Below are 139,876 nucleotides of genomic sequence, written 5' to 3'. Positions count from 1 at the left end.
GCAAGCAAGGAGAGGAGTCTCTCAAGCTCATGCAGTTTAAGTGCTGGGCTGAGAGGGGATGGTTTGATGGCTCGACAGGCCAGGCATCTAAGAACCTCTCTCATGGAAACCGACAGCTCAGTCTTGTCCACATAGTCACCTAGACAGTTGAAAAAAGTATTTTTACGGTGGCTCTGAGGCTCACACATACGTTGTTGTTATTGCTGTTACAGTATCCTCGAATCGTCGTACCCTTTAATTGACGTTACCTCAGTTAAATCGCCCACGGCCTCGAACCTACTACCCACTATGTGTGAACCTCAGTGCCACAGTAACTTACTATATACGGTATATAGGGTAGGTTGAGCAAAGACTAAGTAATGGCTTAATCCAGAGCAAAAAGCACCTCGTCATGTGACCCTATAATTACACTACATGTACATGTATGTACATTTTGTATAGTACATACCCAGGACAACTGTATCCATTGAAGGGGGTTGATAAGTGAGCAGTTTGACAATGGACTCATCATAGAGAATAGTGTGAAGGGTCTTGGTAGCAGCCAGTTGCAACAGTGAGCCACAAAGTTGCTGATAGGCAATACTCTGGGCAACATCCTACACATGTATGGCAGACACAAAATGTTCATTATAATAGTACCTATATAGGTGCACAATACCCAAGACATTTACATTACAATGTAGTACAAATGTGAAATGCAGATCTGAAATAATTATTGCTGACCATACTGTCACACCCTCTCAGTACGGTTCTAATTAATCTTACAAGGAATGACTTAACTGGTAATTCGATTAAACAACACCCTCAATCTCTATACTTACCAGTGGTATGACTCTCTTAGCTGCGTCCTGCACAGACTGTAAGATGGTATGCAGAGAGTGTTCCCGGTCCAGAAAGCCAGCTAGATACGCCAGAGTGGTGAGCATAGCTGGAGTGAGGTGGTCCAGAAGCAGAGACAAAGAGAAGCTATCACCAGGGACTAGTTTAAGATCCGAAAGACTGCACGATCTGGAATAATTATAGAGAAATTAATACCTAAAAATAAAGATTTGAGATATTGTGCTCTGTTGACATTACACCTATAAATGGATGCAGCAATAAGTATTTTTTTTACTACATCCCAGTGCTGGAAAAATTGCGATGTACGTGTATGTATACATCCAATCCAAAGGCAGATTTTATGTTATATCTCACCTTCGTTTCATATCATTTGGCACTTTTCCCTGCACCTTCACGAGGCCGTGAGCATCCGGAATGGATACTATTGTCCCAGTAATCTGCTCATCTTTGTGCTTGAGCTGACACTTCTTGCCAAGGCAGAAACCAGTCTCCATGCCTCCCACCAGGGCAAGGCAAGGCCACACAAACTAGAGATGAATATCAAAAAAAGCTACATGTATGCTAACTCACAGATATATACATGTACAAGCGTGCAGTCTCTCACAAATTTGGTCACACACGAGAAGTGTGCATGCAGCAGTGGGCAAGGCCATTGTAGAAATGTTTTTACCAACCTTCAGGCACCTGATTACACTTTACAGTTTCAGGCAAAATGCTGAAATGTACATGTATACGAATAACAAGAAGATCTTCACATAATTCTGTTGTACATGTAAGCATCTAGACTCACCTTGGTGAGCCGTGAGAGCAGTTGAGAGAGCAGAAAGAGGGCATCATTTCCAGCCTCACTGATCATCAACTCAGTCTGAAAGTCTAGCAGTCGGTGAACGATGTTCTCTGTCTCTGACAGTCGGCGAATCAGCACCTACATGGTGTGTACATATCATTGTTTATATCATTACACAGATACATACCTTGCTAAACCCTACGTGCAAGTAACGGTGATGTTATACTACAAAAAAGGAGAAATTTGAATGCTTACATTAGTGATGGCTTTACTCCATGGCTGTTTGTGCTGGACCTGATACAGCATGCTGACCACGGCCTGCACCAGTGTAGTACTGGTAGGGCTGAGGAGAGGATACCCAGAGCTTGTCACACCTCCCATTGGGAGAGCACTCTGTACAGAGCCAATATGAGAGGAAAACGAATCCACCACAATCTGTATGGGGTATGAATTACGAAGTACATACTGTTACATGATTTCAGCGCGTAAACATTATAATTAATATATATTAGGGAACCAACTGTACATTGACAATAGGTTCAAGGTTACCTTGGTAGTATTGTGACTGCGGTTGAACAGGAACACAGGGAATAAATCCTTCCCTTCTTTGTACACGTTTCTAAATGCCACAATCTCATTCTCCTCATTCTTGGTCAAAGACAATGTCTTTTCCTCTTTGTCAAACACCACCTACATGTATACACATACATGTTGCAGGTACATGTACATGTAGCAGGAGTCAAATGTATCTAATACGTACTTGAGCACTTCCGTCTAAAACACAGACAACAAAATTCTACCAAGGCAACAAGGTACTACATGTACGTACAATTAAGCTAGCTAGACCACTAAGCTCATGTAGTCGGTTATAACCAAACTCCTTTTTTAACCAAAACTCCTGGGACTTTTCCATATTATGAACTGCCATGCAATCACCTTGAGTGTATCCCCCCTAGATAGGCTGGGAAGTAGGTCCCCCGTCTCGCCGCCATGGACAAGGCGCCCCGTGTGAGACTCGTACAGCCAGAACTGGTCAGATGTGCTCGTGGCTAGGTCAGTGAGAGGCTTCTGACCCACACCCACACAGAATGAAGCACTAACACTCGTCACCTTGACCTACGTGTACGTACATGTGTATAGTTGCAGGAACATAATTGTGTACAGTGACAGGTGTCACATGAGGGGGAGGGGTAACTATAAACTAACAGAAACTACTATGCTCTAAATGTAAGCATGGCTCAATCTATAAAAATGTAATGCTCACCTGCCATTGGTGTTTTCCAGTGAGTGCAGAAATTCCCATGGCATAGCCACTACTGCCAGTGCCCTCTATCATGGTGAACAGCTGACTGTCATCCTCCTCACGGGTCACTGTACACCTGTCTTGGTTCACAGGGTCAACAAGGAAAGGAGCCAACCGAGGTCTGCGCTCAGGAATAGGAGGGGGCTGCTCTTCAAGTGGGCTAGTGTCTAGAGTGTCATTGAACTCGGCTATCGGGGCTTGAAACATACATCGTGACATCAATTCAAGAAGGTCATCTACAATCTGTAAAATGAAACGCGGTCAATTTTCAAGTGTTACGTACAGTAGTGAGTCTAAATCTAAATTAGAACAAGACATGAATATAAGTACTCCCAGAAACCTGCAACAATTAATTAATATACACCTCAGGATAAGTGAAACTAAGGCGAAAAAGAGTTTGTAATTGTAATTACATGCAACCAGTATCGTTATTTCCTCACACTGCCCAACTAACCTTGGAACACTTGGACTGTGCCTCAGGGGAGGTGTCGGTGAGATTGACCATGATGGCACCAAGAGCTTGGAGGGCAAGCAGACGAGTCTTCAATGATCTTATCACAGGCTTACCTACATACATGGACGTGGTGACACAGTTGCAACAACAAAGTGAACTGAGCTTCTATTAGAACTAAAATAAAAACATACTTACATGTATTATTATTATGAGGTTCATACTCTTGTACTGTTTCCTTTAAGCATTTGCCTATAATAATATATGGAGTGTAAATATACCTGTGTCGGGGTGAACATCGACGATCCGGAGTAGCATGAGAAACCACGGGTCTGAGGCGAGGGTACACCTCATGGTCTCGTGGGTGGCAGACAGGGTGTTGACGAAGGTCAGGAACTCTCCAAGCATCTCTTCCCTCTCCTCATCAGTATACTCTTCGGCCTACAAAATACAACACAGTTATATCTTCCTGCAAGGTAATTAGAATAATTGTTATGGTATTTGAACACTTAATAAAATGCGCTGGAGGGACTTTGTATTGAAACCGGCATGTGTTTAGGTAGAGAAACACAAACAAAGTATAATGAATCATGATAATTATGTTAAGGGGGTGAAGTGTGTACGCACACTAACAAATGTACTGTTGTTGTACCCTGATTTGGTGACTTAAAATTTAGTTATTACGGAACCTCAAATACTTGTTGGGGCCTACAGAAACTGTCCAATATTATGATACGATCATACATTGTACAAGCACCATACCTCCCATCTTCTGCTCATATCAGGGTCCTTGTTGTTGACAAAACTTTCCAGTTGACAAAACAAGTGCTTTGCGACCAGCGACAATATCTCCGGGTTGGACTTGAGTACTTCTGAGTGCACACTGGAGATCGAAGCACAGAGACACAGTTTGATTGCCATGCAGAGGAGAATAAAATAGTCATAGTCATAGAACATTGCATATGCTCAGGAATGATAACATAATGCAAAAATTTCGACGGGATAGCGATGTGGTAAATAGTAAGAATATTTCAGCTCTAAAGCGCACACACACACACACACACACACACAACCTAATTCTATTGCTCACCCCACTTCCATTGAAAGTAGCTGACTCATGAGAACACAGGCCAGTCTCACTCTGCTGGCCAGACGGGAGCAGGATGGAGTGACAGGATCCAGGCATGAGCTAATCACACCAGACCATGAGACTACCTGAGGGAAGCAAAGAGTATAAGATTCCAACAAAATTGTATCGAGCCTAGTATACAGTAGTATTTCTGCTCTCACCTTGGTGTAGAGGTCTAGGTTACTGCTAAACAGGAGAAGGAGGTCCCCGGGCTGGTAGTTGAACGTGGACCACTGGAGGGCTAGCATCAGACTGCGTTGAGACAGTGCATCTGTGTAGGGAGAAAGGGGACTATTCCTGGGACATTCCACAATTAATAGTACGTACAAGTAGTCTTGACCATGGTGAATTCCTTGACCATCTTGTCCAGTAAGCTGTGACTCAGATTCTTGACTTCGTGTTGCAGAACACTGGGAGCCACCACAATGCCATCCTACAGCCAGTCGGACAGAGAGTTTAGCACGAGTATATACATGGAGTATAGAGAGCACTGCACACATTCAAGGCATAGCTATAATCTCCCTAAGGAATCGTGTATTTGTATTGATGTGGTACACGATCTCTACGAGCGAATGCACTAGTACAAATGGTGGATTCAGACAAGCGTACTGTAAAACTAGCAACCTATAATTGCATGTATCACTCACAGAGTAGTGAATTTTGTGAGCCATACATGTGCTCATAAACAACAGTTTGGACGAGGGTAGGACATAGTTAGAGCTCTCAGTTCGAGACAGAAACTCCACCATCCTCTGCAGTGCACTTTTACGCTTCTGTAACAAGTAAAAATACGGAATTTAAAACGTAGAGTACAGAATATGTTACAGGGTGCATGTACAGTGTATACTGTACAGTATACGTAGACAAACATGTCAAGGACAACAACAAACGTCAGGGAACAGAGCCTCTTAACATTATGTACATGACTCACCAATGCCCTCCGTTGCTGAATGAGCATGTGCTGGACAATAAGGGCCCTGTCCAGATAAGCCTCGTCGTCAGCCTCATGATTGAATAGCCCCACAGCACAGTTTACCACCACAGAGCATGTCTTGGCCAGAGGGGAGTCTGGGCCGTGTGAAGTGCTAGAGTGAAGATGGTGAAGGCGATCACGCTGCCAACGTAAGTGAGAGAGCGCCTGTTTGACTGCAGGCAGGGACCACCCCTCTTGGGAAGTGTGTGAGAGTGGATTGATGCTGGAACTGTGCTCCACACTGGGACGCTCCTGCGAGGGGCAGATGGTAGGGAAATGTATGATGTGTAAGTAACCTCACTGTAAAAAGATCATTAAACGGTTAATCTAATGTAATGGAGGCAAAAACGACAAGGATGGGATTCGAACCCACGCGTGCAGAGCACAATGGATTAGCAGTCCATCGCCTTAACCACTCGGCCACCTTGTCCGTATACTGTTACATCATCACAAACAGCTCAAACGAGCAACAAGTTTGCAATTAATGGTTATGTAAAGCTCATCACATCATTTGGCAAATATAGTTTTTTTAAAGTCGTACTCGCATCTTACCATTACAAGAATGAGCATAATAACTACATCTGAGGTTGAAATTTTCTACCCACTGTACACAAGACTCACTGTGCTAAGTATACTCCTTTCTGAGGTGACCTCCTGCACACCTGGATGGGAAAGCAGTCTCATGGGAGGGTCTTTGCTGGACAACGCTCGCTGTATGATGCTGTCAGGGCTACGAAGAGCATCATCCGCACCGATGGTTCCTGACGTCATGGTCGTGCCTATCTGAGGCACTATAGGTTCTACATGGGGAGGCAATGAGTGAGAATGGGTAAATAAAAAGTGTGATAGTTACAATAACATAACGTATACTGATAGTAAATCAGGGCTCTTAAATGGATGACAGCTCGCCTAGAAAATTATGCGCCTGAAATGATATAATTATCTGAAAATGGCATAAAACGAACAAAACGTGGATGCAAAGTAAGTTTATTTCCCATGTGTCCAGTACCACTGTGTAGAAGGTACATTGTACATGTACACGATTGTAGATACTGGCTACCAACTGACCTGACTCCTCTGGCATGGCAGCGTCCACGAGACAAGTGATGAACATGAGGTTGATACAGATCATGTTACAAGAGCTCTGGAACTGCTCCCTGTCGGCCGACGAAACCTCTCCCTTTGAATCTGCCACTGGGCGATTGTTAAACACCTCTCGACGAATGGAGAATACAGAGCGATATACATCGGCCAGCCTCTTCTTAGGTCGAGAACTGGGGGAGTGATTATAGAGTACATGTATGGGTTGTTACTTGCGCACTAGAGCCAAACAGTTTAAGGATGTACGTGCAAGTGTATGTATAACCCAGGGTACACTTTTACAGTGTAGGGTGGTGTTATCCAAGCAATGACATTGTACAGCCTGAGCAACACTTAACTATGCGCATACACTATGCGTAATCTGCGGCATTTACAGTTGTAGGTGTGTGTACGTGTACCTGCAATTAGCAGCGTAGGCAAACAGCCCTGTGTGCTTGAGTAGGCAAGCCAGAGCTGCACAGGACACCTGTCTCAGTTGGGGCACTGCATCTTCATCACTGCACGTGTTCCAATCTAGGACAGAGAGAGTACAACAATGAAGCATTCCTTACTGTAATAGGGCTACGTACATGTACATGTACTTACATGCATCATAATTATTGTATGACGCTATTATAAATTGGCCAATGAGTCAAACTTTTAAGACAGAGACATTTGCACTGTATAGTTTCAAACCTTTAAAGGATGCCAACTCCATCATGCGATCATAGAGTTCAGTCGCCTGCTTGTTGACCTTTGACCCAACAGCCAGTGAAAGCAGTGGTGACAACTGGCTCAGTTCACACGGTTTGATGTCACTTATCTTCTTGGGCAGTAGTTCGGCCTCAAACATGAGCTTCAACACTGAAGCCAGGACCAAGTAGTCATGATAGTAGTCTTCATCAGGCTTCAAGTCGTCTGGTGGCTCACTACCGTCTTGGTCAAGGTTAGTGGAGTAGAGTTTCGCCAACTTTTCAGCTGAGCCAGGCATATGCAAGCATAGTGACACCCATGTTGTGAAAGCTGGGGAACAGGGGTGGTGTGATATTAGTGAACGATACGGCACTTTCAACTCAACATTGTATTGCCAAGGGTTTACTTTCAAGGGGCTGAGCTAATATTTTGTAGCCAGTACAATAGTTTAATAATTAGTTGCAAGCTGGAAACAAAGCACTCACGGATTGTACACTCGTGCCTTCAGTGCTAGTATATAATGACATTGATTGAATTTCTAATCTGTGCAATGTGCTGCTACCTTCTGCCACTTGTTGTTCATTCCCGATCAGGCCATTGCAGAGAAAATGGGAATTGAAGATGGAGGGCTTGTCTTTGGAAGAGACGGTACCACATTCATCACCTTCATAGCTTGTCTGAAGCAGGGAACATAACAATTTTAAAAAGAACAGGATGATAGTGATAATCAAACAAAGAGAACCGACCGTAACTTTCACTCATAAACGATAGCCACCTACCTTTGAAGCGTAAACGTGTTTGGTGAGTTTCGCTGCCCTCCTACAAAGCAGTCTCTCAAAATCCATAAATGTTGTGCAAGTAGAGGGCTCCAGACCACGTAGTCTAAGCAGGTCAAGCTCCGAAACATTTTTCACTGTAGCATAGAAATACATGTACATGTATATCGAGAGTTTCACAATAGCCAAAAGTGCGAAGCTTTGTTGTGAGGGTGCTATATATAATCAATGCAGGAATTGCACTAAACCTTTACGTCTGTTGTAAGCTTATAAGTATATACATGTAGACTGTACATTACATGTACACGTACATGTAGATTGTAAAATAATTATATGAACCAAATAGAGTAATACTGACTGCAAATTTTCACACACGCACGCACACACACACACGCACACACACACACACACACACACACACACAACACACACACACACACACACACACACACACACACACACACACACACACACACACACACACACACACACACACACACACACACACACACTACAGTACGTACAGTGGTAGTAGGTACATGCATGTACATGTAAGAAAACCACGCAGCTTACAATTGGTAGACATGTTCTTGACTGGCTCTGAGAGCAGCTCTCTCCTCTCTGTCTGCTCCACGAGGTTGGCTGGATACAGATCCACCACAGAGTGGACATACCCAGCTAACTCGAGGAGGACATCCCCCATTGAGAAGGTGACATCAATGCCACTCTTATGTCTGGTGGACAGACACACGTGGATGGGCAACTGGTAGCACAGGAAACCCAGGAGGATGTCTGTAATTTGTGTGAATGAGTGAACATTTGGTTACAGCAGCATCATCATATGTAGTGCACGACTACATGTAAAGTTTCTCAACTCAGAAATCCATTGTTTGTGGCTTTTAACAACTAAAAAGAACAGCTATACATAATAATTATGCACTGTACGACTCAGCACGTATTTATGTATACAGTAGAACCTCGCTAATCCGAATAGAGCGGGACCAGACCCCATCCGAATACATGACATTTCCGGATTAACAGATGTCATTAATTGATTATGAATATCATTAACGAAGACACTTTTGTACATGTATTATGATATTACTGTCTTTATCTCAACTTTCTCTCCAATACAGTGAGTCTTGTGAGCTCTCTCTTTGCAGTGGCCATTGTCTTGAGCAGTTTATCAATAAAATTATTACTGATTCAGCTAAGCAATTTACATTGCGCATGCGCAGTATTCTATTCTACTGACAGCCCCTCCTTTTTTTTCAGTTTGCTATTTTTTCTGGATTTGTGAGGTTTCGGATTAAAGGGGTCCGGATTAGCGAGGTTCTACTGTATAATGTTAATCTGTACTTATACATGTATCACCTTGTCAAGGTAATAAGCGTTCAAAAAAAAAGTCAGACAGCCGCTCTATGTTTTACTACAGATTACATGCTTAATTTGGTAAAGGTTGTCGCAATATAAAACACGTATCAGCTTGAGAATCCTTGCAATATACAGGCAACAACTCGCCCTCAGGCTTGTGCCTGTATATTGCATATAACACTCGGTCTCAAACTGTATCTATTACGTACATGTACAGTACTCACCCTTCTTTCGCTTAAGAAACGCCACAGGGTCACCACTGCTTCTGGCCAGGATAGTAAGCTCCTTGATAAGAACCATCGAGTGCTCTTTGAGGACATCGTAGAACAGAGTGAAATGCTTCTCAACAACTCTTTTGGCCTTCAATAAGCATGGTAAGAATCATACATATAATTATACATGTACGTGCACGCATCAAACAAATCAAACACACACCAGGGCATCACAAATAAGCTACAGCACTCATTCAACAACATCATAAGCTTACATAGAGTTCTGATCCTTTATTTGAGACCCAGCAGGATGGCAGTTGTTCCTCTTCAGCCATTAACTGTTTCTCTATCCACGTCATGCTCACTATCAGTACTGACACAATGAACTTCTCAAAGGTCTTGAGAAGGGGGGAGCCGGTCTCAAGGTCAGAAATCAGAGCTGTTTCATTAAGAGTGGAGATCTACAGAGAGCGAATAACGGATGTGAGGTAATTGGTTTTAGAGTTTAGTGCTATACAAAGTCCAAAATCAAGTTGTAGCGCCATGCATGTACATGTACAGATGATTACCATAGCGATTTGTAGGCAAAAAATATATGTATGTAATTGAGACAGGCATGGCACTTTAATATTACATCATGTACCATGCACTGTACATTGGTGAACACATGCGTATTGTCACGATTAAGACATATTGTACCACTGAAAAGTGTAGGTAGCTGATCATTCTCCGACAGAGAGCGTTGAGTTTGTCGGTGTACGGATTAGGAATACTCTCTTTATCTCTGCCCTCGTAGATTAGCCCTACAAACTCATTTCTGTCAGAAAACCCTTGTAGGAGGATGTTCAGCTGGTGACGCTGTATACAAGAGAGCAGTTAGTATACTAAGCAACAGTGCATGGACATGGGCAGTTGCATGCTAAAGTATTATTCTCCACATCCCTCATTAGAATACATACAATATACGTATGACTCAAGCAATATTAGGTGTTTGACCACACTAAAATTAACGTGTGTAATAAAATTATGCTTATGATGGGCTACATAATTATAAATGTGTGTTTACAACATGCACGTATTGTATACCTGTCCAGTGGAGAGTGTTGAGAGTTGTGACGGCTCGTGAGGGAGTAAAGAGAGTAAGAGAGAGACCCGGTCTGCCACTGGGGGGAGGAGCACTGAGGAGCCGACATCAAGAGCCTCGCCTGTAACCTGCATTGAGAATACTCGCAGTCAATTTATTACCATTATTAAAATACAATGTACGTATGTATGGTGGAGAACAAAATACACAACAGCAAGGCTACAAATAACATGTATAACACGTGCACGTATCACACTACATGTAACACATGCTTAAACTGTACCTTATCGAGTGCAGTAGGTAGTTGTGAGTCTATGAACTTGAAAAGCAAGTTTCTGAGTGGCTTGACCTGACGTCCACAGGCCATACGCACACAGGAAGGTCCCAGTGGTGCCACTAAACTGATGTGAATGCTGGTAAGGGTCAGCACTGAGTGGAGGAACAGCTCTTGGGCTCTGGTGGGAGAGGAGGGGGCAAAACGTATCACATAGTTGACTTTGTATGTCAAATACGCATACTGTAATGGTACGTACATGTACATGTATACTGGAGATTTAACATGATGAACAAACACTGAAAGTGATACCGATCGACAGCGCAGAAGACACTTTAGTAGCTACTATACACGTACATCTAATCAGGATGAAGCTTTGTAGTTACATGTAACTCACTCTCTGTTTGGAAACGGTAGAACCGGGTGCTCAGAGGTGAAATCTCCGTACTTTGTGAGGAGAGCAATGAAGTTCTGAAAGGTCTTCTCAGTCACACTCACACAGTACGGCCAATGCCACATCGCACTGGCCCGTCTGAAATACAAGAAAGTATATTAGAAAACATTGTCAATTAGCACAAACATACATATACATGTCATTGCAATAAAGTGTACTGTACTATAGTCAATTTGAGGCTCTAATACAAGTAATCTAAAGACTGATGAATGATGAAAAACCTTGATCTCCATACATGTACATATATATATAATCACAGGCACCTATTGATGGGCATGGCAGTCCATGCAATGGAGTGAGAGGTTCCAGCACTGATCTGTTGCACTTGGATGCCCTCTAATCCCTGCACCTTGGCTGGGGTGGTTATGGACCCGTTGTTGTGTCCTTGCCCACACTGACCCATACTGTTGGTGCCCCACGCATACACCTCACCTCCTATAAACAAGTCCAGTCATGTACATGCATTGCGGCGTTAATTATACAATGTATACAATCTCCTGATACAATGTACATGTAATACAATGTACATGTACCTACGTGTACATTCCAGCAGTAGGAGCATCTACATGTAAATGGGTTTTGTAAATGTGGTCAATTGATATCTCTTTAGGGAGACAAATTTGAAAAACACAGGTGGCCTTAGGGCACTCGATCGCTATCTACAATACACTGTACCGACATACATTTGCAGTACGTAGTCTACATGTAGCTGGCAACATTCAAAGTAAGTAAATGTAACACAACACAACATACAAACACACCACAACAGAATGAATGCATCCACTTACTCTGAGTGAGTGCGAGACAATGTCCGTCGCCAGTGCACACATCGATGATCATCTCACCCTCCAGGGGCTCAATGAGCCAGGGCGTGTACTGACGAGGCTCGGTGGTGCCTTTGCCCACACCACTGCCATTACCAAATGAGTACACCTGGTGGAATGGATCAGTAATTTAGAGTATATGTATATATGCTATATATGTAACTATAAGAACTGAAAAAAATCGATCGTACCATTTCTTTAGTACCGAGTTTAGTCTAGCTATACACTGTACTGTGCTGTGCGTACATGTACTGTATTACAAAATTAATGATTTAATAATGTTGTCAGGCCCTAACAGTGAGGAGCCGTCAGAGGATATATAAATATTAATTACTAATCTAGTACAGAGCATTACACTAACCTTCCCTCCGGCTGTTAGCACGATACTGAATTGACTGGCGGCACACACTCTCTGGCACACCATACCTCGTAGGGCCTCAATCACCTAATATGATTGACATTGCTTTAATCTATACACTACACTGTACATGTACCTAACACAGATCCCTCAATGTGTACATAATACATGTATGCAACAAAACAAGTAAAGTAAGTGCCCAGGCCATACAGAAAATACAGTACATACTGTACAATGTATGCATAACAGTTCGTGAGAAAAAGACATGCACAGAGCTGAATACTATACATGTACATACTGTTGCTTCTAAAAACATAAGTATGCCCCAACCGTTGGTGTAGTGTGCTTAATGGTGTCTCCATGGCCAAGTTTGCCGGAGTCCCCCGATCCAAACGACCAGACTGTGAGTCCATCAGAGCTGAGAGCCAGAGTGTGAGCCACTCCACATGACACCTCTTTCACTCCTGATACACACTCCACTTTGGTAGGTGACTTCTGACTTGTCACATTGCCATGACCTGAAGGGAACGAGTAGGAACCCACAAGTAAAAGAACTACTTTAAACGATCATACCTGGGCTCAGCTAGTTCAATAAAATCATGTTAGGGATTTTCTGAAGCTTACAGCTACATGTACATGTAGTGTACGTACAGTTTCAGATGGTGTGTTTATAAGTCAATGCTCATTTTCTCATTTTAGGGGCTATTTTTTGAAAAAATCATGGGCGAAAAGACACGATTAATGGTTGTAAGCTAAAAACGTACATATTTCAGAAAATTATTATCATTTAGCAGAAATGTTACCAGAATTGTCCCCACTCACCCAGTCTGCCATGTTCACCCTCTCCCCACGTGTAGAGCTCTCCCTCCAGAGTCACTGCAGCGCTGTGTCGATTGCCACACGCTACAAACATCACCATCTGTAGATAACATCAGAAGTATACTGATGTGAGCACAATGTACATGTGCGCATATGGAGCGATGGTACACAGCACATGTGCCACCATAGATACTGTATTGTACCTTTCCAGTGAAAGCAGAAATTATTTTGGGGGTCTTCTGAGTGGCAATATCTCCGTGTCCAAGTTTGCCATAGTTACCTGAATGAAGATAACCACTTGTAATACACTTGTAACACACGGCTGTACATTGTACAATTCGTATGTCAACAATTATGATGAAAACAGCACTCACCATCTCCCCAGCTGAGGACTTGTCCATCGGCAGTGATGGCCATGCTGTGACCATCAGAGCCCTTGGACGATACTATCTTCCTAATCACTGTGTTGGCAGAGAAGGTTCCCACTGACCGCAGGTTGGGTTGATTCTCGCTGTTGCCAAGACCAAGTCGACCATAGCTGCCCTGTAGGGGTCAAAGGGTACAGGTTTATAGTGACATTGGGAGACCAATGTTTCTATTGTCAGGAAAACACAGAACATGCACATACGTACATTCTCGCTTCCTACTTAAAGTTCGCTGTGTGTGAATGCATTACACTCACCTTTCCACAAGCTTTGACTGATCCATCACCAAATATGAGGAAGGAACAATACTGACCAGCATGAACCTATGCAACAAACATTAACCTTACACTTATACCACACTTACGTCACCACAAATTGATCTCATTGGTCAACAGCTGTAGGATATATAGAATATTAGCATACAGCCCCAGGCATGCACAGTTTTTCAAGTTGTTTTTTAGTTTTTTCATTTGTTCAAGAAAGTAAGCAAAGAGAAAGAGCCATGCTTGACGGTACTAAGACTCAAAGCGACGGCAGAAACACGGAAGGTGCTCTCCAACAAGATGGCTAAGCTTCAATGGGTCCATGGGTGCGGTTTAGATACATTTTATCCAAGAAGAGCTTGCAACTCCAGTAAGGGACGTCGAATGGTCAACGCTTGGACCAAGGAAGCTCTTGAGCATCTGTAGGAGTCAACATGTTGCTCAACTAGCTCTTTGACGGCTGCAAAATCCGGCATAGTCTTGTTCTTTTTTGCAATCTGCATCGTGATTGAATTGTTGCTAGGGGGAGGTCCTTTTATAGTGCTGCGGTCACGTGGTATAAGTCAGATATGCCACACCTACTCGGAGGATATGCACCCTATATATCCTCCGCTACCGTGGTTACATACCCCTCGGCTCCGCCTCGGAGTAACCACGGTAGCGGAGGATATATGGGTGCATATCCTCCTCTTAGGTGTGGTATATCCTATACATGTACTAATTACATGTATGCAATCAGTGTTGAACCACACGTATATACCACTATTATTCTTAACACTGAGTGTGTGATAACAGGAAGATTAAAGATACACATTCAAAATCACACATTACATGGCAGCTTAGAGAAAACTCGAGACGTACTGTATGCTGTATAGCTAGGATTAAAGCCCAGGATATCTGCACATGTACATGTCACTGTGCATGCATGTACCCACCACTTGCACATTGGACATATGCTGCATAGAAGTGGCCTTTAAAAACTTCTCAGTGGAGCCCATGGCCAGTTGACTACTACTATTGCTGCCAAACGCATACACCTCACAAGTCTCAGACAGGAACCGCCCTTCATCGTGAGGACTGGCATTTGTGCTGTTTTGATCACGGAAATATGAAGTGCAGTTTAGACAGGTATTGGAGAGCTGTGGGGTGTGAAGAACGTTATAAGCATACAGTGTACAGTAAATATAATATGCAGTGTGCTGTCTGACAATCACTACATGTCTTCATGATTTTCTTGAAAGCCACTAGGATTAAGTTAGCTCAACAGGGATTGTCATGAGTGTACGTAACGTATTATATGTACAATGTATGACATTGGTGTATACATGTCTTGAAGAAGTCACCAGCATGTTAGCATGAATTATATAGACCACAGTGCAATGCTAACAATAACAGCTCTAACAAATATCCAACTAACAGTACCTCCTTCGTGAGGAAGAGGAGAAAGTCAATGAGTCTAACATTGCCGTCTGGTGTGAGATCCCTCGGTTGGAAGGACTGGGGAGGTTCCTTGTTGTCAGGAGACGGAGAGCCAAGTTGCTGCAATGGGCATTGAGATACATGTAATACTGGCACATGGTCTTGCGTGAAACTCTTCTACTAATGTTCATACAAACTGACCTAGTTGAATAAGCTCAGACAAGATTATCAAATTGCAGCCCAAAATATAAAATTAGATGCCTGTGTATTACATGTAGTTACAGTAACATTCTTCTTCTAATGTCATGAATATTAGATGGAGTTACAATACAGGCAGATTCTTATCATGCAATGTACGTATAAGGCCATTTAACAATAGTCTACACACATACTTATACGTGTATAATTATAGAGAATGTCAAGAATACACGATAAATAGACGCCATGAAAAACATGCTTGTGAATGAACTCACCGTTCGTTTCCTGATCTCCTCAATTGTACTCTCACTGAACTCTAGAGACAGGCAAGGACGTGGCACATCCTCTCCTACCATAACGTAGCCTTCCAGACAGACTAGGGTCTTGCCAATCCACTCCATCAGAGCTACAAGGCTGCCCTGCTGCAAAACCAGACTAAGAGTGATCTCACTGGCCAGCCTCTTTCCATTGGCATCAACTAGAGAGTCGGGTTTCAAAATCCATTCGAGAAATTGAGTAGATTGCTCGAGACAAGATATGCTTAGTTTCGAAAGTGATTTTTGGTTGCTAAGGGCAAGTGGAGGTATGGTATTCAAAATGTCTAACACGGACTTCAAAACTTCATTAGGGAGGCTAATATGAGTGGTCATCTGTCCCCCAAATGGAACGATAGATCCAGATGCTGAGATGGCCTGCTCGATTTGCTTCTGCCACGCAATTTGTGACCAGGCTTGCTTTAACAGTGAGAACACAACCGTTAGTCCAGTTCTAATACCAGTCTCGATGAGCACATCATTAGCTGTTTTCTTTTCATCCGAACCCTCCTTCTTTATCTCTTCCAAAGAATCGTCTGACTCAATCTTCATCTCTTCCTTCATGGACGTCAACACTCTCTTTACGTTGGTGCTACTGAGCAAATCCGTCCCAGCACAATGTAATACCTGGTGCCATACAGAGCACATTGCCTCAGCCACAAGGACAGAGGGAATGTCATTCAGTGATATGATGGTGCGGCTTACATTATCCATCAGCGAAGCACATATGCTTGATATAGCGGATGGTTGAAGCTCATGTGCACCGAAGTCAGGAAATTTGAATGATTCGGGAAGTGTTCTGTCTTTACGGAAGAAGCGTTTTTCACCAATGGCTTTGAAATGTGTTTGGAGAGAGTCAGCAGAGAACACTTCCTCCATATCAAGCTGAGCCCATTTGACACTCTGGCCTCGGCTTGTACTTGAAGAGGCCATCTAGCCTGCTGTGAAAGAGTATTCGGATGAACAAACGTTTCTATATGCATGCACATGTAACTAGTACATGTAACAAAGACTTAATAGCGTTTATCAGTAAGTGAAACAGAGCTCAAAGCGCCTAAGGAGGTGACCTGACTATTTGGGTCACTCCTAAGTATAAGCCACACCCACTTTACCATTACCAGGGGATAATAACTCATGACTAACTATTATCCTGCATTAATTGAAACTTGGGCTACAATGAATTTACATTTTATACTCTCTACCTAAGTTTTCAAGAGCACTTAGGTCCCAACTTTACAGCAACAGGTTGTTTCTACACATCAGCCACCAAGTATAACACGAAGTAGAGCGTCTTAATTGAACTATAGATAAAGGAGCAACTTATACCTTTTGTACAATCTTGTATATCCAAACCAGCTGTATTTTTCTAAATAGAGAACACCATCTAACCGAGTGGGCGCGGTTAAAGAGATATTGCGCATGCTCAATACAATCTGCCAGATTATCAAAAGTATTGTAGCAATAATTAGTTATTCATTTTTTGTTGGCTTTGTCTTTGGATGAATCTGGAGATAGATCAGAAGGTGCTTGTTTTTGTCTTTCAGCTTCTGCATTTGAGAAGAGTGGCTTGAATATGTAGATCCCTCCCAGAATGCCAACAAATGTAACCACTGTAACTTGAGTAACCTGTCGAAACATTCTGTATTAAAAAAGAAGATACAGCTCAATTAGATATACAAACTAGTGAATGTACACCATCAATGGATAATTAAAGCCAGAGGTCGCTTTTGGACGTTGAACAATTATGTTGAAGACTTGGTGTCACATAATTTAGAGGCTCTCGCAAGGTAACTCTACTTGCCTCAATTTCTAGCCGCTAAAATCATGTATTTTTCAGTGGGCTAGAATTGAGGCTAAGGTGTGGCTACATTTACCTCTATTTGTGACATTAACTTTTAGAGGTAAGAAAATTACCTAAGCTCGAGGGTGGTGTCGCATATTTGAAGTAGACTCGCAAGCCGTCACTGTTGCACGGCGAACAATAGACTGGTCAAACTCCGTGTAGAGATTTGTGTTGCAGATAATAAGACGCTAAGTGGATGCGGTTTTCGTAACGTCAGTATACTGCATGTGATACGTTTTTAGTGCTACGTCACTATCAATGATCTTGTGGTAACCACATGCGGTATGGTTGGTCTAGCCACTTCAGTTGCCACAAATATCGTGGCAAACATTGCACGAGTCTCTACACGGAGTTTGACCAGTCTAATGGTTGCTGTGAAACATTAACAGTGACGGCTTGCGAGTCTATATTTGAAGGGCGCCTTCATTAATTAGAGTTATGGTATGGTACATGGTAGATTAATTAATAGCTACCTTTTAAGCTAGACAGACTGACTCCAAGTCATCAAGGTTCACAACAATGGAACAGCCTGGCCAGAAGATCAAGGTACGTGAAGATCAAGATCAGGATCTAGGAGCCAGGCCAGCAACCCTCGAGCCTCTTCATCAGATCATAGATCTATGATCAGATTGGATCGTTGAGCCAACACATGTCAATTAGCTCAGCGAATCCGAAGACGAATCACTCTCTCCGTATCCTGTGCAAGGTAAGTACTTCCTGTCTCCATTTCTAAATACTAAGACAAATCATCTATGGACAAATCACTCTCTCCGTATATCCTGTGCAAGGTAAGTACTTCCTGTCTCCATTTCTAAATACATGACACTGAATCCTGAATAGTGCTACTGAATTCGGGGCCGTGGCCGTGGTACAGGTGCCTTTTATGTAAGGCCACTCCAAGTGATACTCTGGTTTCTGGTCCTGAAGTTTTTCTAATTGCATGCGGGCGGGCGGCTTTTCTCATTATGTCATTATCAATTTCACCTTATGAATCTCATTATTTTTCAAATGAATATCATTATCACACTATTTTGCACCGCATAGACCATTCTGCGCATGCGTAGTAGAAATAATGAGATAGAAATCCAATAATGAGATAGAAATCCAAGAATAAAATCTGATGCGGGCGGTGGACCAGAAACCAGAATATCACTTGGAGTGGCCTAAGTATTGTAAAGTAGACTAGTGTTGTTTGAACCTTCCATAATTTCCTCTGCAGATAATTCAATCAGAATCAGACCATCAACCTGCATGCATGCAGGATAAGTAATCATGCAGACTAGCTGAGGACTGTCTTGTTCAATGAAGGTTTTCTGTTCTGTTCTGTCGATATGTTTTCAACGCAAGTTATTAAAATAAGAAATGGTAGCTTATTGTTATAAGTATAGTTTTGTGCATGCCCATTAGGACTATAGACAGTAAAATAATTGCAAAAAAGCAAGTGAAAGTGACAGGTGAGCATTAATAACAACAGTTACAATTAGTGTTTTGTTTTCAAGAACGTTTCGTTCAAATAATAGTAATTAGTTAGTGTATGTTTTGCGTAGATTCGTTTCATTCGACCGGTTTCCAAGACACATTTGAGGAACGGTCTTCATCTCGTTACTTTTTAGTTGTCGAGGAAATTCGCCAGGAGCCCTATTATAACCCCGCTCACATATCACTGACTGCAGAGGATAAACACACAGTCACATAAAATTATTGCATTCTCAAAATCATCTTTACTCGCTGTATTGACGCTCAAAAGAAATGATAATGAATAGTTGCCCATTAATTTTATTGGTGTGTTTGTTAGCTGTAAGGTCTCTTGGACCAGTGTACTCAGAGACATAAATGGAAGGAATACTTTTAGACCACACATTCAATGAACAAACAATAATGGGCAACCTATACGCACAGAGTATGTGTGAAACTAACTTCTACACATAAGAGTTACTTAGTAAAAAATGGTGGTTGCCCATAATTATGTTAATTAGTGTGTTCGTTAGCTTTAAGGCAGTGTGCTCAGAAATACAAATGGAAGAAATACTTTTAGGCTACACATTCAATGAATGGGCAGTAAACCGTTTGATGTAAGTCTCCATGTGCAAACAACAATGGGCAACCTACACACATGCAGAGTACGTGTGAAACACTACCGTATGCCTTGCTTGCGCATAATCACACAATCTGTAGCTGCATACAATACAGCACTAAGAATAGAGTACTGTGCAATATTTAACCTTTCCCACGTTCCCTTCCTGGAGCTGTTGAAGGCCGGGGTGCTCGGCCTCTCCCACGTCCCCTTGGAGGCAGGGCTGTTGGGAAGAGAGCACACCTTCAATGTTTGCACGTTATAGCAGATAAAAAACAATTTTTATATAGAAATGCTAACCCACGAAAACAGTCACTCCTCGAAAATTTTGCGCATTACCGTAATTGAAATCACAGCAATCTTGCACAGCATACAATACAGCACTTAGAATAGAGTACTGGCAGTGTTTAACATGCAAGTACATACATGTACGTCCTACAACAAGTAGAGGCCGGAGCCGCCCTCGACCTCTCCCACGTCCCGGGGCTATTGGTGGGAGGGTGGCTGGAGATGGATCTGTTGGTGGGAGGGTGGCTGGAGATGGAGCTGTTGGTGGGAGGGTAGTTGGAGATTGAGCTGTTGGTGGGAGGGTGGTTGGAGATGGAGCTGTTGGTGGGAGGGTGGCTGGAGATGGAGCTGTTGGTGGGAGGGTGGCTGGAGATGGAGCTGTTGGTGGGAGGGTGGTTGGAGGAGATTGAGTTATTGGTGAGAGGGTGGCTGGAGGGCAGAGATATTGAGCTGTTGGGGAGAGGGTATATTAGGAAGCGGACACTCACTCTGGTCGTCCAGTACGAGGTCTTCCAGGTCGCCCAAGTCCTCTGGTGACCATGACTCCGGGAGGTATTGGAGGGATGGGACATATTCTGAATCCACAACAAAAATTGATGTACACACACTTTTTAAATACAGTTCACTCACCTCTGTTGCATGGTAGCTCGTAGTAGAGCCACACTGCCATTGTTGCCAGAGCGTCATGCAACGTTGAGTGCGGCCCCTCTTGGATGGACAGGCCCAATACAGCTTTAGATAAGTCTTTCAAGCTGTATGGGCCGCCTTTGTGGTCGGGGAGACCTCGCCCCCTCAGGTCAGGCATGAGACATCTCTTTTGGGTGTAAACCCTTTGAATGTCCCTTACCCGATCTGATGGGATGAGCATTCCAAGGACTTCAAGGTCACTTTGGATGCTGCATCCCACAACCACTTTGTCTGCCAAGAGGATCCGCACCTCCTCCAACACACTCTCCAGAGCCATCCCCATAGCCGCCTGCTCCTTGGGGACGGAGTTCCACGGCCCAGGGCGATCTTTCGTGCTGGGAGGCCTCTGACAAAACCTCTCCAGCACTACTTCACCCTGGCCGGCTATTCACCTGTAAAATTAATATACAATACACAAGTAGACAAACGTTTTAAACGATGTGCAAGCTGCTAACATTGACTTCGTAACAATTTAATACGCACTATGTTGCTACAGTGGAACATCTATAAAACAGACACAAACACCATTGGGGAACTCTTGTAGCTAACGAATAGCTAGCGCTTTAGTGCAAGGCTAGTTCATAACTTAAATAGAAACTTTGTGCGAGCAGATGATGCTAGGAACGGTTCTGGACAGCCTGCAACAGCCTTCACTGTAAGTACGTTAAGCCCACTGTCTTGCTAAGCTTACTCTCAACATAACTCGAGAACAATATATGCAAATTCACAAATCAAAATCCAAGAGAACGTGGCTAGAAGCCTATAAACCTGTATGTACATTTTTACATTCGCTGCATGCAGGTATAATTAATACAGGGAATGGTGCAAAAGAGGAAATGATCGACCATGATTGTAGGATGCTAAAGTTCAAAGTGCAGCTTTGCAACTACTTTCTCACTCCTGCAGCTACCAACAGCGACACACGCACACCATTTTAAGAACTAGCTGACAGGGCTGCATTTAGGGGGGGGGCGAGGGGGGTATTTCGCCCCCCCTCCCCACCCGGATCAATATATGGACAAAGACATATAGAAGCTGAGGTCAATCAGTATAGTTTTAAACAGCTATTCTGCACACCTATCACTATCATTTACATGCATGTACAACAATTGTCACTATTGATAGCTACATTACTGTATAGCTGGTTATTTTCGAGGTTTTCGAGGATTGACTCAGAAAAACGATGCCTCAAAAAAAATTTTGGTTTACACCCGGTATTGAACCTCTCTACTGTAGGGGTGTGGTCAATTGAACCTCTATCCTCGAAAATAAAATCCTTTACTTGGGCAATCCGCGAAAATTTAGTGCCTCAAAAATAACCCGCTATACGGTATTATGAGGCGAATTGCGCCAGAAGTGATCTAAGCCTCTAAATATCCGAAAGAACATACCCCCGGATCCCCCTAATTTGGCTTTGCCCAGTGCATACCTTTGCCCCCCCCCCGACCCAAAATCCTGGACGCAGCCCTGACTAGCAGACAGAGGAGCCTCGATCCCAGGCCGTACTTTCTCGAAAACTACCACATACCTAGCTACGCATACGCAACTGAGGTAATTAGCTTGCTACCCCTTAACCAGGCCACTATACCCAGTACCAACTAGTCGAAATTAATAATGGAGGATTGACTACAACACAAGTGGGTGACATGAGTACAAGTGCACACGACAATCAACTTACCACACACACACAGATGTGAGGACAGTTTTACACCTCCTCTCCTGCCAGACTTGCTGGAACTCGCAGTCTTTAGCAACAAGACTGCTGGCAGGAGGAGGGGGTGCCCACCGCACCTGTGGGATTGACAGCCAATAAAGTGGTGAAGAAGGATCGTGACACTATAACGAGAAAAGGATAAAGAATGAATGACCCAGCAATTTTTTATGAAGCATTTAAACTAACCTGTTCACACCGAGGTAGCATATGGCTGTGGACAGGAAAAATGATTGAATTAAAAAGCGAGGACATTCGATGGTAACACAACTCAATATTATTAGCCAGCTTGCTGGTTCATTATCCTCTTGGGCGTGAGGACGAGGCTACATGCAGGCAAAATCACGGGGGAACTCAAAATTCAAAGTCGCAACAGTGCAGCTCTTTTCTCTCTTGCAGCTATCATAGCTAGACAGAGCTAGCCTTGCTCTTAGGCCAATTTTTTTCTAAAGAACCGAAGGCAGAAAAATACGACCTGGTGTCTATTGCATGTGCTCGGTTGCGCATGCGCAGCAAGGTTTACGGTAGTGTGTTTGTGTATTTAGCTAGTAACTTCATAGCTTTGAGACACATTCACCGAGTTTGGTTGTGTGTGTGTGTGTAGACTGCTATACAGCCGCTCAATGAAGTGCAAGTAAGTAGGCTTCTAGTCACGTTTTCTTGGTTCGTGGACTTGCAAAATAATGCTTTGTTCTTGAGTTAGAGCTAATTAACTTGGAATGCCATTGTAGCTTTTTCTGAACAGTGCGTAAACTTGTCGATTCGCACTAGAATGATATGTTGGTAGCTGCAGGAGCACATTAAAGAAGGAGTGTCTTACCTCGGGAGTCACATTTGTTTGCAGAGCATGACCTTATACGCAAAACTGCTAAGTGGGTCTGCGGGTGAGTGCTAATTGAGCTGACGGTGCACTTTTACCAAGCACAGGTCAATAAAAGTGAAGCTACAGCTAGCTAGCTATAGGCCTGGTAGTGTAAGCTCTCTCCCCCAGTAAGACTCCCTACTGCAAAAACAAAACGCCTAGTATGTGTTAGTCAAAGTCCTATTTCAGAATTTTCTGTACCTCACCAATGACAGTCTCTTCCATGATGTATACCAAAGATCTAGCTATTCATTTTAGCTCTTTCTGGCTCAACCTAACTCTCCTGCTGCTGCACTACATACATCGTAATGAGGCTGACCGTAGTCTGTAATTTATAAGGTAATGTGGCGTTTAGGAAAGCACACGAGATGCGATTTCGAAACCATGCAGAGTTAGACGCTCCTTCTGTAATGTGCTCCTGTTAGCTGCAAGAGTGAGAAAAGAGCTTCAAAGCTGTACTTGGCTGTTTCATGCAGCAGCCTAGCCTCGATCCCAGCCCCTCTCACTAAAGGGCCTGCAGGGTCTCATACAGGATTTTAAAGTAGAGGGGGGAAATAAGAAAAGTAACCAGAAAATGTTACTAAAAAAAGGTTAAGTGTTATTTCAATACCCTGTTAGTACGTAAAAGTGCCAGCTATGGACCCTCAGTCATACAACTAGTTGTATACTAGTACCGTACTCTACCGAGATTACACCCACGTCCGAAATTACGCCCACCCCCACTTTTGAGTGAAAGTTCCTGCATAGGCTAATTTGCCTCGAAAATACGCCCACCAGTAAGTGATGCATTTGTCAGTGAGCAAGTTGTCAAGAAAAGGTTTAGAAGTTTATTGTGTACGCTGGTTAGCTCTGAATATAGCTAGATCCTATTAGCAAGTACATGTATAAGAGACAAGGACAATCTTCTCTGAATCTCTGTTGAAGACTCCGACAGTGACAAGGAACAACCTTCTGATGCAGAATCTTGACTCTTTATACCTAGCTACTTTACCCATGCATTCACCATTCATTGTATTTCAAGAGCTGGCAGGCCTCAGACGCAGACAGAGAAGAATAGTTTCTTAATGAGTGGGCTTAATTTCGAGGCAAAACGACTGTTTTCGAAATTAAGCCCATCCCACCTGTAGCTGCTTTGTAGCATGCAATTAGGGTGGGCGTAATCTCGGTAGAGTACGGTACATGAATGCAAATTTTAGGGGGAGGGACATTGGAGCTAGGGGATATCTCCTCTTTCCCCCTGGCTTGGTAATAACTACCGTTTACGCGTGGGTGGATTCAATAGTAAACTTGTTATTTGTAAATCCTATCAGAGTAACCAGTCCCTTTTCTCCCGCCTCTGTCCAATCAGAGAAAAGAGTTGCGAGTCTACATGTACTACTACAGTAGACTCTCGCTATTCCGGCCCTCTGAAGTATGGCCACCTCGACATTTGGTTTGGCACGGAATGCTACCTCTATGTTTACTGCACAAAACTCACCCTGAAGTACGGCCACTCGCTATTCCGTATAGCGGCCAGTGCTGACTGTCCCAAACAAGGTTTTAAACGTAATTTTTACGGCCGGATGACGTTTTGGGTGTGGTTTGATAAATAAATTTTACACTTAAATAGAGAGCATCATTATCCTCGAGGTAGAACCGCAAAATTAGTCATTAGATTCGAGGTAAGGTCGGTTTTTTAGCCGCGGCTATTTTTTGAAATGCGGCCACCTCGCTATTCCGGCCAAGCTGCATGGTCCCAAGGGTGACCGAATTAACGAGAGTCTACTGTATAATTATACTGAAACTCCAATCTCAACATGCCTCTAGCTACTGTTACTTGCTAGATGGGCATGCCCGTCCCCAGCCATGGGGACACGGGTTTCAGCCCTATTTAGCATTCGTTCCCGTACTATACTAACTAATGCATTACGTACGTAACAATTTGATTAGTGCTGAAGTGCATATAAAACTAAGCAGTCTGCAATCTGATTGGGGCTGCATGATTTTCTGCAGCAGAACAAATGCTAGATAGGGCTGATTTTATGGCTGGGGCTATCTAGCATGCTTAGCCGGCATTGTATAACACTCTTTTGGTTGCTATACACCTGTAGATCATGTCAACAGCCGAAGGTTAGCACTTCAGTGCTCTAGTTTTTAGGTGTACTCTAGCTTACCGGATGATGTCTTTCCATTTTCGAAGGAACTGGATCCTCTCCCAGTCCAATGCCCTCTTTTGTCTTTTTGCAGCAGAACGACATTTCTTTACTCGAACTCCATCCCCATATCCATGATGAACTCTCTTGATATCTAGATCTAGATATATCTGACATAAGATGATCTGATCTGAAATGTCCCCATGTGCTCCAGAGTGGGCTGACCTTAGGTCACATTAGTCATCACATGGTCATTTTGCTCTGTCTCTAGTCTAGTCGCGGCTTAGCTCCATGTAGGTCCTCGAGATAGAGTCTTGGTGATGAAGAGGAGAGATATTCATCCCAGTCCTGCTGAGGAGGCAGCCTCAGTCAATGACCAGCGTGCTAGTGATATCCCTGAAGCTGTGACATGGCTTGAAACGCACCGATGGAGGCTCTTCGGTGCTTTGCTGCTGTTTCGTTGCATCAACGCCGTCCTCTCATATACCGCATTTGTACCGGATGAGACGTGGCAGTCACTAGAAGTCTCTCACAGCATTGTCTTCGGATATCCTCTCTCATAGCTTACATTATTGTACCATGTCTATATTGTTACGGCCCACATAGAATAAACGGAAATTTTTATTTTATAAGGGATTTTAGTGCTTCCCTAGTGAAAAAACTTGGCAGGAAATTGTAAGTAGGTGAATTCACCTTCTGATTCTGTTAAAAAAACTGCATATGACTATACTTATAAGCCGAACTTCAGAGCTGGCTAGTTATGTGGTATACACTGCATGTACACCCATTAATTCCATAACAATGACCTTGACCGCTGCATACATATGGTTACCGTACCTGGGAGTGGCATATGCCAATTCGAGGGTTCACACATCCTCTTATCTATGCCATCCTCTACAAAGCGCTGGCACTGCTCCATCTGGACTGGCCTTGCTTACTGGTGAGTGAGAATTAACTCAGTAATTGCAACTTATAATTATGTCTCTGATTGTGTAAAAAAGTTGCGCTTATAAATTCTGCTCCTCCGTCGTGTGGTGCTGACAATTTTTTTCACGTATAGGTTGTTCTTCCGAGGGTACTACATGCTCCATTGGCAGTGGTTGGTGATGTGTATGTGCTCAAATTAGGAACACATCTGTTTGGAAAGAGAGCTGGAAAATATGCTGTATCCTTACATGAACTTTGCTTGCACAAAAGTAGCCTCCTCCACTGCCATTTCTGAGAAGAAGAAGTAGACGTGGCGTCGAGGCTAGCACATAAATCTGTGGTTTACCTGTTTTGTGTCACTCTGTGTATTATTTGCCTCAATTACATGTACATGTAGGCCCTCAGGGTTTCATCTAGGATTAAAAGTTTGAGGGGGGAAGGTTCACCCCAGCCCCCCCCCCCCACTAGATGAAACCCTAAGGGGCCCTATATAGATAAATAATTGGTTGTTACCTTTGACAATTTGCTCAGCTCCTTTGCAACATTGCCTCTTGGTTCACCTTCTACTGTGTCACTAGAACACTCTCCAACTCCATTGAGACGTGCCTCACACCCGTGGTCATCTACCACTGGATGAATGCCTGTGAACTCACCAACAAAGTTGAAGTGCAAAGGTACAGTACATGTACACGGTGTTGTGCTCCTCGCCTATTGCAGTATCTCGTTGGCAACATTATTGTGTATTTTATTTTTATATCAGTCGCAATACTTACAATTGCCCTGTTTACCGGCTCACACTAATAAACACCACAATAGTAGAGTCGAAGCAAACGTTACTGTTTTACGAAAGTACCTGTACGTATACATGTATGTCTATCAGCTTCATTTTGATCCAGACACAGCCGTGTGTATCTGCTGATGATAGGCATATCGTGTATCATTCGGCCAACTGGTATCCCACTGTGGGCTCCACTGGTTTTGGCCCACCTCTGGATAGCAGTTAGGGTACGCCTGTTCTGGGGTGTTCTCAGAGAGACAGTGATGTTGGGGTAAGCCACGTACATTTTTTTACACACCTACGTGCGTTTATAGTACTGCATGGATGCTCTCGATCTGTGTTACTTAGCTTCCAAAATGTTTCTTCTTTAAAGGTTACTTACAGTCGCTTGGTCTATTGCGGTTGATTCCTACTGCTATGGAAAAGTACGTATCATAGTGTGACCCGTGATATACATTATACTGCACACTGTATAAACAACACAGTCATGATATGTATGTACGTTGTAAGGTTTGACGACAGTACCTTAATTAATAACCTTGACATTTAGAGCTAGTTCCTATACGCTTAAATAACACACACACACACACACACACACACACAGCTTGTGGTGGTGCAGTGGAACTTCCTCGAGTTCAATGTTCTGGAGGGACACTCGGCTCTCTATGGAGCAGACTCTTGGCACTGGTGAGAGGATCGAAGTATTGTGATCTTATACCCAGAGTGTGTACTCAGATTGTGTACTCTGTTCTAATAAGCTTCAGTGTGTGTTTGTGCTTGCTTGTTGGTTTTTGAAGCCATGAAACACTAAATTTACTGTAAATATGATCCTCATTATTTAACTACACACCTTTTATCTCTTCTCTTAGGTATTTTACTGAAGATTGTCCTGTCCTGTTGTTCACTCTTCTACCCCTCACCCTGTTGGGGGCATGGCTGTGTCCTAGCAACTGGCTCAGAGCTCCGTTCTGGTTGGCTGTTTGGGAGCTAGTGTTTCACAGTGCTCTGAGTCATAAAGAGCACAGATATGTATTTCCTATCGTTCCAGTGGGTGTTGTATATGCAGGTAATAATGTACAATGTAAGAGCACATGGCTAATTTACAACCCAGTGATGTCTTGGTGCCTCGGTTTCTATCAACTTGTAGCAAGGCAGTTAGTTTTTTTTATAATTATATATTAATCCCCAACATTTTAAACTGCTCCAAATGTCTGGTTTTCCCAGAGCCTGTCACATATGTCTACTGTATGCGCATAGTTCATGCACCTCACCACCACCATTTCAACAGGCTACTGTATAGTATGGCTGCTACAGAAATACCAGCATCGTCTCACCCGCTACCTAGTATACACCCTACTCTTGGCTAACGTGCCTATGGCCCTCTACTTCTCCCTCGTTCATCAGAGAGGAACTGTCGCTGTCATGGACTACATCAGAAAGGTCAGTCTTTAGTACACTGACTACCGTATAGCGGGTAGTTTTCGTGGGGCAAATATTTGTTATTTTCGTGGTCAGCTGACCTCCACAAAATGTTAATGTAGGCGTGGCTTACCGTAACATATGAATGCAGTGCAGGCAACGAGATTTATAACTCACGAAAATCACTGTTTCCAGATAAACGAACCCCACGAAAATTACCCGCTATATATGGTATAGTAGAACCCTAAAACAGTACAAAATGGTTTCTGGCTGACACTATCGGTTCACTTTGGTGATGAAGTAGAGTACGTACATGCAGTCTCCCACCAAAATTAATTGGTAATTGTGTGCATGCATGGATACTCTAGCTGTTTGCATACTTAACATGTATGTACTATCAGTAGTATGTACTATACAGTATCTGTACATGTACGTGCTCTGATCCATCTCAGGACGTCCAAAGTAACTCGTCTGTACTCTTCCTCATGCCCTGTCACTCGACCCCCTACTACAGGTCAGTGTATCGAGTCATAAACTACATATACATATACATGCATACCCCATCGTTTCCACGCCAATTTTTTTGGAACTGAAAATAGGTCTGGTATTTATTGTATATAATATTATGAGCATCACCGCGTGGTTATAGGAACTGTAAACATAAGCAGAAATTTTGTGTCTTGCTTTCTCTGCAGCAGCGTAAATTATGCACTGTATGTATTTTTTGTTACCGTATAGCAGGTAATTTTTGTGTAAACATTTTCACATGAAATACCCTATAATAAATATTCATACATCTCAGCCGTATAGCGGGTAATTTTCATGGGGCAAAATATTCGTGGTTTTCGTGGTTGGAGGTCTACATGACCACGAATATTTTACCCACGAATGAAGCGACCTTGCCTACCTTTACCTGCAGTGCAAAGCAGCTACCACGAAAATATTACCCACGAAATATCTCAATATTGCTGAACCACGAATATTTTATCCCCCGAAAATTACCCGCTATACGGTATATTGCGGCAGAATAATTTCGCAGTTTTTAATGTTCGGATGACGCTCTACGTACATTTTCATCATATAAAAATAGCCCGCTAAGTAAAAACTCTTAATGGAATAACAGGCCCAGGCTCAATCTTAAGCTTCTGTCTGTAGGAGATCTTTGTGTGATTTCCAACGGTATGGTAAGCACAGAGTACTGGGCATATGGTAAGCACGGAGTACTGGGCATGGTAAGCACGGAGTACTGGGCATGGTAAGCACGGAGTACTGGGCATGGTAAGCACGGAGTACTGGGCATGGTAAGCACGGAATACTGGGCATGGTAAGCACGGAGTACTGGGCATGGTAAGCACGGAGTACTGGGCATGGTAAGCACGGAGTACTGGGCATGGTAAGCACAGAGTACTGGGCATGGTAAGCACGAAGTACCGGGCATGGTAGGTAAGCTAGTGCTCCATCAAATTAAATCCGGGCTTGAACTTGCCATAGGTACATGTAGCTAGATATCCTTTAGAGCAGTAAATACCATTCGTATTGTGCAGGAGGACGGACGCATTGTGATACGCTGAGGAAGTTATACATAAATATAATTATGTGCAAAATCTCTGCTTTTGTTTCGGATTTGTAACCACGCCCAGATAGATATAATCATTATTGCCTATTTTTCAGTAATACGGCTAAAACTGCATGCTGACGGTTCAATCTTCAAATATTTCAGTTCACCACCGCTTATATATTTATGTGCTACTGGTCCCTGTATGGGAACACACTAATCTCATGCAGTACCATGCGATTATAAGTCAATAATGTACGCATTTGATTTCTCATGTGCAGTCACATCCATCAACCCATCAAAATGGAGTTCTTGGAGTGCCCTCCACCGTACGTAGTCTACATGATACTCATTTACATATGTCACTAACCCTTGCAATTTCCCACACACTGATGTGCATGTCTATAAAAATTATAATTATACATGTATCGGCGTCCCTATATACATGACTGTATATAGACAGCTACAATGTATATAATTATATACACTGAGTCAATCAACCAGCAAAGCTTATTGACCCATTATTCTATGTATCTCTCTCTTTGTACATGTAGAATCAGAGATGACTATGTTGATCTTGGCAAACAGTTTTACTCTCAGCCTTCCTCTTGGCTGAACTCTCGTTACCCCACCCCCGAATCTGCCCCATCTCACATCGTACTATTTGAAGAAATTGTACAGGTACAGCTAGAACTAGTATAATAATGTTATCCAAACACTCATGTGTACCGTATATCTGGTTATCACTTAGTATAAATGTCACCTAATATGCGGACTAGGCATGTTTACTATACTAGCTATAATAATTATTATGTTGCAAGCATAATACATTTTCAGGGTTCTCTGCGTTTAAGTGGTCTGTGCGTTCTTATGGTTCTTAATTTGTAGGGGTTGATTTTCTAATTTGGGACCTATTGGTGTCGACCAGTTAGCCTTTCCCGCTCCAGTGTATATTAGGTTGGTTTGTGGATCGATATTACGTACATATATAAAATTAATTATAGTTATGTTCTGTGCATCGTTTTTCATTGTAGGAAGTTCATGGATTCTTATCTGCTCTCAACTATACTGAGGTACATGTATGTGTGTATACATTATTGCTATACATGTTTATCGCTAACATTTGAGGGGCTGTAACTCACCACTCTAAAGGTATAGTTAAAATTTTGAATGTGTTTTTACAATTAATTAAGGGTCCGAAGCATTCTTCCCATGTATATAGAGTACATGTGAATAGATAATTATATACAGTAGACTCTCGTTATCCGGCTCTCTGAAGTACGGCCACCTCGATATACCGGCCATTGGTTTGGCACAGATTGCTAGCTAGATATATTTACTGCACAAAACTCACCCTGAAGTACGACCACTCAGCTATTCCGTATACCGGCCAGTGCTGGCTGCCCCAAACTAGGTTTTCAATGTACGTTTATTACGGCCAAATATGACGTTTTGGGTGTGGTTTGGCAGATAAAATTGGATAAATCGAGAGCAGAATGATTCAAGACCAAAACATTGTTCCCTAAAGGTGTCCGTTATATATATATATAGAGGGGTTCCCATTGTACAAGTGTGAGCGAATCCCTATATACCCTATACAATGTATATGTGCATAATATATAATTATATATAATATACTCTCAAGCATGACACACACACACACATACACACACCGCAGGTGGTAAAGCTGTTCCACACTCATTTTCCTGAGGATAAACGGCGAAGTAGCTACCTAGTACTGCTAAAACGATAGTACACTCTCACTATAAGATTGTACATTCATTACTGTGTTTTGCTGCATGTATGTTATCAATCATGATGTATGCCTTTTATTATGCCTCGGTGCGCATACGCAAGCGAGGTATACGGTATGCGGTATACGGTATAGTGTATAACGAGTACTGCAAGCTGCTAATGCCTCTCGCCATGTAATTTATCTGATTGGCTAAAAAACAGCAGATTACGTAGAAGCATAATCTACAGGAAGCGCACACATAATTATTCTGACAAATAATTTGCAAGAAGCTACATATATAGTTCTCAAAATATGGAATTAAATTTTTAGTGAAAGTATTACTAGAAAATGACAGATAGTTTTGTGTTCAGTCAATATCCATGTCCTAATTTTCAGGAAGCGCACTATATTCTACAGAAAGCGGACGCATATACATCAAAAGATGGTTTTTAGTGAAAACACTATAAAATAAATAAACGCACACAGAATGCAATACTGTATAGCTGGTAATTTCTGGGGGACAAAATATTCGTGGTTAACGTTGGAGCTTAGACCACGATTGTTTTACCCATGAATGAAATGACCTTACCTATATACCTTTACCTGCCACGAAAATATTGCGCAACCACGAATGTTTTGTCCCCTGAAAATTACTGGCTATAAAAAATAAAAAATTATACGGTAGTTTGTTCAATATCCATGTCTATATGCACTGCTATTGCTAATTTTTCAGAGGTTATTACTCTAACCAAAAGTACACCCGATAAAATTTAATCATGAATTATATACACACTGTGAACATATAATTATATAAGACCCATACAGGATTGTCAGGAAACCTAACAATTATAAAGTTGGAGACCTAACCGATTACCCACTATGCTCCTTGAGCAGCTGTAGCACTTATCAGAGTGTATAATACATCATGTATAATAATTATAATCAGTAACAATCAACTTTGCTGCCATGCACTGTCACAGGCTGAATAGTATGGGTTAATTGAAAGGTTTTTTATATGTAGTGATTCTGCGTCCTTTAAACACTCTTCTCTGTTTCTCCTAACAAGCTCTGTCTCAGCGCAGTCCATCACAACTTGGTCTTTCTCAATAAAGAACTTGTTGTGGAAGAATGTCTGGTGATTTTTTTGGGGATCGTATTTGTAGTCCAATCGATGAAGGTCAACACTTGAAACAATGCAAATGTTATTTACATTAATTCCATTGCACTGTTCTTTTGTTTCCTCTGAATATATCCACAGATATGATGAAATTGTAGGAGTGAGGTTCGAGTATCTTTTATCTTTTCCACCAGGTACACCTGTATCCATATAGACATGCTATGTACTCAGAAAAATTTTATACACTAAAACTTTACTGCTATAATAACTATAATTATGTAAATAACAGTTTATATACTCAGATACAACACTTACCTTATTGTTACTACGGGTACGGGTACTAATTTGTAATTAACGCTAAATTAAGTACGCGCTAATACAATTAAAAAATTATGAAATCATAAAAAAAAAATTTTTGAGTCTTTTTGTCTTTTTGTCTAATGTACTTCTGATAATGTAATGTACTTTGAGCAAGCTAGCCCTTTTTTCACCTGTATCTGACTCCAAACTTTACAAGTGGGTCCATGCAAGAGATGCTTGGTCAAGTTAATATTTCTCGTTTCAGATCATGATTTGTAGCTAGGCAACTGACTACGAACTATAGGATCACAGCAAAGTAAGCTGGAATGGGTCAGGATATAAGATAGAAGCAAAGAAGCCCAAATAAAAAAAACCACAATCATTCACGTGTCCCAAATAAAAGCTGCGTGTAGCTAATATATAGCTCCTAGGCCCTGCATCCATGATCCAACGCATGAGCAGGGACGTAGCAAATCAACTTTAGAGTGGTCTGGCCAACTTATGGCTATATTTATAGGCAAATGTTGCTAAAAAAAGGGTGTTATAATTGCAAGGTTATCTAATAGTCTCAAAATCAATCATCCAATGCTTGCAACGAACGAAAACAGTACAGAACGAATGCATGTGCAGAGGCATATCAAGCCAACTTATGGCTATATAGATATTTATAGGTAAATTTTGCTACAAAGGGGTAATTGCAAGGTTATCAATCATCTATGATCCAAGACTTAGTTTTTCTGTGTGTGTGCATGTGCGCAAGGGCGTAGCAATCAACTTTGGAGTGGTCAGGTCAACTTTATATGGCTATACTGTATAGCAGGAATTTTTGTGGGGTGCAAAATTTCGCGTTTTTTGATGGTTGAGTAGTTAACACGAAAATTAAAACTGGGATAAACTCCACGCACCGGTATTTCACATGGAAAGCTATTGGTGGGTGTGGTTTCCTGGCATTGAACCGCGAATATTAGAACCCACGAACATTTCTGCTGAGGGCTCTGGAGCCAAATAGCAAAAATTTGCACCCGCGAAAATTTCTCGCTATACGGTATTGCTAAAAATTGTGTGTCTATTCCAGGCAGCTGTAAACTGCTCAACGGTTACAGCTTCTATAGGCTTCTAGACATGTTCTCTTACAAGTGCAAACTTTTTTATCGAGTTTTGACTTAAGGCCTGTCCACACTAGACACTCAATGCGCATTGTAACTGACTCTAGTGCGGAAAGGCCTTTAGTTTTAGTCGTGAAGAAGTAGCTAGACTAAAACAGAGCACTTTTTCATGTGGATGGCTAAGGCTGTGTAACGAAGTAGTGTGCTGTGTCCCAAATGGCCACAAATATGAGGTGAAGTTGATGTTTAGCAGAAGAACTGCTCACAGGCAGCAAAGTAAGCTTCGATAAAAACCGTGGATGGCACCCACTCTTCAATCTATGGTTGCAGTCTCTTCAGAACCTTTCGTATAGCATTATCTAGATGTCCGATTCAACTATAAGTTAGTCTTGCACAAAAGCACTTAGCTTTTTGTTAAGTTATAAGAAATCATTAGGCAGAGCCATTGTGAACTCTGATCTCTCTTAGCAGATATTCGTTGACAGGAAATACACAAGTCATATTACAACTACATGATTATCGTCATTAGCTTTCTATCATAGATGGGTGTGGCCGGCCTCCCAAGAGGGGAGGATGGGTTTCAAGCCTATCAAAAATTCACTCTGCTGCAGAAAAGCCAATCAGATTGCAGACTGCTCACTTGGGAGCAGAAACCAGATTGTATAGCCCTTACATAATGCATTTGTTGGCTTCCCAGCTCCTCCCCTTCTCTGCAGCAAGCTGAGACTCTGTGGTTAGAGGCACGGCTAATAATTATTATCATAGCAAATGAAACCATGGCTAGGGACGGGCACGCCCATCTAAGATACCGTATAGCAGGAAATTTTGTCTTTTTGCTATAATTTGGCTCCAATGCAGAGCTTTCTAGTAATACGGTATGTACTTGCCTTTAGGGGTTGGTAGATTATGCTCGAGATATTACCTATTATGCTATTCTTTTATGCTCAAGTAAACAATCTACAAATTGCCTATTATTCTTTTCAAATCGCCTATTATTCCCACATTATTCCTCCAAAGCACAACATAGACCCCATGTCATCGCACAAGTAACATCAAACTATAAATAATTGCTGCGACTCTTATCTATTATTTGAACATGAGTCAAAATAAGTGAAATTTTGCTAAATACGGGCAACCCACTGTCAATCCTATGTAAAACCTACTGGTTTTACTAATTAGAATTGCAAGGTCAGGAGATAATTAACCACCAGTATAATATACTTCCAAAATGTTTATACTATGACTCGTACTGACCTGTATTTCTGTGAAATCTGCCTATTATTCTCGTAATTGTTATAAATGTGCCTATTATGCCAGCATAATTCTCACCAAAAAAATGTACCTATTATGCTCAAAATTATGCTAGCATAATCTACCAACCCTAACTGCCTTGCATAATAGATAAACGGTTAAGGTTAGGGTATTGTGGTAACTCATGAATATTCATGAATTCATTCCGTCAGCTTTTTCTCTTTCGCAGGTTCTGCTGTGCTCATATTGTGTGCATGCAATTTGTATGAAGCCATGATTATGAAGATGCATGAATAAGACAAAAGGGCATAAAAACCGCAAGTATAAAGATTATTTTTGCGTCCATTTATACGAGCAAAGTACTTGAAGCAAGCTTTCTTGGTATCTATATGTAGCTGAGTACCTTCCAGAGGGCCAAAAGAAGAGATATCCATTGTAAAATTTCATATGGTGAGTAAAACCTAAGGGTTAAGTATCTAAAGATACACACAAACAGAGGAGTTTATCCATGCTAAATAAAAGTGAAAAAGTTGACGCAAGAAAACTTCAGTATACATGTATGATGCTAAAACATAGCGATAATGATATTCATACTCTAAACCTTTCGTGGGGAAACACACAATACACTAGCCTTAATCATGAGAATCACATATAGATATGGCTTCTTACTACAAATCATTATTATACCTTCTTTAAAAAGTGTTGCAATGAAGTGTTCATCAGGGATTCTAGTATCATCCATGAATCTTCGAAACTTGATAGCCATTTCATTATGTAGTATAAAGTTGACAAATGCTCGTGACAGTCCAAAGTAGGCCATACTCTTAGTTATGGTCAGATTAAAAGGTACTGGTCCAAGTTTTTGGTCTGATTTTATCACTTCTCCATCTATCAAAACATGCTTAAAGGACCAAAAGCTCTGGATTTCCTGCTCTAAAGAACCCACCAGCTCAACTGCTGAGGTGCCATTTAACTTACGAAGAGTGTCTACGATTTCTTTATTTGTTCTCAATGGAACTTCTTTTCCACACAGAGTAATCACGTACCTCCAAGGAAACTTGTGTCGCAACTCATACAGATTTTCCATACAGTTCATCTGAGCATCTACTATTGTGTGCCACCCCCATACAACGTTTTCAATCTTGCTGGGAACAATCACATTAGGCAAGCATACAGAAATATAGATCATCAGTTTCTTGAAAGACTCTTCTGACTTTTGGTCGTAATGGATGCAGTACACATTGTGAGGTCTGTAAATGATTTTGAGGAACCGAAAAATCTGGTACGCCGAATTATAAGTATTCAACGCAAATGCTAGGGGAAACTTCTGCTCTTGTTCTGACACAAAATAATCTCTGTTAAACTCTTTTCTGATCCAATCGCAGCTATTGGCATGGTGATAGAACTCACTGGAAGCAATTTTCCAATTTAGCTCACTCTGGCTAACAGTAATAATCGCCTTCTTCATTTCAACCGGATTAGCCTCAAAAATGTGCGTACAGACAAGATCATGATTGTACGTCTTTCCTCGAAAATGAACTGAAAACTCCATCTATAATATAATTATATAGACATTTTAATTGGATTCTCAAAATTGTCTTGTACAAGCCCCTATTTTTATTCGGGGCTGGTGCGAGACTGTATAGATACCATAATTGATGCAATTATAGCGCCAGAAAATATTTATTCCTATAATTATAGTGGCGCTTATGCAAATTAATTCCCCACCCCTGATGGGACTTAGATGTCTAATATCTCCACATAACCCCCATATGTACTAGAGAACACCAGGGGATTAGACCAAATAACATGCCCAAATGTACGTAGGGTGGAGGAGTGGGGCATTAGTTTGACAATTTTTATGAGCTGGTGTAGATACAGAGGAGGTCGGACATCACTTGAACTTTCACTAATTATGACATTCCAGGCCAAATTGCTTTGTCATTAAAAGGTCATAATTAGTGAAAGTTCAAGTGATGTCCGACCTCCTCTGGTAAAGATAATTTAAAGAAAATGGGCGTGGTCTGGCTCAGTTTCACTCGCTAGCTAGTTGCACCGTTGATAGCTGACTCATGCACAACATTTATGGACTGTAGCTATGGGTTAAGGTACAACTGTTCAGAAGTGTGAAGGAAGTCAGGATGATTGTCTTGATGTCTCAAACACCTTTTTAGGAAACTGTTAGTTGCAAACTTGCTTCAAATCAACCTCCCTCCTTAGTTTTTGCTCACTACCTAAATCGAATCAGCCATTATTTGAGGTCAAAGTCCTTTTTTTGCATTTGCTCTACCTGCTGAGTTTATATCCTGGATATGACATCATCAAGATAATGAGTGATAAGGTCTACCTCCCTCATTAGAGTATTCTCATCTGAAACAAGACTAGTGTGCAACTATTAAACAGTGGCCTTATGCACCAGAAAAAAAAATCATTAGGCCACACCTTATGTTTCACGGATTTTTCGGGTCATATTTTTGCAGAATGCAAAAAAAAACCATGTGGTCCAGGTCAGAGGTCAGAATGGCCAACATGATCTATCAAAAATTAATGTTTTGCTAAAGTGACTTTTTGTGGTTTGTTGTGACTCTGTGGTTTATAATGATATTCATCGAATTTTTTCGCCTGCCACCCTGGTCTGTTTTTAGGGTTTAAATGTCCGTGAAACATAAGATCAATTATTTTGGTGTGGCCTTACAGCTAGCTAGCTACGGTACGGTACGGTAGGCGCTTCTTTTTGGGCCTCAAAAATTATGACGGCGCTGTTAGTGAGTGTTTAAATCTTACATCAATTACGATATACCCCAACGCAACCTGGGTTAGAGAGATGTTGCTAATTTATATATAGCGCTAGATCTTACGGTTTGCAAGAATATCCATCCAGTAAGCATACCGACAATTGAAAGGACCACAGCACAATATATTCCTTTAGCAGCAAGTTTCATTCTGTAGATCACTCATCAGCTCTATCTCTGGTCGATCAGACAGTGCAGCTCAGTGCAGATGTCTGTACTGTACTGTACTGTAGCACAACCGGAAGTGAAACCAATAATGGGTGTTGTTGGAGGAGGTCCGACAAGGTCAAAAGGTCACAATTAATGACAGATCTGGCTTTTGCATATTTGTACTTTGAACCGTGCGCCAAATAGAATACTATTGATTGTAAGATGGATCCTTATCCTAAGCTTAGAGCTGTTGGACTGCCTGCTGAATGAGGACATGGCATCAGAAGTACATCAACAAGATAGTTGTGTAAGCTTTCAGAGCATCAATATCTAGCTAGGCTTGTGTGACATGTATTTGTATTTATTGTAAAATACCTAACACTGTCTCTTTGTCTACTTGCAGGTCCACAAATTACTGAGACAGATTCCCCTAAATATATAGTGGCTGGTTGATCGTTGTTATAAATGGAAATTCCTTTGCAAGGAGGAATGCAAAACACAACAGTCTTGATGCGCCATTCTAGCGACGATGAAAATTGTGCGTGGTAGTTCTGAAGATAGTGATTACAAGGGCTCTACATGTAATAGTCAGTGGTGGAAGAGAATGGGACCAGGGCCAACAAACAGTTACGTTGATTCAAGAGCAGAGTATGAGAAATGGAAGACAGTTGGCTATGTTGTCATTGAAATAGACCATGTTCATACAACAATCAGCTCAGGTTTGATTGCAGTTCGATTGTCGATTGTCTCGGTGAATTTTAAGTGTGTTAGGTATATCACACATTTGAAAGTTTACTCTCAGGCACTGGCCATTACGCTGATAACAAAGACTGGACCATAGCTGCCTGTGAAACGTTACCAGAACACAATACTGTATTGTGTGCATTAAACTTTATAATTATGTTAAATAATACAGTCATGTCACTCGTGTGATCAAAAAGAGGAGAATTAATCTGTTAATTGTGCTTGGGCTTTAATGATGTAGGCGAGTTAAACTGGCCTGTAGTTTTAGGCGGTTCCCTGAGGTCAAAAGTTCACCTACGATGTTCACCACGAAATAGAGCTGTACCTTCGGGGTACAGTTACTTTTTAACTTCCATTTTCCAGTATCTATGTAATTAAGGAGTAATCTGTTATATTATATTAAACGGGGTACAGTACAGCGGTTTTCAGAGTTCTTGCATTTGCAATGTCTAGAGCAGAAGTACTTGTCACGTGAACTATTACGTAACAAGATTGAATTTCTACCTCATTCCAAACCGATTTTTTTCCACTACCCAGTGCAACAACCAAAGAGAGTAGAACTTTTGATTTTTTACGCTTTTGTGAATATCTTCTAAACTAAATGTAATTGGATCAATTTGAGTGCAGGTACTGAAAGTTCAACTATTGGCGCTTCCAGTGGACCACCACCTGTTACATCATATGACATCATCATTCCAAAATGGCTGCTAGAATATGTGTACATTGAAAATATGTTAGGCATGAAACTATCTTATATGTTTGAGTTAAGATCTGAAATTTGCTGTGCAAGTACATCATTACCTTGTGCAACTTTTGAGCTCCACCGGAAGTGCAGGCTACTGGTAGGTTCTGAGATATACAGAAGTTTGTAAATTGCAAATGTGTTAGGCATTTATTAACCCGAGGCGCGTGGGCGGCCACGGGTTATAGTATACAACAACCAAAGAGAGTAGATTTTTTTTTATATTATTATTTTTCACATTTTGTGGCATATCTTCTGAAGTAAAGGTGATATGATCTATTTGAGGGCAGGTACTGAAAGTTCAACTATTGGCGCTTTCATTGGACCACCACCTGTTACATCATATGACATCATCACTATGAAATGGCTGTCTAAAGATGTGTACCTCCGAAAATATGTTAGGAATAGAAGTAGCTTATTTGTTTGAGTTAAGATCTGAAATTTGTTGTGTATGTACCTGAGTATATTGCTCATCTTTTGAGCTTCAACAGAAGTCTGGGCTACTAGTAAGTTCTGAGAAATACTGCATTTTGTTGTTTTTTGGTGGCAAATATGTTAGGAATACAACTTTCGATTTTATGCTAGTTAAGGTCTGATTTTTGAGAAGGATGTACTACAATAGTGTAAAATTCATTTGCACTAACTTACAGGAGCTAGACAAGTCTCTTCTTTGCTAGAGCGGCCCTTCTTGTCAAAAATGGTGATTTTGCTCCGTTTTGCTACTTTTGCTGACGTATGCAATGATATTCATTGATTTGTGACATCACAAATCATCTTGTTGTTATTTGCTACATCCAAAGGTCATGTGATGTCTACCTGCAAATACACAGTTGGTGTTGGTCATTCTGTATCACAGGGGCGTGGCAATTGAGCCTTATACGTAGGCAAATCGCCCCAAAAGTCATAAAAAGCACTGTTTTTGACAAGATGGGCCGCTCTAGCAAAGAAGAGGCTAGCCTAACTCCTGTAAGTTAGTACAGATGAAAAGTACACTATTGTAGTACATGCTGCTCAAAAATCAGACCTTAACTAATATAAAATCGAAAGTTGTATTCCTAACATATTTGCCACCAAAAAACAACAAAATGCAGTATTTCTCAGAACTTACTAGTAGCCCAGACTTCTGTTGAAGCTCAAAAGATGAGCAATATACTCAGGTACATGCACAACAAATTTCAGATCTTAACTCAACAAAATAACTATTCCTAACATATTTTCGGAAGCACACATCTTCAGACAGCCATTTCATACTGATGATGTCATGTGATGTAACAGGTGGTGGTCCAATGGAAGCGCCAATAGTTGAACTTTAAGTACCTGCACTCAAATAGATCATATCACTTTTACTTTAAAAGATATGCCACAAAATGTAAAAAATGTGTACCAAAAAAAACTAGAGCACTAAAGTGCAAACCCTCGGCTGGTGACATGATTATAAAGAAACCAGAAGACTGATATAATGCAGTGCATATAGTGATGTTGTTATCATCATCATGCATGACTTGCACAGCAACTCAGGAGCAATAAAACTAAACCAGACTGGAGGCATGCTGAAACATTTGAGAACAGGTAGTAGTACTATAAATATATGCACTGTGGATTAGGATCACAGCAAAGAAGCATGGAGTCTCAGAGAAGTATGGCTCCAGGTCCTGCATGGATCCCAGTCAGCTAAAGCAAGCTTTCTGCTTTAGTGACCCTGTTCCAATATTGTTCCTGGTATATACAGCTTTCTACTTTAGTGACCCTGTTCCATTGTTTCTGGACCTGGTACAGGATCACTTCAGTTATAAGTAACACATGTGCAAGTTCTGTTCAAGCTACATTTTGCTCGCTTTTATTAGACAACGAAGCTTTAACACCGAAAGCTGCCACTATTAGAAGTACTGACTTGTTGTGTGGAGGCTACCCATGCTGTAAACACAGTGCTAGAGCATCCAGGTAAGCAGACCCAGTCACAAGCTTCTTAGCTTTTGCTCGTTTTTATTTGACAACGAAGGTTTAACATGAAATTCTGCCACTATTAAAATTAATAACTTGTTGTATGAAGGCTATCCATGCTGTAAACGCAGTGTTGTGGCATCCAGGTGAGTAGATTCACCTGTCACAAACAAACAAACAAACAAACTAGAGCACTAAAGTGCAAACCCTCGGCTGGTGACATGATAATAAAGAAACCAGAAGAGTGATATAATGCAGTGCATGTAGCATGTATGACTAGCACAGCAACTCAAGAGCAATAAAACTAAACCAGACTTGGAGGCATGCTGAAACATTGAGTGGTACATGTCACATTAGACATGCACTGTGGACAGGGATGACAGCAAAGAAGCCTGGAGCTTAGACTTAAAGAGGTATGGCTCCTGCCAGGCTGGAGTATAGGATCCAGAGTCAGCCAACAACCAGTCACAATTTTAGCTTTCTACTATAATTATATTTGGTAAGGATCACTTCAGCTGCAACTACGTAATCAAGGCCACGTGTAGCTAGCTAGCTGCCAACGTGCAAGTTCAAGCTTCTTAGCTTTTGCTCGACAATGAAGCTTTAACATCAAAATCTGCCACTATTTAAATCAAGATATTGTTGTGTGAAGGCTATCTATGCTGTAAACGCAGCGCTGTGGCATCCAGGTGAGTAGATATACCTGTGACAAACAAACAAACTAGAGCACTAAAGTGCAAACCCTCGGCTGGTGACATGATAATAAAGAAACCAGAAGAGTGATAATGCAGTGCATGTAGCATGTATGACTAGCACAGCAACTCAAGAGCAATAAAACTAAACCAGACTGTAGGGATGCTGAAACATTGAGTATGTCACATGAGACATGCACTGTGGACTGGGATCACAGCAAAGAAGCCTGGAGTCTTAGACTAAGAGAAGTATGGCTCCTTCCAGGCTAGAGTATAGGATCCAGAGTCAGTCAACAACCAGTCACAATTCTACTTTCTTGGCCCTTATTCATGTTACTAGTCAGCAGAGGTAGTAATTCTAGCTTTCTACTTTAGTGACCCTGTTCCATTGTTTCTGGTACAGGATCACGTCAGCTGTAAGTAACCCATGTGGAAAAATCACAATGTAACATAGGGTATCTCGAATAAAGGCCGCGTGTAGTTAGCAGCTGCCAACGGGCAAGTTTAGCTTTTGCTCGCTTTTATTCGACAAAGAAACTTTAACATCAAAATCTGCCACTATTTAAATCAAGATATTGTTGTGTGAAGGCTATCTATGCTGCAAACGCAGCGCTATGGCATCCAGGTGAGTAGAAAACCCCATCACAAACAAACAAACAAACAAACAAACCAACAGACTACTATACCCGCTGGCCGCGGCACGGCCTCGGGTAACAAACAAACAAACAGACCAACATACTACTATACCCGTGGCCGCCCACGCGCGCCTCGGGTAACAAACAAACAAACCAAACGACTACTATAACCCGTGGCCGCCCACGCGCCTCGGGTTAAAAATCTACTCTCTTTGGTTGTTACCCGAGGCGCGTGGGCGGCCACGGGTATAGTAGTCTGTTGGTTTGTTTGTTTGTTTGTCTGTTTGTTTGTCACAGGTATATCTACTCACCTGGGTACCACAGCACTGCGTTTACAGCATGGATAGCCTTCACACAACAATATCTTGCTTTAAGTAGTGGCAGATTTTGATGTTAAAGCTTCTTTGTCGAGCAAAAGCTAAGAAGCTTGAACAAGCTTGTGACTAGGTCTGCTTACCTGGATGTTCTAGCACTGCGTTTACAGCATGAGTAGCCTCCACACAACAAGTTAGTACTTTGGATAGTGGCAGCTTTCGGTGTTAAAGCTTGTTTGTCTAATAAAAGCGAGCAAAATGTAGCTTGAACAGAACTTGCACATGCGTTACTTATAACTGAAGTGATCCTGTACCAAGAAGGATGGAACAGGGTCACTAAAGTAGAAAGCTGTATATACCAGGAACAATGGAACAGGGTCACTAAAGTAGAAAGCTTGAATTATAGCTCCTGCTGCTTAGCTGACTGGGATCCTATTCCATGCAGGACCTGGAGCCATACTTCTCTGAGACTCCAAGCTTCTTTGCTGTGATCCTAATCCACAGTGCATATATCTATAGTACCACTACCTGTTCTCAAATTTTCAGCATCCCTCCAGTCTGGTTTAGTTTTATTGCTCCTTAGTTGCTGTGCAAGTCATACGTGATAACAACATCACCGTATGCACTGCATTATAATCATGTCACCAGCTAGCCGAGGGTTTGCACTTTAGTGCTCTAGTTGCACTGTAGTAGTCGTCTGGTTTGTTTGTGACAGGTGAATCTACTCACCTGGATGCCACAGTACTGCGTTTACAGCATGGATAGCCTTCACACAACAAGTTATTAGTTTTAATAGTGGCAGAATTTGATGTTAAACCTTCGTTGTCAAATAAAAACGAGCAAAAGCTAAGAAGCTTGTGACTGCCTCTGCTTACCTGGATGCTCTAGCACTGCGTTTACAGCATGTGTGGTGGGTAGCCTCCACACAACAAGTTAGTACTTCTAATAGTGGCAGCTTTCGGTGTTAAAGCTTCGTTGTCTAATAAAAGCGAGCAAAATGTACATGTACGTAGCTTGAACAGAACTTGGCACCGTTACTTATAACTGAAGTGATCTGTACCAGGAACAATGGAACAGGGTCACTAAAGTAGAAAGCTGTATATACTATGAACAATGGAACAGGGTCACTAAAGTAGAAAGCTTGAATTATAGCTCCTGCTGCTTTAGCTGACTGGGATCCTACTCCATGCAGAACCTGGAGCCATACTTCTCTGAGACTCCAGGCTTCTTTGCTGTGATCCTAATCCACAGTGCATTACCTATAGCACCACTACCTGTTCTCAAATGTTTCCTCCAGTCTGGTTTAGTTTATTGCTCCTGAGTTGCTGTGCAAGTCATACATGATAACAACATCACTATATGCACTGCAATATATCACTCTTCTGGTTTCTTTATAATTATGTCACCAGCCGAGGGTTTGCACTTTAGTACTCTAGTTTTTTGAGTTTATGCTAGTTAAGGTCTGATTTTTGAGGAGCATGTACTACAATAGTATACTTTTCATCTGTACTAACTTACAGGAGCTAGACCAGTCTCTTCTTTGCTAGAAGCAGTAAAGAATGCTGTTTTTTTTACGGAGAGTTTTAAAAAAAATGGTGCTGTTTTTTTTTACAGAGGGTTTTATGTTTCTTTTTGCAGAGAGGTGCATGTAGATTTATTTTGTAGTTGTATTTCAGAGAGCAATGCAGAACCAGAGCAACTGCATGCAGGCATGGCAATGGGCAGACACTGTACTAGCCTCGGTCCCAGGCCGATTTTTTTTTAATAGCGTTCAATTGGAGACGGATCGGCCGGGGGTCGAGGCTAACACTGTACATGCACTGAGTGAGATCTTCTTTCTTGCCTCCACTTTAAGCACATGCATGGTGTCGGTGGAGGCGAAAAAGGACATTCTCCACTAGATGGGCGTGCCCGTCCCCAGCCATAAAAATGGGGGGACGGGTTTCAGCCCTATCTAGCATTCGTTCTGCTGCAGAAAATCATGCAGCACCAATCAGATTGCAGACTGCTTACGTAATATATTTCAGCACCAATCAGATTGTATAGTTCTTACGTAATGCATTCCTTGGCTTCCCAGCCCCTCCCCTTCTCTGCAGCAAGCTGAGCTCTGTGGTTAGAGGCGCGGCTAATATTAACTATATTCATAGTTAGTACGGGAACAGCAGAACAAATGCTAGATAGGGCTGAAACCCGTCCCCCCATTTTTATGGCCGGGGACGGGCACGCCCATCTAATTCTCCACATGGCTTTGCAAAGAGAGCTAGAGATGGAAGACAAAGACACCCTCGATCTCAGGCAGGTATAGTTGAAAGCACAAAGCTGCTGCTAAAGGCTTTGACAGACTCGAGTGCAAGAGCAAGCGGGAGGGTAGGTCAAGCTCAAGTGCCTTGGAGGTGCCGTCTATGCCTACGTCGTCGACTAGCTCTAGCTCTACGTCTGCTTCCCAAACCCAAAGTGCCTCGAAGTTGGAGATGAACAAACTCTTTAATTGGAGCATAGATAGTGTAGAAAGGGATTGGAAACGGGATCACGTGGGCTTATCAAGTGTGTGTAATAAACGCAAAGGCCAGCGGGCAGTCCAGGCTTCGATTAACGCAGCTAAATTACGCACGTTCAGAGATACCAAAGACAAGGTTTTCTCCTATTCTTGGACAAAGGTAACACTTTCAATAGCACTAAGACCAGTAGCAGTATTTATTAGAGCCTCTCTTACCATGTAGGTGCTAATTTAGTTGGGCGTGGCCCCACCCTGGACGCGAACGTAGGGTTGGGCACCACTGCAATGTCAGGTTTGTTCCACCGGCACTTATCTTTAGGGTGTGGCTAAGCATGAATACGATTAATTCCAAGTGGGCGGTAACCGCAAAGCTCAGTTAGAATGCTACTGAGGAGTCATTTTTGCATACCACTAGCTCTAACTGACCTGGCGTGTTCCTGGATCAAGCTGGCTTGTCTCCTATTGTTGCATTTTGATTTGACTAAAGAGAATTACTAGTTACTGACTGGTTCATTAATGAGCCACGCCTTCACACTTGAACTCTGTAATCTGATTGGGCTGCAAATTTTTTGCAGCAGACACAAACCTGACATTGCAGTGGTGCCCAACCCTACGTTCGCGTCCAGGGTGGGGCCACGCCCAACTAGTGCTAATTATTAATTGGGGCCTGGATTTCCAGGCCTATATTAGTGAAATTAGTTGCATATTCAACTGGGAATGACTTTCTGTACCTATATCTTCGTTGTTATACAAGCAATATTTACCATTTTGACTTTGTTGAATAGAGAATTAGGTGAGGAATGGAATGGTGTTGAATTGGTACTGCTAAGTACTAAGGAAAGTTCACAACATGTGATAAAATGTCAAAATTTACCGGAATTTATGTTCACTTTTCCGTACCTCTCTTTGGCTTATAATTTGTCTTGGGTATTTCTAAATGCTTTTATATTGTAGTGAGTACTGTATATTGTGGAATGGGCACCCTTATTTGACTGAACAAAGCCTTATTTTGGCAGTAGCTGTGATGTTTAGTCTACATGTATATTTACAAATTGACGTACGTACATGTACATACTGGTCATACGTTATTATGTTACTACCGTCTTGTTTACTTACCCATGGGTGATATATATACTATAGGGTTGGAGAATGAATACCTGGACGACTGGGATAGGGGGAAAAATCTGTTTCTAGCCGTAAGGAGCTTAAGATGCTGTAGTGATGCCACAAGGACTGAAGTTTACAGTCAGGTACGTATATATACAATGTGTATTGTAAACCTAAAACTCCCCTCGTCCCTTTGCAGTCAAATCATTCATTGACATGGTAGGGGACCTGTTCATCCTCCTTGGCGCAAGTGCCTTTCTGAGTGAGCGAATTGGCTAGAACCCTCTCGAAGTGTTTAACTACATTTCTATTTGATGCACATAATTATTTTTTACGTGTGATCAAACAACCATAATTATAATTATGAATCGAATCAACTATAATACTAAGAGTATAAGAGTGTAAATACACAATACGCTAAAGTGATCAAGCTATTAAATTGTATTTCCCTCGTAAATCATACATTCATAGCTACAACTTTGTTGCTAAAGTCAGTGCAATTACATGATGCTGGCACTGCTAAATATCTTGAATCCTTCGTCTTCACAAACAGAGGCTTAGTGGCTTCTCTCGATCTCAGTAGAGTGTTTCTCTGTATTAATTAATATTAATTAAAAGGGACAATATTAAATTGGACAAGCAAGCTATACAAATGTAGACTGGTATTTTGGACTTATACCTTCAATGCTCATCACTGCTCTTTAGCTCATCACTGCTCTTTAGCTCTAGCTCTTCTCAAGTCTCATATGCTGTCTGTCTGCTCTGTAATCTGTGCTGCCATCCCATATACCCCAAGTATCCCAAGGTGATGTGAAGAAACTATTATTAGCTTCCGGTGCAGTGAATTAACTTCCTACGCAGCCTGGACTGGCCGACGATTGCGATCCGTTTCCAATCTCTCTTTCTACACTATCTATGATTGGAGTTAATTTAATATGCATTTCCAATTACGTCATGTTAGAGAGTAAACAAAAACGAGGGCTTGAGTTTGAGGCCAGTTTAGAAGCACACGTTAGTCATATGGTAGGAAATAGCACTACAAACTGGAAGGGCATCATCTCAGCTACAGGTGGATATCAAGTTTGTGGATTTTAATCATGCTTGAGCTTGGCAACAAGCCAGTATGTGGATCAAGTGTCTTTTGGGTGTCTTTACTTCTGCTTCTGCATTATCAGTTCCCCACCAGATCACAACTTTGCAGTTAGTTATCTTGTACAGGTAGGTCTATTCTATGTTGTGTATGATTATCTAGGTGTTCTCACCATTTCTGTGGGTTTTATGCAGCTTGAACATTTCATGGTTTCTCAAGCTGTACAGTGTGTAGCAAGATGGAATAAAAAACAGTTTGTGTCCCAGTTTTAAATTAGGTCTGTCAGGTCTATAGCTAAGTTGTTAATGTGCTTTATATAATGAGAAAATCAGGCTTATAGGCATGCAAACAGTACAAGGTACCACACAATCATCTGGGTGAGTGGGCGTACAGTAATCAATGCAGTGTTTAGGTCATAATTCTGGCGCTCTAAACACAGGACGTTTTTGCTGTAGTTTACAGAGCAACTCACAGTCATGTTTTACATTATTTTCATGCAGGGAAAAATTGTAACTTTAACAGTAAAATCTGGCTGTGTCTTTCAAGACACTCAGCGGCCAGTACCAGGATTTGAGGTGGGAGTACTCGGAGGCATATGAAGAATGGGGGGGGGGGACTGAAGACTGGAGAACACTAGCTACTCAGGGGATAGATAGCCCTTTTACAGAGGGTCTTTTCTGCACAGAGCATTTGATTCGTCTGGATTGTGGACAGTGGATGTCACATGCTCTTTTTTGAGTGAAAACGTCTCTTAACAGAACTCATTTTGATTCCCCTGTGTATTTTAACTTCCCCATTGTATTAGGTTTTGTTGTTTGTACATGATGTAGATCTATGTGAGTTGTTACAAAGCTGGACAACATTTCAATTCATGTGGTTAGTGTGTAAATCATGCCCATCTACCGGAATGATTATACAGTAGAACAGCTTAAATTTTGAAATACAATGGTATTAACCTGTAAACAAGCGATATACCAAGTTTGGAGTTGGTGTGGGGTGGGGAACTGATTTTGCATCAGTTAATGTACAGGTAAGTCAAAACCACAAGATTTTGGTGGTTTCACAAAAGCTTTTGCTACTAAGCAAGGCTCTGTGTTGAACTTGTGATATAGATATTGTTATAAAGAGGATGCAATAAGAATAAAGAATATAAAATTATATATTTAGTACCTTCAAGGAATAAAATGTTACACTAAGCTAAAGTTTGTACAAAAATTGAGCTTGAAACCGCATATCCAAATGAACAACAGGAAGTACTTCCGGTCTGAGAAATTAATTTCTGCCTTGGCCATTCGACTGGGGCGTTAATCGCGAACGGCTAGTTTTCATTCGAATATACGCCCACCCGCGGTCTTAAATCGAGGTTACACTTTGCATAATATAATTATGATCATTAATTTTTAATACATAGTATGAACATTTCATTGACAACAACATGTTGTTATAAACTAATGCATGAGTATGATTAAAGCATGACAAGAGAATGAACATGAAGAAGTGGACTCTTGACTCTATTCGTTGCTTGTTGCTTGTCACTTGTGTCGATGTCAGATGTAGCAGAAACTTCCCAAAGGATGGTATGTCATACTCCTACAGAGCTATAAAATCGAGTGAAAATACCCTTGTGCAAGAACTTCGAAGCAAAAGAGGGGATGGGCGTTTATTCAAGATGGGCTTATTTTCGCGAGGGTACAGGTAGTGGGAGCAATCCTGAGGTCGAGGGTGTCTTTGTCTTCCATTTCTAGCTCTCTTAGCAAAGCCATGGGGAGAATATCCTTCTTTTTTGCCTCCACCATAAAAGTGGAGGCAAGAAAGAAGATCTCACTCAGTGCATGTACAGTGTCACAATTTTTTTAAAAACCTCTGTAAAAAACAGCACCATTTTTTAAAAACCTCTGTAAAAAAACAGCACCATTTTTTAAAACCCTCTGTAAAAAAAACAGCATCATTTTTTAAAACACACCTCTGTAAAAAAACAGCATCATTTTTTAAAACACACTTCTGTGAAAAGAACAGCACCATTTTTTTAAAACCCTCTCTGTAAAAATGTAAAAAGAAACAGCATCATTTTTTAAAACACACCTCTGTAAAAAAAACCGCACTATTTTTTTTAAAACCCTGTCAAAAAAACCGCACTATTTTTTTTAAAACCCTCTGTAAAAAAAACAGCATCATTTTTTAAAACACACCTCTGTAAAAAAACAGTATCATTTTTTAAAACCCTCTCTGTAAAAAAACAGCATCATTTTTTAAAACACACCTCTGTAAAAAAACAGCACCATTTTTTTAAACCCTTTGTAAAAAAAACAGCATCATTTTAAAACAGCACCATTTTTTTTAAAACCCCCTCTGTAAAAAAAACAGCATCATTTTTTGGTTGCATTATCGAAGCTATCTTACCATTCTTGTGGGTAAGGCTCCAATGAATATACTCTACTGGTACCCACATTCCGTCCGATGACGGAAAAGTATGCCCATGCAGAGTCACCAGACGGTTCTCTCCCGCCCACGCTTACAATGAGAACCGGCTGGTATTCGAGACTAACGAGGAAGCAAGTTAAAATTTAGTAGATGGTAGGATTTATATATAAATAAAACAAAGAACTGTGTATGTAAAATAGTGTGTACATGTGGTATATATAGTTAGTTTGTTAGTTCTGCTGCAAGCTGGCCTTGGCTATAACCAGGTCCACTGGTGATAGCATTGCGCACACATAATTATTCTGACAAATGAGCTAGTTCTCAAAATATGGAATTACATTTTTAGTGAAAATATTACTAGAAAATAACAATATCTATTCTTTCCATGTCCTAATTTTCAGGAAGCGCACTTGTTGCCCAGTGAGTGGGCAGATCAAAGCAATCCAGTGCTCAGTATATGGCATGTTGCATCACTGCCATGGCTACCATAATTATATTGCACTGCATTATATGGCATAATGCACTGGATTATATGCACTTACACTGTGTGTAAATGCAGTAGATTTCTTTAAGAGATATCCATTTGGGACTTATGCCCCACTATCCCACCCAATACTCAGTTGGTCCCTTTTATAGGCTACTACCTTTACAACTACTAGTGGGAAGAAAACCTAAAAAATTTACTATGGAATTCAGTAAAACTAATGAACACACTAAATTCCTTCAAAACACATGTCTTTTATTACGATTTATATGACCAGTCAGACGAGTTTAACGTCATTGGGCAACAAGTTAGTTATTGCAGGCGCCCTCATGCAACATGCCATATATTGCACTGGATGCATGATATAATGCCCTCGGGCATTATATTGCTCCAGTGCAATATATGGCATGTTGCACTCTGGCTGGGCAATAACTAATACTTATTCAGGAAGCGGACGCATATTCTACAGGAAATTCTCAAAAGATGGAATTAGTGAAAGTGCATGACAAGAAAATGCTAAACGCACACACATAATGCAATACTGTATATAGCTGGTCATTTTTGGGGGACAAAATATTCGTGGTTGGAACTTAAACCACGAATGAAGCGACCTTGCCTATATACCTTTATATATATACCTGCAGTGCAAGCAGCAACCACGAATGTTTTGTCCCCCGAAAATTACTGGCTATAAACGGCATGGTAGTTTGTTCAAATCTTTCCATGTCTATATGCACTGCTATTGCTAAGCTACAGAGGTTATTACTCTAACCAAAAGTATACCTAAAAACCGATTAAATATACCATATAGCACGAAATTTTCGAGGGGCTTAATTTTCGCGGATTTCGTGGGTTAGAATTCTACACGAAAATAAGTCCACGAAAATTGTTAAATTACCTGCTATAACGTGCAAAGATTTAAGGCGTGGCTTCCGGTTAGCAGTCATTCCGCGAACATTGTGTAACAAAATGGCTTTTAGAGGCCAATCCACGAAATATAAGTGCCTCGAAAATTTAGCGCTATACGGTAATCACGATTATACACTGTGAACATAATTATTAACACCCATACAGGATTGTCAGGAAACCTAAACCATTCAACAATTATATGAAGTCGGATTACCCACTATAACAAACTCTTATTAGCAATTCATTGGTCCTTGAGCAGCTGCATGTAGCACTCTATAATTATATTTACACACACACACACATGCATAAACATGCATACTACTGTATATATACCTCGCTTGCGCATGCGCACACTGAGGCATAATAAAATTATGGTCCAAACATGCACGTGATAAAATCACTGTATAATAATTATAATCAGTAACAATCAACTTCGCTGCCATGCACTGTCACAAGCTGAATAGTATGGGCTTGAAAGGTGTAGTGATTCTGCGTCCTTTAAACACTCTTCTCTGTTTCTCCTAATAAGCTCTGTCTCAGCGCAGTCCATCACAACTTGGTCTTTCTCAATAAAGAACTTGTTGTGGAAGAATGTCTGGTGATTTTTTTGGGGATCGTATTTGTAGTCCAATCGATGAAGGTCAACACTTGAAACAATGCAAATGTTATTTACATTAATTCCATTGCACTGTTCTTTTGTTTCCTCTGAATATATCCACAGATATGATGAAATTGTAGGAGTGAAGTTCGAGTATCTTTCATCTTTTCCACCAGGTACACCTGTATCCATATAGATGTGCTATGTATTCAGCATAATTATTATACACTAAAACTATAATAACGAGTGCTGCAAGCGGGCTCTTGCTAGTGCCTCTCGCCATGTTATGCTTTCACTCAAAAAGTATTAGTGTTATAGTGTAGTTTCTATTACATTAAAGTTAGCTTATCTATATAAACTCACTGAGAAGAAAATACTTATTTACATGCATCTATTGTTGTTCTATTGTAGTATGTGGCTTACCAGGACCTCAAGAAAGAAGAAAATTGATTCTTCCAGGATCTGGAGTTCAGTGTATATAATATCTACTTGAGTACATGCATATTGTTTATTGTATATATGGTAGTGTTTTGTGGCTAATACCAGGCCCTCATGATTCTGCCAGGATATTATTTTCTCTGTGGGGATGAGCGCATGCGCATTACATCCACAGGAATAATTAAAGGGTGTGTCCGAAGAGATCAATTTCACAAATGGCTACTGCTACAGAGCCTCCAAGTAGAAACTTTTCTTTTCAGTATTAATCAGCTCAATTTAATGATGATTTTCAGTATAACAAAACATGGAAATTCGATGAAATGCAATTTAGTGGCTTTGTACTTCAATAAATGGGCGTGGCAAGCGAAACTTTGTTTTACAGATAAGTTTATAGCTGTCTTTCAATATCAGACTCACTACCAGCATAAGGCGTAGCGCTACTACAGCTGTAGGGATGCTACTAGATTCTTCACTGTCAACTATAAGGCCAGTTAACTTATTCTGTAAGCTGATAAAAGGTCACTTCTAGTCTTCTAGATCTACATGTATATCCGTATTTTTGCAGTTAATTCCGTATAACCGTATTAGAAGACAGAAATCCGTATACTTGGAGGCTCTGCTGCTAGCTATAGCTGTTTTAACAGATATTTTCTGAGTCTTGTAGCTAACAAAAAGCTAGCGCTTTAGTGCAAGCTAGGCTAACTCATAATTATGTTGATTCAGAATAGAAAGTTTATGTGAACAGATGATGCTATGAAAGATTCTGAAGAGACTGCAACAGCCTTCAATGTGAGTCAAACTAGCCATAACTCGAGAAAGAAGCTTTAGTTTGCTAATCCACCGTTGAGCAGTTTACAGTTGGAACATGCAGGCACACACACACACACACATGCAGTCAGCTTTACCGTATTCCTCGTGCGGCTACGCCTTGAGGCATAATTATATAGACTGTAAATAACAGTTTATATACTCAGATAAAACACTTAATTGAGTCCATGCAAGAGATGCTTGGTCAAATTAACATTTCTCGTTTCAGATCATGATTTGTAGCTAGGCAACTGACTATGAACTAGGATCACAGCGAAGTAAGCTGGAATGGGCCAGGATATGAGATAATAGCAAAGAAGCCGAAATAAAAATAAAACATGTGCATTCACGTGTCTCAAATAAAAGCCACGTGTAGCTAGCTAGCCCTATATAATTATAGCTCCTAGGCCCTGCATCCATGATCCAACACATGAGTTAGGGACGTAGCAAATCAACTTTTGTGGTCAGGCCAACTTATGGTTATATTTATAGGCAAATTTTGCTAAAAAAAAAAAGGGTGTTATAATTGCAAGGTTATCTAATAGTCTCAAAAATCCATGATCCAACGCTTGCAACGAACGAAAACAATACAGAACGAATGCATGTGCAGTATGGAGTGCCGTTTGTATCAAAATCCTTTTTTTAAGGAACATGTCCACGGAGAAGGCACTATTCCTCGAGCCATGGATATTTACTAAACATCGGTGTTATAAAAAGCAGTGATATTCAGTGATATTTAGTAAAAAGCAGTGATGTTTAGTAAAAAGCAGTGATATTTAGTAAAAAGCAGTGATATTTAGTAAAAAGCAGTGATATTTACTAAAAAGCAGTGATGTGGTTTAGTAAAAAGCAGTGATATTTAGCAGTGATACTTACTAAAGCAGTGATACTTAGTAAAAAGCAGTGATGTTTACTAAAAAGCAGTGATATTTACTAAAAAGCTTAGTAAAAAGCAGTGATATTTAGTTATGGTCGATAATATACAAGTAGGTCGAAGGACTAAACATCACTGCTTTTTACTAAATATCACTGCTTTTTACTAAGCTTTTTAGTAAATATCACTGGTTTTTAGTAAACATCACTGCTTTTTAACTGCTTTTTACTAAATATCACTGCTTTTTACTAAACATCACTGTTTTTTACTAAGCTTTTTAGTAAATATCACTGCTTTTTAGTAAATATCACTGTGTATGATGCTAAAACATAGCGATAATGATATTCGTACTCCAAATCTTTCGCAGGGAAATACAATACCCTATTTTACACATATACATATGGCTTGTTACTACAATACCTTCTTTAAAAAGCGTTGCAATGAAGTGTTCATCAGGGATTTTAGTATCATCCATGAATCTCCGAAACTTGATAGCCGTTTCATTATGTAGTAAAAAATTGACAAATGTTCGTGACAGTCCAAAGTAGGCCATACTCTTAGTTACGTTGAGATTAAAAGGTACTGGTCCAAGTTTTTGGTCTGATTGTATCACTTCTCCATCTATCAAAACATGCTTAAAGGACCAATAGCTCTGGATTTCATGCTTTAAAGCACCCACCAGCTCAACTGCTGAGGTGCCATTTAACTTACGAAGAGTGTCTACGATTTCTTTATTTGTTCTCAATGGAACTTCCTTTCCACACAGAGTAATCACGTACCTCCAAGGAAACTTGTGTCGCAACTCATACAGATTTTCCATACAGTTCATCTGAGCATCTACTATTGTGTGCCACCCCCATACAACGTTTTCAATCTTGCTGGGAACAATCACATTAGGCAAGCATACAGAAATATAGATCATCAGTTTCTTGAAAGACTTTTCTGACTTTTGGTCGTAATGGATGCAGTACACATTGTGAGGTCTGTAAATGATTTTGAGGAACCGAAAAATCTGGTACGCCGAATTATAAGTATTCAACGCAAATGCTAGGGGAAACTTCTGCTCTTGTTCTGACACAAAATAATCCCTGTTAAACTCTTTTCTGATCCAATCGCAGCTATTGGCATGGTGATAGAACTCACTGGAAGCAATTTTCCAATTTAGCTCACTCTGGTTAACAGTAATAATCGCCTTCTTCATTTCAACCGGATTAGCCTCAAAAATGTGCGTACAGACAAGATCATGATTGTACGTCTTTCCTCGAAAATGAACTGAAAACTCCATCTAGAATATAATTATATAGACATTTTAACTGGATTCTCAAAATTGTCTTGTACAAGCCCCTATTTTTATTCGGGGCTGGTGCGAGACTGTATAGATACCATAATTGATGCAATTATAGCGCCAGAAAATATTTATTCCACTTCTGAGTGGTGCAATAATTTTAGAACACCCCAAAAATGGCCTTCAGCCCAGCTGGCGCCTATAATTATGGTGGCGCTTATGCACTAGTCAAAATAATTCCCCACCCCTATAGGGGACCCACATAACCCCCATACAGAGGAGGTTGGACATCACTTGAACTTTCACTAATTATGACCTTTTAATGACATTCCAAGCCAAATTGCTTTTCGTTTTGCTGACTCAGCAGTATAACATGACTGGATCTAGGCGGATCTAGCTAGTATGGGTATTATGTGGTGATAGGGTTAGGTCCAGTAACCATCATAGACACCAAACACAACTAGCTGTCAACAGATTCAGCAACAGAAACCGTGCAGAAATATTGTCTCATGAATCAGTCGCCCTCAATAACATAGACTCGTGATTAGGCCGCCCAACTTTTAGAGGGCGGCTAAAATAGAGACTAGCAGAAGTACAGTATACGCTACTGCTGAGTCAGCAAAAATGAAAAGCAATTTGGCCTGGAATGTCATTAAAAGGTCATAATTAGTGAAAGTACAAGTGATGTCCGACCTCCTCTAACCCCCATATGTACTAGGGAACACCAGGGGATTAGACCAAATAATATGCCCAAATGTAGGGTGGAGGCTGTTAATTACTCTAATAACGAGTGTTGCAAGCGTGCGCTTGCTAATGCCTCTCGCCATGTTATGCTTTCGCTCAAAAAGTATTAGTGTTATAGTAGTTTCTCCCAGAAAGGTTCGGACCTGCTTCTTAGTAACTGGTGCTGGGAATTCTCGTACTGCTTGTACTTTTGTTGAGCCTGGCTGGACCACTCCACCACCTACTATATGTCCGAGGTACGTACAGTACTTTGCTCCAAACTGTGACTTCTTTGCTTTGACTGTTAATCCTGCTTTCCTGAGTCGTTGGAGAGTAGTTCGAACGTGTTCCAGGTGCTTCTCCCACATTTCGCTGAATATTATCACATCATCAAGATAAGTTGCTGTGAAATCACTGAGACCAGCTATCACACGATCCATCAATCTTTGGAAAGTCGCTGGGGCACCTTGTAGTCCAAATGGCATCACCTTGAATTGAAACAAACCAAACGGTGTGACAAAAGCCGTTTTGGGTCGATCTTCAGCAGCGACAGGTACTTGCCAGTAACCTTTAGTGAGGTCCAGAGTTGAGATATAATGTGACCGTCCAAGTCCGTCAATTAGATCATCTATCCTGGGCATAGGATAGGCATCTGCTTGTGATTGACAATTGAGTTTCCGATAGTCCACACAAATTCTTAGCGATTTGTCTTTTTTGGTCACCAACACAATTGGGGAACCATAAGCACTTGAGGATGGTTATGATACCTTGCTCGAGCATCTCGCCAATTTCTTCTCTGACTGCATCTCTGTGAGCATGTGGTATCCACGAATGGGATGAGCATCTCCAGTGATTATTCTGTGTTCCGTTAACGAAGTGCGTCCTGGTTGGTTTTTGAATACATCTTGGTATTTGTCCAGTAGACTCTGCAATTGGGCTCTCTGAGGGGTGTCAACCCGCTTGTCAATCGGTACTGTTATCTTCATCATAGTCTGTCCACGTAGGTATATCTTCATCCACATAATCAGCTTGAATTTCTTCTGCTATATAGCCAGTATTGGTGGGTACATACCATTGTTTCAACATGTTAACGTGAAATATTCTTCTTTTTTTCCGTCGATCGTACATGTGGATCAGGTAGTCCACCTTGCCAATTGGTTTGACCACTTCATACGGTCCTTGCCATTGGGCGAGCAATTTGTTGCTAGATGTTGGCAATAGTACTAATACTTGATACCCTTGGTGGAATTCTCTTTGTCGGGAATTTTGGTCATACCACGTCTGTTTTGCTATATCCAGATTCATTTTTACCACTTGTGTCGCTCGTTCGAGTCGATCTCGCATCTTCATGATGTAGGAGAAACCAAGGAAGTAATTGTACTTCAACACTTCTAACGGAGATTTATCGGATGCTCCATGTACACCCCATTCGTACCACACCATACCATCCCCAAACTGATGGCCTACAATGTAGTAGAAAGATTTAATTAAACTTTGAAAAGAATGCTCAGAAAGGCAACAAAGGATGAAGGAAAGACTGGGACAAAGTAATCCCATATTTACTATTTGCATATCGTGAAGTACCACAATCGTCCACAGGCTTTTCTCCATTCGAGCTACTGTATGGCCGAAGTGTTCGCGGACCACTCGATATCGTCCGAGAAGCTTGGCAGACTGACAAATGCGAAAGTGTGAACATATTCCTCTGGTATTCCAACTCGTGAGAACAGTGTCATCAGCTGTTCGGCTATGTGTGGGGCATCGATGCTTTTGAGTGGTATAGCCTCAGGGTATCGGGTCGCGTAATCACATATAACCAAAATATAGCGTTTGCCCGAATTGCTTCTTGGGAGTGGACCAACAATGTCCATCGCTATTCTCTTGAAGGGCTCCTGAATAGTTGGGAGTGGGATGAGCGGTGCTCGTTTGGTTCTGCTTTGTGTAGATTTTTGGCATGTGAGACATCGCTACATCTTGATATAAGGTAGGCCAGTAAAATCGTTGCAGAATTCTCCTTGCAGTCTTCTCTTTGCCCATGTGGCCTGCTAAAGGTACGCTGTGGGCCAATTTCAGTACTTCTTCTCGGCAATGCCTTGAGAGTACCAGTTGCTCCACTTCCACTCCGTCCGCCCCTTGTTTGGGGGGTATCCACCTGCGAAAGAGTAGGCCATCATTTTGATAGAACCCTACCCCTGCTGTTGATGGGCTGCCTTCCGCTGCCTCGACACACTGTTTTAAGGTATCATCCTTTGCTGCAATTCTTTGAATTTAGAGAGTGAAATGTCCAATGGGTGCAATTCCGACTGCATATTTTTGCATTTTTCGAAATGTTTTGCTCGCTGTTGGCATTTCTCCTTTCTTGTGAAGGTCTCTCTGTTTCGACTTGGGACAAACAGTTCATCCTCCAAATCTTGAAAGGGCACGTCACTTAGGTTCTCGTTGCCAATAGTTTCCAAGTTTTGTACTTCTTTTTGGGACTCACTCTCGCTGTCTACAGTTTCCAAATAATGTACTTTTGACTCACTCTCGCTGTCTACAGTTTCCTTGACTGGCAATTGCATCTCAACTTCAAGTGTTTTTGAATGGGCGCCCGACTCTTTTTCTTTTTGGGCAGTCATTTCCTCTTCTTCTCGCTGCTTTATGGCACTTGCTCTCGTCACCACGGCCAATGCCTGCTGAGGCACCACTTTCTTCGTGGTTGGATCACCTCTAAGTATCGCCGTGAGTTCGGGTACATCTGTGCCCAGGAGTATGGGCATAGGGAGTGTATCCGAGATGGCTGCTTCCACATAAATTAGGTATCCCTCCACCTCCAAATCGACTTCTGCTAGGGGGTACAGTACTGTATCTCCGTGTGCACAACGAATTGCAACTACTTCTCCGTGTAGTAGCTTATGCTGAGGAACTAGGTCCTTTCGAATGAGAGTTCTTGAGCATCCTGTGTCTAATAGGATATTATCCACTTTCTTTCCTTCAACTGAGCCAGTTTTTACGACACTAGGTTTGGCTTGGACTTCTGTTTTCTTTGTATTTGATTGTCCTTGGTAATCTATTCGCCTCTCTGTACAGAACAGTGCTCCTGCTCGCTCGGGACAGTTCGAGGAGTAGTGGCCTTTCTTATGGCAATTAAAACATTCTATGTCTTTGAGGTCTTTCTTGACTCCACTGTTTCCACTGTTTTGGGGTTTCCAGTCGGGTTTCCCCGGTGTTTTGTTTCTACAGTCTTTCGACAAATGTCCTTGCTTCCCACATGTATGGCAAAATTTTAGACCAGCTTGTGGTCTATTAGACTCCATTCGCCTTCCGAGTGATGGTTTCCTTGCTTGCCAATAGTCGTCAGCAAGTTTTGCTGCTTCAGCGCTCGTGCAGGGTTGTCTTTCTTTGACAAAAACCCGTACCTCCAACGGTAACGTATCGATCACTTGTTCCATTACAATTAAATCTCGAATTTCGTATACGGTTTTACATTCCTGCAGCCATTTGCTCGCCAGGTCATTGAGTCGAGTAGCCAGTTCTCGACTGCTCTCGCCCGTTTTTCGTGTTGCGGTTCGGAATCGATGTCGATAACTTTCTTTCGTGATATCGTATCGTATCAAAATCGTTTTTTTCACTGTTTCGTAGTCGATTGCTTCGTCTGTAGGCATTGCAGCATAGGCTTTCTGCGCCTGTCCAGTCAGCTAGCTTGTACACCCATCGGTCAGCTGGAATTTCATATGAGGTCATCATCCTTTCAAAAGTTGTAAGGTATACGCCTCTATATCGTCGGTTTCTGCTAGCTTGGTCAGCTATACATCTCTATCTTTCTCTGCCCGCCGTTCTGCAGATTCTCCTTGTTTGTGTATTCCTGTGAGCAGTCCTTGAAACAGTTCCATCTGTCTTTGACTCTCAATTTCTCGCCTTTCGTCTTCGTACAGCCTTCATTCTTTATCACAGATTTGTTCCTCGGCACGCTGCCTTCTCTCCTCCGCAACTTCTTCATCGTGTCTTCTGCATGCGGTCTTCCATCAACAATTGTAGCATCTCTGCCATTGGGTCTGGCCTTTCGGCATGATCATCTTCTGATGTCATATCTTCTAGTTTATTTGCTTGCTTGTAAGTCTTTCCAGATCTCAAGGTGCTTGCTGTCCACTGGCTTTGTTCAGTCATATAGTCTCGATCTCGTAGTTTCACTGGAGCTTCTTGCTTCCAAAACCGCTGCCACCAAATGTGATAGACTGATAGGCTAGACTAGCAACAGCCTATATTTTAAGTGTCTATCGTTGAGAACTCTCATGATCAAAATCAATAAATTGAGAGAACTGACAAAAAACACATGTGACTCAGACTTATCTGAGATCCACAGTGGCGGATCCAGGAAATATGAAAGGGGGGTTCCAAACTACGAGTGCACAGCGTGAGTAGTGAAAGTCGCGCGCAGCGCGAAATTTTTTGGGGTTACGCCCACTTCCGGTCACACGTGACTAGGTAAAATCCCAGGGGAAGTCCCATAATAAACTTGCGTAGAGCTAGCTAGCTCTGCCACGAACAGTCAACTAGCTAACCTAGGCTAACCTGAACACTCCTTGGCAGTTGATGCATCAGAACAACAGGTACAATCATTGAATCAAGCTACAATACTGATAAATAGCTACAATACTGATAAATAGCTAGCTGGTAGCTGTAGTAAAGCCACAATAGCTTAGTTTGAAAGGGGGGATCCATGGCACCCTGGGATCCCCCCTTGGATCCGCCACTGATCCACATTCTAGTCTATAAATATAGATATGTACATTCCATTAGATCTGTACATACTTTTTTTCTCATTAGTCCATCACAGTTGGAATTCCAACAACAGAACAAAACTGTGGATAGGCCCGACCTCCTTCCGGGAAACGGTAGAGGGCGGCGGCGCCCGACTAGGCATGCCCGTCCCCAGCCATAAAATGGGGGGACAGGTTTCAGCCCTATCTAGCATTCGTTCTGCTGCAGAAAATCATGCAGCACCAATCAGATTGCAGACTGCTTACGTAATACATTTCAGCACCAATCAGATTGTATAGTTCTTACGTAATACATTCCTTGGCTTCCCAGCTCCTCCCCTTGTCTGCAGCAAGCTGAGCTCTGTGGTTAGAGGCGCGGCTAATATTAACTATATTCATAGTTTGTACGGGAACAGCAGAACGAATGCTAGATAGGGCTGAAACCTGTCCCCCCCTTTTATGGCTGGGGACAGGCACGCCCATCTAACCCCTGGCTTCGTAATTATTAAAAAGTGTCGCTTTAAATCGAGGTCTTACAGTAGCTACGGGACGGTATGGTAGGCGCTTCTTTTTGGGCCTCAAAAATTATGATGTGGCGCTTAAATTATGACGGTGCTGTTAGTGACTGTAATTACGGTATACAACGCAACCTAGTACGTACCTGGGGTAGAGAGAAGTTTATTATGTTGCTAATTTATATAGAGTATGTCGCCGAACTCCGTCAGACATCAAAGTGCGTCAGGTAAAAGGGCGTGTAACGCACAAACAAAACAAGACTGATTCAAACTAATTACACACACTAACAGATGGCCATGGGCCTATTATCCAGCGAAAACTTGGATAGGCCAAGTTGCTTCCAGTCCGAGCAGTGATAACTTGAAAAAAACCACCGAATTTTTCAATTTTCGTCAGAACGTACCGATCGCCGTTTTTGCCAAACTACACAGCTAGAGCTAACTGACACAAGCTGAGTACAATCTAGATATAGAGTGCAGTACAGAGTGGAGCAATTCCCAGAATCAGGCAACCCTGCAAAGCGGAGCTACACTTGTTTCTTTGTGAGGTTGTAAAGTGCTGAGTCAGCAATATTCTGGCTATAAGCGCTAGTATATAGCGCCTAAAGTTATAAGCGCTATATATTAGCACTTATAGCTAGAATATTGCTGACTCAGCACTTTACAACCCTCACAAAGAAACAAGTGTAGCTCCGCTTTGCAGGGTCGTCCACTCTGTACTGCACTCTATCTAGATTGTACTCAGCTTGTGTCAGTTAGCTCTAGCTATGTAGTTTGGCAAAAACGGCGATCGGTACGTTCTGACGAAAATCGAAAAATTCGGTGGTTTTTTTCAAGTTATCACTGCTCGGACAGGAAGCGACTTGGCCTATCCAAGTTTTCGCTGGATAATAGGCCCATGGCCATCTGTTAGTGTGTGTAATTAGTTTGAATCAGTCTTGTTTTGTTTGTGCGTTACACACCCTTTTACCTGACGCACTTTGATGTCTGACGGAGTTTGGCGACTTACTCTATAGCGCTATATATATCTAACTTATTATTAAATTATAGACTTACGGTTTGCAAGAATATCCATCCAGTAAGCATACCAACAATTGAAAGGACCACAGCACAATATATTCCTTTAGCAGCAAATTTCATTCTGTATTATACCGGTCTATATATATCTCTGGTCGATCAGACAGCTAATACAGGTAGATCAGAGGAGGTATGCCAATGTCAAAAGGTCACTAATTAAAACTTCTTCTTCTTTGTAGCCTCCAATTAATGAACCATTGGGTCTCTAATTGCCGTTGTGTTAATTGCATGCCAGTCTCATGAATTAGCCGCCCTTCCTAAGTGAGAGACCTAGGAAGGGCGGCTGATTCGTGAGACTAACCAACAAGCTGAAAGACATCATGCAAGACAGCCTGGAGCAAAGAGCTTGCCATCAATAGAATATCATGTCAGGGAACACTCCAAAACAACCAGCTATAAGAAGCCATCATCTATGATTAAAAGAAGTTATATCCAGGACCATGCATGTACCACAGCAGAAGAGCCTCAATGTATACGTATAAAGTGGACCGTACATGCATGCTACATGCAACAAAGGCCAGCTATTGAGAAGCCTGGCCAAAATCTCATCCGCCCTGTGTTCGACTGTGGGAGGGAGCAGCTCAATACTTGACTGAAAGTGGTCGTCGTTCTCTGTTTTACGTTTTAATAATCCATTCTCGTTCACACAGTTAATGTGCATGTGACGCTCATTCAACTCCAAAATGATCTTGTTGTTGCCAAACCAGTTCAAGATACGACAAGAAATGAAGATTTTGATGAGCTCGAGCATTCTTCCTCATTAGTATTCACACCTGAGATTGCCAATGTGGTCAATGTCGATGGATTGAGAATTAAAGACGGCAAGGTGTTTGTTATTTGGAAGTGGCAGGTGCTACATCCACAAGACAAGACGGTAATAATAGTGAGGGGAATTGCTGTTTGTTTTCGGCCAACGGAACCCCGGACTATTCAGACGCAGAGTCTGAAACAGTCACACACCATACCTTTCAAGGTGATCGGATGTATTAAGGAAAAACTATATCCAGAAGTACTCTGAAAAGCAAGTGTACTTATTGACGAAGGTGTCCCTGTACCTATATATAGAAGTACATGTTGAACCTGACAATCCTGTGACTCCAAATGCAATTGCGTTGTAGACAGTTCCTTTGGATACGTAGTGAAGGAAGCACGGGATGCTGTGTACGATGCCCTCATAAGGAATGACATTACTGTTGTAACATTCAAGTGGGTCAAATATGTCAGTGACTGGTATATACCGTATGGGCCCAGGGTTTTTTTTGCTAACATAACAACGAAAGGTGTATGACCATCAAATTAATGTTGAAGTACACATTAAGTACTGTTGTCGCCTAACCTAATTTTGCGTTGATCGATTTCCAATAACTGCATTAATTTAATTGTATAACACTCGCACGACTATATGAACAATCATGTTCTATTCACCCGCTCATGTCATTTTTTGTTGTATATACATTTCTATTGAAATTCGACCAAGTGCAGCAATAACATGCATCATAATTATACACGTATTAATAGCTGTTAGCCATGAATATAATGCTCATGATTATCAATGTCCAATTTATAAATAGTTGTGGTCAGTTATATTGCAGTAACTTGTGAGGGAGGATGATCAACTGGCACATTGTAGTATATATTCACACGTACATCAAATGAAGGCATTATTTTGATAAAACAGTAATAATTGATGGCAACGAGGGATCCATTCGTTTGGGAGAACTTTCCTCCAATTTACTTGACGGTGTGAAGTGTAAAATGTGCCCACCATATCTCTGAAGAAGCATTCCACATCTCACATCTTCAGTTGTGGAAGCTCTTGAATGTTTGATATCTCCTCAGTGCAAGTAAGAGAGATCTTTATAGCAGTTCACTCCTGTGTACCCATGGTTAGGCTCTTGAATCAGCCGCCCTTCTCAAGGTCTCTCCCCCCTCAGGTAGGAAGGGCGGCTAATTCATGAGACTGCATGGCCTGCAATTAACACAACGGCAATTAGAGACCTGATTAGCAAAGGTTAAGTGCTTCGCGCCTCCTCTGGACAATGGGTCAGAGGAGGCTGGAACCACTTGACCTTAGCTAATTAAGGTCACTAATTGGATTTATCCAAACTTCTCTTGCAGACTACTTCAAGCCTAGTTTTTAGTGTCTATCAGTTTAAAACGTTATTTTTCAGGGGGGGGTCAAATTTTATTTTTGCCAATTTTGCTCAGAAGCAGAGATACATGTCTCAAAGCCAGCTACACAGTGACCTCGAGAATAAGCCGCTCATGATATCGAGGCTAGTACAAGAGCAAGACTTTTGATTGTATCTCTGCTTCTGAGCAAAATTGGCGAAAATAAAATTTGACCCCCCCTGAAAAATAACGATTTAAACTGATAGACACTAAAAACTAGGCTTGAAGTAGTCTGCAAGATAAGTTTGGATAAATCCAATCAGTGACCTTAATTAGCTAAGGTCAAGTGCATTCCGGAAGTGAAATTTTTTCGAAATATTTTTATCCGCATAATTAGAACACAGTTCGTGGCACAAAGTTGTAGAGGACTTAAAGTGTTGTTGAAGGACCTCAAAACGCTTTCTGGGGTTATCAAAGGTGCTGATTAACGAGGTAAGCTTTGTTTCTTCCCTTAGTGAACGCTTTTACCTGATGTTTATATGAAACTGTGGAGATATTCTGAATGCAAAAGAATGGTACTCTATCTTTCTGAAAGAAACACATATACATAATTAAACCATCATTAGATACATAGCCTGGCATGCCTAAATCATTCTGGGAGTGTACATATTTGACGCTAGACAATAAAAGGTCTGTTTACATAGTGACTATTTGTTTAGATAGGTTCTAATTTCCGATATCAAGGATCTGCACCCGTCCCACATAACTGTAGAAGACTCAAGTGTAGTTTAAATACCTCAAAACGCTTTCTGAGCTTATCAAAGGTGCTGATTAACGAGGTAAACTTGATTTTTTTCCCTCGGTGGGTATATGATACTGGAGATATTCTGGTAAATTTTGGTACTCATTCTTTTTACATGCATGTAGTTAAACATACATGTAGCCTGACAGTGTTATGCTTATGTCATTCTGGGAGTGTACATGTTTGACGCTAGACAATAAAAGTTCTGTTTACATAGTGACTATTTGTTATATAGGCACTAATGTCCGATGTCTAAGGTCTGTACCTGTGGCACAAGACTGTATATAGACGACTCAAGTGTTGTTTAAATTATCAAGGGTGCTGATCAACAAGGTAAGCTTGATTTTTTCCCCTTGGTGAATGTTTTCACTAGGTTTTTATATGACACTGGATTTATTCTGTGTGCAAAATTGTACATAGTTAAACCATCATTAGGTACATGTATACACATAGCCTGTTATGCTTAAGTCATTCTGGGAATGTACACTGTATATACAGCTACACAATTAAAGGTCTGTTTACATGTGACTATTTGTTTATATAGGCACCAATGTCTGATTTCAAGGATCTGTACCCCACCCTGACGTCTGTGGGGCTAACGTCTGAGCGTCTCTTGGCAGTAGCAGATGATTCTGACCAAGGATCAGATATTGAAGCTCTCAATGTGCCTGCATCACATATAACAAACCAGTTTGTTTTGGAGCTGTATAACTTCATGAACAGAAATTCGCCCTGCACTTTCTATGTGCTGTGGTGTTGGATGTCATCCTTGTTTTCAGCCAAACGCGAGCAAGAAGAATTTCCTACCATCAAATCGATTCGGCAAAGTGTGCTTCGCTTGTCTGCAAAGTTTATGAACCTAAAGAAAATGCCATCCTCCAGTGACAAGGTCACCATGATTGCTGAGTTTAAGGCTCACTTATACTCCTTACCTCGGGTCTTTGTTTCACAAGGCAAAGTTGTTTCCACTGATACTGGTGGTGAGGGCAGTAGTTGCTCATCATGTGCAGAAATGAAGAATGTTGTAAAACAATCAAGACAGAAAATGTACGCTGCTCGAAGGAATGGACAAAAGCGAACTAAAAGGAGAGATGATACTATTAAGGATCAGGCCCAAGAACTCAAGAAAGACAAGAAAGCTATAGACATGCTCCAGAAACAGGCCACTAAGAGTGCCAAACAAGTGACTTCACTCAAGGCAAAGGTTGATCGACTGAGACACCGGGCTTCCTATTGGAAATCAAAGTTCTCAGAAATCAGTGGAGGTGAAAACTGTGAGGAACTGGATGAACTAGAACGAGAGTACGGACAGAAACAGAATCTACTTGTAGAAGAAGTCAGGAAGCTTGAATATGACAATGCTGAACTAAAGGACAAAGTTGATGAAGTGATGTCAGACAATATTGTCACATTCGAAGGGGGGAAATACACCAATGATGTCCGTGCTTGTTGTTATGAATTGCTTTCGCTTAATGTTGGTGTCAACAATGTCCGGTCAGTGATTGAGAGTGTACTGACAAATCTAGTGCACAAGAAAGCTGACCGTCTACCCAAAAGAACTGCAGTCTGCCAGATGATGCTCGAGTGCTTGACAGTCGCTCAAGCACAACTAGGTGAACAACTGGGCTCTGAAGATGGTGAGCACTACACACTACAAACTGATGGTACGACCAAGCATGGCCACCATTTTTCCACATTTGATCTGGCCACTTCAGAAGAAACATACACTCTAGGGCTGCGACACGTGTTTTCAGGGTCAGCACAGACAACATTGGATACTTTCCGAGAGATTCTTGATGACTTAGATGTTGTGAGACAGGAAATTGGGCAGTCGAGCGTGTCATCAAAGATAGTAGAACACCATGTCTGATCGACATGCTGCCGAAAAGCTCTTCTCTACTCTGTTATCTGATTACCGAGCTAGTATCCTACCTGACATTGTGGACAATTGGGACGATATGACTAGTGGGGAACAAGAACAACTTACCCGGATGAATAACTTTTTTTGTGGGTTACATTTTCTGATCGCCTTAGCAGACTCAGCAGAAGAGACACTAAAGGTATGGGAGGCTGCAAACAGTGAGGAAGAAAGCACCCCAAATTCGAGGAGCTCAGGAACACAAAGGCTCATACGGACAGCATGCAAAGCATTCCACCACCGCGGGTCTGAACAGTCTGGTTGCTCCACTCATTTCAGAACCTTCTTACGACAGAATGGAATAGCAAGGCTACCACTAGCTTCCTTTATTGGCAATAGGTTTAACATTCTATTCTATGATGCTGCAGGAGTGTTCTTCTTGAAGTCACACATGACAGAATACTTGTTGAAATACCATGGGGCAAATCTCAACCTACTCCTGCAAGCTGTTCTGAAAGACCTCAAGTCACCACTTCATATCGCAGGGTGCAAAGCTTTGGGAATAATTGACAAGTTGGTTAGTGGTCCTTTTTGGCGCTACTTGCAGACCTCTACATTGTCAATCCTGAAAATGGGTGAAGTCTATACCAAGATGAGAGACAGGATGCAAAAGTGGAGTGACGACGCTCAGTGTGTTTTAGACAACGAAGCCATTTTGTTCCCAGAGACCACATCGTTTCAGGACGAAGTGATGGATGCATTGTACGCTGAGACAGAGAATGATGCACTAGTTCAGGAGTTGCTTCAATTGTTATTTAAGAGCTTTGCCCTAACAATGGAACGACTAATGCCTGACCACTTACCTGGAGGTGAATTCCATGCTGTATCAGATCCTGTCATTGTGGCACAGACATCATCAGTACCTTTGAGTAATGTAATGCCAGAGCGGGATTTTGCCCTTCTCGACAGGTTCATGGGTCAAAAACCAAACGCTACTTACATTGCACTGGAGTCTATGATCTTATTCTCCCAGAACAAGACATCTGCTTGGCTCAGACAGAAGAGTGAGGAAGAAAAAGAGAGACTTCTGAATGCTGCTCGTAAACTCTCCAAAGTCCACAAACAAAATTTTCGGAAACGGACTGACGAAATCAAAGCAAAAAGGTTGGAATTGCTTCTGCAAAGAGAACGTGAGCTGTCAAAGAAACATGAGAAGGAGCTAAAGGACAAGGAAGAGCTAACTCTAAAGATACAAACTTATGGCCTTTGGACCAGCAGTAGTGAGGTACAGCTACAGTTGAGTAAGATGAAGACAAAGAAATCAAAATTAGAAGGTGTGAAAGCCCAGATCAACTTTCGCCGGAAAGTGCTCAGTCAGCAAAATGAAAAGCACCTGTTCCAATTTTCTCATGATCGTCGGCCCTTGACAGTTCAAGAACTGTGTAGCAACCTGTCTAAGTTGCTTCTTCCCGTACCAACACATGCACAGTCAAGAGTACCTGAACACAGTGATCTTGTGAGAGACCCCGAACTACTTTTGTATAGGCGAGTCAAACATCTGTTCACCGTTGATGGCACTGATGTTTGGTACAGTGGAACTGTGATTTCCTATGATGCTGTGTCTAAGCAATTTAAAGTAGCATACGACAATGAAGAAGAAACATTCTCTTTTCCTCTGCTAGATGATTTACTTTGTGGTGACTTAAAGATTTTATAATGCATAGTCATGTCTATTGTCATTTTTTATTCTGTTTCTTTTGTCATTTTTATAATCTATATTTCTGTGTCTTTTGTCATTCTTATGATATAATCTGATTCTCCTGTCTTTATTCTCTATGTGTGTCAAATTTGATGTTATAAAACTCAATACAACCTTAGAAATATGTCTTTAACTAAAGCCTACAGTTGGAATTCAATTGGAATGTGCGGTTTGTGCCATTTCCTGTGTTCTAATTTAAGGAAATTGTGGAGAAATTTTACAACACTTATAGTGTGCTAATCAAGCTCTAACTCTGCAACAGTTGAACCAATCGCTACTTGTCATATATCATTTTGATCAGAAAAGACTGTAGAATAAGCTAGTGAGCAAAGCTATTGCATGCAGTGTAGTTTGAATTTCCTGCGAAATCACTAGTTCCAGCCTCCTCTGACAATGGGTATTATAAAACACAGCAAGAGGGTGGAGCTTTAAACCAATGTGCGTGTGAGAAGGAGGTCAGCGCGGGTTTGCCTTAGATTTTTGATGAAGAACAAGAGCCACTCCAGCGCGTGGGAAGCTTTCAGCCAGACAAGGCCTTGCAGGAGATTGTAGAGGGTGTCATGTAGTACCCTTGGGTCGTGGGGGAGGTGAACACTGACGCAGATTGGGGCATCCTGCAGGAGAGCATGTCTGCGCGCTGAGAGAGCAGGACAACTTACTAAAAAGTGTGAAGGTGATTCTTCTTCAGTGTTGCATAGTTTACACGATGCATCCCCGGGAGAGATATTTCCTCTGTTGCGATATCTAAACCTGGACGCATCCAGCTCCAGCCTGTCACAGCCCACTAGGAGCTAGCCTCGATCCCAGGCTGAGTTTTTGCTTTTATAACTCGGCCTGGGATCGAGGCTAACTAGGAGCCTGGTTCTGAAATTTGAGAGGCCATGCAGAGAACGATCCATCACGTGGGCTTATGTTTTACATGTAAATTGAGTTTACCCTCGCGCCCCTGGGTTTATACACCACCACTAGCTTCATCCTCTTCATAATCATAGCAGAAATCAGTTGAGCTATCGCGCCCCAGACGAAACAGCTTGAGAGAAGATTTAATTGTAACCTTTGACCATTGGTTGCATTTTTCGAAACCACAAGATATGGAAAATTAGCCTCCTGTAGCTAGGGTATTATATAAATTTTGATGTACTGGTTTGCTGCACTGGATAGAACTAGGTATAGCAAACTTTCCAAGCAGGCAAATAAACCAACAGAAACGGTAGCTGCTATAATCCAAGCAAAGGTCACGAACCCAGGACAAGATGATTATTAAAAGTGACCCTGTTGACCTTGGCTTACCTCCTCTGGGCATAAATAGTGTAGAGATTGAGATAGAGGGATTGGAAACGGGATCACGTGGGCTTATCAAGTGTGTGTAATAAACGCAAAAGCCAGCGGACAATCCAGGCTTCAATTAACAAAAGAAAAAAATTTGTTTTTTTAAACATGTAATGTGTGACTGAGGCTGAGATATAGATACGGCAGGGTAATGTGAAGCTATAATTATTCAGAGTTTAGACAGAGAGGTTGGAGTCCGCAATGGTGAGGTCCACGGAAGCAGCTAGATGGCCGTTGAAGGATGACTTCGAAGATCTGGCGCCTCTCAGACACATGATCAGATGGAGGATCTGAGTAGAGAGAAAGATAGTCTACATCTTAGCCAGCCAATGGTGGTGCTGTATGGTTGCTTCCATTTGTCCGAGAGCACGCTGGCCAGGCGTTTGTAGAAGGCTCCAGCTGCTGGGCCAAGGCCACCTGTGGTAGCGAAGACCGGGGATAAAAGAGGAGTGCTCCACTTCTCTTATACGTTGTTCATAGTGCCTCTTTTGGTTCTCATGGTGGCGATAAGATGCTGTCAAAGAACGCTCTCTCGAAAGAACTTCCCCAAAAACAATTAGCCACTACATCAAGACGGGCACCGTTCTGTCGATTTGCGGTGGTTCTGTTGAATGTTTCGCTTGTGATGGGTTTTAGAGATGGTTCAGTGGCCACTCCATGGCAAGTTTCTTTTCAAAGCGATGCTGTGATATCTCTCAGCTCATTGTGTCTAATTGAGGGGAATGATCCTCTGGGGCAGGAGAGGGCATGTTGCACTGAAAAAGAATGGCCACACACACAGTTTGTGGGGATCTGCGATGGGGGCCATCCATATACCGAAGGGCAATGGCATCACGGAATGCTGTTTTGTGGAGTGCGAATCCGTGCTCTTCTAGCGGTAAAGCAGTGAGCCAGCTGGAGGCACCTTTTTCTCTTGCAAGGTCTGTTGCTAATTGCATTGGTGGTGTGAGAGACTCTCGTATCTCATTAGTCACTTGCAGTCCTGTACTTCTTCTTGTTTCTTTTATTTTGTTTTTCGTGTTGATTTGGTGCACGAGGACTTCATAGGGGTAACTTTTGTTTTGCGAAGCTAATAAGTCAACGAGAGGTTTTGTCACCTGTTGTGATGATGTGTATTGTTCATCTGCCAACGACGCAGGGTTTCCTATATTTAAACCTCCTAGGCGAGCAGGGAGGGCAAATAGACTCCTCTCGAGATCATTGGGTGCGCATGCGCAAGCGAGGTATACGGTAGTGTGTTTGTGTGTCATAGTCAATCTGCTTTCTCTGATGTCGATAAAGCATCTCTATTTAACGTATTTGAATCCGTCTACTCTAAATCTGATGATAATCAATCTCCAGCTGACAGTAAACCTATAGACACTCTTGGTGTACTTAATATTACTGATTTACTTTGTTAACTTCTCTTAATCCAACTAAAGCTCAAGGTATTGATGGAATTGGACCAAAAATACTTTGATCCTGCGCACCTGCTCTGTATGTAGTTATCCATCACCTCTTCACTATGTCACTATGGTATTGCAAAATTCAATTTGAATGGAAAGTCCACTGCATCGTGCCTATTTATAAATCAGGTGACAAAATTAAGCTCAGTCACAAATTTCAGACCCATCTCACTGCTATGCTGTATCTCAAAAGTTCTGGAGCGCTTAATGTATGACAAGATTTTTCCACTTGTGGGGAGCACGATCTCAACAGCTCAATAGAATCACTCCTGTCTCCAACAACTGCTTACATTTCTAGATAATGTTATCAATTCCCTCACCTGCAATGAGCAAATAGACATGCACTGTTTATCTGGACTTCCGAAAAGCATTCGATAAAGTTCCCCATACCGAACTATTACACAAACTGAAAAGCATTGGAATTTCAGGAAGCCTCCTAAAATGGTTTAAAACATACTTATCTAATCGTCAGCAATTATCAACGGCTCCCAGTCTTCAGTTGTACCTGTTTCATCAGGTGTTCCTCAAGGTAGCATACTTGGCCCTCTTCTGTTTTTAGTTTATCAATGACCTTCCTCAGTGTGTACCCAACGGTAAAGTATATCTGTTTGCTGATGACACAAAATGCTCTCATTCAATCTCATCTACTTCCGACTGTGATCTACAAGCCAATTTAACAAGCCTCTCAGATTGGAGTACTAAATGGAGTTTACATTTCAATGCCTCTAAGTGTATTTTAATGCAGTTCCATCGTGCTAATCACTTCGTTTTAGACTTTAACTTCAAGCTAGGCGACCAGACTATTTCATAAAACTACCCTTAAAGACCTAGGACTAATTCTTCACAACAATTAACCTTAACTGGACAAATCACTATGAGCACATGTGCTCAGCGGCATACCGTATCTTGAGTTTGCTAAAGCGTACATTTTCATCAACCTCAACAGTTTCAGTGAAAAAGAAATTATTTATTTCCCTTGTTGATCACAATTATCGTATTGTTCTCAGATATGGCGACCTGCTCTGATCAAAGACATCCGCAAACTAGAAATAGTACAGAGAAGGGAAACCAAGTTTATTATTGAATACAGAAATCGCCTGATAAAGCTTGAAATAATGCCTTTAATGTATTATCTTGAAATGGCAGACATCATGTTTCTAGTTAATTCGCAAAAAAACCTCTGTGCGATTCAACATTCGTAGTTATATAAATTTTCAAGATAATACCAATACCCGTTCGTCCAGTAAGTTAACTTTAAAGCACGTCCTCTCTTCCTCACACCTACAAAGTCACTTATATTTTAACCGCTTACCAAAACTATGGAAGAAGCTACCTCCTATTGACTTAACTCTATCATCAAAATGTATAAAACACGTCATATTTAAATTTCTCTGGTCTCATTTCACTTTACATCTGACAATCCTTGCACCTACCATTTTTCTTGCCCTTGTAATAAATGTTCAGCCATGCCATCATCATTCAGGCCCACTTAATCACTGTCAATTCTTATATTCATCTGGTATCATCATTAATTTTTTTTTGGAATCGTGTATGTCCATAATTATTATTATTGTTTAATGTATTACTTACGGCTAACTGACAAGTTCAGTTTAGCCTTCAACTCACTCTTTTGTTAAATCATAACCCATAATTGCACTTCATTATAATGTGTTGAGAAACCATAATTATTATTATATATAATTATTATATTATAAGTCAGTTTTAGACAGATTATTTTATACACTTTTCCTCTTCTATACTTCCTCTTCTATACTTTTGAGCGAAAGCAAATTATGATTAGCACAGCGCCAGCTTGAACACGACCTAGTGTTCAATTGGAGACGGATCGGCCTGGGGTCGAGGCTAGTTTTTCTGCAGCAAGAACGAATGCTATAGATAGGCCTACAACCCGTCTCCCTTTTTGGAGGCGGACCACGCCCATCTACACACACACAGTCAGTTTTACCGTATCCCTCGTGCGGCTACGCCTCGAGGCATAACAAGGCATAACAAGTACAACAAAATTGTAATCATTACAAGTACACAACCAGACACTCCTTGGTACAACAACTATTCCCGGAAATGAGTCATTAATTAGGATGTGTGGTTTCCGGTCGATGAAAATTTTCGCAGTTCAACCCCCCCTTCCTCAAATTCCTGCCTACGCCCCTGTAAATAGTGTGTACGTGTATACATGAGGTATACAGTTAGTTCTGCTGCAAGCTGGCCTTGGCTATAACCAGGTCCACTGGACAGTCTGGTGATATAGCTTCATTGCGTGGCCCCTTGATGATTGTGCGCCACGTATGCACTGAACGGCAGACCTGAGCAAGCTAAAGCATAGGGAACATCTCAGCCAGTGCAGGGTACGGTGCATGGTGCTGTAGGGTTGGTCCCATTTGTCTGCGAGCAGGGAGGCCAGTCGTTTGTAGAGGTTTGTAGCTTGTTTTGTAAGGCCGCTAGTAGCAGACATCACAATATAGGAACAAAAGTAGCATGCTCCACTTTTCTTACCCCCTTGCGATTTGAGGGAGCAAAAGGGTTGAAGACTCTGACACCATCAGGGTTCTCTCGGCACGTCTGCTTCCCCAGAGGCCACTGGCAGCAACATCAAGCCTAGTACATAATTATTGTGACTGAGAATAGAGCTGTACTCTGCCACATTTGCGGACAAAATATTAAATTTTGTGAACAGGAAAATGATCACAATTTTTAGATCTATCTACAATCAAGCTGTGCATGTACCAGTCTCTCTTTATGAAAATTATCAAAATTTTTAGATCGCTCAGCAAATTAACTATTGCTAAATAATATAATTATAGTAAATCCCAAGAAAACTTTTAAACACATTCGGGGTAATGTAACCTTTAATTATGGTATGACCTCCCAATAAAGGAAACCTCTATAAATAGCGGACGTACATAACCTCTTGCTGGTATACTTGTCCGTTATTCGGATGTTCCACTGTATTTAATTATTAAATGCAAGAGAGTAGAATGCCACAAGATTGGTAAGAAAATGTGCTGATACCATTGTGTAAGTGAATGAATAAGCTACAGCATATCCAAAAATATTTCCATGACAACATAAGGTGGTGGGTTTGTGGTGATTAATAAGACAGTAAACAGTTGTTATATAGTGGGTAATCGGTTAGGGAGAGAAAAGGCCAACGGTTTCGGGTTAAGGTTTGGAACTTTGTCACAACATCTATATAGATAGTTTGGCTATCTTATGAGAATTAAAGGTTCGATGTTGCTTAAATATCTACACATCCTCCGCAGTGCTTAGTTTTTAGTGCCATTTCGGTTAGGGATAGATTTGAAGAAAATCTTATGGCTATATTCAGTTCATTACACTGAGTAAGCCCGAATAAAATTAATTGTGTAACTTTTGAGGAAAAACTTGCCCAGAAATAATTTAGTTTCGTAGATAATTGAGGTTACATGCATTTTTTTACAATCACCCCCATTTTTTCACCTAAAATGATTTCCCACTCCAACAACTTTTGGGGAAATATTTTTGAATAATGTTTTATTTCACCTGCACAATGGTAGATCTATCAGCACAATTAATGTCTTAATTAAAAATGTTCCAATCTTGAGATATACATTTAAGTACACTACTCACCTATTTTTGCATTCTACAGTACTCAGTCACTGGGTGCACTGTTACAATAGCCTATAATTATTTAGTATATTTTCAACCACTGCATTAGCAGTTGTACACTGAGGTAACAAAAATGGCCAGTTTTGCCACCTGTCCTTACACATCAACATCCTATAGCTACCACAAGCACTGATCAGGTAACATAAATGGGTGCACAAACAAACGTTTCTACTGTTGTGTATAACTGCAACGTACCCACAAAATATAACATAATTATAATCCAAGAAAAATAAAGTTGCTAGATCTAATCTAATAATAATGCAATGTCCAACAACAAAATATTGTTTTAGTTAAATAGACTCTACGATATTCTTGATAATTCTCAGTATAGCCTCGGCATGATCCTTGGCTTGCTTGGCCTGCTCATAGTTGTACATGTCAGCTGGTACAATACCAGACGACCAGCGATTGGGGTATCTTGGGTTGAGGTAGTAGCTTTCCAAGGGCGTGGTGTGATTGGCTAGTCCGTGAGTCTCTCCAGGGCGTTCAGACTGTAGACCGTACGCATGGGTGCTGATGTTGTGAGATTTCATCGAGTTGTCACTTAAACCACACACAAAATACTTTCCTCCTTTGAGAGCTTTCTCCGCTACTTGGTGAGCCATAAAGCAGACATCGGCACATAGCTTTTTCTCATTAATTGCCTCTGTGAACAATGTAACAAGAGACATAAAATTAGCCTCAGCTTGCTTAAACCAGCGTCTTCCTTCAGCAGGATTTCTTTCAGGACGAAGATTCTCCTCTTCGAATTTTGGCATTCCAGATGCAGATCCACCTCCCCAGGAAGTGCTTCCAAATCCTCCTCGAGGTCTTGATGAATCTTGCTCTTGCTTATAACTTTCTCTTTGACGTCGGGCAGTTCTTCCGAGATCGTCCCAGTCAACATCATTACTGGCATTTCTCCTTGAAATCTCAGAATTAAGAAATTTAAAGATTTCTTCTGCTAAAACTGGATTTTCCAGGTTCTTGTCTGGATGCCACTTAAGGCAGAGACGTCTAATAGCTCTTTTCCTGTCTTCTTCTGGGAGCTTCCATATGTCTGAAAGCTGACGTTGTAGATCTAGAATGATCTGTTTAACATTTTCTCTTCTTAGTTTTTGCTGCAAATGGACTATTTCAGATTCTCCCTCATACACTTCAATTCTATTTTCTCCCTCAGCTGGTTTCGGTTTATCAGTTTTCAAACCTGTTAAGAACTTGTACAGCTCGAGTACTCCCACTTCCACACCTTCTTCATTGTCTGAATCTGTCAATATTACATACCTCATGTTGACAGGGGGAATCGAGTCAAAGCTGTCGTAGCCATCCAAAAGAATTGGATGCATAATCTGGACAAAAATAATGTGATTTTCCATCATTTCATATCCCACTATCTCCCCAGGGTGGAAAACATTCTCAACTGTTTGATCGAGTCTATGATGCCAACATTCAGGAACATCTTTACCCAGTTTGAATGTGGCTTCCTCCGTTCCTTCTCCAGTAAGAGGAATACTGTCGTAGTCTAAAATTTCCTTGATTTCTCCATAATTCTGTGCATTCAGCAGCTTACAAAGTACACTGTGCAGTTTTTCATAAACATCACTGGTCATTGCACTTGGTTGCTCCAACCTAAGACGAATTAAACGCAGCAGTCTACTTGCTAATGCTTTATGAATGGTCAAAAAACGATGAGAATTCTTTTTGAGTTGTGAGTCCAGATATAAGCATCCGCTGAATGTCTCTTCGACTACCTCAATAAAAAAGTCTGTGTCCAAATTTCCAAGTTTCTGTTGGGACAGAGTCTCTTTGAAACAGATTGCTACTCGCAGGTGGTTGAGTGTTATTATTTCCAAGTTGCTAAGAAACTCTGATGCAATAGACGTAATCGTCTCCAACGATGTGCTGGATTCGTAATAGGTCACACAAGCAGCTATCGCATTTGGCAAGTTGGGTGTCATTGAAAATGTTTCTTTCAATGCTGTTCCCGCATCACTATGTTCAGTAGCTTTGCAGTCCAACAAGACTGTTTGAGAACACAGGGTTGACAATCCCAATGGCCTAACTTTACTAGGAAGGAGTTTGCAGAATTCGCTCTCAAACATAAAAATACCATCCTTTGGTGCTTTGATTCGCAATAAAGAATATATAGTATTTTCAAGTTTTGGATGAAATTTTCCCTTGAAATTTACATCATCGGCATACAATAGTGTTGTTGAAAGGGCCAATTTATTGTTATGATTCGGTAGGTATAGCGGGTAAAGTAGCTCCTCTACATACTTATCACCAGAACCGAATGATGTAGAAGACAAAAGCTCAATGAGCTTTTTTAGTGCTGCTATAACACACTCTCTCGTCTTTGGCTCAAGGGTTTGCTCTGATGAGCGATCGAAAGCCATCTGTAACACCAGTTGAATATGATGCAGGCTTACAGAAGAACCAACTCCAAGATCTTGTAACAAATGAATACAGCCTGACATTTGTTTGTCGAGGTTATGGAGAAATGGGTGATAAACTTTGCTCACTCCACTCTGCAAAACTCTACTTGGTTCCACAAGGATAACTTGCCAATGATGAGTCGCTTCAAATGTACTATAAACTGGAATGAAAGGAGTATTGCTGAGAAGACGTACTGCATCATCATCAAGTTTCTTCAAGCTGTGTTTATGATGGAGAAACTTGACATGCTCCACCATGACGGACATGAGTGACTTACTTGTCTCCGAAGGAGGTTTATTATTCCCTGGGTACTGATCAAAGTGTTGAATGTTAGTAAATTTTGATGATGAACATATGTTCCTGATGTTACTTATCACATCTGAACTGTCGGCTTCATATGTAATACCAAGCATATTTGCCAATTGAGCATGCTCAGCAACATAGAAAGGCATCCAGTTTGCGGGAAATGTTACTATCGGTTTAACCGTCCACAAGAGAACAGCACAGTTAGAAGTGGCTACTTCATTGAGTTGTACAAGTGAGTGACGCTGTCGATCAATCATGATAGTGTTTGACCCACATTGTGCAGGTCGAATCCAGGAGATTGCTGGAAGAGATAGTGTAGGCACAAATGGTATCTTGGCTACTTGTTCAAGAAAACCTCTGTTCTGATGCCACTGAGCTTCCTTCGCAATGTCAGAAAACAGATACTTAAGAAGAACACTGGAAGCTTGCACAGGTTCTTTTTGCTTACCGTTGGCAGTATTATTGCAAAACAGCAAAAATTGTTCCATTGTAACTGTGCACTTCAGTCCTAACTCCATGAAGAACTTGAGCCATTCTTTCCATGCACTTTTAAAGTAGGCAGGGAGAAAATCGAAGTACTCACTGAAAGTGTTGAAAATCTCGACTTCATGGTTGCAATAGCTGCTCACTGGTTTCAAGACATCTTCACCAATACAATTGAGTCTTTTTAAGTCACAGATAAAGGTTGCAGCTCGTTCCCTGTTTTTGTTGTGCTTAGATTTATTGCTTGCACAAACACTGATAATGTCAAATAATTCATCTCTGATATGGGCAAGGTGACTGTATCTACTGTGCTCATCAAGTACATGGAAGTTTTTGAAAATGAATTTGCTGTATAACTCTTCTACAGAGAGCACAGTAATAAGTAATGTTTCTGGAGAACCAAGGAGTTCCCATAAACCAGTTTTGACGAAAACAGCCATTGGAACACATTCACTCCATTCAGAGTAGCCAACATCACTGGCTTCACATGGCCAGACATAAGCTGATTTATCATGTAAAGCTCTGAATTCACCATCCACGCACTCAAACAGAGGAAGAGACTTGACATACTTAAGACTCTCCGGATTGTTCCTAAAATCGATTTGTTTGAGATACGACACCATTGTTCTAATGTTCTTCCCAATAATCACAGACAAGTCCTTCTTTTGATTAAGATAAAACATTGCCTTTAAAATATCACACACATTAGATAGAACTGGGCAAGATAGTTTAGCAAAGCCAACAACTTTGATATCCAGGATAGGCATGCCTGCCTTTTGTAGGACTTGATACACTTCGAGAACGAGCGAAGAGGCTTCCGTTTCATGCTTTGTAACTGGATAAACAGGAACAAGCGAGTCACTGTACGAGTGGAGACTGCCACATGTACTTGGTAAAAGAGCCCATTGTTTGAGTAAAGTGGGCATGTGGAAACTAAAAACAGAATCTGATGAAAAGCACTTCCAATATGTGTACAACTGGTCCTTTGACAATTCTGGAGGAAGCTGTAGTACTCGTTTTGTTTTCAGGCACTTGGGTAAGTGATGGAATAGAAGCCTGTTGACAAGGTCCATACTGTAAGAATTGTCTAACAATGGCTGACAGACTATAAAATAGTCACAGCTGTATGCAACCTCTATCATTTTAGGGTGGACAAAACACTCGGAGGCACTGGGAAAAAGCTCAGAAAAAATTGACTTGATAACCTTCGCTTCTTGTTGGAATCTCCTCAACTGACCATCTGCAGTTAAGAGAAGGGGGTGACCAAACGGTTCACTTGAGAATTCCGATGGGTTTGTAGGTTCTGGACTGGCTTTAATCCTTGAGGGAATCAGTGATACCTTAGCAGTTGTACATATAGTGTCTCGTAGGAGGTATTCAGTAAACATTTTAAATCTAGACACATCTCTAAAAACAGTGTCACTGATAGCACATGGGAACTGTCTTGTGTTGCTTGCCTGAGAGCAAAATGTTGAATAGTACTCGAATACAGTTTGCGGGCTGGTAGATTCAATCTTCTTGGTACCCTCCTTCATGAATTCGTTGAGTTGAGCTTGAATAAAATGACTTGCTGCTGTCAGTTTCATGCCTATGCTTTCCAGAATTGTTTTTATTTCTCTCCACTCTTCATCAATGCTAGAAACGTATGACCAGAAGTATACTTGAGTGGATGGATCACGGCTTTTAGGAGGATACCAAATTACTTGCAATTGTTTTGACTCACTAGTAGTATTCTTTGATCTAGTTGACAATGGTGAAATACTTGCGGAGTATTTCTTGTCCACTACCGCCATAATGTTTTTGTTGTGGGAAACCAGTTTCTCATAAACACTATCTGCAAATTTTTTGAAAACTTTGTCTAATTCAGAAGAATATGGAAATATCTCATAGTACTTCCTGATATCATGATTCACTGTGAGCCATCCCTTGTACGGCTCAGTGGATACATAAAAAGATTGAGAATGCTCAAGAAGAATTGCGTACGAAGAGGATATCGCTTGAAACAATCGATTGTTCCAAACAGATCGGTCATCTTGTCTCTCCTCCTCTGTACAACTCCACAAGTTTCTACGGGTTGAGTTCAGAATAAAGTTTCCGTTCACATGCACCGGCAGTTTTGATGTAACTGGTAGAGGCAAGAAGCAAAACACTTTGCCCCTGAATTTTTCCTCGCTTGATAGTGCAGTCTTTAGAAAAACTTGAGTGTATGGTGTCATTGGTCTGGGACGTGGAGGCAATGAGATAGGAGCTGCAATCCCATGTCTTGGCTTGATCGTTTCAACAAAACTCCACGTTTGTTGTTCATTCTCCATATCTCCCAGCCCCTGTTGAATTAACCACTTTTCGACCGTTGAAACTTCCTTTCCAGATGAGAAACGTATGTCACTAATGGTTAAGGGGTATCTGATTACAAGAGATTTGTTTCCTTTCTTGTTGTTAAAGTCAGACATTGCTTTATGAAGCTGTAGGCGACTCTTTTGAACTGAATCGTCAACTTCAGTGCAATACTTATTCATGATGTCTATAGTCTTCCTATTTTCTCCTATAACCATGAATTTTAGTTCTGTGACATTATTGAGAAAAAGCATTGCTTCTTTCATACTGGGTGCCCAATCTTGAAGCATTTTAAGCATGCTTCTAGATGTTATAGGTACACCAACTGGAGTTCCGTTCTTATTTCTAGCGACAATTTGTGAGTCTCTCAAATGCTGTTCTGTGTGCCTTAAAGGAAATCGAAATAAAGAGCCACCACTAAGCTCAGGAGGGCAATTTTCAAGGCCAGACTGCAGATAAGCAGAGCTCATATCAGGAAATAATTTCCAGAAGCCCTGACTCAAACCTTCAAATCTTCGTCCTGGATAGAGCACATTAGCTTCATGCACATACTTACAGTGTGGATCCAGCACACACATAGTTTCTCCTCCAGTGATGAAGCTAGGGCAATCAGTGAGGTGGTAAACAACATTGAAGCCGATGCCGTACTGACCAATACTTTCGTAGTCAGTGCGTTTACTCCCAAGCCCCAATTTCTGTATGCCTACCAAGTCTTTCTCAGAAAAGACACTGTCATTCCAAACTAGAAGAGCTGGGCCTTGAAGTTTATCCCAATTCTGCGATAGTATTCCTTGATTTCCGTGAGTCCTCATGTCCAAAATGATATACATTTTAGTTGCCTTGGCATCATCAGTGTTTTGGAGAAGTTCTTTAAGAATTGTGATATCAAACGGATAATCTCGTATTATGTTTTGAATCCTGCTAGTTAGTTCTTCATGCTGGCCGAATTTGATACTCTGAAATTGACTGGATGAAGAGCTCACAAATTTCTCCAGGATTCTACTTCTTGCTGGTACCACGCCCAGTTTCTTTGCCAGGCTTGGTGGAATGGTGTCATGTACGTAAGTGTACTTAGGGTCCTTTGGTGCCCAGTCTACGTCATTATAGGCCAGTGTGTTTGACTTGTGCAGGACATAATCTTCACCAGGAAGCATAAGTGTGGGGATAGTTACTGGATTCAGTTCGATATGGTGAAGCAGAGTTACAACAGAATGTAGCACGGCCTGGCACTGCTTATCTACTGGTTGGTCTTTAAAATCGCTCTTCATAGCTTTAAGAGCTTTCTCAATGTCCTTCAGGTAAAAATGTTTCTTCAACTGCAAAGATTCAATCAAGTGTTTCCTCGATGATAAACTTGCTGGTACTTTGTATAGATAGGGACCATCACAGCTCCAGTCACTTCCAACAACCTCCTTGTTGACGAACTGCTTCCCAGTCCACACAGATGATATTTGCAGGTGCTGAATTTCCTTCTGATTTCTACCTGATGGCTCTTGTTTTGAATGCCACGGAAAATATGTATGAACTTTCTCAGGCTCAAGTTGCTTGTCAAGGAAACCATACAATTGACGGCACATTCTATCAATACTTTCCACCAACTCTTGTGTTACAGTAGGCAGTTGAGATTCAAACACTCCTTGTATCTCAGCAAGTTGTGCAATAGCTTCATCCATGGAAGGTGATTTTCGTATGCTCATCACCGAAAGACTATCTTGGTTGATATACCCACAGCCTCCATCTTCAACACGGTTTTCATTCACAAATGTAACTTGGGACCCAGCAAGATCAGGATTGATACCGGTACTTCCTCTATACCTATCTTGGCCTACAATCATCAAATCTTTACCACACATGAGTTCATGCCCATCTCCTTTCCATGGAAGAAGGTATCCTGTTGGTTTTGGAAGCACTGGTAAAAATGGAATAGAAGATAGCTCCCCACTACTGATGGGTTTCTGGTATGGTAAACTTCGAGATTTAGCGTTCTTTCGTTTAGTAAGTGGCAATTCTGCTGCCCTAACAACTTTGGTACATGATGACAGAACAAGTTTTGCACGCTTTAAAGCTTTGGTTTTGTTGGATGAATATAAAGTCGGAATAGTACGAGCACGCTCCACAAGCATATCATATGGAATAGCTTCACTTATCATACCAAGATCAAGCAAGGCTGTGCCGGAAAGATGCCTTTCCGATAGTTCGTCAATAGGAAAACAGCTCTCAGACTTATCATACAGAGGAGCAAAATCAGCATCACGGTCAACAACTTCAGTGCATTTTCTGAGTACTTTGCCGTCAGGGGTACATGGTATGGAGGCATAATTCTTGAAGTAAACATCCAACAAGTAGCTCCGTTCTGTTTCATTATCATACTCAGCTGCATACACCTCAAGCATGTACTGAATTACCTCAGAGCGAGTGCTGAGGATCGACTCAAGAGATTTCAAGTTCTGGAAAAAAATTTTGGTGAAAGCGGGTTCATCAATTGTAACTTCTTTCAAATTGAAGTAAGAATGGAATGTGATAGGTAGTTCAACTATTGGCAGGTATAGATACTTGACAACTCTAGTAACACATTGAGGAGTTGAAGATTGCTCTGATGACTGACACAAGATTCCAGGAGCAAGAAATCTGCTTTGATTGCAATGTAACCATTGCTTTAGGTACTCTGAGTAGAAAAGTTGGTCTGATGAAATCAGTACATACAGCTGTGATACCATATACTTCCATGGATTTTGATTCAATAATTTTGTCTTTTGTGGCCACAAACCATGGAAAATATAGCCCTGGATGTTCATTCCTTTCAGTGCTATCAAAAGTGTATGATAAGCTCTTGGAATGACCCCTTGCATTAGAGTGATATTCCATGCGACTTCTCTGCCTGTCTGTGAGGTAGCTTCGTCAGAAGTCCAGATGCCTCGGCGATTGTTGATCACAGCAAAGTTGCTACTGATGTGAACTGGTAGCCCTGACTTCTGAGAGAGCGGTAGGAAACAAAATATCTCTCCTGGGAAACTTTCGTTCAAACTGTAGCTACCAGAAGTGCCTAACGGGCAAGCAACTGTGGCAGTGTAGTATATCTTCTGGCAATCTCTTTCATTTGCTTGGGAAATCAGCCAATGACAGTTTTTACTTACATCCTGTGCCCCTCCTGTACAAGACAAACTTTGAATCTCAACTCCAGTAGGAAGAGAAATGGGGGAGTGAATACTCTCACGGCATATTTTCAACAGGACTACTGGAGCATTTTGGCCAGGATCGATTCGCTGGAAAGTAATTGTTCTCACATGTTGCAAAAAGAGAAGTAAGCTGGAGCTACATTCTTTAATGGCTGACACGAGATCTGTAAAAGTGTTTTCAGTATAGCAAGTCCCACTAAGCACACTGGCATTTGTGCGGAAAGGCAATCGGAACAATGTACCTTGATAACTGTGTGTTCTCTCGAATCCAAACAGACCTATGTACGGATCTAACTGCTTTGAGCCAGATATAAGCCTGTGCGTAAATTTAGTTCTCTTTCCAGGTTGTGCAGGATTTTTGACTTCTTTCTTCAAGTAAGAAAGAGTAGGATCAAATATGTACAAGTAATCTCGACTGATGAAGGACGGAACATCTGTCATGTGGTACACAGAGCAAAAGCCTATTCCAAATTTGCCAATTTTGAGAGCTTTATCCTGCTTGGTTGCTGCTGCTAGCTTGGTTATATTCTTAAAGTCATCATCTGAGAAGGTTCGATTGTTGTGAACGATAAGAGCAGGACCGTGAGCTTCAGCAATTCCTGAGAAGAACAGTTTCTTTGGATTTGCTTCATGCTGCCTAGCATCATAGCAAATGTTCACTTCAGTAGCCTCTGCATCATCAGCATTTTGCAACAGTTCCTTGATAATAGTGAGTCCATCTTTGTAGTCTCGGAGGATATTCTTCAATCGAGTGGTGAGTGGTTCGTGCTGACCAGCATCTTCAAATGTGTCTTCAGAAATATCCAAAGACTCCGACAACGGAACTGCACCAAGATTATGAGCCAGGCTAGCAGAAATGTGGTCATGCACAAATTGGTTGGAGTGTTCTTCCTCAGACGATTGCAGGTAATCCTTTAGGAAGTCATTGTCTGTGTACACCACCTCCGAAGCTTGAACTAGCTGGGGCCATGCAGACTGTGTCTCCACTGGTACCAGAACATCTTCTGGCATAACTTCATCGGGAACATTCTGGTTTCCATCGTTCGTAAGCCAGTTAAGAATGCTCATGACTGTACTCCAGGATTCTATAGCATTTGTTTGGTGAACATTAGCTTGTACATTGTCTCTGATCATCTTGAGGATGGACAAGATCTGGGCTTGACTAACGTTTTTTGAGATTCTAGAAGCTGAGCCAAAAAGTATGGAAAATTCAGATAGGGTGTCGGGTAGAACGTAAATGTACGGTTCAAGGTCACGCTTGAAAGTAGATTTTTGCTTTAAAGCTACTACAGCTGGAGCTACAAACTTCCTGTCTTTCTTGATATATATCCATTCTGGAATAGAGTATAATGATGCACGATAGGAAGCACCTTGACTGTTCATGTAGCCATACACTTGAAGAACAAGCCAGTTCATAACATCTGCAGAGAGTTGATCCTTGAGTGTGAGTATCTCTTTATAGTGAGCGACCACATACTGTGAAAGACTACCAGAATCAGTTGATAGCATATCGGCAATATAATGGGCAACAGTAGGAGATACAATATAGGCCTGTGAGCCAACTAGGTAGGGAAGAGTACTTTGCTCCAAAGGTGCAACTATGGAGTTGCTCAGAGAAATAAAATGTGAACTAAGGCCTTGCCCTTTCCATGACATATTCTCAGGATAGCCGGACGGCTTATCACTGAGAATTGGGAGCCAGCTCCAGTTAGTAGCTAGATGCTTAAGAGCAGTTGAGAAGGTGTAATTTCGATAACGATCATTAGCTACTACATAGTGTCCACCAGTTTGCTTTTGAAAAGTAGGTGTGCTTATGTAATTAAGCACTGCCTTGGCCCGACTTAGCTTTACGCTATCGACTTGTTGTGGACGTGTGCTGTGGGAACAACTAATGGAGTAGACAATGTCAAGGGCTTGTTGTGGGGTAACTGCGACACGGAGACCACAGGTTTTTAAAGTTTGAACTCTCTCATACGTGTTGTAAGGAGCCTGAGGGAATACATTATCTCCGCTATACAGGCTCAAAATATCTGAATCAAAAGGCGTAAATAGTTCCAAAGGACTCTTTCGCCCATTAGCTGTCTTTACAAATTGTAAGCCCTGAAGGTGACTGGCCATATTAATATTGTACTCTCTGGAGTTGAGGACTGGAAACATGGCCAGTACTTCTGACATTATGTTGTCGATGAGGTGGTCTGGGAATGTCCTGCTTTTAATGAGCGGAAACACATGATCAACAAGAAGTTTGCAATCTGATGGAAAAGAGATAGTTAAGGATTGCAATAGCTGCAGCTGATACTGATTTCCTCGGGACAGAACAATGAAGTTTGAAGGCAGGTTTGCAACATTGAAAGCACAGTTGTTTGGTTCTCCTACTACTTGTCTTGTTACAGAATTCAATGTTGCTGTGTTAATAGAAAACAGTTTTTCAGATGAGTTTGAAGCAGACGAGAATATGCAAATGTTCTTTAAGACATTAATTCTCATTGGAGAAGGTGTGTAAGTGCTAGATATGAGAAAAACTCTCAAGCTGTCAGCTTCTGGAGCTGTAAAAGTAATTCCTCCGTAATTTGGCTGTGATGCTATGACATCTAACACGTTGTTTGTGTCTAGCTGCTTTATGCATGATGAAAGTTGCCTGTGCTGTATATAACTGAATTCACTTTGTAGGCAAATTCTGATATTCATTTTGTAAAGAGCAGAGAGCAAACTGCTAGAGCAAGACGAAAATCTGCTGACATAAATCACGGCCTGTACACTGCTAAGGGGAGCAAGGCAAAAACTTCTTGTTGAGCTAGAGGTGGAGATGTAGCAAGGAATTAGAAGCTGGTTAGCAAAATATTGTAAATTTTTATTCTGCATCCAATTCCAGAAGGTCTGAAGCCAAGTGGAGGGAATCTGAGGGTGGGGCATGGGCACTAGACTGCTCCTGCTTGAAGGTAGAGCCTTGGAGAGGAGACTAGCAACATCTCTCTCAGTGAGGAGTCGAAGTTTTGTTTGTTGTTGAGCAGCCACAGAATACAAATTTTGTTGAAGATTTATATCATCTGATGCATCGACAAGTAAGTGGTTCAAGTTAGGGAGTAAGGATCGCGGACAATCATTAGAGCAAAGGTAAACGGTTTGCTGTCCGAAAGTGGTATCGAAGTTAGTAAAGCTACCATTCGCTAGGGGTAGAAGATTTAAACCTTTGAGATCGTTGTAGCAATTGTCAGAGAGGCAGTACGTCAAAATCACCCTCTTGCCAATTGGGTCAATGTTAGAATAACTTTCAGGGTGGGTGCGAAGTTTGGAGCGAACTAACATAGGAGATACCTCCGTGACACCAACCTTGGCGTGATACATTGCTCTCCATATGTTTGAAGGGACCTCGACTAGATATACACCAGAATTGGTGAGAACTCGTTTCACAATGGAGGGAAGTCTGCTGTCTTCACTGATAAACGTTGCTTGAGAGATGAGAATCCAGTTCCCAAGGACTTGAAGTGCTTCGATCTTCTCAGCCCAAACAACTGCTTGCTGAAACAATGAAATGTACAAAGGATGGAGAATCTCAGAAAAGTGTTGCTTGACCGTGTCCAAATCAGGCCAGGCTCTATAGAACTGATCATGAGAAATACATTTCTTAGCCTCCATTAGTAGCATAGCATAACAAGGTGGGAGGAGCTGACTAACGAGAATTTTGTTCCAATTTGCTGTGGGATCATTCCTCCTCTCAATTCCAGGCCACTTTAAACTACGTCTCTCGTCGTTGAGCCCAAATGTTCCATTGACATGAACTGGCAGTCCAGATGCAGCCTCCACTGGCATGGGAAGGAAACAAAATATCCGACCCCCAACAGAACTAGCACCTAGCTCCAATACTGTACCAACCCACGGAAAGGTACGCTGCTTAGCTGCAGCTGCTTGTACTGCAGTGTCTGCTGATCCGACATTATTAGCTATCAGCCAATTGCTCTTGCCAGCTTGGTTACTCCTCTGATTGTTATCAGTCACTATTACAGTGAAAGTAGCTGTGAATGAAAATACTTGGCAAATTGAGTATGGCCGTAGACAATGAGCCTGCCGAAGTTGCTGCATGAACAAACAACGCTTGGAAGTAATTGATACTAGATTAGCTGGATCTATTTCCACACAGAAGGATGTGCTGTGCTGACCACTCGGTGAGATGTGCACTACTTGGATCTTGCACACTGACTTCAAAAACAGAAGCAAATACTTGGCCTCCTTTCTAAGAGCATCGAGGAGCTCTTGCAGTTTTTGAATGTTGTATATATTTTCCGAGAGACTAGATGTTTTTGTGCGTAATGGAAGTCGGAAGATAGTCTGCGAATAACGGGCCGAGTTTTCAAAACCAGCCAAGCCATTGAGCGGGGTGATAAAGTCAGATTTCTGCTCGATAAGGTGAGACAGAGTGAATGCTTTCCCAGCTTCACCTCTCCACACTGTTTCTTGAGGTTCAAAACAAGCTAAGCGATTGCCACTGATGATTATTGGCAGGTCTGAAAAGAGATAATTTTAGCTATAATTATGTAGATACACATACATAATTATAATTGCATGTTGTCCAATTATTCACTGTGATGCGTACAGTGATTAATCGCGTATCAGTAATTGCACGTCGTCAAGGCAGTAATTGCACGTCGTCATTAACGACGTGCAATTACTTTTAGTAAAAATGGGGGGTGGTCGTAAAATATATGTGTAACATGAAATATCTCCGGAACAAAAGTATTTCTGGACAACTTTTTTGTATCAAAAGATAAAAAATGTATTAACAATTAATGTGCAAAAACAATTAGACCTTAGCCGACAAATTTGCTTGAGTTCCATCGCTAAGCGAAAAGGCACCTAAAATATCCCATAATTGAGTATTAATCAGTACGTGTACTTATGTAAGCTATACATAACCATGCATAATTATGTTAGCTAAACTATTCAGGAATGTTGTGCCAAAGTTCCATACCTTAGCCGAAAACAATTGGTCTTTTCCATCGCTAAGTGATTGTCCGCTATAGAAAAATGTTGGTGTTTTATAAACCACCACATACCCATCACCTTTGGTTGCCATGGAAATATTTTTGGATATGTTTTAGATAATTTGTTCACCAACACAACGGTATCATCATATTTTCTTAGAAATGTTCCAATCTCAAAATATTTACATTTATGTACTAACACGTACCAAATTGCGTTTATTTACTCTATAGTTTATTTACTCTATAGACTAAAGGCACTGTAATTATTAATTTTACATAAATAATTATTGTCTCCCATGCATGAATCAAGCATGAAAAAAGCATTGCGCTTGTTATAAGCCATAATTTAACCCGAGGTGCACAGTCCTTTGATTCGTTTGTCTGTTTTCCTGAGTTTAAAATACTGTGACGGATTTTAATATTAAGCTTCCCTGTCTGAATAAAACGAGCAAAAACTAATAAGCCTACCTTGCACGTTGCATGGCTATAGAGCTAGCCTAGGAGTGGTTCTATTTCTTATAATCGCAAAAACTACTCTACTGGCCTATACTCCGGTTCCAGTACCCATGTATGCGGTGGCAGATCTATAGGGGAGTTTCTGCATCATTGGTTTCACTCCTTTTATAGTAATGTAGAGATCAACACTTAGTCAACTAACTGCTAGAGTCTATAGCTATGTAAAATGTCGTTTCATTACACATTAATAAAATCTTCTTTTTTCGTCTTTTACATCGATCGCTCACCCGCTAGATATTAATTTGCATATGGTATTATACAAGGCTGGGCAAATTTATTTTCAGTAGGGTAATGAAGAAACAGGTGTGTCCATAACTGTGTATGCGCAAAATGACACCAAATACCATGGGTATACATGTATCTCATATGTGCAGACCACATATTTACACTGCTGTTTTTATCAAGTGTTGCAAGCGTGCGCTTGCTAATGCCTCTCGCCATGTTTTTGCTTTCGCTCAAAAGTTATAGAAGAGGTAAATAATTTGCAATGTGCTTTATTGTTTCACAAGAAAAGGGGTGTCCACAGTTCATAGTGTATACTGTGAGTTTGTCAAAGGCACGGAGTAAGAGAGAAGAAAAGAAAAGAAAGAAGAGAGAACAGACAGTAGTATAGCACAAACAGTATAGCATAATTAAACAAGCAGAAAGTGTGTATCTATATCTACTGAAAAGAAAAGACTTGTGTACATGTATCTATTGTTACCAGACTTGTGTACATGAATCTATTGTTATCTAGTCTATATGGTATCATTTGTTTTGTGGCTTACCGGTATACCACTGGTCCAGGACCTCAAGAAAAATGATTCTGCCACTGGATGCTCTAACATGTGGGGATGAGCGCGCATGCGCATTGCATCCACAGGAATAATTAAAGGGTGTGTCCAAAGAGATCAATTTCACAATGGCTACTAGATCTATAGCTAGCTGTTTTAACAGATCTTTTCTGACTCTTGTGTAGCTAACAAAAAGCTAGCGCTTTAGTGCAAGGCTAACTCATGTGTTCAATAGAAAGTTTGTGCAAACAGATGATGCTATAAAAGATTCTGAAGAGACTGCAACAGCCTTCAATGTGAGTCAACTAGCCATAACTAGAGAAAGAAGCTTTAGTTTGCAAATCCACGAATCAAAATCCAAGAGAACGTGGCTAGAAGCCTATAGAAGCTGTTAGTTTTCGTCGCATTGCAACCGTACAGTTGGAACACACACACACACACACACACACACACACAGTCAGCTTTACCGTATCCCTCGTGCGGCTACGCCTCGAGGCATAATTAAGTCAGGTGGACAACGTACAGAATTAGACGTGGCTTATCAATTCTCTTATTCGCTTATCTGGCATTTTAAATTATTGATCTGGTTTAACAAAGGGTCCAGATAATTGAGGTTCTATGCATCATCTAGAAGCTTGAGAATATGTTAGCTTCACGCATATTTGCCACCTGTGTTTATGTAATAGTTGTGACACATGCACGAGTGCCAATTATATTGGCTCAGTAGTGACTTAGGCCTGAGGGCAAAGGCACTACTGGGCCAATACATCCCATGTGCACACGAGTGATCGAAGCTGTGTAACAACTGCATTCTATCCATGTACACATCACTCCTTTTATAGTTTGCAACTACTTGTGGTCGGCTGTGGAATGCAACAGCCGCATGAAAAACGTTTTTGTTTACCTTAAAGTACCGTATAGCGGTAATTTTCATGGGGCAAAATATTCGTGGTTTTCATGGTTTAACACTGGACCACGAATGTTTTACCCACAAATGAAGAGACCTTACCTACTTTTTACCTGCAGTGCAAGCAGCAACCACGACAATAAAAACTACGAAATGGCTAAATATTGCTGAACCAAGAATATTTTGACCCCCGCAAATTACCCGTTATACGGTAATGCAATCGTGTTATACTATAATATAAAAGGGACCGTTTCAAGTTATTGGGTAAGTGAGTAGGCTTCAGGTAACTTCAGCCATACTGTGGTGCTAGTATTGTATCTGGCACAGTTCACCATCTGAACTGTGCCACATGGCAGATATTAGTGTTTCCTTTGATCCCTGAGGTCAAAATGCAACAAACATTTATACACTATACAGCCCAGCGTGCATGACCTATAGCAGAAACTTTTAAATAGTGGCTAGAATGATATCAGATTTGAACTTTGACATAATAGCACATAAAGTGCTAAACCTTTGGCGATAGAAACTTATAGCAGAAACTTTTAAATAGTGGCTAGAATGATATCAGATTTGAACTTTGAACGTTATCACATATCAGTGGTGCATGCATTGGAACTAGGGAATTACAGCAGAGTCAGCAAAGAAACCTGAGGTAGTACAAATTAGGCAGTGGCGTATCCAGGAAATAGGAAAGGGGATTTCAAAAACGTGTTTACCCCCACGCAAGAATCATGGCTAAGAAAATTGCTGAGTGTGTAAATAATACTGAAATACTATTTTCGCGTTTTGGAGTAATTTGATTAGTCATAATAATAGTATTCCAACCATTTTAGCAATTGAACTACTTACTATAATATACAAGCACTGTGTATTAATTTTAATCGAGAGACTTTGATGGTCATATAATTATGGTCGGAATGCTTTGCAAGCAGCATGTAGTTGCATGGAAGCACAAAGAGTTAACACTATGACTTGAATCAACTCACCAGTGAGATGGTAGACAGAGTTGAATCCAATCCCAAACCTTCCAACTTTAAAGGGATCCTCGGCCTTGATACTCTGCTGCAAGCTCTGTATTCCCTTCCAGTCCTCTTCTGTAAAGCAGGCATTATTGGCAGCTACCAGAGCCGGGCCTTGGAACATGGCCAAGCCACGATGAGGGAGGTTGGAAGTGCTATGCTGTCTCTCGTCAACATAAAACCACACTGTTGTAGCTCCAGCATCATCAGCATTCTGAATCATCTCCTATATAAAAAAATTATTATTACTGAGAGAAAAAGGTGGATACTCTATAATTCTTTATAAGAATATGGAGAGCTTGTCATGATGCATACTTTGATATAGGCATTATAGAAAGCACAATGTGCCTAAATAAGCCTGTTCACATGCACAATGATTGTGTACAGTGGTTTTCCATACCTTTGCAGGCTATAACTCCAAGAGCACTGCAACCACAATGTAGTGATTACCTGTCTGTGTTATTTTAGTCCACCCACACATCACAAAAATCAATGATGGGTAAAATACTGGCTATTGCAGACTTTTCACACAACTCGAGGGGTTACTACTCTACTTTCACAGCACTCCTTCTATAATTATAATGCTTGAGGTCAACAAGCTGCTTTCGGAAATATCCAATTTTGAGCCTAGTAAATATAGGCCCTCCGCTCCCTATAGCTATGCATACAAGTTTTAGCTCATATCATTTAGCCACAATGAACCAAGCAACAAGTTAGCTGAGCTACCATCAGAGCTACCATCACTTCAGTCAGACAAAATATGAGACACCTGGAACTTTTAGCGGCTATTATAATTATTTGGCGAGTGAGCTATTAGAATTTGGCGATTTTTAATTTGATGTCTTAGGCTACTACAGCAATTAGGTCCACTAATTTGGCAGTTTTGAAATTGCCAAATTAAAACCAGTTACAGTTTGCATTTTGCAGGCCATAGCAAGTAATTTTGTTGGCTTGTTACTAACAATCATAACAGAAGCCAACCAAAATACTATATTTACTACATTGTGGTTGCAATGCTCTTAGTATAGCCTGCAAAGGTAAGGAAAACCACTGTACTGTTCTGAGTTACTGCTATTGTTGTGTACTATATAGTTTCCTAGAAAAGTCCATATAGAGACTATATTCACAGGAGTGTGGTGGGAGTAGTTTTACTGGAACAATTAACTCATTCCAAGAAGTAGAATGATTATGTTGAGCAGCCTTGCCCTATACTGTTAGTAACTTGCCCTATACTGTTAGTATAATGAAGCACCCGTGCTGATGCCTGGTGGAGGTGCCAAAGCTACTTAACATAAAGCTACTAATAGCTTTTACACACACACTATATCATGAATTTGATGAACAATCTTGCATTAATTTGCTGCATGCAGGCAGAATTCAGAATCACAGGGAAACTCAAAGAGTGGGTAATGATCGGCCATGATTGTTGTTAAAAACGATTGATGCCAAAAGTTCAAGCCAAGATTAATGGCTGCATCGGTAGAGCCTTGCAGCTCTCTTCTCACTGTTGCAGCTACCAATAGCTATAGCGTTCTAGTGCAGAGCTAACTACTAAGTAGAGTAGCAACACTCGATGGACAAGTTTCGCTACGCATGCACTCTTCTGAAAAGGCTGCAATGGCATTCCAAGTAAGCAAAACTAGGCATAACTCGAGAACGAAGCATTATTTTGCAAATCCACAAATTAAAATCCAAGTAAACATGACTAGAAGCCTATAAAAACTCTTACTTGCACTTGATTCATCCTTGAGTAGCTGTAGCAATCTACACAGACACACACACAGACACACAAACACAGTACCGTATACCTCGCTTGCGCATGCGCACCGAGTCATAATAAGTTTTTGACTTAGATGCCTTAATTGAAAGCACCAGAGGTCGCTGATGCATAGTGGAAGCTGGATTAAAGTTTCAACTTTTGAATGTTAGTTAACCTTGCACTAAAGCACTAACTATAAAGGTCAGCTACAAGAGTCGGAAAAAAGAGCTGCAAAAGCAGCCAGTGAATTCTGCAGATCCACCCACTTTTTAAAATATTCATGACAGGAAATGCATATAATTACGATACTTTTTAAGTGCTTCTAATCCTTGCTTCTATCTTGCTTCTATCCTTGAATCATCATCACCTCTTCCATAACTTGCCTCAAGGCATCAAGCAACTTGTATACTCTTCAAGTTTGCTTCGTACTGTTGAGGTATAGTTGCATGCCAGCTTTTATATAGGCAGGCCCATTGTGAAGTAGAATAACTTTCACTGTTTTTTTACATAATAATCGCCCTCCCACATGCGTTATAAAACAACACTAATATGGTCACCTGGCCTAACTAGTGACTACCTAGGGATATATCCCATGCACATATCCTGACAACCCTATATAGTGATTAGTGGCTTTTTATGACTAATTGGCCGTGCCTGATAGCCTTGGTCAATTAGTTACAGCCCTGGTACATTCCCTCAGCTTTACAGCTAAGAAACCATGCACCACATGATCTTACACTAAGTTAAAAAAGTGCAATTGCTTGTACCGTAACTGTCCTAAGCACCAGACTTAATTTGAGCATTGATTTGAGTACTCTACTATAGCATATACTATAATTATGCAGAAGTTTCCAGTTGAGTTACGGTAAACAAGGCCTCTAGTACACATGTACAGGCAAAATTTACAGTTATTTGCATAAAAGGAGTCTTCACCTTGAAGATTTGTCCATCAGGATACCTCTCAAGGATTCCCTTTATGGTAACAGACAGGGGAGGCCTTTTCTGTCCAAATTCTTCTTCATCCATCATGAAGAGAGCTATAAAAGTGAGTCACGGTAGGAGTCATGCATCGATTAATTAGCATACCACGAATGAAAAAGATGGGTAGGTACGGTAGTAAGATGATAACACCACACAACTCAAGGACGGTGTAAAAGTGATCAAAGTTTGTAATACACACTAAATCTCTATAGCTCTTGAAGGTACGAACTCACCTGATTCATGATACAACTAATAGAGATTCTTGTTATAGCTGCCTGGAAGTTTTTACCCAGGAAGTTTAGTTTCCTGTAACTGTGGTCAGTTCTGTAAGGGTAGAGTGACCAAGTATGACTGGGGCTTTTATAGCATATTGGCTTGTACTAAAAATAGACACAATGTTCTATAAATGTTCTGAGAAACAACCAAGAATCTAACATGTGATGTCTATCTAGATTAGAGTCTATACTGCCTATGCTAAGAAATTTACCTACAAAAGTGGTCAAAATTAATGTTCTGAGAAACAGGACATTGTGATAAATTCATGATTGTTCAACTTTCTTAGCATGCATGAATATAATTATAGATAGGTCTAGTCTAAACATACAAGCATGCATGCGTACTCTTACTCCCCTTTTTCGGGCTTCTAAAAACTGGACTCATACAGAGAGCTAGGTTTATGACTATATACCTATAGCATTAACTACATGTACACTAGATCTAAGTTTGGAGGGAGGGAACAGTGATTGAAGCTATAATACAACCATAATTATTAATAATTATACTGTTTTTTGCACCTTATGAATAGTCATGCTAGTCATGCACGAATGTATGGGGTGACATTTGTCATTAATTTTATTGATTACTATGTGTCTGCTGTGAATACATGAATATGGTTATAGAGAAAGTTATGGAGGGAACGAGGCTAACAATAGCCACACAATGCAAACAATAGCATTCGCAGATACAGACACCATTCAAGAACGCTTTGTTAGCCATCTACCACTTAAAATATTGAAAGAATTGTTTGTGTTACAGCTGAAAGAAGACGACGTCCGGTGGTTGCAATTACCGGACAAAAACAAAATCAGTTCGGACAGTGCTGATATTCTCACCAGTAAGGACTCCTGCAAAAATGTAAGAACTGATGACTATAGCGAAACTCTAGCCTAGCTGCTGATCAAAAATCAACCTCAAATTCCTATTGCAATAAATCGGACATTTGCAATTGGCCAACCACTGATTTCTGTGCTCAGAATGATACATTTAGACACTATAATTTATGGTGTAACTTTGTGATATCTAGAATATAAGCCATAATAATTATAGTGTTTCAACATACAGGTAAAGATGCAGAGATTGCATGAGCCCCAAGGTGAATGACAGAGAGTAGGGTTATAAAGTACCAACTATTTGACAAACACGGTTGCAATTGCTGCTGGTTGGGGGGTGCGCACTGCTCTCTGTCATTATTTTACACTTGTAAGTAGATGTATAAAGTAGATATGCTACATCACTTTGAGCCCAAATACGTTCAGTGTCTGTAAATACAGTGTCCAGCCAATTGATCATAACTTCGATTTATTGATCGAGAGACCTTCACCAATCAACCGAGTGTAGTGCAGAGCCCGATAGGAATTTAATTAATTTTTGGTAACATGCAGCTAGCTAGAGTTCCGTTGTGGAGTACAATGTGTATTGATACACTTGTATAAAGCTAGGACAAGGGATTTGTTTTTCAAGGGTTCACAGCACTAACATTCATTGTATTCCATTGCTAGGGTGGTTAGCAGATGCTAAGCCAGGGTCTTCAAATTAAACAGTTTCTTTTTTACTGATAGCAACGCCATTTAGCTGCATTTAAATTCTCTACTTTCCATGCTCAATTCTAATGCGCACACTAGATATACAAATGCTATCGCTGTATAATGTGTTCAGCCATTCAATGTTTTTGTGGAGCCAAAGTCACCTAAAGCCATCAAAACCATTTTCCAAGTTCTAGTACATGCAAGGCTTCTACAGGAATACATACCCTCTAGACTACACGTACGTAGACCTAGGTCTATATGATAGATATATATACCTTGCAAGTGACAATTAAGCAATAAATTAACTGAAAGTTTACTACAATAATTATATTTTTGCCCCTAATTTAAAGCTTAAAAAATTAAGGCTTGGCCATGTTTGTACAAACTCTACCATATGTGACAGGCTCTGGGAAAACCAGACTATTGGAGCAGAATTTAGTATTGAGCTACAGCTAAATTTATGCCAACAGTATAAAATCTCAAATAAAATGTTATTGATGTATAAGTATCTACAGTCCTTCTACTACCTCTCTGTAAAATCTGATGCTCTAAATCCAACTCTTTCCATCGAAACGCTTCGTCCAAAGTTTCGCTATTACCTTATTTTTCCTAATTAAGCAATCTTTGAGAGTCGTTTTTCTCGATACTACATTTTACGGCTTCGAGTTTCCAACGTGCATGACTCGGGTATGAAACTAGGTATGTGAACACTAAGCATATCATTGTGTAGGCAATGCTCTGCTCTATTATTTGGTACATTAATCACACATATTTTAGTCTGCTCCAATAGTCTGGTTTTCCCAGAGCCTGTCACATATTTAGAATTACAGTTATCTATCAGTTTGCTATAAAAACATTGAAAGAAAACCATACGCAGAAATTGTATATATGCACGTAATAACTCTAACAAAGCTCTTTATTTCTTAGAGTGAAAACAGTAAGTACTATTACCTATAGGCATTACTCAAGAACCAGAAGAATGAGCTGTGTAAAGCAGTTCCACTCAAGAGGAGCCCACCTAGTTCTGCTGTGGACCTGCATGTTATGTACTTCAATATGGCTATTGTTTAGACTGTATAGAGCTTTGTTTCAAGGGCTGAAGGACATGGACACCTACTACCAACTGGGACTACTCCCTGTAGTACCATTATTCATTTGTGCCCCTATTCCTGGCTGGTTGGCAGACGCAAAGTTTGGATATTTCAAAGTGTTCAGGGCAGCTTGTTGTATGCTTTTGATTGCCTCAATAGCAGGGTGCATAAGTGTCTTACTCTTGGAAAGCTTTAAACATGAGACTAATACATTATCGCATGTTCTGAGTGGAGGAGTTGCTCCAATGGTGTATGCTATTGGGCTTATTGGTGCTACAGCAGGCTTAATGACAGCACTACAAGTAGGCTTGGATCAGATGCAAGATGCTTCAGCTACTAACATCACTAGTTTTATAACCTGGTTCGTATTCTCAATATTTGCTGGTTGTTGGCTAGCTGATGTGCTGTACACCTGGCTGACTTCTTGCAACACTAACTGGACAATACAATTGTTTAGTCTGCTACCAACTATTTGTACGTCACTTACTTGTTGCTCAATATTTCTTCTCCCTAACAAGTTTCTAGTTACTGAGCTACAATTACCAAATGCATTCAAGATTATCTATCAAGTTCTCAAGTTTGCAGTCAAAAATAAAGCTCCAATTAGCCGCAGTTCCCTCACATACTGGGAGGAAGACGTGCCCTCTAGACTAGACCTGGGGAAGACAAACTATGGTGGACCTTTCACTACAGAGCAAGTTGACGACGTCAAAACATTCTTCAAAATGTTGATTCTTCTTCTACCTTTACTGATCATCTCCGTGGCAACAAGCTCTACACAGAGACTCTACATGTATAGCACATTCAATATGAATAACTGCACTTCACAACTCGTGTACAATTTTAGTTACAGTCCTTGGCTGAGCGGAATTATTGCAACTATAGCATACGAATTTGCTATCTATCCATTGATAAGGAACAGGTTACCAAGCACTCTCAAGCAGATCGGAATAAGCTCATTTCTCATCACACTTGGTACTGTTGTCTATTTGATTGCTACTATAATCACATACTTTTTCTCTAACGATACTACTATCATCAAGCCTTCACTACACATTGCATATTGTGCTTTCTTTGGGATTGCTGCAGTTTCCATAGTAAATTCAATGCTCAAGTTTGTGTGTGCCCAATCACCGTACAGGATGCGTGGTATCCTAACCGGTTCTACAATACTCGTGTTCTTTATTTCTATAGCTCTCGGTGTTTTATTGTTTACAGTATTCTACTCTGTATGTGACGTAGGGTATTGCGATTTGATTCACACTTCAATATCAACTGCACTAAGTCTGATTGGATTGGTCCTGTACTGCCTCCTGTCTCGTTGGTACAAGTGGCGAGTTAGAGACGAGGACAACCTGACTATACGTACGTACGTCCATAGCATAAACACTTAAATGCTCTGTCTTTGTGAGTCTTCAGTGTATACAAATGTAGCTATTAATGTGTGGCAAGTCATAAAAAACTCTAAATTCACAGATTTACATATACCACATGCACAACCTAACCTTTATACATAACACTTTTCTTATAATTTTCATAATTATACATGCAGTATCAACTGAATCATTTGGGACAACTTTCTTAAAATTAATTTTAAAAACTTATTGACAATAGCTACAGACGGATGCCTCAAGGGAACTACAATATTGTACTTGTTTGCAATACTCACTATATCAAGCAACATGCATGCAATATCAGAAACCAGTCTTAGCTAAGTTAGAGCCAACACAACAACAATACAGTACACATAATTATGTCCACCATTACTGCTAGAACCTTACTTCGACATTATTCTAGTAACTATGCATGCAGTACAGCACAGGATAGATAGAAAGATGACGATGATTCAAGCTGAGTTGGAGTGTATATATGGAGCATAAAATGGGGGGCTCTAGCCCCGCCAGCCCCCCGCTGACTACGCCATTGCTAATAAACGCCTCTCTGCCAGCAAAATTAAACATAGCCGCTGTCTCTGATCAAACATACATAATGGCATGCATGGATAGCGGGAGAAACTCAACTCACCTATGATGGGATATTAATCTCTGAACTGACACTTCAACTTTCTGGCTGGTTGAGTCCTTGTACCTACACCCACACAGAATGACAAACTTATAAGAAATGTGGTATATAGTAGTGTACTTTTCAAACGTTGATATCAATGCATGATAATGAAAGTATATCGTGGGTGGCTGATGCCTCGGTTGAGCTATATACATGCAGTACTATACACTGTGCTGATGCACATTTACTACGAAGAGTGGGGGACACGCTTATAGGATTTGTACTGCTGCACTAAGAAGTGCAGCGATTGCAGTATTTCTAAGATAACGATATTCAAGACTCAAATATTGATATTCATATACGTGGTTTATTCCGAGCGAAGCGAGGCTATAATTAGACTGGAAACCACGCCCCTTTCTTTAGGGAAAGAGACTGGCCAGGTGACTATCAACAACTCGTCTTCATTGCGTACTGAATTTTGCGGAAGTGGTTCAGGGAAAAGGGTGTGGTCACCAGTGTTGCGGTTTAGTATACTTTGGCTAGATCTACTGTACTCTAGCATTACCATAGATATAATGACTCTAGCAAGCTAGCTAGCTCAGCCACCTACCAAACTTAATTTCAATCACAAGTCAACTGCTGCAAAACTATGTGCAAGTCTGGAGCTAGCTCTGTCACCTGGATGTACCTAGTTCTTGTCCTGTCTGTGGCAATGATACCGCTGTAATAGAAACTCAAATGTTGCTGGCAATAGGGCAAAGCAAGGGACTTTCTAAACCAGTTGGCAGAGAGACAAATATATCTGATCTCTGCTACTGACTTTTGTCTGTTATTTTTGCAGTGGCCTTGTAGCCAGCCAGGTTTAATATAGCAACTTTAGAATTGCTTCATTGGAGAAGTACTGATAGACAACTTATATCCAAACAGCTAGCTAAGTAGACATAACATTTATACTGCAACTGTACAGCTAAAAATATTAATACTCACATAATATTAAAATAAAATTTATGCAATATTGTGGTTTAGATATCTCCCACGCATTCATGCACACACTACATTCCAAGCATTCCGTTGGGACGAGTCGTTGATAGTCACCTGGCCAGTCTCTTTCCCTAAAGAAAGGGGCGTGGTTTCCAGTCTAGGCTATAATCGGGTTCAATCGAGATCAACCGTGGTAGCGGTAGTTTGGTGGTGGTTGGTCAATCAAGGTTCAAACTTGCTTCATGCAGCTGCTCTCCACTCCAGCGGTTTCGCTCTAAAACTCAGTATAGGTACTGTATATCAGCATAACGACTTCTCATCCCACAGTGAAGCTTTGCACGGCCGTTAGTGAACTTTCTTCAACAATATAGTTCTTACAGTACGTGACAATCTGCCACCAAAACGATCATTACACAAATATAGATGTATAGGTCTCCAGCTAGCTGCTGCTCTCTACCCACAGCGTTTCTATCTAAACTCAAATATGTAGTCTACATCAACACAAGACTCTCTGGACCAATTCTGATCTCACAGCGAAGTTCTACACTATATACAGACCTAGCTTTCTTATGTGCCGATCATTATAGATTAGGGCGATCACAGTGGCGTAGCCAGGATTTTGGAAAGGGCAGGGCTCAAATCAGTTCAGCAGAACCAGAGCAGGCAGGCGCTGAATAACATGAACTTTTACCTAAAAAAAAGGTCATCACTTTTCCTCAGCAGTACATTGTAAGCATGCGCATTAGATGGCCCTGCCCACATTTCCATTGAATGACATTATTCTAGTAACTATATGCATGCATGCAGTATACTGCAGAATAGATTGACATAGAACCTATTGAGCTAGATAAATTTCGGATTTCGGATGTGATACGCAATACAAACATTTTCACCATACGAAAATAACCTGCTACGATATCATAAGTAACTGTTTACCATGTACTAATGCAACTGCTATGTAGGTGTTGATCTTGGGAATCAAGTTGACCTACTATATATAATTTACTATACATGTAATTATAGTAAATTGGGTAGACCTAGATGTATAAGGTATGGTAGTGCATCAAATAACTCCTATATCTTTGTTGAAGTGCACGAAAAGAGAGAATGCAATCTAGGGTGTAGAGATAAAGAATTGTGTACTCACATGAGATGTATAGTAGCCTCCTTCACAGGCCTCATGTTCAACAAGGAAATCTCTGAGTTTCGATATTGGTAAAGATCATTAAGAAAACAAGTTAAAATTGAACTGAACTGATGGAAGCAGTTGCAAGCATATGCATGTAGATCTATGATGGAACCATAGATAGTATAGAGGAAGAAATGATGGAACACGTAAACAGTGACAGACTGACACTATTGGTTTTTATGAGTCAAAGAAGCTGTGGGCTGTCGGCTAAAGTAAAGAGACAGGTTAGACAGGGAGGCAAGGGAAGGGTGCTGTTTCATGTCGATGTATACCTTTTATTTAATATGCCTCTGTACACATGCGCAAGTGAGGTATATACGGTAGTGTGTTTGGGTGTGTGTCTGCCTGTGTCTGCATGTGTGTGTTGGAAACAAACAAAAAATGTGCCTTATCTGTGTCTGTGTAGACTGCATGCTATACAGCTGCTCAAGGACAATGAAGTGAAGTAAGAGTTTCTATATAGGCTTCTAGTCATAGATTTTAATTCGTTGATTTGCAAATAATGCTTTGTTCTCGAGTTATGCCTAGTTTTGCTTACTTGGAGAATGCCATTGCAGCCTTTTCAGAAGAGTGCGGCAAAACTTGTTCACCAAGTGATGCTACTCTACTTAGTAGTTAGCTTTGCACTAACTATTGATATAGCTGCAAAGTCAGAAGAGAGCTGCAAGGCTCTGCTGATGCAGCCATTATTTTTAGACTTGAACTTTTGGCATCCATCATTTCTAACAACAATCATTCAATTACCTACTCTTTGAGTTTGCATGCAGCAATGCAAAATGTTCATCATGATAATTATAACGTGTGTATAAAAGCTATTAGTAGCTTTATTTTACCTATAATATCTTTGGTATCTCCATCGAGGCATGAGCACCCGTGGTGCTTTCATTAGTATTTTGATTCTAGATTTTTAATCTGGTCTGTGGCTTTAGTTTAGTTTTTCCTCGCACGTAGGGTTGATCGTCAGTTGCATGCCCTCTCTCTTTATATACACCCTTGATTGTACTTTGTACTTTTTGTTTTATACACGTGTACCTTATTATGTTTTGTACTCCCTTAAATATTGTTAATAGAAAAACACGGGCGCGAGAATAAAATAGAAAGCATGCACTGTACTAAGAATGTTCAACTCATGCAAGGCCTTATTGACTTTCTATTTACTCGATCCCCCTATAGCTAGAATGTTATTGCATATTGATACACAAAATCCATAGGCTGTATACTATTGACGGCTAGCCAAAGTCATAACATACACAGGTTTATCATTTTCCCACACCACACTGTGATTGTATTGGTTCTTTACCACTCTTCTGGGCACCTCATATGAACAACTGGTAACTTCGTTGCTTTCGACCAACGTGGAAATTGTGCGACCAACGTACTCTCGGTTGTTGCGAGCAGTGTACACTAGGAACACAGGCTCCTCATTTGCATCTCTCCAATCAATTTTGGGTGGGCACACCATTTCAACTGGACCCATGTGTCCACCTTCAATCCCCCCCTTCAAAATGTGCCATATTATTGTCAATTGGGCACAGGATTTCAAAGTTAAAACCCATCGACCATAGTCGAAGTTTCTTGACATAATTGGCTCAGGTGCTCTCACATAATTAAGGTGCCACTCGTCTCTGATTCGACCACAAACTGGCCCAGAACATCGATCTCCCTGTAGCAAAAATGACGGCTTCCCACTATTCCAATAAAGTGTTCGAAGGCAGACTGATGCTTGGTCTCTTTTCCATGCAAACTTATAGTTCTCCGTTGCTTGCTCTGTTTTGAACTTTATGTCGTGGTGGACTAAATTGATAAGTGTGAAGCCTACAGTGTCAATGTTTTTCTCGGTAGTGTACACGCAGATCACTCCAACTTTTCTTGGCCCAGGTCCATGAGCTGTCGGATTGTAGTACATCGTAGAGCTTAAAGCTAATACTACTGAGTCAGCCAGCACACCACATTCGACTTCGTTCCTTATCATGTGCCATGTCTCATCAAGTTGAGTATATAGTCTGAATATCATCCACTTACCAAAGTTTACTTGCACCAAGTCATTTTCTAGCGGAAAAGCTTCAACAGAAGGTTGGTCTTTAACTGAAGTGGGGTCTGTTGTGCTAGGGTATCGAAAAGGTTCTGTGTCAAAATCACTGCTTTGGCTGCTAGAGTCAGAGTCTTCATTAGAAGATGGTGATGTTTCAGCACTCATGTTGTTTTAACAGCTATATATAAATATAGAGCACTAGCTTACTATTTTTAGCAACAGCAGGTGCTAGGCTTATAGGCACACCCACCAACCAGGTAGATCACTACAACACTGATGTCTACTAGTCTGTTGATATCTGATGTCTGCTGTCTGCGTTGTTATTTTGATGATGGTAAAGATCATTATTGAAACAAGTTACATCTAGATCTACAAAATTGAGCTTCTTGGATGATGACCCAGCATTCGAGAGAAGATCTACACTAAAAGCCACTTTAACTATGCACAGACTACTCTCAAGGTTGTACTACTCAAGCTCAAAGGGTCAGAAAGTCCTCACATCAACTATCCTCATTCTCTTGTCTTGCCTCATCTTCTGGTGTCTTGTTGGTGAGGTCTTTGTCTTCATGCAGAGCTCTGGAGGATGGAGATGGCCTACACCTTTATATCTTGATAAAGTCCAGTCTCCAGATATGATTACTACCATGCCACAAATAAGAACTTATTATCAGGATGGAAGCACACACCATTACGCGTTGAGTTCTTATAAGAGGCTGTCCGCTAATGGCTACTTTAAAATCATGTTCATCTCTGATCCACATATCATGTGCTCACACAATAAGTAAGTTAATGTGAGAGAGTAGAAGATGCAATTCTGCTTGCATGCATAATTATATGGTTAATGTGTGGACATGTCTCTGATGTGGTAGACTCACTAAAATTATCTATAGTGATATTCATATAGATCGGCTAGATCTAGCTGAGGTTGACTATTTTAACGTAACGTTTATCCTCTGTTTCTGCCCCCCCCCCCCCACCCCAGAGAGGAGTTGTGGTTGGCTCGCTGGGATGCTGATACCTACCTGAAGAAGTCTTTCTCTCGTCTACACTCTAGTCTCAAGCCAGACCTACTTGTCTTCCTTGGGGACACCTTCTCCAATGGGTTTGAAGCTACTGACCAACAATGGGACGATTACCTCCAGGTACAAAAACTTCTTGTTGTGTACGTACATATCACAAAGTCACAAATTAATGTATGTACAGCGCATGTATGTAGCTAAAGTCTATTTGTGTTGAGTTCAACCCCGGAAGTTATGTGGTCAATTATGGCTTCATTTATACTTTATGTGGTGGACAAGTATGCCTGGGACTTTTATATGTACATGTAAAATGTAAACTTTTAGCTGGTTGGAGCGTACCAGCTCTACAACATAGAAACACTTTTTAACAAGGAGGTATATGAAACTTTTGAAGTATGACAAAGTTATGACAACTTTATGAAGGTCAAATGGTCAAACTCAACACAAATGAGTTTTACACAGCATTGTGCAAGACGATTTCATCACCAACGACAAGAGGATTTTATACATACGTAGGTCACCAATTGTTGGTTTTTTATTAAGCATAATGCAAGGATACACTAAAGTCTATTTGTTGAGATTTATCTTCATAAAGTTGTCATAACTTGTCATACTTTACTGAAATTCAAATGAGAGCTCTCATCTACCTGTTGTATGGTTGGGATGTCTGAGCTTGGTTTTGTACTTGGGGCTTCCAACTGCTATTTGCGAAGACAACCCAGCTGTACGACCATCGTAGAGGTACATGAGAGTCTCTTCTGACTAGCCTTTTAGACCAACGCAATGGATGGCATAAGCCACATCTACAGCTTCACGGAACTCAGTAAGTATATTACTTCTTAGTAAACGGACTAGTTTACGATATAATGTACTAAGGCTTTACAGTCGTAGTACAATACCCATGATAATTCGAAACGTATGCGCTATCACTCTTGCAATAGGTACCAGGTTTTTTTTGGACCTAGCGTTCAAATTAGAGAAAAGTCGGGTCGGGAACAAGTAATGCAGTATGTAAAGCCTGTAAAATTATAGTAACTGTAACTAAGTCTTTCATGGCGTCAGTTAGCACAATCATGCACCCACTCACACTATCACAGTGCCTTGAAGATATCTACCCGATATTCAGTTCCTCTGAGAAGGACCAGTTCATTGTTGCCATGGGAGACAACGACCTCGGAGGGGAGGGCCGTGACTTGATGACTCAAACTGTGTACAGGTAGATTTATACTCAGAACACAGTAATTATAACCTTCTCTTTGCTCATGTACATGTACCGTATATGCTCGATCAGAGGCTGCCCTTGTATAAAGGCCGCACTCAAATAGTAGCCTCCCTTGCTAGCAAAATGAAACATTTAGTAGCCGCTCTCAAATAATAGCTTCAATGAACTTTGACTCTAGTATTTCTGCACGTGGCAGCAAAAAAAAGAGTAATACTAGAGCACTAAAGTGCAAACCCTCGGCTGGTGACATGATTATAAAGAAACCAGAAATATAATGCAGTGCATATAGTGATGTTGTTATCATGTATGACTTGCACAGCAACTACGGAGCAATAAAACTAAACCAGACTGGAGGCATGCTGAAACATTTGAGAACAGGTAGTGGTTCTATAGTATAGATATATGCACTGTGGATTAGGATCACAGCAAAGAAGCCTGGAGTCTCAGAGAAGTATGGCTCCAGGTCCTGCATGGAGTAGGATCCCAGTCAGCTAAAGCAGCAGGAGCTATAATTTCTACTTTAGTGACCCTGTTCCATTGTTCCTGGTATATACAACTTTCTACTTTAGTGACCCTGTTCCATCGTTCTTGGTAAAGGATCACTTCAGTTATAAGTAACGCATGCCCACGCGCGCCTCGGGTAACTAGCAGCTAGCTACATGTGCATATAGCCTAGGTACATGTAGCAGCTTTACTTTCTCATGGCAGAGTTCAAGCAGACTTTTAATGACAAACTAAATTGTTGAATTTGCTGGAACTAATAAACGCCGCTCTTGAACAGTGGCCTCTCTCGAATTGTAGCCTCCTTTTCCAGTAAAATGGTAGCCGCAGCTCCTGATCAAGCATATACGGTATGTACGGTGGTCTTGTGTGTTACTATAGTAGTTGACATTCGTATACCCAGGAGTGCACTCCTGGTATAGCGGTTATTTTCGAGGATAGAGGTCCAAATGACTACACCCCTAAACATTTTCGAAGCACTAAATTGTCGAGAATTGAGGTCAATCCTCGAAAACCTCGAAAATGCAGTGCCTCGAAAGCTATATGGTGTTGATGCTTGATACTTGATAGTTCGCATTTGCTAATTCGTATATACATTGTAGTTTGTGACATTTAAACTTTGCAAATAATGGATTTGAAATGCCACTTATAAAGCTGTTTCTCTGGCCAGAGTCAGCTATCGTGTTATTGATGGTGAGTGATTGACCCACTTACGTGTTGCAGACACATGCACGTTACTGCGGTCTGATGCTAGCTGGTAATGTTGTATAATTATAGTATCATATAATATACCGTACATGTATGTATAGCGCCAAATTCTAAGAACTTAAAGTGAACAATGATTCCAAAATTTCGTAGCTTAATTTTCAAGGCATTTGGTCATCTCTGAAAACCGCGAAAATGTTGTACTATACAGTTGGAGGCCATTTAGGGTTATTGTTGCAATTTTGATGCTGTAGAGTTATATCAAGTTGGCAATGCCTACATCGCTGCTAGCTGGCATCAATTGCAGAAACACCATTCCTACGACTTAAGATTTAAGCTGAGAGCTTTTGCAGCAGCCAAGAATAGCATAATAACTGAAGCTGCTGTGCAAGATTTTGAAGTAGACATAACAATAAATGCCCATTTCGAATAAGCGCCCATCTCGTTTAAATGCCCCTCTACAGATGTTACTAGGAAATAAACGCCCGGGTGTTTAATCGAGTAAATACAGTAAGTGAGTCAATAACATAACGATTCATTTAGTTATATAGTTCAGAGAAACAGATTTATGAATGGAATTTTTAACGAAGTAAGAATTCACCATTGCAAAGTTTAAAGGTCACGAACTGCAAACTAGCAAGTACAGACAGGGTTTCATCTAGGATTAAAACTTTGAGTGCCCATAAGCACCCTAAAAATTGTTTCACCGTGCTCATATTTGTTGACCACACCCCCTATTACACGCATCACATGATAGTTACATATTGCACATCATAGCCAGTACTAATGTGATGATGTCATTATTTTTTACAACATTTTGAGGGGAATCTACTCACCCGGATACCATATACTGCTGCGATTTTACAGCATGGATATAGCCTCCACACATATAGGCGTAGGTAGGGGAGGAGGTGCTTGAGTACCCCCTGCCTGACTATGGAAGCTGAGCATTTTGTGGAGGAAGGTTTACCCCTGCCCCCCCCCCCTACTAGATGAAATCCTGACATACTATGAAGTATCACTATTAAGTGCGAGTGTCAGCTATTAGTAACACGTAGCCATGAGCACAAACATACATGTAGCGCAGCAGATGTAATAAGTCTATAATTGCCAAGGGTACTTGATTTTGTGTACCTGAGTACTTTAAAGTATTGCGGATCTGCATAATTATTAACAATTATGATATTTATTTATTTATTTTGCGTACAGGAGATACCAGAAAACATTCGGGAATCTGAACAAGATTTTTGACATTACCGATGGCATCAGAATTATAAAGGCATGTAAATTAATACGAATGACACTCCATGCTAAACCCGGTAATCATAAATATTATTATAGGCAGGAGAATATGTACCTTGCAACTAAATGATAATGTGCATAATGGTTGTTTAGATTACAACAACATGCTTCCTGCGACCACCCTCAACCAGAGCAGAAGTTGATTGCAGAGATAATCTTGTTCAATTCCTGGATACATCCTCACAGCATCCCCTTAAAACTTCCACTTCCAGTAACCACCTCACCATTTTAGTAACACACGTCCCGCTGAACAAACTGTCCAAGTCGATTCAATTCAGTTATAATGGCCGCTCTGTTGACATAAGAACTAAAATTCTCCTCACCCTAAGACCGGGAGTGGTAGTCAGTGGTCATATACATCACGAGGAATACACTCAACATAGACTGGAGGAGTGGATGGTCAGCGAGATTACCGTGCCGACGTGCAGTTATCGAATGGGAGAACTGAGCATGGGAGTAGGGACAGCTGTCATCAGTAAGTCTGTGTGGCTGCATGTGTGGATACTTTGACTTATCAAACCCTCCCTAAAACGTTCAAGCCTATAGTATTAAATTATCACTATGGATTTTTGTCCAGTTTGGCACCCCATGCATGCATATAGGTTTGCGCAGCCTTACATGTCATGAACATGCAACATGTACAGCTATAATATTGTTCATATATTATTTTTCCAATTGACATTTATTGGTTGCAATTGTAATTATGGTGTAATAATGCTCTATAGCTAGACTATAGACTGTGCTCCCAGCCATCTACCGTACTACATTCTTGTACATGCAGCCATGTAAATGATGTAACAGATTTGGAGGTGTCCGTGAGCCATATACTAAATCAGTGCCTTTGGGCTTCTAAATCCCATAGATACCTCCAAAACAGTGTCTAACTATTATAGACTATAATTATAGAGACTGTCATCTACCGTACACTGTACTCATTCTTGCAATGTATAGTCATGTGAATGACGTTGTAACGAATTGACGTACGGCTTTCTTCACTTTCCTGCTTCCCTAGTTTCCACGCTTTTTGGTACTTCCCCTGGCCAATCCTAGCACTTAATGTTTATATATCTGGTTTGGGGCAGTCAGCATTGACCACTGACAAGTGCATGGATGGACTAGCAAGGTGGCCGTTTTTCAGGGCGAGTTTTTTTATCTATAGTTAGCTAGCAATCTGTGTCAAACGAAACGGCTGTTATATTGAAGTGATTGTATAGTGAAGAGTTCACAATTTATATGATCAACCCTTTGCAGGTGAAGGTGGAAACATGGCGTACAAGGTGAACTGGTTACCTGCGAGATATCCTTTCTTGTTTGGATATATTGTGTTAGGAGCAAGTTTATTTCTTCTTTGTGTGTGTCTGACATTTCGGCGATGTTAATCATTTCACTCTCATTTAGAACCTATATTTGTCACTGCGTCTCATGCAAACAATTTATTTTCAATTTATACCAACAAAGAAATTTGAGGATCAGTGTCTTTACGACTACATGTATAGATATATCTTTGTTGATGCATTAAAAATGTGGGATCCTAGAATGCTTTCAGAATGCAAGTGTGCATGGGTAGGGTATGCGTTTTGAACTGATTTAGAATTATATCATTATTTAACTGAGGGAAATAATAATAGATACATGACAATAAATTGTAGATCTATCCATGTAGTACATAATTATAGAGAGAAAATTGTACCTCATAAAAAAATTAAGAGAGTCCACTAAAACATTCCTGGGTCTAAGATTTTCATTGTGATTAAACAATTACCATGCAACAGCTATACACGTAAATTTTATTATAACATCTACTCATAACTAGCTACTTATGAGTACTTCGGCTCAAGAATTGTGGGTTCGTAAGTTGAGCCGATCTCCTGCTTAAAATGCAGTGGTCCACCGTTGTCAACAGGATTCCACTCTCTCTTGAGATCGCACAAACGAGCATAGTTGTCACCATAGTACTCTTCTTGCCAATTGCCTAGAAAAAGATCTATGTAGTTAACATAGGACCCCTTGGTGTAACCCCCTGCAGCCAACACAGAATGCACTTCAGTAGCAAAATTGAAAACTGTTCCCCAGTCAGATTTGTTTCTAAACTGGCCATAAGTATAGCAGTTGTATTGAGCCTGTCGATGGGGGTAAGCAGAAAAAGAAGATGTTTTTGTTGCTATCTGTCCACCTACATGAACAAACTCGATAATCCCAAGTGGATTGTTGGGTAGGTCCAATTCAATCAATATATCTGCCAATTGAGGTGGGAAATCGTCCAAGAAAGACCCCTTCATGTACACCGGTTTTCCTTCGAAATGAACATATCCATGACGAAGAGCGTATTCCTCTGAAAGCACTTTGTACTTATCATAGTGTTTTATATCCAGATACTTGGTATCCACAATCTTTCGAAGTTGTTTTAAAAGTGGAAATTGCTCCATTTCGTCGTTGGAGTACACTGCATCCACAACCAACTGATTATAACCCGGCAACTTGTGTATCAACATGTCAATATTTAATCCATCCGGTATCATATGAACACAGTCTGCAATCAACTTGAGAGCTTGCTCGGACTGTTGTGAGTTATGAAAACTGAAAGAGCTCCAAGTGAAACTTGGCGGGGCTGTGTGAGTTTTAAACTCAACATCAAAAAGGACACCAAAGTTACCACCTCCACCACCGCAAAGTCCCCAGAATAGATCGCTGTTTTCTTTCGGACTTGCTTTCACAACATTCTCTCCATCAGCAGTGATCATGGTCATACTAAGAGCATTATCCGAAGCAAGACCAAATCTTCGTGACAACAAACCATAGCCGCCTCCCAAGACATACCCACCTATTCCTACTGTAGGGCAACAACCACCCACAACAAGAACATCGTTATCCATTTGATTGTACACATCTCTCCAGGAAGCACCCCCTTGAACTTTAACAGAGTTGTCTGACCATTTTATGGCTTTTAGTTTATTCAAGGACAAAACGAAACCACGACTGTCGATTGTCGAATATCCAGAAAAGCAATGCCCTCCCGATCGAACGGCTAGTGGCACCTTGTAGAAGTTAGCAGACTTCAAGCACTTTTGAACTTCATCCACAGAGTTTGGTAAAGCTACAAAGGCAGGGTGCTCCTGAGCAAATGCTGGATTGTACATTCTTGTCTTGGAGTTGTACTCCTCACTTCCAGGAGTAATAGAGATGTCACTTAGCTCTTGTAGGCATTTGGAAACATTATCACATCCATATAAACGAGCTCTATGCAAACAACCAAGTAAAAATCGCCCTGGAACAATCCAATTCCGTTGATTCAACATCTTGATTTAAAAGCAATATCATGTACATGTAGTCTAGATCTTATCAGGAGCCCTTAAAGGGGGCTTATTTATGGGCTCTTGATCTTATCTACATCCTTTGTGGTGCTGCGCGCGCCACATGACTGTGGTATTGTGTGGTTAGTGCTTCAGATTGCATGGCCGGCTATAATTATAGCTGTTACCATGACATTGTTCTTTGTGTATTTTCTGTGGCCTGCATGCATGGAATCAAGACTATATACCGTATAGCGGGTAATTTTTGGGGGACAAAATATTCGTGGTTCAGCAATATTGAGACATTTCGTGGGTAATATTTTCGTGGTAGCTGCTTGCACTCCAGGTAAAGGTAGGTAAGGTCGTTTCATTTGTGGGTAAAATATTCGTGGTCAGACCTCCTAACCACGAAAACCGCAAATATTTTGCCCCACGAAAATTACCCGCTATATACGGTATAACATAGTAATTTATAAAGCGGAAGAGTCAACGGATTTCAACCAAGCAGCGAAATTTTCAACTGCAAAAATGCATGATCAATAATAGTCCGCTAAAAAATACCTACTACCCTCTTATGCAAAATAGCAAATTCGCAAAATTATACATGATTGTATATAGACCCTCGAGAATTACCCCTATAATTATACATGTACAATTATGTACATTGTATACGGTGACACATGTATATAAAAATGCGTGGTATAGATACACGTGTATAGGAAGTTAACTAATAGCTATAATATAATTATGATGACAAATATAATTCTTTTGAGGGTTTAGTGATGAGTTGACAGTTCTGGACAGCTGCAACTGTAGTTTATATCCTCTTCAATGTTGCAATCGTTATCCGTACATATATCACTACTCCAAGCTATTGACTCTCTACTGACTTGAGATAGTATCTGAAATGAAGCGTTTCTATATTCAAGATATCGGAGTCAAATCAGCATGCACACGTACTTGTTTAGGTTCTCTATCTTCTGCTTGATTATCAATATTGCACAGCTTTGTAGTATCAGAGATTGCACATGCGTTATCAATGGCCATTCCACAAATTTGGGAAAACGACTGCACAAGAAAAAGAAGATTAGTACAAATTGAATGCCGTACATTAATGTGTATGTTACAGTCTCTCACATCAATATAGGTTAGATTGAGCGCCATAACGTTTCTTATTTCTTCGTCAGAGTACACTAACACAAGAAAACCTGTGCATAAAATGAGAATATGTATCATTAGCAGGTATTATGATTACAGTGTTATAATTATTATTATAAATTATATTCAGTCTGCCAGGACTATAATTATAGACCCTGATAAATTATCCTTTCCATTATTCTATTCTGAAAAATGTGCCTATTATTCTCATAAAAAATCCATGATTATTCGACTATTCCAAAAAAAGTTGACATAATAATAAAATTAAAACGTAGACATAAATACAGCACACAACTGACACACTACATATAATTATATCACATGCATGGTTCTCAGTGTTGTCTTGCTGACTTAATTACATAATATTCACCTTACAGTCCATTTTTTGCCACGAGAACATCGTTATGCAAAACGTAATGTAATGATCTTTACCGAAAATGAACATTGATGCCTATTAATTTTTAGACACTAGTAGATCTACATGTACATGGGAAATACATGGGAAGTACATGGGAAAAGTGCCTCAGAGCAGGCCGGAATACTATGGGACTTAGTATACCTGCAAATTTATTTAGTACATGTATATACCTAGTATTCCGTTGTCAAGTAATTGTATTGTAGTCAAGCAGTTTGCACATGCGCACTAGTATCTAAATGAGTTAGACACTGTTTTATCGGTGTCCATGTGATTTAGAAGCCATCAGCCACTTGTATAGTACCCTCGGGATACTAAATCAGTGCCTTTAGGCTTCTAAATCCCACAGACACCTCCAAAATCGTGTCTAACTATTATTTAGACACCTATTATGATAAGATTATTCCGAGCATAATTTATCAGGGCCTATAGCCAGGACATTATTCTAGGTCAAGATCATTTTGGAACAATCTATACAATATTTGTCCTATAGAGGGTACTTAATGCTGTTGTGTTTTAAATCATGCTTAATATTATTGTTACATGAAGATCTAACTGAACCATCAACTTGTCTATACACCTTGACCCTCGGTTACATGCACATATATGCCCATGCGTGCATGCATGCGCACTTACCAATTGTCCTGCCCCATGCTCCACGAAGACGGACACATATTATTTTATCATCAATTTCAAATGTTGATCCATGTTGCTGAGTCTGCTTGGTCAGCTCAATTAAGTGGGGAACATATTTCTCGTCAACATTTCTGCCGAGTAAAATAGAAAACTTTGTATGCGTCTACTCTTGCATGCAGAGTCACATTCTTCTTAACGTGTATCACTGTTTGTATAATTATGTAGCACACAATAATTATAGTACCCATGCATGCATGCAGACAAAGGATTACAGGGTGTACCTTGGTATGTAGTCCTCATATTTGTTTGCCACAACCAAAGCCTTTGACAGTTTCACAACATCCCCAGCTGTTTCCGAATCAGAGATTGGCTGAGATTCATTGAGGAGCAAGTGTACCACAGTGCAATTAAGAAAGTGTTGAGCACTGTGCATCACTTTCATTACGACCTCTAGAGGCACGAAAATCTTGGCGTGGAGAAAGCGTGACATGTCCAGCATTGCCTGTATAATATTATGCATGCAATGAGAGGCTTTATGATAATGACTTCACATGCATGCAGTCTACACTGTTTGGTGAATGCAAAAACCAAGTAGAAGTGTTAAATAGCTGTTTCGAAGTGAAAAAATACCTCCAGTCTGTCTGCTCGAAGAATTTCAGGGTGAAACTTCATGTTTTGTTCTGGTTTCTTGTGGGATGCTGTAATTTTCAGCGATAATAGTCTGTCCTCTAGTAGAGATGACTGTGATTGTATGTTTGAGCTCCCTTGAACAATGTCCACTCCACTGTCTTTTCTGTATGTGGTGTCAACAAGCTCAGATAGCGCACCAGGGATTTCGAAGTATGGATTGCTTTTAAAAAGGGCCAGGTGTAATTCCGGGTGGTCTTTGACCCAGTCAAGGATGAATTCGTTTGTGAAGTCTTCATTTCTTCTTAACCATGAGTCAATTGTAGCTTGGTTTATAATTAAATTCATTTTGCTTCACCAAAAACCGTACTACACTTGCATGCATGTCGTCGTGTGTTTGAAAAATGCATGTTTTATTTAAAATCGCGCATGTCATGTGCGCACCAGCCATATTATGTGCGGCTATAAATCGAAGTGTAATCGATATACATACACGTGCATGCAGGTCATCAGTGAGGCCACCCACCAAAATGCGGCTAATGAATGAGACTGATTAACTCGTGCTGTGGATTGATACAGGGTTGATATTGCAAAGTCAGAATAATATGATTAGATGAAATGTACACAAAACACTATAAACGAAGTGTCCATGATAGCTAGTCCATGATCAGCTTGAGCTGTTCGTTCTTGAAGCTTTAACTGATCCACCCTACAGAAATAGAGCAATGAGCAAAAAGTATAGAACGTACAAAATATACCACACAGAAAGAATAAAGCTCACCATTAATTTAGCCAATTCCAGTTTGAGACCTTTGTTCTTGGATTTCTCTTGCTCTAAAGAAATGTGCAATGACTCCACCTACAATACAAACCGGGCAAAGATAATTATTATACATTAAGAAAAGCAAACCTCATCGGTGAGCTCATTCTTGACTGTGGTTAGCTGCTCAACCTGCTCAATCAGCTGGGTCTTGGTAGAGACTGGACAAAACAGAGCAACACCATTGAGGTGTGATCTGTACACAACCAAGGGTGGACTTACATTCTCCTTGACTAAGGATCTTGTATAGTGACTGGTTCCTCTCCTTAGCCTCTCGTAGGGCTTTCTAGGAGCAAAGGAAAATGGAATCAATGAGTGTACGTTCAAGTGACCCTATACCGTAGTTGTGTCAACACATTGTTATAATGTACAGTACCAGGACAGTACATAGTGCTCATAACGATTAATTTACCTTAAAAAGTTCGTTGTGCTTTCGAAGTTTCTCTATTACAGTGTCTCTCTTCTCTAATTCATCTTTGAGCTGTGCTATTCGAGGGAGGTCCTCAGAAGAGTTAGCATCCTGTACAGTGTAGTGTAACAGACCTCCCTAAGAGCTAGACTCAAGTTTATGGTTAGTTAATCCAGTAAAACAGCCCTATTCTTGATATTTGTTACAACTCTACACAGTTCTTACACTGCTCTTAACTCTATACCTGTTTGTTGGTGGCTGGTGCTTGTTTGCTGTGTTCTTTACCAACTTCCTTCGCTACACTTACACTCAAACGATCAAAAAAATTATCAGTAGGTGTGGTCGGTGTGAGGGGCAGTGGCTTCTTAGAGGAAATATAAGCAACGTGATTACGCTACAAACTAATACGTCTCACTCACATCCAAAATGTCTGAAACTTGAGGTTTTGTTTTAGTTGACAATGACTTCTGGTTGTCTACATTGAAAGAAAAGAGAGCAATTCTCGATTAGAAGTGTGACACGGTCTCGATTATCGGCTTAATTGGGGCTCATATCAAAGAGAATTATAATAATTATGGAAAATACACAAACACACACACACACCAGCTGTATCTCCACGCTGGAACTCTTGCAGTGATAGGGTAACACCTTTCTTCCCGCTAGTCTTGGTGGGAAGTTTGTTTGAGGAGAGAGACTCGGTTATGGCAACCCTCTCAGCCAGATGGCTTTCCTCCAGCAACTGGGGCATAGATAGATAGGGATAGATGGGATGGACTTCAAGCATTTTAAGCTGACTCAGCAAGGATTTAGACACGGAGTCAAATATATGTACACAAAAGTTCAAGCATGCAAATAGAAAATCAAGGCTGGTTCAGTTTGCTTTCCAGTATTCTGAATACTGTTTATACCTTAGTATGGTCTTGAGCATCCGACTTGCTCATCAAAATGGCTTTCTGCACGAAACAATCAATGATAAAAAGGTGTGAAAAACCATTTCTAAATTCTTAGCAAAATAATTACTACAAGCAGCGTTATCAGGACCAAAAGTGGATGCAAAGAAGTTGTGTTTGCTAAACACAGGCTGAAACGCAAAGTCACGTACTGGGTATTGGAAATTTGGGTCTTAAGTTGGAGAGTGACCTGTTTATCATGACACAATAATAGGCTACAGAGTCACCTCCATGTCTTTCTGGAATTCCTGGTCAGCTGCCGCCTGGCTCCTCATCCTTGTCTCTTGCTCCCAGCTCAAGTTACCCGGCAACAGAGTGGCTGACTCAGCAGGCTTGCCATCGGAGGACTGGAGAAAAATAATAGCTGTTACTGTGTGTATTAGTAGACCTCAAGTTAGATTTCTATCTAAAAGATTACTGTAAATGGAGGGATTGGAAACGACAGTACCTTCGAGAGAAACATCTGCTTTTCTCCGCGATTCATTCGAGGCTGTTTTAACAAGCCAAAGCTGTACATGGGTGTGGCCCGAATAGCCAAGCTGATGGCCTGTTTCTACACACAGTGCCATAATAAACCACAAGCAAATGTGCTCATTCTGTGTAACTATACCTGTTGTAGTAGCACGCTTACACGTTTCTGTCTTTCTTCTAATTACAGCCCACTCTAATAGAAGCGCGCCAAGTAATTTTAATTTTACTCCAATTGAGGTCAAGTATTTTCTGGAATTATTTTTTGGTGGAGCTTAGATAATTATTATAACGGGGCCTTAAATCGAGGCTACGTGTACAACTGATCTATGATAACCTCGTGGAAACTAATCTACTCTATCGTACTTATTCGATTTAAAGCGAGCCTCCAAATATGCGACACCCTCGATCTTTCCAAGGTTCGACCTCTAAAAAATAGCGACTGTTGCAATGTAATTTAAGCAGCCTATAGTAGAGTAACCTCCAATTAGATGTGAGCCTCTAAATATGCGACACCTGGGCTTCAACATAATTGTTCAACCTCCAAAAGAAACGATCTTTGAATTCGTAATTATTTAAAAGTGTGGCCTTAAATCGAATAAGTACGGTACGTTCTAAAGCGCCAAACTGGAATTATAGTTTTGTGCGCCACTGGAAAATCGTAATTAATTTTTAGTGGCGCTGCAATTTAAAAAAAATACGGTATAGCAATAATAGAATTAACTGTTATCTATATCTATATCTAACCTCCGAAATATTTCGTTGTTTTCTCTTTCGTGCCCTCTTCTTGGCATTCTTGCTCAGTGGTCTCTCTCCATCTTTTCCAGGTAACAGAGTTTCTCCTTGCTTCCCTTTGCCCTTTTGTTTGCCTATTCCAATAGCTTTCACTTGGGTCCAGTCACTGGTTATAGCACTATCTGAGTCACTATCTTCAGACAAAGAGTCTATGGTCAGGACTGAAAACTTGGATTTCTGCACACTGATGCCACCTTTGATACCAGACATCATCGATCCTACTGTACCATGTGTACTAGACTCGACTGTACTACTGTACAGCTAGCTAGCTTTACAGTACAGGCTAGGTGAACGTGACTGGTATTGTCTTGAGAGCTCAAAATCAGCCACTCGATCAATAGCCTCGAGACCACGCCGTCTCGAGGCTACTCGATCAAAGGCTCTGAAGGGGCGTGTCTTGCAAATTGTCAATATTAATTTTAGCCTCGGTTGGGCCATTGCGGCTACAATTCAATGCGAATGCACTATAAAAATACTGCACACACCAGATGCAGAGTCTAGCCCAGAATATCTAACCTAGCTACATGTAGCTTGCCAGTTGGTAAATGATTTATTGATCACATCTGTTGGCTAACTTCACATCAAAGAGCACTGAATGCTCAACAACATTCTGAAAGTGCTCCTGCTGGGAGCTGCTTGCTGCACCCTGGCAGTGAGAGGTAGCCACTTCAGAGGAGCCATTATCATGGTCAGGCCACAGCCAGGAGGAGCAGAGAATGAAGTAAGCTGAGTTTTGCACTCCTAATGCTGTGATCTAGGCCATAATTTTTATGCATGCATGTAAACTATAAGAAACTTGAAATGTAGGATTTAATTAATTGTAATAATTATAACATTGCAACATAGATCTAATTGTTGAAAGGTTTGAGACTTGCTGCCATGGTAGTGCATGTATAGTTATGTAGTAAGCTATAAAAGTAATAGCAGCATGTTGAATTGGTGTGTCTGTATACATGCCTGTTGCTGCGTCTACGGCTATAGGCAAAATTCTAATAAAGCACATAATTATATAATAGCATGCTATAATATGATAGACACAAGCAGCGCTAAAGGATATATACGCAGTCTCAGTAATGAGATCTGATATGATGTTACTAAGTAGAAATGCTTGACCTTTGAACAGATGCAGGAAATGATCTAAAAGTTGTTTTGCAACTCTCTCTATACACTCCTGTCTATATGAAAGCCTTGCGAGCTTGTGCATAATTGTAAAATGGTTTATTGTTTATTGCATGGTATTGTGACAATAAATTATGGGGTCACACTTAATTTTGAATTCCGGCATAAAAATAACGTATCAGTCATATAAAATAAATTATATGCACTCATGATAACACCAAATCGCCATATAATTATTATTATGCATGATCGTATACTAGTCAGCAAGCAATCAGCATTGTGACGGAATAATTATAGTGATTACTAACACCGTGCAACTAGATGGCTGTCCGGCGTATCATGACTGTAAATCAGGATAACCGAATTAAGTAGCGAGAATCCACCATTTAATTTGCTTATTTTGTCTTAACTCAGCATAATGAAAAGTACAAGTATAGGCACGGCACACCCAGGCACACCCAAGCAGCACTGCATGGCTCATTACAATTAGCAGCTACTGAGATGGTTAATTTTCTCTTTATAATTATAGGGGAAACACATTTAGAGAACCTGCATGCAGCTATACAGCCTGATAAACTTAATCGATATAGTGAGTGAGATTTGTTCGACTATAATGATCGAGTTAGTAATAGGCAAGAAAATTTCATTTGCAAAGTGTCAGCTCACGCATGAAAAGGTTTTTCACTCACAAAACATTCAGTATTATAGTTATACAGTACTTTCAAAAACAGTTAATAAATGATCTTGCAACTTAGATGGAGATAACCTACCGTGTTTCTTGGAGGAGGAACTCTGGAGGTGGTGGCAGCTGTAGCGCCACTACAGTTAATCAAGAAACTTTGCTGTCTGGTGAAGGCTCTCTAACTTGCAGTAGTGGTTGCAGAGGCACTATTACATCATTGTCCTACGTTTGTACTGACTTCAGTATAGTCGAAAACTGGTCGTTTGGAGAAAATCGTGTTGTGTATACATTTCCAGGCACTAGTACCTCTGTTACAATAGGATTTTCAGGGAATGCATGGATAGCACCGTTCAGTAGTAGATGGAATGTACCAACAACCTTTTCCCTAACAAGGAGGAACGATACTGGGCGTATCAACTCGACACCACGTGCCATTACTTCACCGGTGATTCGTTTGCAAGAAGGTTGCAACCATACACTGCCAATAGCTGTTAGCGACCCAGATGGTGACATTGTCAGGTGCCGATGGGGAATTGGTAGTGAGTGTGGTGGTATTTGTAATAGATTCCCTGGGGCAATTCTTGATTCATCCACCTGCACATTCACTTATGAAGCGAATAGAAGAAACGGTTTTAATGCTGCAGCAATAGTTATTGAAGATTTTATTCCAGGTTCTCTGGAACCACTAAGTTCTGTAGCTCTTCAATTCTTGATATTTGTTTTTGCTTCAACTGAGTCTTGTTCCCGCCAACCACAGTTCATTCCACCCACAATCATTGGAGGATCATGTGTGGCAATCCCTAGCGGGACAAGCTTCTTCACTCAGATAATTGCCAATAGTGGTGGAGCAAGTGCTTCGATTACGGAGCTCCAAACTACGTCCCCACTTGGACTTCGCAGAAGTGAGATACAACGTATACAAGAAACAGACAACTACTTTGTTAATATAACATGGACTCCACAAGCCAATCAAGAGAATCAAACTCACCTGTTCTGTTATACGGCAGTTAATTCTGGTGGCCTCACTAATGAGCAAAATTGCATACAGTTTCTGGTTGGAACTTTTCCACCTCAGTCACTTCTAAATTCAGCATTCCCAAATCAAGCACTAGTACATCCCCTTCACACAACATGGACTGTTTCATTTGATCAAGAAATTCGACGTCCATCTATAGCTGCATCAGTACGATTCTTTGATAATACAACAAGGCAACAAGTGTACCATATAGATGGATCTTTTTCTCCTGAGATAAGCTTCAACAACAGTGAAGTCTTTATCTCCCCAGCATTCAGATTCCCAGAAAAAGCATACTACTTCATCACTCTAGACAGAGGAATTGTGCGAGGCCTGGAAGATTGTGGGCCTGGAAATGAGCCAATCACTGATAAATCCTTCTGGACTTTTGAAACCATGGACATCACTCCTCCTGTTATCACCTTTGTGAACAATCCATCAAGAACCAATGAAAACATCACAATAGACTGGATGAGCAATGAAGAAGTGACCTGGACTTGTGTTGTTGTATTTGAAACTGAAAACAGCCCTGTTAACTGCTCACAAGCATCATGGAATGGTGAGGATTTGAGGGGAGGCTCATACAGGATTGAGATTGCAGCAACTGATTTAGCAGGCAATGCTGCTACTATATCACACAACTTCATTGTTGATTTAACACCACCAGTTGCATTTATCAACCAAAGACCCGCATTAGTTTCTAATCAACTGTCATCAAGACTGACGTTCAGCTGTAATGAGATCTGCACATTTGGCTGTCTATTGTTTGAATTCAACAGTTCACGAGGAAATATTGTCTCTTGTAACCAACGATTTTTTTCCACTTCAATTCTCGAGCACAACAAATCATACGTCTTTGTAGTAATACCCACTGATGACGTTGGCAATCGAGGACAGGAATTTTCATATACGTGGGAAACTGATTATGAAAATCCACGAATAGCAAACCTCTCCAACACAAGTACTCTTTGCTCTGAAGTAAGTCCTGATGTAACTGGACGACCTACAGCTTTTGATAATCGACCTGAACCAGTTTCAATTAGGTATCAAGACTTGAATCTAGGATGCTATATTCAGCGAACCTGGACTGCAACCGATGTAGCTGGAAACATAGACCATTCTGTGCAATTTGTTGCTCTTGAATATTCACTTAGCATTTCATTTGTTCCAGTTTTGGCATTCTCGTGTGACAGTACTATGGGCACATTTAACATACCAGCATCTACTGCATCTGCTCCAAATCCTTGTCGGATCCCTCTTGATTTAACGTTTACTGATTCTGTTTCTGAATTTACATGCCCTGGTGAATTTACTCGAAACTGGACAGCTCACGCTTGTGGCAGTGTTGCCGAAGCTGTACAGACCATCAGATTTTTCGACACCTGTCCACCCAACGCCTGTGGTCGTAATGAATTCCCACCGAGAGGAACTTGCTCGTTCGGCCAATGCAGCTGTACTAGGCCGTGGTCTGGGAGCAATTGCAGTGTGCAAATATTTGAACCTGAGATTGGCACTATAAACGACACAGTACTTGAAGAAGCTGAACCTTACATATTAAATATTCCTCTATTACAAGGAACTACTCCACTTTCATGGACTTTGATATCTTCACCTGACAGACTTCGTCTGAACGAGAACATGCAACAGATTGCATGGGCGAGAGCACGAGCTGGAAATCACACTGTATCTGTGAGCATTGAGAATGAAGTTGGTATAATTGTTGTTACTTGGACTCTTGTTGTTAGACCAGGATATACTGCTACTTTGGACCCTGTCACACTAAACACATACCCAAGAGCTCAGCCTGTCACTCTGACAGGTAGAATAGAGTACTTTGAAGGCAATCAAGTCCGTGATTTCTTAGCTGGAATTGTACCAGTAAGCATCGACATAAGACGAGGCGCTACCACTCAAACACTCACTGCATTCTCACTAACTGATGGAACTTTCTCCACTGTTTTCAATCCAGCACCTACGGAATATGGCTCTTACACTGCTCAAGTTCGACATCCACAATTGCCACTAATGAGTGAGTCTGTGAGCTGGCTATTTCTTGGGTTTAGACTTATACCTTCCTCCATATCATTATCTGGTGAAACTTTGAGCGATTTCCAAGAGACGTTCCACAACACAACAATGATTTGTAATGACGGACCAGCAGATTTGACGAGACTACACACGACAACCAGCATTCCCACTACAGAGGATCTTCAAGTTGAAGTTTTTCTCAAGCAAGATCCCCCAACTAGAAACATCAAAACTGGAGAATGCATTTTTATTGACATTACTGCTACTAGCAGTCGAGCTCTTCGAAGGTTGTTTGTCGTTCGATTTGAAACTGATGAAGGTGCATCAACATCAGTTTTAATAAACCTCCGAATTCAGCAAATACTACCAAGGTTTTTGATATCTCCCTCACAAATATCCGCTCGAATCATTCAAGGAAAATCTATTATTTTCCAGTTTAACATTACCAATGTTGGACGAGCCACAGCACTAAATGTTCAACCGATACTTCCCAACAGCCCCATTTTCTCATTCATTGGACTTGGAAACAATGACAGGAGGTACGGTAACAGACAATTTGACCTTAAGAGTGAAGAATCAGCTTCCTTATCTATCCAAGCCATGGTCAATGACAACATGCCTCTAGGCAAGATCAGTGCTTCGTTCTACGTAGTCAGTAATGAAGCGTCTCAGCAGATTCCAGTATCACTTACTGTGTCTTCAGATACACTAATGAACTTGACAATTGTCATTGAAGACGAATATACGTACTTTGCTAGTGGTGAGCCACTTGTTAGTGATGCTGTTGTGACTATCATCAACTATCAACAAAATATTAGAACCACTGTCACTACAGAGGAAAGAGTTGGAAGTGCTCTCTTTGTCAATATCTTTGAGGATCGCTACGAAGTCTTTATCGAAGCTCCTGATCACAGGTCTCTACATCAAGTAGTGATCACAACAATCGATAACCCTACTTTGACTTTCTTTCTCGAGAGACAAGCAGTCACATATACTTGGAGTGTTACACCAGTAGCTTTTGAAGACACGTATGTGATCACTCTTGAAGCTGATTTTGAAACCAATGTGCCGATTCCTGTTGTCACAGTTTCTCCAACTGAATTTGACCTTGAAGAACTTGAGCTCGGATTTGTAGACTACATTCAACTGAACGTCACAAATCATGGATTAATTCGAGCTAATGATGTGAACATAAATCTACCCACAGACCATCCTTTCCTTGAATTCACTATTGATAGTGACTTCCTTGGAAATCTCGAAGCTCTATCATCAGTGACAGCAGTTGTTCATGTCGCAAGAAAAAATATCGATAAAAGAGCACTTGTCACAACTGTTATATGGGTTATTTACATTATCAACATTGCATATAGCTATGTTTGTGGAGATTTACAGTTACGAAATATTCCAGTTGTCCTAAGGAGACCCGAAACAGTAATATCTGAAGTAAGACCTCCAATATTCACATGTAATGGCTGTGGTGGCACAGGACCTGGTGGAGGCAGTATCGGGCCTCTATTCTCATTCAGCGGTTACTCTGCTAGCACGCCTGCATTTTGCAATGACTGCTTGCAGAATTTGATTGGTTGTCTTCCCACACCCAATTTTCCTCTTGTTGGCTGTATTCCAATGATTGTCAGTGGTTCCGGTATCAATGGGCCTATTGACATTGTGAAATGGATAAACTGCCTCATTCCTGGGAACTGGGTACGCAGTGGACGTGCTAAACAAGCCAAAGAAGGCTTGGACGGCAGTCTCTGTATCTATGATGTTTATGATGCTTGCTTCTCGGGTTCTTCTGGAGGCTCCTCAAGGAAAAAGAGGCAAACTTTATTAAGCACTGTCAACGACCATCTCGAGTCAATGTATCCGATAGATTTAAGTTTAGACCTTGCGGTAGAGATTTTCGGTAATGACATGTGGCTCTCTGTAGGTGACCCAGGATGGGTGTCACAAGTTCTTGAACCGGTATTCGATGATGCTAGCGATGGTGGAGTGTTGATATCATTTGCAGAAAGGTTAGCTATTCTTTCGGTCCCACCACCTGGCAGCACTACCATTGAAGATGTGGAGAATCTTTTGAATCGTCTCAATAATACTCTGAGTGGATGGAACAGTGGTCAACTGGAGTCTATCAACGGATCCAACATAGCATCGTACTCATTTGTTGAATCACGAACGAACGACATCAACCGATATAATGAGATTGCAGTCAATAAAGGATTCTCTTCTTATTTAGACGCTTACACATTTTCAGCCAACGAAATAAACCAGCTTGAACAGTGGGAGGAAGAAGAAGGAATATGTGCCATCGTTAGAATTCGAATTGAGCAAGAGCTTGCGATTACTCGAGAAGCATTCCTGGCTAGATTAGAGATAGAAAATCAAGAGGATGTAAATCTTGCGCAAATGACACTGGAAATTATTATCACGGACTCGAGTGATGGAAGTGTCTCTACTACCGTGTTTTCAATCAGTAACGAGACTTTGGGTGGTTCCTTAGTGAGAAGTGGAGACACCTGGACGTTGATGAGTGGAGGGTCAGGCTCAGTTGAGTGGTTGATAGTGCCTTTGTCCGAAGCTGCCCCGGAATCTGATCGAGTGTATGGTGTGGGGGGTACTCTTAGGTACTCTTTTGAGAATGAGAACATAACCATTCCACTTCTTCCTACACTTATCACTGTCACTCCTGATCCATCGCTGCTTGTGCACTATTTTTGGGAGAGAGTTATAGTTGCCGATGATCCCTTCACTGAAGAAGTTGAACCATCTATTCCATTTACACTCGGAGTTATTGTCAAAAATGCTGGCTATGGAGCTGCTAGCAGTCTAACGCTGTCTTCCGGACAGCCGGAGATTATAGAAAACAAAAAAGGATTGCTAATCAACTTCATGATAATCGGGGCCAACATTGGAAATAATAGTATTACACCATCATTGTCTCTCACACTGGGAGATCTAGCTGCTCAGAGCACAGTTGTTGTGAGGTGGTTTATGATTTCCAGTTTGCAAGGAGAATTCAGAAACTTCTCTGCAACTTTTCAGAACATAAATCCTCTTGGAGATCCGAGACTCTCTATTTTAGATGAGCTCCAAATTCATGAACTTGTTCGAAATGTGAAGATATACTCCGAAAATGACGATGATGAAATTTTGGACTTTCTGGTGAATGAGCGAAGAGATATTGGAGCTTTCCCTGACAGTCTTTACGACAGCAAGACACTCATTAGATACAACGTGAGTAGAGGAGCTGTGCTTTCTGTCCAACCACTGTCCAGCTCTGCAGCTTCTCTAGGAGTGAGTACAACTGCAAATGAAACAGGTTGGATTTACTATCGATATACAGATGTAGATGGATTATTGAGTCAAACTGCTCTCACATTGAACACAGCAAAGCTAACAACAACAGGATATGTCCAAATCCCTCCGGAGAATTCCTGGATTACTCTAGTAGACGAAACACTTGTTCTACACATCCTAGACTTTGTTGAATCACTTGATTATATGCTGAGTTTTACAGTGACAGTTTGCACATCTAATTGCACTACCACGGCCATACCTTTCATTCGTCCTACTGGCACACCTCCCCCTACTACTACCATGAAAAGCACAACGAAGGATGTCTCCATGACTCAAAGTGAAGAAACCACCACCACTGAATCTGGCGCTCTTTCATTGGTTGCCTCAATGTTGCCACTGCTCGTGGTAACCTCTCTACTATTTGCAAGCTTTGCAGCAAATTTGTAATATTATATTATAGCTGTTGTTGAACAAGAGAGAAAATATTACGTTTAAGATTATATGTTTTATTGATAATTTTTGTTGTAGTTGGCTGACTGTTTTGTGCAAAGTTTTTTCAGTGTAAGTTTATTTTCACATTGAAGTAAAAATAATACTGATTCATAATTATTATAGTTATGTACTTGAAGTCATCATTTGAAGAAACATTTGAAGTAATGTATCCTTGTTTAATATGGTAAAACCTTTGAATAGCAGACAAATCTCCTGCACCAACTTATCCGTTATTTGGATCGAGGTTCCACTGTGTTGCTACAGGGTTAAGTCCATTCAGACATCATGCACTAGCCTTGAGAAATTTATCTAACTGCCAGCGCCATGCAGTGCTGAGACAAAAAAGCTTGTAGAAAAGAAGATACATGTTAATGATGATAATACAAAGTGAATTCCAATGGCTTCATTTTTTATGGGGATGTCTGTGTACACAAAGTTTATAGGCTTTAGTAAAGATGCCTTGCCGTTCTATATTATAGATAGAGTCATGTGACCATATTTATGTTACTTGTGCAACGACATGGGGTGTATGTTGTGCTTTAGAGGAATATTGTGAGAATAATAAGCGATTTGAAAAGAATAATAATATTGACAAGTCAATTTAAAAGAACTAAGTCTAAGTAATATCTGGAGCATAATCTACCAACCCCTACGATCCGAGCAGATCCAACCCTTTAATATTATTGACAGGAAATGCAATTAAAACTTCTGTACATTGTAGATATCTACATGCTTCTATCCTTGAAGCCGATCATCCATCAAGACATCATCGATCTGTTTTCCATTAGCTCCTTTTCTATAATAACTGTGTGATTCGTTGTCAACAATTGCATTGATCTGTAAACACTTTTGAGTGAAAGCAAAACATGGCGAGAAGCATTAGCACAGCGCAGCTTGCATCACTCGTTTTTCTTAAACATTGAGTAATAATTAATCTATCAAACGATCTAGATCTATAGGGGGAACAGATCCCTTTTTACATACTTTAATTTCTAGATCTAGACTAGAGTAAATTTACAGAGCCTCAATATTTAGCCTCAGGCTGATATAAATTATAAACTCAACTGTGGACTGGAGAATTGCAAATCATTGAAGCAATAGTAGCTAAAAATGCTCAGCAAAATTCTTCCCGCTGAGAGTACTCCTTCGGGCTACTTGCTGCACCGTGGTGAGGAGTACCCACTTTAGAGGAGCCATTATCATGCTCAGACGACAGCCAGGAGGAGCAGAGAATGAGGTACGTTGTGTGATTTCTAGGCTGACTGAATGAAACTCAGCTAGCTACATATTCAGTTTTACATACACTGTGTAAATAATTAATGTGAATTATATCGTTAGATCTACAGTGGAACTTCTATTAACATGACCACCACCGAAGAGCAACCACCTGCTATGAAACGGCCAAGAACTTAGCTCTGGATTGAAACTACAATGTACTCTCAGAACAGCCACCTCTTTACTCCGTACAACGAGCAGCTTTCTAGTCCCCAAATTCGGCAATCAGCTGAACAGCCACACCCTGAATCTGCAGAGATATGTGATTTTGCGCAATCGTGAAAACCTAACTGTAGCTTGTCCCTACAAAGGTCCCTACAACCTTTCAAAGCTTGTATGTGCTAGACAAGCAGTTTGCAAAACGTCAAGATTCATTTGTAACAGGAATGGGCTCATAGAGCATACATATCACTTGTTGATGGCAATCGAAACCTCTCAACTAAGACCACCTATATCTTTTATTATAACGGCCAAAAGGACTAATTATTTTTGGTGGATTTGCAGCAAACTTATTTTAGTAAAATTGTTAGTCAAAGATTAGAATGTAGTATGAATTTTTATATAAAGTTTGGGAGTCAGATACAGTTGAAAACAAGGGCTAGCATGCTCTCAAAAGTAAATGAGATTAGTGCGGACATAATTAATTTTAATGTAATTACAAATTCGCTAAAATTCGCTAAAAGTATTACCCGTTTTTAGGTAACATGCAATCAGTAACACATTGGTGTGTATAGCTACAACTTAATTTCCAATTACATATTTTTGATGTGTCTATAGATCTATATAGCTTTAGTGAACAATGCTGTGAAAGCAGGCTATCTCAGACAGGTGGGGCAACATATGTACTCATGCAGCCTCTAATTTGACACAGAATGTATAATACTCATTATAACACTGTCCATACATGGAGATGACTGTTGGACACACAAAGTACAAATGTCTAGTCATAATTTTAATCTATGTCTTAGACAATTAAGAACACACCTATAGCCAGTGTTGCGAGGATAGGCTGGCTTGAAGTTAACCTATAGTGCAAGAGGTAAAGCCGAGTGCATTACCTAACCGAGAGCCCATGTATCCGAGTGCATATACACTGTAAAAATGATGTGTGGTTTTCACGCAAGTGCGTGACTATTGTGGCAACTATCAGGAAAAAACGATTTCACGATTCAACGTGCACGATCTCTAGCCTTGTGCTCAACCTGCTATGTTGTAAACGTATATGGCTATATATACACATTTTAATTGCCACATATCTCTGTGCATTTAGTAAGTATCGTCATGTGAATATGTAGTAGGAGATCATGTGATCAGCACTAATAATGGATACCCGCAGAGGAACTAGGCCTACCAAGGTCAAGAGGCCGAAGATAATTACAATTGTGAAAAACTTACATGTGCCAGTATATACTGTGGTAATGAACTAGCTGGGCGGAGCCCGGCACCCGTTCCCAACGGGTGGCCGGGTGACACGCTTATATAGGATTTGTACTGCTGCACTGAGGAGTGCAGCCCAATCAGATTGCAGTATTGCAAGTGGTTGGTTAACACCCACTTAGCTAGGTGGGTGTGCAGCTGGGCGGAGCTGCCTTGAGCAAAATGGAGAAAGTTACACAAGCTGTCACAGAAGCTGCTAACGAGCTTGGAAGTAGTCACTTCTTTTCTGAGAGGCAGAGATGTCTTTGCTGTATTGCCTACTGGATTTGGAAAGAGCCTTTGCTATGCTTGTTTGCCTGCAGCATTTGACAAAATATTGGAGAAGGAGAAAGGTCATTCTTGTAGTAGTAGTCACTCCTCTGCTGGCCATCATTCATGATCAGGTATGTAAGGCTAGATAGAACATACATATAATTATACGTACATGTGCATATGAGCTGTTTACACATAACTAGATCATTCTAAGCTGGATGCTTTTATTCTATATATAGGTAGCCATCTATTGTTCTAAAGGCATCTCTAGCACATATGTCTCGGGCGAGATGTCTGATGCAGCTACAATGGATGCGATCTTCCACGGAAAGTATCAGCTAGTATTCTTTACACCTGAAATGATCATCAGCAAAAAGCATTGGAGAAGACTTCTGGGGGGAGATGTGTATGCTAATAGACTCAAGGCTTTGATAATCGATGAAGCTCATTGTGTGAAGAAATGGTATGTATTTGACTCATCGTTTTTTATTAACATGTGTACCAATAATATTATTGCAGGGGTGAGACTTTCAGGCAAATGCTGTTGAGAATTAGAGAAGTGCGCAGCCTCATTCCAACATCAGTTCATGTGATGGCACTAACAGCAACAGCTACCCGAAGTGACATTTCATTCATTTCTCGTATTGTTGGCCTAAGAAACCCATTTGTCATTACGAGAGTCCCAGTAATCCCAAATTTGATTTATGCTGTTGGATTATTCAAAAGTATACCAGAGACATTCCAAAACTTGGCCCAGAAATTGGTAATCGAGAGAAACAAGTTTCCCAAAACAATCATATATGGACGTTCTTTTGGAGTGTGTGGTGACATGTACCTCTTCTTTAAGGATTACCTTGGAGCTGCATTCACAAATCCTGATGATGCACCTGATCTTTCTGAATTTTGCCTCGTGGACATGTTTACAAGTGTCACTGATCCAGCCCATAAATCTGAAATCATTCGTTTATTTAAGGGTGATGGCAATCTTCGCATTGTTGTAGCTACTATGGCATTTGGTATGGGTGTTGATTGTCCCAACATTCGGTAAATCATTCATGTTGGCCTGTCAGACGATATCAGTAGCTATGTACAAGAGACTGGTAGAGCAGGTCGAGATGGTAAACCATCACGTGTAACCCTTTTGAAGGCAAGAATTTACCATCAAGTTGATAATGAGATTAAAGAACATGCTTCAAACTTCAACACTACAGATTGTAGAAGGGGTGGTCTTTTCCGAAATATTGACAATTACAAACATGTTGATCTCGGTTTCAATTGCTTGTGCTGTGATATTTGTTCTAAGTCATGTTTATGTGGACAGTGTGACCTAAGACTTAGTTACTTCTTTCAGCTAATTACAAATTTTATTTTCATTTATTACCTGTGCTTCAAGAAAGCTGCTATATCTACCGAAACATTTCCTGCACATTTTGGGCAATCTGTTTTTATCACTGCCATTTACAATACTGTTAATGTGGACATCAGCACACATCTGTTCTTCCTCATTCTCCAGTAGCATTGTCCACAGGTCCAACACTTCCTTTCCTCTCCTGTTACCAGGCCTTGATAGCTCATCCCCACATCCAAAACATTGTAACACTTGGGCCATTCTTGCTCAGTACTTTATTTTAATTTAGTAGCAAAGTCATGTTGTTCAGTGCCAGCCAGTGTGGTGCAGTGCGGTACATATTGCGTTTAACACCCACTTAAAATAATTATATTCATGATGCTCCAAGCAGTATTACATAACACACAAGTACAAATCCTATATAAGCGTGTCCCCGACCTCCCGTCAGGGACGGTCGGGCTCCGCCCAACTAGTAATGAACTTGTTCGAAATGTGAAAATATACTCCGAGAATGACGATGATGGTTTTTTGACTTTCTAGTGAATGAGCAAGAGATTGGAGCTTACCCTGACAGGACTGACGAACCAGCTCGAGAGAAAAGATCCCAGATTAATTGCAACCTTTGACCTTCTATTGCATTCTTCGAAACCACAAGATATATGAAATATTAGCCTTCTGTAGCTAGGATTAGATCCAGGTGTAGCAAGCTTTCCGAGAACCTTCAATAACTTTGCTAAAGAGTTCATTGCCCTTAAGGATTCCCACCAGCGACCAGTATCTATGGAAGGATTGGAACACAGTGATTTTGGGACACTTTTTACACTAGCTTTCAACATTTTAAGCAGATTATCATGTCAGTAGTTTGTTCATAAGCAGGTATATCTTAGTCATGCATTACATCATTAAAATATTATTTCTGTCTGTATATTTTAGACCATTTCTGTGTAATGTTTGTATAAAGAATTATACTTTCATCAATGCATAATTAATGCATGCCGCCATAATGAGATAAAATACTGTTAGAAGAAGTAATTGATCAAGTGGTAAACAACCACAAGTGTAGTGAACTCTTCACTTAGACTGTACATCTAGATTATTCTAGTACTGCATGTAGCTGCTGCTGAACTTTGACATTAGAGAAGTAGGTAAAACTTTCTAGAGTATTTGTTTTATAAGTTCTTGTGCAATGCAGGTTATGTTATGAGTGTTATCATGCTGTTTCTGTTGTTCACTGCTGCATGTTATAATTATATTAAGTTACAAGAACAAAGTGTGAATATTGTCAACTGCGATAATAACATGTATAACAGCTGCATAATTATTGTGCATAACAATTTTTGATAGCTCACTACAGGGATAAGCTTGTGTTGTGTGGTATTATAAATTATCCATAGTTAATTACCCCAGCTATATTTGCCTTTCCTCTTCCTTGATATTTTATAATTATAATATTCTATCTCTCCGAGAATCAACAAAGTGAATAATATAAGTGGGGGGGGGGGCCCAAGTATATAGAACGTATGCATGCATATATACGCAATTTCCCATACTTTGCGTGCAATTTGCAATAATTAGAAACGCAATCATGCAGTGTGTGTGTCCATACACAGCTGCAGGGACGTTAGCAATACAGCTGAGAAACTGGCCTATCTTCGCCATTCCCTGAAGGATGGCTCTGCAAAAGCAGTCATTGAAGGCTTTTCACAATCGGGTGATCCGCTCAAGGCGAGATGTCACAATCGAGTAATATAATCTCACATTTGAAACTCAGTATGCATGCCATGGAGTTCAATTAAATGTAGATTGATTACATCCTATATATCGTCCTATGTATATACACATGTTCTAATTCACAGCATGAAAGAAAATACAGTATTGTAGAAGATCAATATCTTTTAATGGCTATATACAGATATATATAATTATATAGGCTTGTTTCCATTACTAACTTATATTGTGGAAGCTATAATTATGATAGTGAGTCAAGTCTCTCAGACTGTCAGTTCATATTTTCTTGGATCCTTTCATGCAAGAAGAGCAGCAGCAGTCACTGAATAATCCAAGCACCAACAGCAGCACTTCCCCTATCATCAGCAGAGTGAAGCCCAGAAACAGTCCTGTGTTGCCTCCAATATCAGAGACCAGGCTCCAAGGAGTGTACGAATATTGTCACATGTATACTTCAGTTACAAGGCTCTCATAGTAGACATTTATACCGACCATGATGGCAGCAATGTTGCACTGCTTGTTTGTGAGAGTACGACTAGGGCTTGGCAAATTATGCTAGCATAATTTTTGGAATAATAGGGAGACTTCTAGGAACTAGCATAACTTGACCCTCGGTGTCTGGTAGACCTATAATTTCACTTGTTTCTATCTTAGAAAAGGCTTGTAGTTGTATATTGTAGCATTACAGAAAGTGAAATATGATCCTCTAGTGCTGAGTTTTGCAAAAGAGAAAATACTCCTTCATGCCTGCCTAGTGGTTAGTGCTTACAGTATTGTAAGGATGTCTAGCTACATTTAGAATAGAATAAGTGTGATGTCTTTAAACAATGGGTACACCAAATTAGAAAAAAAAGCATAATTTGTCAAGGCCTAAGTACGACCATAGTCACTGTTCATCCTGATCTCCGTTTTGGATTCTATGCAGCACACCTGTCTTGGACATTAAGAGGCTTTGCAGTTTTATTCGGCCCATTAAATTTAAAGCAGATACCACAAGTACTGTGTTAATTATTCCTAAATCGTTAGTTCAGTCATCTCCTTGAAAAGAACACTTTTCATCGATTAATCATTTTTTGCAACATCCAAAATAAAAGCTTTCCAAAGCCAATGTCAAAACCAGTGTTGCTGGATATCTCATTCGCGATTGAAGTGCAGCCCTTCAACGGCATATTTGGAGGTTGACTGTAAGCAAACATTGTTTCGAATCGACCGACTAACTCGATCCTTTATTGTACTGGTCATTCGAGAAGTCATGATCTGTAATAATTTATGGATCTAGCTCAGCTGGTTACATGGCTACATGCTATTATAGACTATAGTAATAATTAATGTTACCGAGAATTTGTAAACGCAATTCTGTAATGCTCCACTTCCTCCCTTCTTGTTTTGCGAGCCTCTGGGGCCCCTCTCCACATGTTTAAAGTTCGTTCATACCTTTTTGCCTCACTTCACTTTACCTGTATTGCAATTGTCAGTTGATGTTTTGCTTCTTAAATTGGTTATGCTACCTGTGAAGTCAAGTTGTTGTTGCCTATAGCTTAGCCTCGGTTCCAGGCTGATTAATTTTAGATTCGAGGCTACCTATAGCTAGGAGCCTGTCTCTAGCTAATATTTGTCTAGCATGTGTCTAGAATCCCTCTACACCAAGATAAGAGCTTAACAAAATAATAACCAATGAAGCTAAGTGCAAAGGCAATAACAAAAATAGGTTAAATCACATTATAGCATATTAGCTCTTTGTTTATAATGTTGTGATATATCTAGCTTCTCAGTTCCATTGCTAGATGGTAAGATCTGCGAGCGAGAAGTGCGCGAATTGTCAAGGTGTAACCATAGATGATACAGTACTGACGTGGATGTGAAACGTTTCCGGATTCCGGTATTCTGCTTGAAGCTATCATAGTAACGGGCATATCCGAGGTAATTTACTAGTTTCCGTAAATTAGGCAATTTGATCCAAATAAACGCCGAGGAAATTATCGAGGTTATACCAAGCAGCTGTGTAAGTGAGTTGGCAGAACTGGCCAGAGACAGATAAAAGAGAATCTATGTATTAACAGAAAGGATATTGATGCTGCAAGTGTATTAAGCGAAGACAGTAGTAGTGACTGTGAGGAGGTAGAATGAGTAGAGGAAGTACAGTCCAGTGCAAGATTTAACTATTCTATAATTAGTCTAGTAAATAGTCTATAATTATTATTTTATAGTAGATCTACCCCTGTACCCATGTAATTATATCCAAAAAGCAAGCCACTCAATGTTGGTAGCATGCATGTAGATCAAAAGAAGTGTGGCTGACTCATAACACTAGCATGAGATAAGCAAACGGGTGAAAGTGTTGATGATCTGTACGTGTACGTGTACGTGTACATGCTAATATTATAATAGTCTTGAGAGTATTAATTTATAGTACACGATAAACTGTTTCTTGATCGTTTACGAAGTGGCTGTGAGAGAGACACATTCCAACTTGCCGGTTTGAAATTCCTATACAAGTGTAGATACACGGCACTTGAAAAGAGGTTGGACGTTAATGCTGTCTTCACCGATGGTGTTGCCTAGAGAAGTAGCACTCGAGTAGGTCCTGGGATAAATTTCACTTGATAGTATAATTAGCTAACATTTGGCAATTGATATCTTAGCTCAGCGAAAGACAACACTGCAATTTGGAAAGTTAATGACATGTACATGTACGTGTGAACTTATTGATAGAAATCATAATTGTAGTTGTAATAAGAACGTAGCATTAATTTTTGAGCGTTATGACATACTTGTTGCCCCTGGGTGTCTCTGTCAAAGGGCCAATCAAATCCATCCCAACTGTATGCCAAACCTTTGGTGTCACTGGTATTGGGTGGAGAGTCGATGCTGGTTTTAGTAGTCTAGGATTGGTACACTGGCACTTGGTACATGTTTTCACCTATAAGAAATAAGTAGATCATGCAAATACACTAAAAGAAATACTATAGTAAAGTCCGGCTTAGCCTCGATTCAAGGCCGATTAAAATACGTATTTTAATCGGCCTGGAATCGAGGCTAAGTCCGGCTTCACTTACATATTCTTTGACTTCATTTGTTTGACCAGGCCAGTAATACTTGGCTGTGATCATGTCCAATGTTCTGTTGACTCCCATATGACTTGGATCATGGATTGCTCCTATAATCCTTTTCCTCTGCTCCTTGTCTTCCACAACAAGCCTCTTCTCATCACCTTTTTTGAAAATGTAATACTGCATGTAACAGTATGTAGACACAAATATATAGCGATAACTATAATTATGTATAATATCTAGGTAATTTATGGCAACTGTCTCTTACGGGTAGATCCAACATAGTACAATTCTCCATCCACTGCATCAAAGCATTTAACTCTCCGCCTCAGGGAACGCTTGTCTTCTTTACTAAAGGATGAAGGGTACTCGTTCCTGCTTATGAGAGCATGAATAACTTCAAAGGTAAATCTTCCTTCACTTTTGGATTCCATGGTATAGATTTAGTAACATGCCTGCTAACATATTTGCTACTTTTATACACTCTCTGACAGGATCTGAGGTGAGGGTTCACAGATAACTAATAGCTAGAAGTCATAGTGTTATAGCACTCCCTTTGCTTTGTCCATTAGTATCATGCATAGATAAGTCAGCTAATAGCCAGAAGTCATAGTGTCATAGCACTCCCTTTGCTTTGTCCATTAGTATCATGCAGCATAGATAAGTCAGCTAATAGCCAGAAGTCATAGTAAGTCCGTAAGCGCTTTTTGTTCCTGCAGAAAAGAGGGGGGCCTAGAATGTTAACAGTTTAGGCCCCCTGGGGGGCGTAACTGTTAATATTCTAGGCCCGGGGGCCCAAAATTTTAAAATTCTAGGCCCGGGGGGGGGGGGCCTAAACATGGGGGGGCCCAAAATTTTATGACACCGGTCATTTTCACCAGTTTTCAGACACGGAACACTGTTTACTACGCTCTGGTTGCTATATAAACAGTTAAACATGACAGTTACAGGGTTTCTAACATAATCTGCTCGTTACAATGATAGCTTCAGACAATTCCCGTGGACCCCTCCGGATACTAGGCCGTTTCACATCCACGTCAGTACTGTATCATCTATGGTGTAACTCTCTCTTCGTGACCTTCTGCGCAGTACCCAGGAGGCTAGCCTCGATTCCAGGCCGCTTGAACAAGCGGCCTGGAATCGAGGCTACCAGGAGGCACAAAGCTAAACACAGGATAGCCTCGAATCCACGCCGATTAAAATACGTATTTTAATCGGCGTGGATTCGAGGCTAAACACAGGAATACTCCAAAGTACTTTGACCTTTGGAGTAATAGCCTCGTTTTTAGGCCGCCGTTGAAATGGGAATGATTCAGTTCAGACCCTGCTGACTGACTGGTGAGTGAGTAGGTTCAGATTGACTGTGTTCCTCATTAGGCAGCAGCACTAGCATCATATATATATATCTGTGTGTTAACTCCGAATCCAATCCAGAGGGATGCAATGATCATTAATTGGTTTGCAGTTGTGACAACACGTGTCAGTATATAAACTATTTGTGTGCTATCGCAATTGCTGATGCTGCATGCACTTATTAATGTGTCATTTGAATCATGTTCATATAAACTGGTGGCACTGCATGCATGGCTATAATGATCTTATAATTTCATGTGAAACAGCTTTGCAAAAGAAATTGAGTAGGCTTTAAAAATTGGGTGAATAAGTAAATAGCTGACAGACTTACTCCAATATTGGAGCAGCTGATATAGAGTGATTAGAGTGGTAAACAGAGCAAAACTCAGGAGCCTATAGATGACATTTAGAGCATGGGCAAACCAAAGGAAAGGAACATAACTTAAGTTTTCTAGAAAATCTGACGCTAAAAAGTCCATATATACATGTACTGGTAAGGATCATGAGCACTAGCTCTATTGTATAGATACCAAAGTTCGTCATGACACTCAATTAATGAACATCCATTTCAAAATCACAATCAGCCACCATTCTAATTCACACCAGAACTTGTAGCCACCATTCCATTCTTCATTCCACCAGCACTTGTAGACTCTAGCCACTATTCTTCATACCAGCCACCATTAACTTGTAAGACTCTGCTATATAGAAGGAGGAGGATACGGTGGCCCTGAAGGTCATTCAGCAGTTGTGTTCTCAACTTGGTGTTCTGCACTTGTGCTTCGCTAGTTGAGCCTTCGCTAGTTGAGTGATCGCTAGTTGAGCCTTCGCTAGTTGAGCTTCGCTAGTTGAGTGATCGCTAGTTGAGTCTTCGCTAGTTGAGTGATCGCTAGTTGAGTCTTCGCTAGTTGAGTGATCGCTAGTTGAGCCTTCGCTAGTTGAGTCTTCGACAGTTGACGTATGGGTGGGGTTTGTTGGTAACCGCAGCTAGCTACCTAGCAAGCGAGACCATAATTATTAATGAGAAGCAGCTTGCAAGATCAAGAATAGCTAGCTGGCTAGCCACTGAAGTGAAGTAAGAAGAGTTCAACTATAGTGAACCTGTAGATCTCTCTCATCTGGTATTCATTGTGCAACCTGATACACATCTTCATCAGTCAAATCACTTGCTCTTTTGTTTATCGAATAGTTATTGAGTTGCTCTCACGTACATTGTCATGAGTACTTCTTTGAGTAATATTCTTCTTTGAGTAATTTCACTAACTTCACAAAACAGAACATGAAATATTCAATAGTATTTATGCCCAGGCCATAATTTATGGCCTGTATTTCTGTACAACTTGTCTTGTAGCT

At 40.8% G+C, this 139,876-nt stretch overlaps 16 protein-coding genes, 1 long non-coding RNA gene and 1 other non-coding gene across 25 annotated transcripts in view; 7 read left to right on the top strand and 11 right to left on the bottom strand.

The window, feature by feature from the left end:
• The window catches only part of LOC135338014 (probable E3 ubiquitin-protein ligase HERC1), a 55,213-nt gene extending 37,739 nt beyond the window's left edge, over positions 1-17,474 (bottom strand). For 2 of the 5 annotated variants that reach the window (XM_064534020.1, XM_064534024.1), the window contains exons 1-42: positions 17,253-17,420; positions 16,012-16,991; positions 15,542-15,658; positions 15,055-15,258; positions 14,114-14,179; positions 13,806-13,974; positions 13,635-13,711; positions 13,435-13,531; positions 12,943-13,130; positions 12,616-12,699; positions 12,219-12,363; positions 11,694-11,865; positions 11,374-11,508; positions 10,986-11,157; positions 10,705-10,830; positions 10,318-10,476; positions 9,894-10,079; positions 9,631-9,766; positions 8,606-8,824; positions 8,036-8,169; positions 7,819-7,933; positions 7,260-7,586; positions 6,983-7,097; positions 6,552-6,757; positions 6,105-6,283; positions 5,442-5,735; positions 5,158-5,283; positions 4,838-4,943; positions 4,672-4,781; positions 4,472-4,596; positions 4,144-4,264; positions 3,663-3,822; positions 3,385-3,497; positions 2,892-3,173; positions 2,564-2,743; positions 2,177-2,317; positions 1,883-2,062; positions 1,631-1,765; positions 1,195-1,367; positions 822-1,008; positions 449-596; positions 1-139 (exon numbers count right to left, since the gene is read on the bottom strand). The exon at positions 1-139 is cut by the window's left edge and continues 29 nt beyond it. In XM_064534020.1, the coding sequence (XP_064390090.1) occupies positions 1-139; positions 449-596; positions 822-1,008; positions 1,195-1,367; positions 1,631-1,765; positions 1,883-2,062; positions 2,177-2,317; positions 2,564-2,743; positions 2,892-3,173; positions 3,385-3,497; positions 3,663-3,822; positions 4,144-4,264; positions 4,472-4,596; positions 4,672-4,781; positions 4,838-4,943; positions 5,158-5,283; positions 5,442-5,735; positions 6,105-6,283; positions 6,552-6,757; positions 6,983-7,097; positions 7,260-7,586; positions 7,819-7,933; positions 8,036-8,169; positions 8,606-8,824; positions 9,631-9,766; positions 9,894-10,079; positions 10,318-10,476; positions 10,705-10,830; positions 10,986-11,157; positions 11,374-11,508; positions 11,694-11,865; positions 12,219-12,363; positions 12,616-12,699; positions 12,943-13,130; positions 13,435-13,531; positions 13,635-13,711; positions 13,806-13,974; positions 14,114-14,179; positions 15,055-15,258; positions 15,542-15,658; positions 16,012-16,983 (7,220 nt within the window). In that variant the 5' untranslated portion in view covers positions 16,984-16,991; positions 17,253-17,420. Of the gene's footprint in view, positions 140-448; positions 597-821; positions 1,009-1,194; positions 1,368-1,630; positions 1,766-1,882; positions 2,063-2,176; positions 2,318-2,563; positions 2,744-2,891; positions 3,174-3,384; positions 3,498-3,662; positions 3,823-4,143; positions 4,265-4,471; positions 4,597-4,671; positions 4,782-4,837; positions 4,944-5,157; positions 5,284-5,441; positions 5,736-6,104; positions 6,284-6,551; positions 6,758-6,982; positions 7,098-7,259; positions 7,587-7,818; positions 7,934-8,035; positions 8,170-8,605; positions 8,825-9,630; positions 9,767-9,893; positions 10,080-10,317; positions 10,477-10,704; positions 10,831-10,985; positions 11,158-11,373; positions 11,509-11,693; positions 11,866-12,218; positions 12,364-12,615; positions 12,700-12,942; positions 13,131-13,434; positions 13,532-13,634; positions 13,712-13,805; positions 13,975-14,113; positions 14,180-15,054; positions 15,259-15,541; positions 15,659-16,011; positions 16,992-17,236 lie in introns of all 5 variants that reach the window. The other 3 variants (XM_064534021.1, XM_064534023.1, XM_064534022.1) reach the window with 3 other exon arrangements.
• Trnas-gcu (transfer RNA serine (anticodon GCU)) lies at positions 5,832-5,913 on the bottom strand. Its single transcript has one exon. It is a non-coding gene; the product is annotated as a tRNA-Ser (tRNA).
• A 1,749-nt stretch (positions 17,475-19,223) lies between the features above and the next one.
• Positions 19,224-21,225, bottom strand: LOC135338023 (uncharacterized). The gene is made up of 5 exons (XM_064534033.1): positions 20,886-21,225; positions 20,744-20,830; positions 20,394-20,684; positions 20,116-20,190; positions 19,224-19,560 (listed from the first exon to the last, which is right to left on the bottom strand). Exons 1-5 carry the CDS (start codon positions 21,223-21,225, stop codon positions 19,547-19,549), a joined length of 807 nt encoding a protein of 268 aa, XP_064390103.1. The 3' UTR covers positions 19,224-19,546.
• Positions 21,226-25,868: 4,643 nt separating this feature from the next.
• Positions 25,869-32,158, top strand: LOC135338019 (GPI mannosyltransferase 3-like). Its single transcript, XM_064534027.1, has 14 exons — positions 25,869-26,198; positions 26,474-26,587; positions 26,708-26,812; positions 27,106-27,248; positions 27,471-27,623; positions 27,726-27,777; positions 27,957-28,039; positions 28,222-28,418; positions 28,641-28,792; positions 29,224-29,285; positions 30,608-30,655; positions 30,881-31,007; positions 31,361-31,399; positions 32,005-32,158. Exons 1-14 carry the CDS (start codon positions 25,968-25,970, stop codon positions 32,077-32,079), a joined length of 1,581 nt encoding a protein of 526 aa, XP_064390097.1. The 5' UTR covers positions 25,869-25,967; the 3' UTR covers positions 32,080-32,158.
• An 806-nt stretch (positions 32,159-32,964) lies between these two features.
• Positions 32,965-38,933, bottom strand: LOC135338022 (beta-1,3-galactosyl-O-glycosyl-glycoprotein beta-1,6-N-acetylglucosaminyltransferase 4-like). The gene is made up of 3 exons (XM_064534032.1): positions 38,694-38,933; positions 36,523-37,387; positions 32,965-33,378 (listed from the first exon to the last, which is right to left on the bottom strand). The coding sequence occupies exons 1-3, from the start codon at positions 38,775-38,777 to the stop codon at positions 33,014-33,016; spliced, it is 1,314 nt and encodes a 437-aa protein (XP_064390102.1). The 5' UTR covers positions 38,778-38,933; the 3' UTR covers positions 32,965-33,013.
• A 7,166-nt stretch (positions 38,934-46,099) lies between these two features.
• LOC135338024 (uncharacterized) lies at positions 46,100-47,822 on the top strand. The gene is made up of 3 exons (XR_010395398.1): positions 46,100-46,502; positions 47,483-47,592; positions 47,649-47,822. It is a non-coding gene; the product is annotated as an uncharacterized LOC135338024 (long non-coding RNA).
• A 4,895-nt stretch (positions 47,823-52,717) lies between these two features.
• On the bottom strand, positions 52,718-63,578 carry LOC135338021 (beta-1,3-galactosyl-O-glycosyl-glycoprotein beta-1,6-N-acetylglucosaminyltransferase 4-like). Of its 2 annotated transcripts, XM_064534030.1 has the most exons (4): positions 63,389-63,578; positions 62,125-62,178; positions 55,491-56,355; positions 52,718-53,133 (listed from the first exon to the last, which is right to left on the bottom strand). In XM_064534030.1, the coding sequence occupies exons 1-4, from the start codon at positions 63,470-63,472 to the stop codon at positions 52,781-52,783; spliced, it is 1,356 nt and encodes a 451-aa protein (XP_064390100.1). In that variant the 5' UTR covers positions 63,473-63,578; the 3' UTR covers positions 52,718-52,780. The 2 variants fall into 2 exon arrangements, with proteins under 2 accessions (XP_064390100.1, XP_064390101.1); XM_064534031.1 differs by lacking the exon at positions 62,125-62,178 and having other exon boundaries at positions 63,389-63,573.
• LOC135338020 (uncharacterized) lies at positions 58,380-62,117 on the bottom strand. The gene has a single exon (XM_064534029.1). It carries the CDS (start codon positions 60,720-60,722, stop codon positions 59,313-59,315), a length of 1,410 nt encoding a protein of 469 aa, XP_064390099.1. The 5' UTR covers positions 60,723-62,117; the 3' UTR covers positions 58,380-59,312.
• A 2,302-nt stretch (positions 63,579-65,880) lies between the features above and the next one.
• Positions 65,881-70,017, top strand: LOC135338013 (uncharacterized). The gene is made up of 3 exons (XM_064534019.1): positions 65,881-66,013; positions 66,559-66,656; positions 66,868-70,017. The coding sequence occupies exon 3, from the start codon at positions 66,874-66,876 to the stop codon at positions 68,191-68,193; it is 1,320 nt and encodes a 439-aa protein (XP_064390089.1). The 5' UTR covers positions 65,881-66,013; positions 66,559-66,656; positions 66,868-66,873; the 3' UTR covers positions 68,194-70,017.
• A 6,428-nt stretch (positions 70,018-76,445) lies between these two features.
• Positions 76,446-103,084, bottom strand: LOC135338008 (sacsin-like). 2 transcript variants are annotated; one of them, XM_064534014.1, is made up of 6 exons: positions 103,057-103,084; positions 100,950-101,012; positions 96,262-96,352; positions 95,981-96,084; positions 93,256-93,514; positions 76,446-89,596 (listed from the first exon to the last, which is right to left on the bottom strand). In XM_064534014.1, exons 4-6 carry the CDS (start codon positions 96,074-96,076, stop codon positions 76,671-76,673), a joined length of 13,281 nt encoding a protein of 4,426 aa, XP_064390084.1. In that variant the 5' UTR covers positions 96,077-96,084; positions 96,262-96,352; positions 100,950-101,012; positions 103,057-103,084; the 3' UTR covers positions 76,446-76,670. The 2 variants fall into 2 exon arrangements, with proteins under 2 accessions (XP_064390084.1, XP_064390083.1); XM_064534013.1 differs by lacking the exons at positions 100,950-101,012; positions 103,057-103,084 and adding an exon at positions 96,516-96,561.
• Positions 98,205-100,464, top strand: LOC135338010 (solute carrier family 15 member 4-like). The gene has a single exon (XM_064534015.1). It carries the CDS (start codon positions 98,813-98,815, stop codon positions 100,316-100,318), a length of 1,506 nt encoding a protein of 501 aa, XP_064390085.1. The 5' UTR covers positions 98,205-98,812; the 3' UTR covers positions 100,319-100,464.
• Positions 103,085-104,287: 1,203 nt separating the features above from the next.
• Positions 104,288-105,295, bottom strand: LOC135338012 (uncharacterized). The gene has a single exon (XM_064534018.1). It carries the CDS (start codon positions 105,293-105,295, stop codon positions 104,318-104,320), a length of 978 nt encoding a protein of 325 aa, XP_064390088.1. The 3' UTR covers positions 104,288-104,317.
• A 129-nt stretch (positions 105,296-105,424) lies between these two features.
• Positions 105,425-111,354, top strand: LOC135338011 (metallophosphoesterase 1-like). The gene is made up of 6 exons (XM_064534016.1): positions 105,425-105,911; positions 106,113-106,272; positions 107,247-107,365; positions 109,787-109,856; positions 109,973-110,354; positions 111,131-111,354. The coding sequence occupies exons 1-6, from the start codon at positions 105,571-105,573 to the stop codon at positions 111,256-111,258; spliced, it is 1,200 nt and encodes a 399-aa protein (XP_064390086.1). The 5' UTR covers positions 105,425-105,570; the 3' UTR covers positions 111,259-111,354.
• Positions 111,355-111,581: 227 nt separating this feature from the next.
• Positions 111,582-113,247, bottom strand: LOC135338007 (uncharacterized FAD-linked oxidoreductase YvdP-like). Its single transcript, XM_064534012.1, has one exon. It carries the CDS (start codon positions 113,173-113,175, stop codon positions 111,697-111,699), a length of 1,479 nt encoding a protein of 492 aa, XP_064390082.1. The 5' UTR covers positions 113,176-113,247; the 3' UTR covers positions 111,582-111,696.
• A 549-nt stretch (positions 113,248-113,796) lies between these two features.
• LOC135339084 (uncharacterized) lies at positions 113,797-116,391 on the bottom strand. Its single transcript, XM_064535206.1, has 6 exons — positions 116,009-116,391; positions 115,660-115,880; positions 115,379-115,509; positions 114,307-114,377; positions 114,130-114,237; positions 113,797-114,071 (listed from the first exon to the last, which is right to left on the bottom strand). The coding sequence occupies exons 1-6, from the start codon at positions 116,351-116,353 to the stop codon at positions 113,946-113,948; spliced, it is 1,002 nt and encodes a 333-aa protein (XP_064391276.1). The 5' UTR covers positions 116,354-116,391; the 3' UTR covers positions 113,797-113,945.
• Positions 116,392-116,592: 201 nt separating this feature from the next.
• LOC135338006 (G kinase-anchoring protein 1-like) lies at positions 116,593-119,806 on the bottom strand. 2 transcript variants are annotated; one of them, XM_064534010.1, is made up of 11 exons: positions 119,400-119,806; positions 118,412-118,531; positions 118,143-118,187; positions 117,838-117,973; positions 117,654-117,709; positions 117,479-117,598; positions 117,238-117,345; positions 117,048-117,111; positions 116,916-116,986; positions 116,787-116,864; positions 116,593-116,714 (listed from the first exon to the last, which is right to left on the bottom strand). In XM_064534010.1, the coding sequence occupies exons 1-11, from the start codon at positions 119,658-119,660 to the stop codon at positions 116,673-116,675; spliced, it is 1,101 nt and encodes a 366-aa protein (XP_064390080.1). In that variant the 5' UTR covers positions 119,661-119,806; the 3' UTR covers positions 116,593-116,672. The 2 variants fall into 2 exon arrangements, with proteins under 2 accessions (XP_064390080.1, XP_064390081.1); XM_064534011.1 differs by having other exon boundaries at positions 117,479-117,595.
• Positions 119,807-119,948: 142 nt separating this feature from the next.
• Positions 119,949-128,206, top strand: LOC135338999 (uncharacterized). Its single transcript, XM_064535086.1, has 2 exons — positions 119,949-120,168; positions 121,322-128,206. The coding sequence occupies exons 1-2, from the start codon at positions 120,043-120,045 to the stop codon at positions 128,033-128,035; spliced, it is 6,840 nt and encodes a 2,279-aa protein (XP_064391156.1). The 5' UTR covers positions 119,949-120,042; the 3' UTR covers positions 128,036-128,206.
• Positions 128,207-130,777: 2,571 nt separating this feature from the next.
• On the top strand, positions 130,778-132,487 carry LOC135338168 (uncharacterized). The gene is made up of 3 exons (XM_064534227.1): positions 130,778-131,175; positions 131,284-131,507; positions 131,564-132,487. The coding sequence occupies exons 1-3, from the start codon at positions 131,032-131,034 to the stop codon at positions 132,090-132,092; spliced, it is 897 nt and encodes a 298-aa protein (XP_064390297.1). The 5' UTR covers positions 130,778-131,031; the 3' UTR covers positions 132,093-132,487.
• The last annotated feature ends 7,389 nt before the right edge of the window (positions 132,488-139,876 follow it).

The sequence above is a fragment of the Halichondria panicea genome, chromosome 7 (assembly GCF_963675165.1).
Source record: "Halichondria panicea chromosome 7, odHalPani1.1, whole genome shotgun sequence".
Lineage (NCBI taxonomy): Eukaryota > Metazoa > Porifera > Demospongiae > Suberitida > Halichondriidae > Halichondria > Halichondria panicea.
This window is presented reverse-complemented; position numbering and strand designations above follow the sequence as displayed.

Bases quoted from the DNA above. Each gene is read 5' to 3' on its own strand.
- LOC135338168 (XM_064534227.1), top strand. From the start codon at position 131,032: ATGTCTTTGCTGTATTGCCTACTGGATTTGGAAAGAGCCTTTGCTATG. The intron at 131,176-131,283 runs GTATGTAAGGCT...TTCTATATATAG, and splicing joins TGGCCATCATTCATGATCAG to GTAGCCATCTATTGTTCTAA. The intron at 131,508-131,563 runs GTATGTATTTGA...ATATTATTGCAG, and splicing joins GCTCATTGTGTGAAGAAATG to GGGTGAGACTTTCAGGCAAA.
- LOC135338007 (XM_064534012.1), bottom strand. From the start codon at position 113,175: ATGTTGAATCAACGGAATTGGATTGTTCCAGGGCGATTTTTACTTGGT.
- LOC135338006 (XM_064534010.1), bottom strand. From the start codon at position 119,660: ATGATGTCTGGTATCAAAGGTGGCATCAGTGTGCAGAAATCCAAGTTT. The intron at 117,974-118,142 runs GTATAAACAGTA...TCTATGCCCCAG, and splicing joins ATGCTCAAGACCATACTAAG to TTGCTGGAGGAAAGCCATCT. The intron at 116,987-117,047 runs GTAAGTCCACCC...TGTTTTGTCCAG, and splicing joins GATCCTTAGTCAAGGAGAAT to TCTCTACCAAGACCCAGCTG.
- LOC135338010 (XM_064534015.1), top strand. From the start codon at position 98,813: ATGAGCTGTGTAAAGCAGTTCCACTCAAGAGGAGCCCACCTAGTTCTG.
- LOC135338020 (XM_064534029.1), bottom strand. From the start codon at position 60,722: ATGCCTACAGACGAAGCAATCGACTACGAAACAGTGAAAAAAACGATT.
- LOC135338013 (XM_064534019.1), top strand. From the start codon at position 66,874: ATGTCTGATTTCAAGGATCTGTACCCCACCCTGACGTCTGTGGGGCTA.
- LOC135338021 (XM_064534030.1), bottom strand. From the start codon at position 63,472: ATGAAATTTGCTGCTAAAGGAATATATTGTGCTGTGGTCCTTTCAATT. The intron at 62,179-63,388 runs GTAAGTCTATAA...CTCTAACCACAG, and splicing joins GATGGATATTCTTGCAAACC to AGCTCAGCTTGCTGCAGACA. The intron at 53,134-55,490 runs GTATTGTAGTAA...ATATGGATACAG, and splicing joins TGCAACGCTTTTTAAAGAAG to GTGTACCTGGTGGAAAAGAT.
- LOC135338008 (XM_064534014.1), bottom strand. From the start codon at position 96,076: ATGATGGATGAAGAAGAATTTGGACAGAAAAGGCCTCCCCTGTCTGTT. The intron at 93,515-95,980 runs GTGAAGACTCCT...TTTTTTATATAG, and splicing joins CTGATGGACAAATCTTCAAG to GAGATGATTCAGAATGCTGA. The intron at 89,597-93,255 runs GTGAGTTGATTC...ATCTCTTTTCAG, and splicing joins CTCTGTCTACCATCTCACTG to ACCTGCCAATAATCATCAGT.
- LOC135338023 (XM_064534033.1), bottom strand. From the start codon at position 21,225: ATGGGGATGGCTCTGGAGAGTGTGTTGGAGGAGGTGCGGATCCTCTTG. The intron at 20,685-20,743 runs GTGAGTGTCCGC...TCTGCCCTCCAG, and splicing joins CCTCGTACTGGACGACCAGA to CCACCCTCTCACCAATAACT. The intron at 20,191-20,393 runs GTATGTACTTGC...TCTTCCCAACAG, and splicing joins ACTTGTTGTAGGACGTACAT to CCCTGCCTCCAAGGGGACGT.
- LOC135338022 (XM_064534032.1), bottom strand. From the start codon at position 38,777: ATGAAACTTGCTGCTAAAGGAATATATTGTGCTGTGGTCCTTTCAATT. The intron at 37,388-38,693 runs GTAAGATCTAGC...ATTATATTATAG, and splicing joins GATGGATATTCTTGCAAACC to ATGGAGTTTTCAGTTCATTT. The intron at 33,379-36,522 runs GTATAATAATGA...ATATGGATACAG, and splicing joins TGCAACACTTTTTAAAGAAG to GTGTACCTGGTGGAAAAGAT.
- LOC135338019 (XM_064534027.1), top strand. From the start codon at position 25,968: ATGAAGAGGAGAGATATTCATCCCAGTCCTGCTGAGGAGGCAGCCTCA. The intron at 28,040-28,221 runs GTGAGAGGATCG...CTCTTCTCTTAG, and splicing joins GGAGCAGACTCTTGGCACTG to GTATTTTACTGAAGATTGTC. The intron at 30,656-30,880 runs GTACGTAGTCTA...TTGTACATGTAG, and splicing joins TTCTTGGAGTGCCCTCCACC to AATCAGAGATGACTATGTTG.
- LOC135339084 (XM_064535206.1), bottom strand. From the start codon at position 116,353: ATGAATTTAATTATAAACCAAGCTACAATTGACTCATGGTTAAGAAGA. The intron at 115,881-116,008 runs GTATTTTTTCAC...AATATTATACAG, and splicing joins TTCGAGCAGACAGACTGGAG to GCAATGCTGGACATGTCACG. The intron at 115,510-115,659 runs GTACACCCTGTA...TTTACTCGGCAG, and splicing joins TATGAGGACTACATACCAAG to AAATGTTGACGAGAAATATG.
- LOC135338012 (XM_064534018.1), bottom strand. From the start codon at position 105,295: ATGAGTGCTGAAACATCACCATCTTCTAATGAAGACTCTGACTCTAGC.
- LOC135338999 (XM_064535086.1), top strand. From the start codon at position 120,043: ATGCTCAACAACATTCTGAAAGTGCTCCTGCTGGGAGCTGCTTGCTGC. The intron at 120,169-121,321 runs GTAAGCTGAGTT...CTTGCAACTTAG, and splicing joins CAGGAGGAGCAGAGAATGAA to ATGGAGATAACCTACCGTGT.
- LOC135338011 (XM_064534016.1), top strand. From the start codon at position 105,571: ATGCACAGACTACTCTCAAGGTTGTACTACTCAAGCTCAAAGGGTCAG. The intron at 105,912-106,112 runs GTAAGTTAATGT...CCCCCACCCCAG, and splicing joins ATCATGTGCTCACACAATAA to AGAGGAGTTGTGGTTGGCTC. The intron at 107,366-109,786 runs GTAGATTTATAC...TTTTGCGTACAG, and splicing joins ATGACTCAAACTGTGTACAG to GAGATACCAGAAAACATTCG.